General features: G+C 35.1%; 2 protein-coding genes and 1 long non-coding RNA gene across 5 annotated transcripts; 1 reads left to right on the forward strand and 2 right to left on the reverse strand.

Annotated features, from left to right (window-relative positions):
• Positions 1 to 17,362: 17,362 nt before the first annotated feature.
• On the reverse strand, positions 17,363 to 19,439 carry LOC111057505. The gene is made up of 3 exons (XR_005572350.1): positions 19,126 to 19,439; positions 18,402 to 18,515; positions 17,363 to 17,818 (listed from the first exon to the last, which is right to left on the reverse strand). It is a non-coding gene; the product is annotated as an uncharacterized LOC111057505 (long non-coding RNA).
• A 21,909-nt stretch (positions 19,440 to 41,348) lies between these two features.
• Positions 41,349 to 103,477, forward strand: LOC111057506 (synaptic vesicle glycoprotein 2B). Of its 3 annotated transcripts, XM_039436986.1 has the most exons (11): positions 41,349 to 41,546; positions 43,745 to 43,798; positions 44,236 to 44,397; positions 45,139 to 45,301; positions 51,809 to 51,930; positions 90,267 to 90,518; positions 90,833 to 90,870; positions 95,042 to 95,504; positions 96,614 to 96,773; positions 97,216 to 97,343; positions 102,491 to 103,477. In XM_039436986.1, the coding sequence occupies exons 1-11, from the start codon at positions 41,543 to 41,545 to the stop codon at positions 102,598 to 102,600; spliced, it is 1,656 nt and encodes a 551-aa protein (XP_039292920.1). In that variant the 5' UTR covers positions 41,349 to 41,542; the 3' UTR covers positions 102,601 to 103,477. The 3 variants fall into 3 exon arrangements, with proteins under 3 accessions (XP_039292920.1, XP_022200629.2, XP_039292921.1); XM_022344937.2 differs by lacking the exon at positions 90,833 to 90,870 and having other exon boundaries at positions 41,350 to 41,546; positions 90,267 to 90,514; positions 95,000 to 95,504; XM_039436987.1 differs by lacking the exons at positions 45,139 to 45,301; positions 51,809 to 51,930; positions 90,833 to 90,870 and having other exon boundaries at positions 41,352 to 41,546; positions 90,267 to 90,514; positions 95,000 to 95,504; positions 102,491 to 102,841.
• On the reverse strand, positions 88,354 to 89,141 carry LOC120353401. The gene is made up of 2 exons (XM_039436989.1): positions 88,900 to 89,141; positions 88,354 to 88,669 (listed from the first exon to the last, which is right to left on the reverse strand). The coding sequence occupies exons 1-2, from the start codon at positions 89,080 to 89,082 to the stop codon at positions 88,391 to 88,393; spliced, it is 462 nt and encodes a 153-aa protein (XP_039292923.1). The 5' UTR covers positions 89,083 to 89,141; the 3' UTR covers positions 88,354 to 88,390.
• Positions 103,478 to 144,179: the final 40,702 nt, after the last annotated feature.

Here is a 144,179-nt window from a genome sequence, read left to right on the forward strand (position 1 = left end):
TTCTCAGTATTAAATGCCTCACCTTGTGTCGGCATATGTCACATGTTGCTCCGTGGAGGGGCATGAATGTGCACTAAAAGAATAACAATAACTAGAGTAATTGAATTAGAAAAAACGAATAAACAGTTGGAAAATTTGAGGTTATGAACCTGTACTTCATAGTTGTAGGTTAGGTTGACTGACCTTCGTTTTATTGGGGTATGGCACTGAACTCTATACTAACTGGAATGGACTAGCAGCACAAAGAAGTGAGGCAGCTGGTAAAGATAGGCAACCCGCATTGCTGTAGGATTCGTCATTTTGTAACACATTGGCTCTTATGGATACATGCATTGCACAGTTTCAATTTCAATTTTATTTCTATATTGTATGTCTTATTCCATGGAAGCGTTATTTCTCCTTAATATTAAGCAGTTCATTGTTAACTTTTTGAGAGCAAAAATAATGAAATAGGTTCAATATGAATAAAGAAAAGATTTTTTTCATTTTTGACTGCAGTAGTTTTAGTATTGTCAACTTTTCACAAGCAAGGGAATAAGTTTGGGCCAGATTTCAGAGAAGCGTATCATTTATTAATTTTTATTTATTTAACAAGGACAAATATAAACTGTCATGAAATGATTGGGAATGAAAAAACAGGCTCATATTCCTTATTATTCCAATCCCGAATTTTGTTCGTACACAGTCCAAATGTGTGTCCAAATGAGGGCTGTGTTTAATTGAGACTATTAAACACAGTCTTATGTTTATTTTGATAGGATATACTATTCTTCTTGGATTAAATGATTTATTGTTATTGTTAGAGGGAAGATTTATGATTTATTGTTTAAGAGAATATCTCAATTTAATAATATAGGCCTACTTACAGCAGGCTATGAATGTAGAATTATGTAGGTGTGCATTGGTGTAATTTCAAATCATGTAAGAGTGGGAGTTTCAGAAATGGAGCAAATAACGAGGAAACATTTTATTATATTATATGACTATGATTAGCAAACAGTAAAATATGCTACATAATTACCAGAGTAAACTGAACAATTTGAAATTAATAGGTTTTAAAAATTAATTACAATTCAGCTGATAACAATCTCATATTTTTAAAAATAAAAGTAGGTGAATAAAATGATTATGTGGACTCATGATAATTCAATAACACAGGATTATTGAATATGTAATGATAGCAATATACTAGGTATTCTGATAACATTTCAAATCATGTATGTGTGGGAGTTTCAGAAATGATGCAAAGAAATCTATGAAGAAACATGTATATTGATAATTGTATTATAATATTATAACCATATGATAAGCAAACAGTAAAATATGCTAAATAATTATTATAATATTGTAAATTGAACGATTATTTATTTGAAACAGAAAGGTTTCAAAAATTAAACACAATTCAGCTGCAATATCAATATAATATTTTTTCAAAATAAAAGTAGGTACCTAAAGTAAATTATGTCATCTCATGATAATAACACAGAATTATTGATCATTTGTATTTATTCTTTTTTGAATGAGGATTAATTTGTTCCTCAACTATGTTTCTTTATTCTAGATGCTATAAAGTAGGCCTTAATTTTCAATTAGCATAGAAACTATCACCATATACTAGGAATATAACCAAATTTGTTGTTTTATTTTTGGTCAAATAAACTGATCAATATAGAAAAAGTATTGGAAATGAATGTAAAACAAAAAGGTTTCTTCAAATTAATTAATAGACTGAAAATGTTTGACTTACATGTGAAATGGTATTTCATTTCCTTTAACATGCCCATTCTTGCATCCTAATGCAACACAATACATCACCATTTCTCGGTCGTATTTTAATTCAATTCTATGCATTTTACGACAAATACATTACAATATTTAAGAGAGAAGGTTGTGATCCAATACAGATAGCCCTAATACTCATTCAAATCCGTTTTTCAACTTTAAAAATGAAAAATCGTACTCAAGAGCTGCAACAACCTGCTTAAATGTATGAGTACGAGAGAGAAGGGAATCTCACACGGCAGGCCTATTTCACTCACTCCGCCTTACACACTTTTGGCTGTAGCTTAGCATTGGACAGCCCGTTCCAGTTAGTATAGAGTTCACTGGGGTATGGACGTCACTGAATTCAGACGGTCCAGGCAGAGTGAACAGTGTATAGATAAAATAAAATTGGTTTGAAAAAGTAATTTGCTAAATTGATAGGTTGGCGGTCTTCAAAGGTAGCCGAAGTAGGGACTGTAAATTTCCAAATTAGCGCTGTAGGTGGGAATGTATTGGATTAAAATTAAATCCAATTTAGTAATAAAATGCAGTTCAGTTTGAATCTGCCTACTATAATCAATGCTGTCACTAGGATCAGACAGAGATATAAATTTCTGAGTGAGTTCCTTCTCCAAATAACAACCAATATACTTAGGTTCTAAAGTGCAAGATAAATTACTTTTAACACGCCTCTTTCTCGAAGACGGAGAGGTATGATGCTCTATCCTCCACTAATCACTCCCACTACCTAGCAGCATTCTCCTTCTTTTGTGTCTGAGTGAGAGAGCTTTGTAACACAACGCTGCACACACTCCCCTCCATCTATTGCTGGCAATGTTCCAAGTAGTGTACTGGTCAGCAGGTATATTGGTTTGTGTATGTTACAGAGATGTTTTCATCACAAGAACATGAAGCAAAATGACACGGTGCATCCAATTGTGCACAGGATGTCCATCTGTGTCTATGCTACAAACTGTGGAGGGAGAAATGGGTTTCTCCTCTTCATGTTAAAAGTAATTTATCTCGGACTTTAGTACCTGTGTTACAGTTGGAAGAGATATTAGACCGCACAAGACAACAGACAAAATAGCAAATCCACGCAAACCGGGCCTCTGATAAATACTATAGGTTATATGATGTAATGGGGTGAATTGCTAACCATTCATATGTGGTGCCGTATATTTGATATGTACTGGAGCAGTTGCTAAAATCCCTATTTTGCGAATAAATTTGCAAAAAGTTGAGGCCGTCCAGCTCGCAAATATGCTGGGTTCAAACCGCAGCTATAGCTCAGTAATAGATGCATGAATATTCCAAATATATTTAATCACCACAGGGTTCAATGACTGGTGATCAATAATTCTCACCGCTGCTTCCGTGAAGTTCTGGAAGAATATCAATAAGGAAATCAAAAAGATAGTTGGTGACTGATTATCAGTAACCATACTATATTCAATCAAGAATGATGAAGACCAACTATGACTTATCTAGTTGATTTTTAAAACGCTCATCATGGATACAGGTATACACCAATTTACCCTTTTGGAATTCCTGGAAACTTACAACACCAGTTCTTGAAGTTCTCTGGATCCTTATATGATATACTGCAGACTTATTAATATAATTATCAGTAAGATTTTTCTGGCTGAATAGTGTGACTATCATCAAAGGATGATGAGTAATAAATGCTCTGAATGAGATCAATATTAATTGATTCACTGATTTTATTTGCTGCAGAAGATTTTTGCTTGGTACCAAGACAGCTCAAACTGTATATCACGAGATGATTTAGGATATAATGAAAACTTCTAAGATTTTGTATGCTGACATAAAACATAAGGTATATTCCCATAAAATAATATATATATAATATCTCTTGATAAATATAAATTTCTTCGGATAAATAAATTTTCTAATATTTGAATAATTATCACAAGACTTATTAGCATTCACAATATTGTAAGCTGTAAAAATATATAAGTATATTTAATACTGATACGTGGACTTCAGGTCGACTCAGAATTAGACAAATTGGAACCTGTTCAGTATATAGATTCACCAGAACATACTTTGATCAATGAATAATAATAAATAGAAGTAACAATTTACAATACCAGGGTTTATGAGTTCGTGCCATGCATGGAAATAAACTTCCATGCCTCAAATCAAATAAATTCATAAAAAGTTCTTATAAACTATATGATAGTATTCAACACATTGCGAATTTCTTAAACTTGAATAAATTTATATAGCGCTTTAATTAATTTCCCAATTCACTGATAAAGGCCTGCTAATGAGCTCATTAGAACTAATACACTCACAGTAATGATGTTCTTGTAGTTCTTGTAGAACAATTAATTATCTCCAATAATTAATTAGGCAGGTCCTTTTCATCTCTGCTGGGCTCGTGTATGGTCCAGATTTTTAATAGATTTCTATCAGTATTGAAAATATATTTACAGGAATAAATTACAATTAAGAACTCTTTAACAACACTGAGTTCACAAATAATCAAACATTAATCACATATACTTGACATTTGAAAAGGAATTGGCTTGATGCTTTTAGAAATTAATAGGAAGAAGGAACCCTAATCTCAATGTGCTCCTCAAAGGTCGAGATCACAAGCCAGAGAGAATGATTTTCAGAAAAATTTCATCTCTTCCTTAAACGATTTATAAGCTTCCATCTGATTGGCTTTCTAATCTTAGTAAGACGTGATGTAATTGGTTCTTTACGATTCAGGGTTTTCCCAACTTAGTTATACAAAGATAAATAAAAATTTATAAATAAATAAGTTAAGTAATAGTCTGAGAGTATTCTAATAAATGAATCTCGATATATGATGCTATAATACAATATACATTTAATTTTTTATGTGAGCTTTGTGTACTCTTGGTTTTCATATTTTTTTTAAATTTCAATAAATACTCGAGTAACAATAATAGTTGTCCTTATCTAATTGCATGAACCTTCCCTAGTATATAATATATATTTTATGAGTAAAAAACTATAATTCAATTTGTAATAGTTGATTGAGCAATCAGCTGGTTTGTTAGGTATCGATTCAAAAAACTGTCGATTGATCCTAGATCGATTGATGTATTGAATCAAATAAAGCATTCTAACCTCAAACTTCTATTTTTTATAATTTGCCAATAATAAACAAGCCGCTTCATAATTTCTATTTTTGCCAAAGAATTCTCATTATTGTTGAATAACAATTTTGCTTGGTTCTCTCATTGCTTTAGATAATATGATTATTCTTTATCATAAATAACATTCGATTTTACTCGAGCCGTAACTGGACTAGGCTATCTATTCTTCCTATTTTATAATTCTATTAGACCTCAATTATTTTATTTCAAAAGTATTTCATTGTGCTGCAACACCACCTCACATAATGCGCCCTCTGGTTTCTGATACAAAACGATAATTTGGGAGTATAATATAGTTTTATGATCCTGTTGGTTTTGGATCAGAAATTATACAAGCTACAAAGCCTGTTAATAGATCTAGTGAGAAATGTGTCTCCTAAAAGTTCAACAATAAGTATAATAACAAATGAATTCAATTCGAATATATGCACCTTACATTGGCTAATCTCCTACTACATACAATACATAAATATAAATCATCTCCTCCTCTACACAAAAACATAAACATCTTTTTTGATTAATACCTCCGCCCTCAGCTGGAAGCAGTTCTTTGCGGCAACACGCCATCAAAGTAATTTGAACATTGGTGCAAGATCATTGCCAACCAACAACACTATAATTCTCAGGCTTGTAAAATCTAGCAATTCTGCTTGCTCCATATTGTATCATAGCTTGTACATTTAATTTTTCTTTCTTAATTAATTTGGGCTTCATGTTTACACAATGAATAATTTTAATAGTTAGTCTTTGGTAGTTTATCAACAAGAAATTCCTATTCATTAACATACATGAAAGTCCGGCTCAATATACCTTGGTTGAACAATGCGGTTTTATCATTTGCCAGATAATTTTACTTATTTTTTCTCTTTATATAACACATTAATAATAATAATAATAATTAAGTACTTTATACAATATTTTACGCATAATTCACATTCTTATGACACTTGAACGTTTCTGGGGTGAGATATTTTGGTAACTGGTGATTCATTAGGCATTGGCTGTTGATGATTTATAACAGTGGACAATCGATTTGTTGGGTTCTTAATAATGCATCTGTCATCATTTTGCAATCTTTGACTTACACAGTGAGTTGGCTTTTAATTGGAATAATTATTATTCTATTGGTTTGTGAGTGATGAAGATGGTGTAGATGGCTTCTAAATTTTCCATTTCTTTATTTTAGGTACTGGTTCATCTGGTCGAAGTGAGTAACTTGTTGGCTGGATAACTGCATTGTTTGGCATTCACCCTAGGCCTAGGTACGTATTCGGCGATTGGTAAGGTGGGTGACAATTCAATCATAATATTATTGTTTACTTTCTTATCTTTCAGGTGCTTGATAATACGGCTTGAGGCTAAAGACATTGAACTTTGATATCTGTAAATAGTCTGCTGGTTTAGATGACCGATTCCCCATTAATTCCAAGATTTGGGATAGCCTAGAATATTTACTTTGTGTATCCTGAACTTTTCTGGGTTTCAAATTATTTTCGTAAATTCTAGAATCAACTTTCTCAACATATGGCACGCCCTCATTCATCATTACATTAATAATATATTCTTTGACTGATATCACAATTATAATAATAATCATCACAAAGTAAATCAATGTATTTATCATATTTCTCACAACATAACCTCTTAATAAATAATGACCATGTACTCTCTCTTCCAATGAACAATTCACTATTCCTTTCCAATTTATTGCACGCTTTCCATCATCCATTATTATATTGACAACATATTCTTTAATTGACATCATAGTCATACCAAAAATTATAACAAAGTGAATCAGCATTTTCATTACATTCTCCATAACATAACCTGTCAATAAACAACAATCATATATTCCCGTTTCCAATAAGCAACTCATTCTTTCTCTCAATTTTATTGCACACTTTTTATCATCCTGTAATTTCATATAATAATTTCTTCCTTCATCATCACAACCTAGTCTTGAATCCATAATCAAATTTTCATTGTTTTTTAGCCTGTTCCTTTTGTTTATCCTGTAGTTGCAATCACGACGGTAAGCTGCTTGCTTGAACCGCGTGTGCTTTGGGTGCATGCTAGTCCTATTATTCACTATATCCCGATGTTGCCCATCTTCTCTGTACGCTGCCTTCCTCCAATGGTTGCCTGATTTCTGTGCATCTTTTTGGCGGTGCTTGAATTTAGAATGAGGGCGATAACCTCTTTTCCAGGGCTTTCCTTGCTGCTTTCTCCTGTGGGCCTTCCGGTGTTGGATCCTAGGTTCCAATTTGGAGTCATCCTGTCGGTCACACATCCTGCTTCCCTTGGTGGCGGTTTGCTCCTTGAATTTAGTGTGCCGCGGATGGATCCAATGATGCTTGGGCATAGGTGTGGCATGTAGCTGTTCAAACTTTGGGTGCTGTGGGGGGGTTGCATGCTGGTGCATAGGTTCAGTGTGTGGATGCGGTGTATCATTTTTAGATTTTATTTTCGGTAATTCTTTAATTACATCTGTGTTAATGCTGTAGACTGCTTTCGGTAGTGGGTTGGTGAGCTAGTGGTAGATCTTCGGGGGGGAATAGTAGGCTTAATATGGGTTGTTGTTTTTTATGGACTGGTTCTGATGCATGTGTGATTCCTTTATTTGGTGGCGGGTTGTTGTGGTGGTGGATTTGTTCTGGTTTTTGGTTATCTGCATGTTGTTGTTGGTTTGTTTTTATTGTGCACGCCACTGTATTTGATGTGTCTACTCTATTGTTATTTTGATTATGATTGTCCTGTTTTGTGAAATTCACATCCTGTCTATTATTTCTATTCCAATGATGTCTGCTGTCATAACGTGCTTCTTTGTGAAACTGTTTACTGTTTCACATCAATATGTGGGCCAGTGATGAGTCGGCTAGAGATTCGTCCAGTTGAGAATTTCTATTTATAAAATCTGTTACAAACTCAGTACAAGATTGTCCGCCTCTATTATCATATGTGCATGATATAATTTCTGATAGTGCATCCATCTGCTTATGCTTACTCCAATATTGCTGCAGGAACTGGGAGAGAACATCATCCAGGCTCTTAAGATCTCGCACCCGGCTCTGGAAAAACATCAGTGGCTCACCGAGTAGTAGACTGGAAAATTGAAAACGCCATACTAACCAAGAGGTGGGTATCAGTTCTTGAATAGCTCTTATTTGATCAACAAATGGTCCAGGTTGCATGTATCGGTTTGAGTTATCAATTTTCCAAGGTTTTGGAAAAGCTGAGTGCCATTTACCAGTTCAGTCGACGTATAATGTATTCTGCTGGCTGGAATATTTTCCATGGATGTCTCTATTCTGGAGACTCTTTCCTCGTTTGTGGTCCATCTTTTATCCATAGTTCTCCTATTCTTATTCACTCCATCATATAATTTGGCTAATTTAAATTGTTGTCCCCCTATGGTATTCTCCAACATGCTGTATCTCTCTCTTGCTTTTGTTCCTTCTTGTTTTAAGTTTGCTATACATGTTTGCATTTTACTCTGTTCCTTGACTATCTTTCCTATTTTACTATTATTTTCTTCCACTTTTGACTCTATCTCACCTTTATTTCCCAATAACTTCTCCATTGTAACTCCCGTGATAGTGGTACTTAGCTCCTTGCCTAATATGCCTACTTGTTTTTCAATTTCTTTGGGAACCTCATCCAGCCGCTCATCCACTTGACAGGTGACTTCATCTATATGGGTTCCTAATTCTTCCATAACGGTGGATTGCATATCTATTTCAATGTCTATCATATTCTTCATTTCCTCCTTGAATTCAGAGAATTTCCCATCAACCTTCTCTTCCATTTTTTCCACACTTCCTTGTACAGCTTTGATGTCCCTTTGGATGGTTTTGGTATTTTCTGTCCCTTTATCCTGGCTTGCTTTTATCTCCTTCATCAACTCTGCTATGGCTTGGTTGAGCATGAGTTTAAATTCACTCAAGGAATCGTTCATCAGGCGATTTGTAGCACAGCCGACTGAAGAGTCTAATGTGCTATTGTGCTTTTCCAGGTTGGTGGTGGTGAATGGCAGTTGGCTGGCTACACCGTATGGCGATTGAGTGGCGGCATTCTCCATTCCCTCAGCAATGCTTGGAGCGGTCTGCGGAGATGTCAGTACCAGGTTGGACGCCCTCACTTCTTGATCTCCAACAGCTGGACTCTCTTCAGTATTCATGGCGTCGACAGCATTATCAATCCCAGTGGAGGATAATTGAGCCAGGTTTTGTGGGTCGAAGTTGACGGAGCATACACTGCCTCCTTCTCTCTCCCGTGGGGTCTCCGCTGCATTATCCTGGGGTTGTCGATCGGTCGGTGTCATGTTTGTAGGGTTTTGGGGATGGTCACCAAAGTAGGAAATTTGTGAGTTAGCTGGAGACTGGTTCATGGTGACAATATGTATGGAATGCTTTGAAAAAGCTACCAAGTGTATTACCAAATTGCCGGAATATCAAAATGAACATATTGACAGTGCCTACTTCGGATAAAATTATGTGGTGTTAAGAGTTTCAAGTGTCATGTACATAAACTACACATAGACCGTCAGTGTGACTCAGGCATGGCAGGAAACATGGAGAAAATTACTACTAATATGGCTTTTAAGACTTTAAATAGAGCCTCATCTTCCTTAATATCACTAATATTCTTATATTCAAAATAGCCTATAACCCTGGTCAGCATACAATATTTAGATTTAAAAATAAAGATCAAAAATTTTGCAATAAATTTCATGGAAATTTCAATCCAATTTTTCTCTATTATTGTGAATCACGTTATCAAACTCGTGTGATACAGTTTGTCTGTATTTATTATGCAGCTTGGAAAATTTCAACTTTGAAGAGCAACTCACTTATTTTAGCTGGAAACTTACAATAGATCATTAGATATATCTTGTTTTATCAACTTCTGATCATGCTTCTTGTAGCTTTCAGTTTTGTTAACAATTTTATTCAGCATTGATAGTATAGTTGTAGGTAAGCTTTTCTTCATGTTTCATGTTGGGCGCCATTATGTAATGGGGTGAATTGCCAAACATTCATATGTGGTGCGGTATATTTGATATGTACTGGAGCAGTTGCTAAAATCCCTATTTTGCAAATAAATTTGCAAAAAGTTAAGGCCGTCCGGCTCGCAAATATGCTGGGTTCAAACCGCAGCTCTAGCTCAGTAGTAGATGCATGAATATTCCAAATATATTCAATCACCACAGGGTTCAATGACTGGTGATCAATAATTCTTACTGCTGCTTCCATGAAGTTCTGGAAGAATACCAATATGGAAATCAAAAAGATAGTTGGTGACTGATTATCAGTAACCATATTATATTCAATCAAGAATAATGAAGACCAACTATGACTTTTCTAGTTGATTTTTAAAACGCTCATCATGAATACAGGTATACACCAATTTACCCTATTGAAATTCCTGGAAACTTACAACGCCAGTTCTTGAAGTTCTCTGGATCCTTATATGATATACTGCAGACTTATCAATATAATTATCAGTAAGATTTTTCTGGCTGAATAGTGTGACTATCATCAAAGGATGATAAGAACTGAATGCTCTTAACAAGATTAATATTAATTGATTCAATAATTTCATATGCTGCTGAATATTTTTTGGTACCAAGACAGCTCAAACTGTATATCACGATCATGGAATTCATATAAGTATCATGGAATTCATTAATGAATTAGTCGAAAAATAATTCCATAGTACCCACCTTTATTTTGTTTTTTAAAACTTTTTTTTATTTTAAACACAATTACAACTAGCTAGCTTCGGTATATTCAATCCATTTGGAATATAACATTAAATCCATTACATTGACTTCATGAACCGAAATTAGTTGTCATTGTGTTTCATATAAGAAGTTTTAAAAACAAAAGGGTACTTTGGAATTATTTTTCAACCAACAAATCAAGTAACCCTAATAGAATCCTTTATCGTGAATAAATGTTTTTCATATTCACTTCATGACACAACTATTCACTATATCGTGATCTAGGATTAACTTCAGAATAGTCCAGCATCCACAAACTGTTTTCATTTAAAATTACATTTTCATTGTTTCCTCTTTCAAAGTAGGCCGGCCTAATGAGATGAAATCAACAAAAACTGATTGATGCTGATCTGAGGCTCTCTTACGCTAATAGAGAGGTTATCTGTAATTCCACAAAACTCCACTTCTATTTGGTAATTATTTCAGTACTGACACTGTAATTAGAAAGAAGTGTTTATTATTCAAGTACGTCAATTACACAAGAAGCTTTCTTCCATTAAAAATAGAAGAGAAGGTGAAAACTTTTCAAAGATGTTGAACGAGTCGCATCTAACACAAATGAAGCTTGTGACAAATTAAATTCATTATTGCGCTGTATTCTGTCTCTCTGTTTTCATATTCCAGTTTTCAGCTCAGCAGTAGCTTCGAGTGAGTCCTTCAATTAATAAACTTATCTTGGCTTGATGTTGACTAATCTTCTAACGAGTTTTCTTTGAGTTTAATTTCATAACTGTAGAAAATATTTTTACAATTTTTATTCCATTACTCACAACACTACTCAGCTTTATTTTATAAACTCATTACAGGAAACTGGAAACTAGGCCATATTGATCTTATCATTTTTAAATTGGAATATCATTCTTTTCCCACTGTGATGTTGCCCAAGTGTCCTGTGATCTTTTATTTTTTGTTTGATATAGTATTATTTCATATTATCATAATCAAAATTGCATTTATTTCCACATTGTTCAACAGTTATTTGGTTCATACAAGTAATTTTTCAAATATATTGAATAAGAATGAGAATAAGAATCTTCATTATCATAGACATTGTTGAAAATGCATTGATAAACGTCAAAAATAGGTACTAGATAAAAGATAATACAATTAATACATGCAAATGATATTAGCCTACATATATTTGGTCCAGTCAGTTACATAAAATTCTTGAATGTTATATAAACTTTCAGCTTTCAGTACAGTTTTCAATTTCCTTTTAAAGATTGTAAGAGGCAATGCCTTAATGTCTAGTGGTAATGAATTGTACAGTTTAACAGATGTGTACAGAAGATTTTTTTGTGACGTGGTGAACCTGAGCTAGCCTTGGATAGCCATCAATGTTGTTTGTTATTCATGAGCCAGCATTAATGAAATATTCCATCTTCTATTTGAACCAAAATATTATAATTGAATCATGGAAGCTGAAATGAAAGTTATAAAACTTGAACGCTTCGCATTACCTTTTTCATATTGACTACTACTTTTGAAAGCTCTCATTCACACTGACTTAAATAACTTAGATGAGAGCTTATTATTAAATTTTCAACTTTCTCCAAGTACCTTATTATTCTACAACATTGTTCCATTCAGGTGAAATTGAATGAATCTCATTCAAATATAATTTTAGCAAAAGGAGAGTCATATTTTATCGGTGAAAGTAAGGAGCTTGAATGATTACTCAAGCAAGTACAAGTTGTTCTTTGATCAGTTGATAGGGACTGAAACATGAATCGAAGCTTCAAACAACTTATACCGTACCAATTACGAGGATCAATTTGCCTCAGTTACTTCGAAACAATCAAACAAGAATATTGAAAGTTTGTCCACAGAATCATGACGAGCGTTGATAATTGTCTGGGAATAATAATTATGAACCAATGAGCTCTCCCAAATCAATTAACTGATGCAGAGATTTGAATAAATATGAAACAGATATTGATAAATACATCCTTTCAAAGTGAAAGATCAAACTTCAAAGTTCTCAAAGTCTTATATTCGAGCAATCGGTCAACAGGTATTAATTCTGCTTATAACTTATTTCACAAGCTACTTAGATTCATTATGGCTTCATTGGTCACAAAGTTCAATATTTAGAGAGAGAAGGGCTGAATGTGGACTGTAACAGGATCGTTGAGTTGTTGGAAGTTCACAACAAAAGTAAGGAGATGGTACCTATTCTCAATATCACACAATAAGAATCATTCATCCACAAAGACCAAACACCTGATATAATATTTAATTCCATTTAGTGGTCATTTCTATAATAGCCCAGTCAACGAAGTGTTATAAAGGGAAAAGTTTGGTAGACAATTTTTGACCTCGCAGTTCCGTTTAGGGTTAGTAAGGAGGTAAACATATCAAAAGTCCCCACCCCTACCCACTGTGCTAAGGGAGTGGGGATGGTTCAAAGGTACTTTTTTTTGGTTTCTCGCATATAACTCGGAAATTATGCATTTTACAGACATGACTATACCTTATAAAATTAAAGCTTACATAATTTCCTACAATATTGATATAACAACTTTTTCTATATCTCTTTCACTTTCCGAGATATCCGCTCTAAAAGATGTGACGTTTTTGAAAAACACATTTTCCTTCAATTTTTTTCTACTTTTGCTCTTATAACTTTTCGAATAACGATGGGAAAAACTCATGCTAATCATGAACTCATAGAGCATCAAATTCTCATCAATTTGATGTATTATTTCACTACTTAATGTTTTCCTACTATTTTTATAGCAGATTCAATGTGGGGGGGTGAAATTTTCAACTCTGCAACGAGTGTCAACTTAGCAGTTCCACACTGCAACCCTAGTGGGAGAGATCCATAGAAATTGATAGAAAAACTCTATTGATATCAATATGTGCTCATGGATATCAATACGTGCTCATGGATATCGATAGAAATCCATGGACACCAATAGAAATCACGGTAAATACAGTCAATGAACTTATATTGATATCACTACAAGTTTAGTGATATCGATAGGAGTTCATGGATACCAATAGAAATCACGGTAAATACAGTCAATGAACTTATATTGATATCACTGCAAGTTTAGTGATATCAATAGAAGCTCATGGATATCAATAGAAATTCATGGATATCAATAGAAATCATGGTAAATACAGTCAATGAACTTATATTGATATCACCACAAGTTTAGTGATATCAATAGGAATTCATGGATATCAATACACATCACGGTAAATACAGTCAATGAACTTCTATTGATATCACTGTACGTTCAGTGATATCAGAGGTACTCATGGATATCAATAGAAATAATGGTAAATACAGTCAACGAAAATCTATTGTTATCACTGAACTTTTAGTGATATCAATAAAAGTAAATGGGTATCATTAGAAGTTGTAAAAACGTGCTTCCTGGGGGGTTACCTCTTATGATAGAGTCCCATGTTGTGAAGCCATCGTGTAAAGTGGTAAATTGCAAATCCTTTACAGGTGATGCAGTATTTTTGATATTTATAAGAGTGGTTGCTGAAATCCCTATTTTGCAAATAAATTCACAAAAAGTCAAGGCCGTCCGGCTCACAAAATTGCTGGGTTCAAACCCCAGCTCTAGCTCAGTGGTAGATGCATGAATTTTCCAAATATGATTAATCACCACAGGGTTCAATGACTGGTGATCATTAATTCTTACCGCTGCTTCCGTGAAGTTCTTGAAGAATACCAATAAGGAAGTCAAAAAGATAGTTGGTGACTGATTACCAGTAACCATGTATCCAATCGAGAATAATGAAGACCAACTATGATTTTTTCTAGTTGATTTTTAAAACGCTCGTCATGAATACAGGTATTCACCAATTTATCCTTCTGAAATTCCTCAGAACTTACAATGCCAGTTCTTAAATTTCTCTGGATCCTTATATGATATAACTGGAACCTTATTAATATAATAATTAACAATATGATTTTTCTGGCGGACCAGTATGACTATCATCAAAGGATGATAAGTAATAAATGCTCTGAATAAGATCAATATTAATTGATTCACTGATTTTATTTGCTGCAGAAGATTTTTGCTTGGTACCAAGACAGCTCAAACTGTATACCACGAGATGAGTTAGGATATAATAAAAAACTTCTAAGATTTTGTATGCTGACATAAAACATAAAATATATTCCCATAAAATAATATATATATATACAATATCTCTTGATGAATATGAATTTCTTTGGATAAATAAATTTCCCAAAATTGTTATAATTATCACAGGCTTGCTTATCATTCACAATATTGTGAGCTTTAAAAGATATATATTATATTTAATACTGGAATATGGATTTCAAGTAGGTTCAAAATTCAACAGCTTGGAACCTGTTCATTTCATAGACTTAACAGAACATACATTGATCAATGAATAAATAATAATTAATAAAAATAACAATTTACTATCTCAGGGTTTATGAGTTCGTGCCGTGCATGGGAATAAGCTTCCTACACAAATCAATAAATCTATAAATAGCCCAGTCAATGAAGGTCCAAAAAAGCAGTTTCGATCCGAAAATTAAATAAAAGCTGAATTTCCCACCATCGATAGAACCCTCCCAGAGGGTCATTCTCCCAAAAGTCCCAAGAAATCCCCTTGGAGCTTTCCCCCCTAGCCACCCTCAAAGTTGAAAAATGCAGATAAACACGGGAAATAAATTATCTCTGTAACCATTGATCGGAAACAGTTTAATTATATGCCATTCGATTTGTTACATTATGGACTACAATATTGGTTTTATCCATTTTTTCTATTAAATTAACAGTTTTCTTGATAAACTAATATATATGTAAAAATTTGGGGGGTTTGTGATTTGATGTTTTTGTTTTCTTCGATTTACTTTGAAACAAGTAGTTTAAAAGGAAAATGAGAAAAATAATTAATGTAGCCACTCTCATTGCAAACCCATTGATGTATATTGTTATGTATTTGCGATTCGATTTGACTCTGTGGAAGGGGAAACAGTCGACGTGGAACGGCGCGGCTGACTCTCTTAGCCATAGTAAACAGCAAACTGGAAATCAATTATCTCTGTAACCATAAATCGGAAAAAAATCTATCATATGTCATTATTGATTCGTTACATTATGGACTGAAATATTAGTCATATTCATTCCCTCAATAAATCAAACAGTTTCCTCGATAAAATAATATATATGTAGAAATTTAGGGGTTTTTCGATTTGATTTTTGTTTTCTTGGATTAACTTCGAAGCAAATAATCTAAAGAAAAATAGACAAATAATTAACGTAGCCACATTTCATTGCGAATCCATTGATGTATATTGTTATTTATTTGACGCTGTGGAAGGGGAAACAGTCGACGTGGTATGGCGTGGCTGACTCTCTTCACCATAGTAAACAGTAAAATACAGTAGTAGGCCTACTGCTTTCTGAGTTGCATCTTATTCACACTATGGCACTCGAAATAATCTATTTTGTCTATTGTTTTGACATGGGATGGAACTAATATTTCACATTTCAATTCTCTAAAATCATTTTGTTTTTATATATGTGCTAAATCATGCATTCTATGACAGACAAAGATATTGTTTGCAACCGATAAAATATTCATACTATTACATGATATAATACATATTTAAAATATGTGTGTATATGATCATAATTCTATGCTAAAATTTATCATAAGTTATGAATGTCAAAAACTGAGATAAATCAAAGATTACAATAGTGTTAACAGTGGCAATTTCCTGAAAAATCATAGCGTGGAGTGTTTGCTGTTTTCTACAGTTAATATTCTCCTAGCCAGGTTGATAATATACCTTCAGTTTAGCCAAATATATATGAAGGCTGAGGCATAAAAAAATATATACATTGGGCTTGTTGAGTTGAAACTTTCTATGATTCTCTCTGTAAAGTAGCTTATATTCCGTTCTTACTAGTTGAATCTACATTATTTTTTAGACAGTCCAATATGAAAATTCAGTAGATTCTAAAGATGAAAGTCATGCAAACATACAAATTAAGGAAGAGTTAGCATGCATAAAAGGTAGGAAAATCATGAAAGTGTTTCACATTTAACTACAAAGTACCCTACCGTATAAGATTAATTGAAAGATAATTCATCATCTTCTATTATTTTTGTTAACATATCGATTTTTCACCTCCACTCGCATCTTGTCATTCATTACACAACTCTAGTGGAAGTGATCAATAGAAAAAAAATGTATTGATATCAATAGGTATTTGGGCCAATACACATCAATAGGTATCCATGAATATGTATTGATGTGTATTGGCCCAAATACCTATTGATATCAATACAAATCAATACATTTCCATGGATATGTATTGATGTGTATTGGCTCAAATACCTATTGATATCAATACAAATCAATACATATCCATGGATATCAATACATAACCAGCTGTATTGATATCAATACACATCAATACATTTCCATGGATATCAATACATAACCAGCTGTATTGATATCAATACACATCAATAGGTATCCATGAATATGTATTGATGTGTATTGGCCCAAATACCTATTGATATCAATACATATCCATGGATATCAATACATAACCAGCTGTATTGATATCAATACACATCAATACATTCCCATGGATATGTATTGGCCCAAATACCTAATGATATCAATACAGATCAATAGCCATCTATAAGCAGCCTGTCTCCTTTATAGAAAAAATCCTCTTTTAAATCTAGGAGAGCAGCTTAGGATGAAGATAACATTTGCAAGTATTATAATATTTTAACCCAGCTGCAACTGGCATTAGACAAGAGAGTATACCTGTTTAATTATCTATAATTAATATATCAAGTGAATTGGATTCAGTGAATAGATGTCTATTGACATATTGATGAAAAATTAAGGGATGTAAATAGTTAGGACTTGAATAATGTGAGAAGTTTGTTTATTAAAATAACTCATATGCATGTCATTTATCTATTAAGAAAGGTCCTCATTGTGGTGCTTCAGAATACTTTAATCTCTTCCTGTTTGAAGTAGCAATTTTTTGAGCTACATACTGGTTTATGTTACTGTACCTCAATTCAATCTCAATTTTTGTAATATTCAGATTTTCCTCCAGGATCCGGTGTTTGAACATTTCTAGAACAAATAACAGTTCAAAGTATACAATCTTTACAAATAAGAAAATGAGGATTTTATTTCCTGAATAATTCTGCTAGCAAATTTATTTAATAACCTAGAAATTTATTTAAATATACATGACTCTCCCTCTCCTGAAAGGAAAGTCCAAGATAACACAAGATCGTTTTTTCACGTGAAAATTATGTCCTCAAAGTTTTACATTATAACGTCATATACTGGTGGAAAAGTTGAGAAAATCACATTTTTGTTGTATATTGCCAAAATTCTTCTGAAGATTATAAGTTGGTTTGCTCTGAAAACTGGATTTCTCATTCATAAGCAATAGATCCATTCATAGTTTATCAAGAATCTACCATTTTGGAGCCGTTAACTTCCTTTAGGTTAATAGGTGTGAAATGCTATCCAACCTATTTAGGAGAAATTGGTAGCACACCAAAAGGTTCCCATACATATGACTCACCCGGTATGATTACTAACTTATAATGATTAGCACAAGCCTAGAGCTTATGTGGACATCACCCATAGAAAAAAATTGTTTGACTTTATATTCTGTTTTGAATTAATCAAAATTGAGACTTACTTAGATTTCTCTTTGTTGGTGAACCAAGTTTTTGGAGACTTCAGCCAGTATTTGATTACCGTACTGCTTCTATGTATTTCTCTTTTGTGTTGGAAAATTTCATCACCACAGCTCCTATCAGAGATGAAACAAAAATTTACTTATAATTAACACAAAAACACACATGTTGCAAACACAAAGTCTCACTCTTTCTTATTATATAAAATATATATTGCTAAAATGAGAGGACTACACCGATAGTTCTTCTAAATTGGAATAAGATATAAAGCTGTTAATATAAATAAATGAAAAACAATTGCTTGCTGGAAAGAGTTTAAATAGAGCCTGCCAGTCCAGAAAACAACTGAATAAATTTTAATCTATCAATCCACAGTCATATATTATTGATATTGAGTTCATTATAATAACATGAGTGTAGATGAGTTTGTGGTGACTTCAATTACACCTACTTAGGTTAGGCTAAATAAAAAGTTTTGCTACACATTTGAATTTATATGTACCAGCATATAACTCTGGAATGTGTCTGCCTAGAATAATAATCATCTTATTTCCAGCAATGATAGATTCAAGAGGCTTTTCTCTTGTTATTATTAGGTTATGTTATGCGTGGCCTATGATAGTCTTTCAAAAAGATTATCATTTAAATATATAAGTATTTAGACCCATAAAAAATTTATTCTTTCATTTTACGGTACATCAATAAAAACAAAATCACTCAACTTACCTATATTTCCTGGATAAAATCACAAAAATTACAAACTACAAACTACAAAACACAAACAACCTCAAAAAAACGTTGGTCCATTGCAAATGCAAAATGCATTGACTAAATGGCGTGCAGCACTCTGGTCTAAAGCCAAAATCGATAAACCCAAAATGTCGATATAATATTATCAATACATCGATAAATGATAATTATTGACTACTAATAATTACTATACAGTATTCTTGAACATCATTCACATCTTTGTTTGGAAATGCATTATTCAAATTACATATTTTAAATAAGTAAAAGTAGAATACAATCCTGATTTCTACATTTTTGAATGCAATAAAATCAGTTTTCCCCGGGAAAAAAGTTAGAATTAGTTTGATATATCGATTGTTAAGACTTTGATATTTCCATCTAACAGTATCAATATTATTGATAATATATCAATATTTTTATTCAATACCATAGTAATGGTGGCAATTTCAAAATTATTGACAATGTTACTGTTATTAAAACATTTGATATTAATTTCAGGTGGATATTATTGATTTTTTCATGGGGGACATTTGTGCTTGACACTGAAATAATGTTGGAAACGATTAAATAGTAGGTTGTTATTATTTGAATTGAAACCCCAAAAATCATTTCAAAGTCTGTGTGAGTAATTCCGGATACTGCATGATTTTCCTCATAAACTGTGATCTAATTTGAATAAGTGTTATAACTTTTCCAATTTTGGATGGAATCATTTAAAATTCTGGGACAAGGTTGATAATATGAACAGAAACGTTCATGAAATTTTATAGAATTTTTCAAGATGAACCAAATTTTTTTTTAATTCTAAACGTCAGTAGCACGTTAACGGCAGGTCTGACAGGATTTTCACATAGGACAAGAAGTGCTGGAAATTCACTTCTACACCCGAATCAGTCATCAAAAATACATTGTTCCAGGAAAATCTGCCAAAATTATCACTAAGTTTTTAACTGCTGCATTTAAAATTACCGCAAAAGATCTATAAATCGTTAACGGTGCATTGTAGACGATTTTTGCAAGAGACAAAAAGTGCTGGAAATTCACTTCTACACTCGTATCAGTCATCAAAAATACATTGTTCCAGGAAAATTAAAAATCTGCCAAAATTATTACAAAGTTTTTAACTGCATTTAAAATTACCGCAAAAGGTCTATATATTGTTAATGGTGCATTGTAGACGATTTTTGCAAGAAACAAAAAGTGCTGGAAATTCACTTCTACACCCGAATCAGTCATCAAAAATACATTGTTCCAGGAAAATTAAAAATCTGCCAAAATTATTACAAAGTTTTTAACTGCATTTAAAATTACCGCAAAAGGTCTATATATTGTTAATGGTGCATTGTAGACGATTTTTGCAAGAAACAAAAAGTGCTGGAAATTCACTTCTACACCCGAATCATTCATCAAAAATACATTTTTCAGGGAAAATTAAAAATCTGCCAAAATTATTACAAAGTTTTTAACTGCATTTAAAATTACCGCAAAAGGTCTATATATTGTTAATGGTGCATTGTAGACGATTTTTGCAAGAAACAAAAAGTGCTGGAAATTCACTTCTACACCCGAATCATTCATCAAAAATACATTTTTCAGGGAAAATTAAAAATCTGCCAAAATTATTACAAAGTTTTTAGCTTCATTTAAAATTACCTCAAAAGGTCTATATTGTTAACGGTGCCCTGTAGACGATTTTTGCAAGAGGCAAAAAGTGTTGGAAATTCATTTCTATACCCGAATTGATTAACAGGGAACTCAATGTGAGACTTTTTTGGGAAATTCAAAAAAATTTCCATCAAAAATTTAATTGGCATGAAATTTTTTTTATCTCAATAACAGTGTGTTGTAAACGATTTTGCAACAGATAGGAAGGGGTTGAAATTCGATTTTTCATCAGAACTGTTGGTCAGAAACCCTAAATTGAGAGTTGAAAAAATGTTAGATTGTCACTTTTAACATTTTCACTTTTTATTCACGTGAAGAAACGTGATTTTCACATCGTGTGTTAACATGGGTAATATCATCCTGAGAGCTCAGAAACCTGTCCTTATTGATATCAATGAAGATTTTATATGATCAATAGAAGCTCATCGACTGTATTCACCATGATTTCTATTTGTTTGTTTTTACTTCTAATGATATACCCATTTACTTTTATTGATATCACTAGAAGTTTAGTGATAACAATAGATTTTCGTTGACTGTATTTACCATTATTTCTATTGATATCCATGAGCACCTATGATATCACTGAACGTACAGTGATATCAATAGAAGTTCATAGACTGTATTTACCGTGATGTGTATTGATATCCATGAACTCCTATTGATATCACTAAACTTGTAGTGATATCAATATAAATTCATTGACTGTATTTACCGTGATTTCTATTGGTATCGATTGATTTCTATTGATATCCATGAGCTTCTATTGATATCACTAAACTTGCAGTGATATCAATATAAGTTCATTGACTGTATTTACCATGATTTCTATTGGTATTCATGAACTTCTATTGATATCACTAAACTTGTAGTAATATCAATATAAGTTCATTGACTGTATTTACCGTGATTTCTATTGGTATCCATGGATTTCAATCAATAACCATGAGCATGTATTGATATCCATGAGCATATATTGATATCAATAGAGTTTTTCTATCGATTTCTATGGATCTCTTCCACTAGGGAAGGTTGGCAGAAGCTTTTCTTTATGTGGATTAATGTTGATTGAAATTGATTTTGATTAGGGCACCAAAAGAATAGATCATTTTCTATTTGAAGCATTCAAATTAAATCTATTGAACATGATTTCTTATGACTTAGCATTCACAGATTTGGTTGGGTGAAGCTATTTGAAAAATGTACCTGATTATCAATTTCATGGTTTTTATACCATTCTAGTACATTGTGATCATTGAAGGGTAGAAATGATGAGTTAGTTCAAGTGAATTCTAGTTCACAAGTATATTGTGCTTATAATGGGCTCTTCTTTATTTTCTATCGATGTTTTGCTCCAGTAGGTAGAGAAAATTTAAAATGTTGGTTTTACATTCTATAATCTTTATAAATAATATAAATTTGATAAGTCCAATATTGAATTAATCGATGTTGATTTTCATTGTATCGTTTTGTATCAATGTTACTTGCACTGTTTGCAATTCATCACTATTCTCTCAAGAATAAGTTTTTTTTATGAATTTCATGATCTGGAAATTGAAATTCAAATGCTACTTCGATGACGTTCACATTCCACTGGTTTTCTTACAATAATTCTTACGTTGAAGAGTGAGGCAATTCAATCCATTTGGAAGTAAAAGGAAATCACAGTGCGATTTGAACAGTGGATAGTAACTTTGAAATTCAGTTGCTCAGTTCATTTCGGCTTGATACTATCATTGTAATTATAGTTGATCAGAAATATGCATTGTATATAATGTTCATATTTCAGTTTGACTAATCTTCTATCACAGTCTCGCTTTCATTCATAAACATGATAATCCTAAATACGTTGATTACCTGTAGCTTATCTTACCTCAAACAATGTACAATACAAACAATTTTCATTATATTACTATTATGATGATCATTGGAATTTCTGCCTGTGATTGAGAAAAAGTCATTTTATGAGCCTTGAAATTCGTACCTAGAAAAAGTTGCATTATTACTAGAAATTATGTCATTTTTACTATTTATTATAGGTACTGTACATTGATTTTTGAGATTATAGAGATCAACTACTTTATTCTGAATCGGGATAAGGATGAATAGGGGAATTGTGAGATGGGGATAACATCCACAGTTACATAGCATCAATAATAATGATTTGAACGGAACTGCGATTCTGGCTTGGTATTGCCTCTTCATGTTCAGTGAGAATAGAAAGCTGCAGAGTAATTCGTTCTCACTATATGTGATAATATTGGTAATATTTAGAAACATTTGTTAATATTTGAACCGAATGTGCAACAAATTAATCTACTTTCAGCTTGAATATTTTCAACTTATCAGGAGTACAGTGTTATCATATAGTATCTCAGGTAGGCCCACCCTTTTATTTTTTTTGTTCACGTGATCTGTTGATATTCATTCCATTATTTACTGGTTAAATTATAAAGAGTGATGAAACAAGATAAAACCCAAGAAAAGCTATGAAAAGAAATTTTGAATCTTCATTTTTCACAAAATAAGGATAAGATGAAGGAGTCGGACACAAGGAGTCGGAATATATGAAACCTCGTTGAAAAACATCAATATCTGAAACTAGAGTTATCAAATTGTGTTACCTCTGGCTGGTATGGAGAAGGCACACTTCAAATTAATATAATAAATTCTGTTAGCAAACAACGAAATCCTGATTTTTATCATGAGCATGGTTAAATCAAGAAAATTGTAATACTTTTTTAGAGTATTGAAAAGTGAAAATCTATATACAGAATATGTCAGAACAATAGACAAAATTAATTGTTTCGAGTGCCATAGTGTAAATGAGATGCAATGTAGACAGTAGTATTATTCTGTTTACTATGGTGAAGGGAGTCAGCCGCGTCGGCTGTTTCCCCTTCCACAGCGTCAACTTGAATCGCAAATACATAACAATATACATCAATGGATTCGCAATGAATATGGCTACAATAATTATTCGTCACATTGTTCTTTAAAATAACTTGCTTCGAAGTTAATCGGAGAAAACAAAAAAATCAAATCGAAAAACCCCTAAATTTTTACATTATATTATTTTATCAAGGAAACTGTTCGATTTATTGAAAAAATGAATCCCACCGATATTGTAGTCCTTGAGTTAACGAATCGAATGACATATGAAAGATTTCTTTCCGATTAATGGTTACAGAGATCTGCATCTCGCGTCTCTGCTGGGCTCGCGCATGGTCCAGATTTCTTATAAATTTCTTTCAATATTAAAAATTTATTCACGGGAATAAATTACAATTAAGAACTCTTTAGCAACACTGAGTTCACAAATAATCAAACATTAATTACATATACTTCACATTTAAAAAGGAATTGGCTTGATGCTTTTGAAAAGTTAATTGGAAGAAAGAACCCTAATCTCCATATGCTCCTCACAGATCGAGATCACAAGCCAGAGAGAGTGAATTCTAGAAAAGTTTCATCTCTTCCTTGAACGATTTATAAGCTTCCTTCTGATTGGCTTTCTAATCTTAGTAAGACTCAATGTAATTGGTTCTTTAAGATTCAGGGTTTTCCTAACTTTGTTATACAAAGATGAATAGAAGTTTTCATATAAATAAATTAAGTGATAGACTGAGAGTATTTCAATAATTAAATCTCGATATATGATGCTATAATACAGTATACATTTAATTTTTCATGTGAGCTTTGTGTACTCTTGGTTTTCATACTTTTTTTTTAGATTGCAATAAATAATCGTGTAACAATAATAGTTGTCCTTATCTATTTACATAAACCTCCCCTAGTGTTTGTGAGTAAAACTTATAATTCAATTCATACTGGTTGATCCAGCAATCAGCTGATTCGTTAGGTATCGATTCAAAGAACTGTCAATTGATCCTAGATTGATTGATTCATTAGAACAAAACAAAGAATTCTAACCTCAAAATGTACATGCAAACTTTTATTTTTTATAATCTGCCAATAATAAATAAGCCGCTTTATAATTTTTATTTCAGCCAAAGAATTCTCATTATTGTTGAATTACAATTTTGCATGGTTCTCTTATTGCTTAATAGATAACATGATTCCTCTTTATCATGAATAACATTCGATTTTACTTGAGCGGTAACTGGACTAGGCCATCTATTCTTTCTATTTTATAACTCTATTAAAGCTCAATGGTTCATTTCAAAAGTATTTTGTGGTGCTAAAATACCACGTGACAGTGTATGAGCCAGTATATATTGTAATCTACATAAATAAAGTACTCAATCAATCAATCCCTTTCTCTTGGGGCATCTTCTTTAGAAATGAATTGTCCAAGATATTTGAAGAATGTGACATTATTAACTTTCCCATACTTTGTTTCAAGTTTTTCCAGTTTGAGATTGGGACTTGTGGTGAAAAAAGTCTTTTCAAAGGAAATCAATGAGCCAATTTTCTCTGAGACATCTTTCGAAGTTTCAATTTGTTTTTGCCTTTCCCTCAGACTCTGCAAAGATGACTAAATCGTCTGCAAAAGCCAAGTATGGAATTTCAATTCCAGATTTCTGATTTCCCAGGATCTTTGGGTCCAAACCTCTTCCTTCTCTCATTCTCTCATTACTCTTTCTACATTGATGTTGAAGAGAAGAGAAGACAATCCATCCCCTTGCCTTACACCAGTTCTTATATCAAAAGCTTGCGTATCTTTCCCATGAACTAAACATTGGATTTAGTGTCTCTTGAAGTATTTTCTATGATTCTCCTTGTTTTGTCATCCAGACTCATTTTTTCCAGAGTTTTGAATAAAATTGGTCTATTGATTGAATCATATGCCTTTTCAAAATCAACAAAAATGTATATGGTGGGTCTGTTGCAGAGTTTCCTCATTGTGTGATCAATTTCAGGTTCAAGATTTGTTCTGAACAAGATCTGTTAGGTCTCAAGCTGGCACGTAGATCCAAGATCTGTGTCTCCAATTGCTATTATTATTATATTATTATTATTATTCTACAATTTGAAACCATCGCAAAATTCCAAATTGGTCAATATGTTGGAGCCCACGTCTGTTTCTTGTGGATCAGTCATCGTCATCCAGACAACATGTCTGCTTACCAATACCCTCTGACATGTTCATATAATTAAGATATTAAACACAATAATCATCATATTATTATAACTGTTGCGTTTTTACTGTCCTTGCCCTATTACCAAAGTTAGAAAATAATTATTGCTTTCCAAAAAAATGAATGTACCCTAATATTTCAAGTTTTCCATACGTTTCAAGTTCCCCTGAGTTCAAAAACATGATTTTTGGGTGTTGGTCTGTGTGTGTATGTGGGTGTGTGTGTGTGTGTGTGTGTGTGTGTGTGTGTGTCTGTGTGTCTGTGAACACGTGAACACGATAACTCTATTCCTAATTATAACCGATTGACTTGAAATTTTTAACTCAAGGTCCTTATACCATTAGGATCCGACAATAAGAAATTCAATAAAATTAATTTCAAGATGTCGGAAAAAATGACGGATAATGACTAAAAAACCATGTTTTCCACGGTTCCCATCCTTGAGAAATGGACTTTGTAACCTCCTTCTCGTACATGAGGTAGGTAGGTAGAGCAGTTCTTCAAAAGAACATATAGTCGATATATTTTATCTGTAGAACCGCTGTTTCGACGACTTTCAAAAAATCATCAAATTTCACAATTTACACAAGGATAATACACTGAAAACAGTATAATACAATGGCATGATCGCAGTTTTAAAGATGTAGCCGCCAATCGTCATCAAGTTATTGCTCTAAATTATTCTCGTTTAATAATGAGGCGTTCAATTATGAGCAAGAAAAGTTGTATGAGTGTACCACACCAGATTTTTAATATTGAGTATAATATTATCAATACTCGATCAAAACCCCACACATTTACAGTATTATCTATTTAAATAGAGAGCTTATCCTCTAATGTTTAACTTCCTAAAATCTTCATTTTTCCTCGGAATCTTCCAAACGTATTGGCAAGCCGAAGAACTGGTATTCACACACAGACCTCAGGTCCATGTAAAGATCATTCCTAATCTAAAGCACTGTCGGTTCACGATCAATGAATTCAATCCTGATGAGTTATGAATCCCAATCATGATTAGTTGTGGAATTAAGATTTTTTTGAGGATCACTTTCCATTTAATTTAATATCAACTGTTTTTTGCTTGAGTTTTTATCACACACAAATATTATTCTTATAAGAGTTCTTGTGAGGCTATTTAGAACTGACAGATTGTAAATCATATTGTTTTGTTTTTATGAGGAATAAAGAACTTTTCGAATTGAATTGAATTGAACTCGAACTTCGTGCCATTTGGATATTTTGTCCAAGTCTCAACTTCTATTATTCAGAATATCGTTTAGTAGTTTCTGCTATTGTAGATAATTATTTACATGATTGTACACTGTCCATAGACATAGAGAACATGAGGGTATCGACCATGAAAAGAAAAATATGTAAAAAGAATCCATAAACTGTAAAACCTTCTGAAATATAATTAAAATTGACAGAAACCAGCGGAAGAAAGATTGTGACATTTGAAGCTCAGAGAAAGAATATCGCTGAACCGCAAATAGTGTAAAGATTAAATCATTGGGTGATCCCCTGATGCCTTTCAAACCAAGAAATGTTCATACTCCAAAAAAAATGGAATAAAATGAAGTTCCCTATAACTCCATGGAAATAAAATAATAATGAAAATTAGTAGGCTATTGTTTATAGTTCATAACTCAAGTGTTCAGATCACATAAGGAATGTAGATTCTAGAATAAATTCGCAATGGAAACAGTGAGAACCATTTATCTGTATTGTGAATTTGAGAATATGTAGAACTCCTCATCACATCATATTACTAATGTAGCATTCACCATGACAGAAAGAGGTCAACTGATAACAGTTTTCGCCATCTCACTGTTTACTAGTGTGATTCTAAAACAGTCACTCATCTTAAGCTTTTTGTGCTATAATTGAAGATAATAATTATTACATTGGTTGTGAAACAAGCTGGGTGAATCTCATTTTTACAGTCTCTACTGTAGGTAGGATTGAGCGTTCACTTGTTGGGCATCATTTGTGTATAGTGAAAAGCTATAGCTCCAAGAACATTCTTATATTACTTATAAGACTATCAATATATTTCTTAATTCTTTGGTAATTTATCTTGATTTGCATAATCGTTGACAGTTGGAGAAACATGTGTGAGTGATCTTCCAATCAATTACAATAATTCATAAGTTATAGAAGATTTATTTTTTACAAGTTCACTGACTATACAGTTACAAGTTCTTTTTCGTAATTCATCATTAATTATTGTAGATTTGTTTAAATTAAGCCTAACCTTTATGAAGGTGATAAAATAAAAATAATTTTGAAGAGAATTTTTAGAATTTTAAAGTAGGCCGGCACATCTAGAAAATGAATCTGAGTCTATACTATTTCAATTCATGCAGGCGAACGGGTTAGAGTCAGAAAGAACTACAATAAGTTTTTGCCTGATTTAATCGCCGTTCACTATTTTAACACTACAATATTTTAAAATGAACAAAATATAAACAATACTGATACGAAAGAGAATAAGAATCATATTAAATTTAACACGTTACGGCAAGTGGGACTTAGGAAAGTCCAGAGTGCTGGCCGCCGCAGCGCACAAATCCAGTGCGGGATCGAGAAAGGACATCTGGAAGGTGTGGAAAAACCTTTCCCGCGACTCCGCGGACGATCCGGACCCCAGGAGGACAGCTGGTGCCCGGCAAATAGGACTTAGGGAAGTCCAGAGCGCGAGCCGCCGCAGTGCACTGATCCAGTGCGGAAGTGTAAGAGGACCTCTGGGAAGGCCAGGGAAGGCCTTTACCAGAGCTCCGCGTCCAACCCGGACCCTTGGAAGACATCCGGTGCCCAAGGACTAAGACTTAGTCCCGACACGAAGCCCTTTCACTCGAGTAACACCGCAAGGTTCCTGTTCCCTTCATTCCGCGACCAACCCTGTTTGGCAGTGCGAAAGCACGGCCCCTCTTTCCTAAAAGAGGGAAACATTTCTCCAAAACACTCAAAACCCTGTTTCAACCCCCAACTCGAACGAGGGTGGTTGACGGACGCCCCACCAAGACTCCCGTCCCCTGCTGCGGCCCACCCCAGTCGCCGACTGAGTTTAGCCGGCCCAGAGCGACACTGGGAACTCTGGTAGAGGAAGGTGTGGGCAAAAATCTACTCAGAACACAAATATTATTCTTATAAGAGTTCTTGTGAGGCTATTTAGAACTGACAGATTGTAAATCATATTGTTTTGTTTTTATGAGGAATAAAGAACTTTTCGAATTGGATTGAATTGAACTCGAACTTCGTGCCATTTGGATATTTTGTCCAAGTCTCAACTTCTATTATTCAGAATATCGTTTAGTAGTTTCTGCTATTGTAGATAATTATTTACATGATTGTACACTGTCCATAGACATTGTGGAGCGGTATTTGAAGGCTTCACACATGTAGAGTGAATCTTGTACTGAGTCAATGGTGTAGCGGCTATAAATTTTGCAATGGCGTGCGTGGACGCTGAATGTACACCAGACTGATTGATTCACTACAAGATTCAATACAATTGTCGGAATCGCGGGAGGCCTAAACGCTCGCTCACCCTTGATTCTTCTAATGACAAATTGTATAGTGATGAAATTTTTATAAGCAGTGTAGCGATCGCTAAACACTGAAGACGGGTACCTTAAAATTATTACCTGTGAAGAATGAGCATACAAAATCATACAGGTCGAGCAAAAATCCCGATGTAGATAATTTACGGGACTGCGTCTCTAATAAGTTCTGAAGGGTTAAGATACGGTATTTGGACCAAATATCGTTCAGAATATATTTCGAGAACAGAGTCTTGTCGGGTTTTAAGCTCTATTGTAGGAATTTATATGATCTATGGCTGCCACTGCTGTACAATTGATGTGTTCGCTCCAAAGTCGAGGTAGGTAACAGATAAAAGCTGATATATGAGCAGGTAAGGACAAAGAATAAATATCTCGATCTGACCCCACTCGCTACATCCACTTAGACCTGTTCCAGTATCCAGCTTAATTCAATTATTCCAACGATCGTATTTGATCGGTTCTTGATGATATAGAACGTATCAGACACAATAATGACAGGCTTAAGAAATAATCGAACTCAGAAAGCGAATTAACAAAACTGAAATATATTACAATAAAATATGCAATCATACAGTGCAGGTCAGAATTTGATTTACAGGTTGATAATAATTTAGCATTAACAGAATAGTTAATAATTTTCTTGTGCTTGCATGATACCATGCGTGATTCAACAGAATTTTACGATTGATAAAATTGAACAATTTTGAAAAAATAGTGAAAAAATGAATTATAAAATATTTTTAAAAATGTTCGGGGTCGTGGTTCAGGCAGCGGAGGATAGCTAATCAACTACAAGTTCGTATGAATTAAATATTGAATAAATTTTAGGCTCTTAATAACTAAAAGCGCTTGTCGGCGTGGCCAATAGTTTAACGAAGAAAAAATTTATGTTTCTGCACTGAAATATTTTTTGAAGCGTAGATTGGGGCCCCTTTTAAAACTTATAACTCACGTGAATTTCCTTGGCGGTCGTGGTTTTCTTCTTTAGATCAAAAATCGTTTGATCGGCGGCAATCCAGGCTTCGGTTTCAGCACGTGGGGAATTTTGATTTGATATCTCCTTCACCGAATTAATAAGGGATAATTTACTTTAAACTTCTAATTTATCGATTGATGAAAACAGAAATTTACAAATAACAAGTAAATTGGCCTAAAATATCGGCTCACAAATAGAACATTTAAAATCGAACAAGAAATTTTCACAAATAGGTCTTGGTAACTATAAAAAGAGATCTGCACGGTGAGGATTTCAAAAGGGAAGTGCTGTCTTTTCTCTAAGCTTCTTGGCTAGACCTTGCTTCTCAGAATCTCGATGTAATAATTTGCATAAAAATTTGCCATTGGTAGAACGCTTGTGACGTAGACATGACGTCAGTGGCAAGTAGTAGAATATAATTCTTTTAATTACAATAATGATTCAATTTAGGTAATCCTTAAAACTGCTTAATCTTCTAGACATAGTTTCTCTCATACAATGTACATGTGCTAGCATAAATGATAAGACAGGGTTGTTGTCTGATAATAGATTAACATGTGTTGCTTTCAAACGATCACCTTCTTGGTGCTATTTCCATGCACTATGATTGGCTTAGGCTTGCCAAAGAGATTTAATTACCATGTGGTTCAGTTAAATTAAATCATTAATAAATTAATATTCTTGTACAATTTTTATTAGGTTTGAGACTGTTATAATTAATTTCTGCCGTTTTATCAATAATATAATTTCATGCTATGACCTATTTAGTTTCAATTCAATTTCAATTTCAATTTATTAAAAACACACAAAACAAGACAAAACAAAATTACAAAGATTTACGAAACAAATAAAACACAATAAAATGTTACAAATATAAAAAACCATGGGCTTAGTGTTTGGGTGTGTTGGAGAAGAGAAAAAAGAGAGGAAGATACCTAGCCAACTATGGTTTCCCATGTAATAGGCAGGCAAAGAAGAGAAGAGAAGTAATGAGGGAAAAAGGAAGGGAGAAATGGGGGGAAGGAAGAAAACAGAGGAATAGGTACTCAAAATAAAGGTAAGCGAGTCCACTGAAAAATGAAAAAACTAATGAAAAAAAAAAAAAAATAAAAAATGCTGGAGCAGAAATCTCGAGTCATATATCTAAATGGAAGAAGAAATTACTGTATGTCCAGTTTTTTATATCCAGTTTAATTTTTCCGCTGACCTTATTGTCCATGAGAAAGTGATTCGGAATGAGGTTTATTATTTTAGTACCTATGTAAATTAATTGCCTCCTTATACATTCAATATTAGTGTTATAGGTTACATATTTGTTAGCAGTGGCCCTTAGATTATAATAATTAAGAGTAGAGTTTATTGTGAGAGGAAAATCGGATCTATATTTTATTAAGTACTCAATTACGGTTTTTATGTATAATTGACGTATAGTCATGACCTCAAAATCACTAAAAACCATATCCGTTGAATAGAGCCTGGGTTTGTTTAATATAGTTTTAATTATCAGTTTTTGTGCTACAAATAATTCAGCAATATGACAGTTGAAACAGCCTCCCCAAACAACTATGCCATACTGCAGAATTGACTTGACAAGAGCATGATACATCATTTTCAGGTGGTTCTTATTAAGAATTCTGTTAACTTGGTAAAATTTAAAGGATAAATATCTAATTTTTCTACATATGTATTTAATATGAACATCCCATTTAAGGTTTTCATCAATTATAATTCCCAAATACTTAGTATTATTGACTTTTTTATGGTGGGACAATCACAATTACCCAAGTGTAAATTGCACTGAGAATGGAGTCTCAAATCTTGATTCTCGTTAGGCTGCCCTACTCTATTTGCAGAGAAAGTATGTAATTAGTTTTTTCAATATTTAAACTTAAGGTATTCTTATCTAACCACTTCTTAATTAAAAGCATATTATTTTCAGCTATAGTATGAACTTCATTCCATGAATTTCCGTGAAAAATAGCTGCAGTATCATCTGCAAAGGATATCACAGTTGAGTTTAGAAGTCTTAAATTAAAAAGTCATTTACATAGAGTATGAAAAGGATGGGAGAAAGTACAGTACCTTGAGGAAGACCATAAGAAGTTAAGTTAGTTACACTAGATTGATCATTTATGGTTAGGGACTGGGTTCTATTACTCAGATAGCTTTTGAACAATTTAAGCGAGACTCCTCTGAAACCATAGGACTCTAGTTTATTGAACAAAGTATTATGAGGTATTGTATCAAAAGCTTTGCGTATATCTAGGAAGACCGCAATAGTTTTCTTATTGGAGTTTATTTTATCAGATAAAGTATTGATGAATTTTATTAGAGCGTCAGATGTACTTTTACTATTTTGGAAACCGAATTGGTTCTTGTTGATTATTTTGTTAAGATTCAAGAAAGAAACAACTCTTGACTTTATTAGTTTCTCCATTATTTTAGCAAGGTTGCTGATAAGACTAATCGGTCTATAATTACAGGGATTAGTCGGGTCACCTTGTTTGAATAGAGGTTTTATTTTGGCTGATTTGAGGTGCTCGGGAAAATATCCCTCCTCAAAGCATCTATTAAAAATGAAAGCGAGAGGTTGAGATATAAAATTGGCTATTTTCTTCAGCGTAATATTACCTAGACCATCAATACCAGGACTGCAGTTGTTCTTTAGATTTTTAATAGTTGCCTCAACTTCAACTGGGCACGTTGGTCTCATAAAAAACGTATTATCGATCTGTATTGCAGGAAATCGATCACCAGTATTATCAGGGATATTGATAGTTTGAGCTTGTAATTTACCCACATTTGTGAAATAATTGTTGAGGGAGTGAGCATCAAGTTCAGTACTCTTTTCCTTGATACTGGCCTCACCTATAACCTCGTTTATGCACTTCCACAACTTCATGCTGTTGTTATTACAATTTTCAATTTTCCCTTTATAGTAGACTTCCTTTGCATGATTTATGATCTTATTCAAACCATTACGATAAGCCTTATATTCATTCTTTAAGATATTGTTATTAGGATCTCTTCTGAGTCTAGAATGCATTTTGTCCCGCGTGATTATTGATCTTATGATGCCTTCAGATATCCAGGGCTTCAGGGGACGAAGTCTGTTAGGTATCACTTTTACCTTCTTGCATTGATTGATGAGACTGGTCAAACGATCGACAATTTATCCATAATAGTGTCAATGCTTCCATTCACGGTATAGATTTCTCCCAATCTTCATTCCTTATGCGTTCCAATAGTGCATGATAGTTGGTTCTAGTTAATGTGTTTATCAATACGTTTCTATTATCCTTATTGATAGGGACCTTCACCAAGTTCAGTACAACCGCGTAGTGGTCAGTTATGGTTGTCCTAAATATAACTCCTTTAGTGAACATAGAATGGTTGCCTGAATTTTTATAAAAAATGTGGTCAATGCAAGAATTTGTTGTGGTTGTTACTCGGGTATCACCATTTATGTAAGATTTATAGCCATTACTATTGAAAATATGCAGATAATCTTGAACAGGAACACTAGTTACAATAAGACCTGACATATAATATAATTTCTTAAATAATAAATAATTTCAACTATAATACATACATTTTATTTTTTTATTTGAAATTCTTGGTCCTTTATTGATAGTTTTAATTTTTAGAGATGGTATTATATCTTACGTGAAGCCAGCATGACATTTGACAATACTTTGAATTAGTCAGCTGCGTTCGAACTGTTTTAAAAACATCTGATCGATAGTAAACAAAGTGTAACCTCAAAATCAGTGAGCGATTCATAAACAATTTGTGTTTTATTTGCAAATATTATAATTTTATTGAATAATTTTCCTAGAAAATATTCGGTACAGAACGGTACTCTTATCTAATACACAGTTACTGATAAGTAAGTGTTATCGCTCGGTCGCTAACTATTCCTTTAGCAAATTCTTTCATTTTAAAAGGTAATCACAATTTTCTCTCTTCTCCTGAAATCTATTTGAAAGATTCATCACACAAAAGCCCCCAGGATATTTTAAATAGGTAATTTGGGAGACGAGTCGAAACAATGACTATTTGAAAAATCCGATATTGTGATGAATACACTATTTCATCTCCTTACTTCTACGAAAACTCAACACTTAACACTAAAAACAATATATCGTGCACTTTTGGCTACGAGAAAATAAATAATTGATTGTTCCTTCCATTGGATACAATCGAAATACAATAATTAATGAGGTCTCTTTGGATCCTTCATTAAAACAACTCCACAACTTCCATTCACGGGTGGCTTATGAGCAGACCCATAACTATAACAAATATACAAAATTTCACATATTATCCTCTTAGAATTCAAACAGTATTTGCGACAGATATAGATTTTCATCATTTTTCATAGTTGTTACAGGTTTCGACTCTTTATTCTGGCTTTTACATAAATTGGGTGAGAGTGTGATTTTACTTCGGTGACTTGACAATCGTCCACCATTTGACTCGAGCAATTCCTTATTTGCGCTTAGTACGTTGTGTACAAACAGGGTTACACTTGAAATGGCTTTCTTGATTTTTATCGATGTTGGTTACAAATATTAAGTCTTTAAGATTATATTTATCAATTTGAATTTCAATTCATGATCTTTTGATGCAACAGTAATAAATTTCACATTTAAAGGTAAGAATTTCATTCTCTTTTTAGCTTTTTAGCAATACATTTATATGACACAGAACATGCGCATTTCGTGCAATTTAACATGAATATATATTTTTTGTTGGGTTTTTTACTTATAATTCCACATTAAATAATATGTTACATTAATTAATAGCGATATTGCTTTGATTCCTATACATTGACTCTATGATTTCGCACACATTGGTTGGTGTGACGAAGAAAATTATCGAACAGGCTTTGACTCTGAATAGATTTTTCTATTGATTCTGTATTTCGAGGTTAGATTTACACATTTTTTTCAAATAAACTTTGTTTATTTTCTTTCCTCCTATTCACTACTAACTTCATGTTATTTCTAATTTATAATTATTTTCTGTTGATAATATAATCCTTGTTTCTGTTTTTCAGTTGTGTAGATGATACCAGGCGATTGTTTCGGTGATGACTCTGACATGAGGCAGATGTTAGATGCTTGATCAGGTTGGTAAATTTTTAAAGTTGTTTTCAGTTTTAATTTCTTGACTTAAAGTTGATTTCAATTTCTTCTTTTGAAGTAGATTGATAGTATTTCTTTATTAGCTGAGATGCGGCGATGTTTAGGTTATGTTGATTAGGCTGCAGTAGAAAAATGCTAGTCTGCAAAGATAATGACTCGGTGGGTAGGCTGTGACCATGAAAAGTTTGATGATTCATGTAATTCACAACGTAGCTTCAGTAGATTAAAATATTATTCCTTTCTCAAGCCCCCATCTAAATTTGATTCCGGTGTTATTCAAAGGTCCAATTCCGATTTGCAACTATCCGTTTTATCAAACTTGGCTTAAAACGAATGTGCCTGCGAAGTAGGTAGATCTCTTCAGCCAATGTTGTTCTTCCTTGTTGACCGGTGACATGCAGTTTGATATCCTTAAACCTTACATGCCGGTGGTGTCTGTGTGTCTTTCCAAATGATATTTTCCTTTTTTTGCATGCCGGTGTACAGTCTACTTGATTTTAACCGGACATGACTGCGGTGGTAGTAGGTTTTTCTCAATACTGTCTTCCTTTTTTTCTTGCCTGCTGGTGAAAAATTTGATGTCAGATTTTAGCCTAACATGACGGCGGTGTGAATGAACTCTAGTAGATGGTTTTCTTCTTTGACGTAATGCAATCCTCCTTGTTTGCTGTTTTGATTCATAGGTTTTTACTTTCACTTGTGATTTTGATTTGTTGTGGGTTTTTGTTTTATTTCTATTGTTTTGTGAACGATCTCCATGAATGCTGGGTTCATATGTTGCAGGTGCTGTTCGCGGTGGATGGACGATGAGGTGGGCGGTCGGCGGTCCAGGCTGCTCTTCAACGTGGTCGGCAACGTCCTTGGACTCCTGGTGTCCGGCGCGCGGTGGTACGGGCTGTCCCTCTACCTGATGGATGTCGTCCTCGGCCTGGCGGGTGATGTCGGCTGGTCCCTCTCGGCGTTCTGCGGGGTGCGGCGCGACTTCAGTCTTGACATTCTCGGTAGGTTGGTCTCCCATACATGTGTCATGTTCGCTTACTTGTTTGACTTTCACCTCCTTCATTGTATCCTTCTCCACATGTATATGTTTCTTAATGCTGACTTCGACGCTGATTTTTCCATATGCATATCTTCAGATATCCTATCCAATCGGTTATTTGTTTCTAAAATTGATTTATCCAGACACTCAGCTAATTTTTTGATGGTTTTATCTGTGTCACGGAATGCTCCATCCATCCGCTGACTCAATTTCTCCAAACCCTGTTCATTTACCTTCTTTGCTTCTTGAACTTCCTTTTTAATTCTTCCTTTGTTTGGTCGCTTTTTTCATTTAGATTGTTTATAGCTTCATTGTTTTCTTCGATGCTTCTTTTATTTGTTTGTTGTCTTCCTTTAATTCTTCCTTTGTTCGTTGTTGTCTTCTTTTAAGTTGTTTATTGCTTCATTTGTTTTCTCATTCATCTTGGTTATTGCTTTCAGGAGGGTGTCCATATCCATGGCGGGATCGGGTGTACATCTAACGGTCATCCGCTGGTTCTTCATCCGAGCAACGGTACGAGAAATGGGAGTTCCTGTCTCTGGGGCGTCGTCATCCGTATGCTCTCCCGATGTTTCGTCCTCCGGCTCTTGGGCTGCCGACGGATCTTCCACTAGGATGCAGCTCTCCTCCACCTGTGTCGAAGATAAATCATCCAGTACATTGGGATGGAAATCGGCGGCTGCGGTGATGGATGCGGATGGCGGCGAACACTCGGGTGAAATGTCCTCGTTGTCCGACAGACTTGGATTGACCTGGTCGTTTCCTGCCATGGTTTGTGAGAGAATAACGCGACGAACGTGTGCGGTGAATAAAAAACGTGAAAGTGTTGTGATATACAAAATAATTAATAAGAAATCCAATAGAAATTGCTATAGCTTCGTAGTGAGTGAAATACAGAAAAAAGTGGTTTAACAATGTGCTCAGTGATAAAATGAGTCAAGTTAGCAATATCGTTAACATAAAAATGACAAGAACATACAGGATACACAGTGAACACTTATGCGGTAATACAGGTACGCCTCTTATAATTTATTATTACTATTATTATAATATTTTACTTTTATAATTTCTTGCCGCAATTCTATATATAGGGCTAGTATTCTTTGCAAAATTTTATATAAAAGCAGCAGTGTTCTGTTTGAATTATTCCGCAATATATCCGTGATTTAATTTTGCTTCCCTCTTTATGTTTTAAAAATTTAAAAATATAAATAACTTCAATCCTCTTTTCTGTAAATTTTTATAAATTGTTTCAATATAGACCTAATATTCTTCAAATAATATGACCTTTCTTATGATATCTCTTATACCTATGACTTATAGTATGACCAATTTTCGAATAACACGATAATAAAATTCTGAGTTCGATTTTTTCTCTAAAAATTCATCAATCGATAAATTTCTTTTCCGTTCAAAAATTGGGTATGGTACTTCTTGTTATTTTATATAACAGTGAACAGTCAATATTAAATTCGAAAAAATTCACAACCATGAATTTTTCAAAAATTTTCTCGTTGTCAGCACTATAGTATACTGAGCAACTAAATAATCCTCGTAGTCGATTATCCACCTCTTCAATGCCTATCACTGTTGGGCGCCAAATCATGTAAAGCTGTATTTTACACACCTCACATACGTAGAGAGATTTGCCAAATCATGTAGTGCTATATTTAAATGCCTCACGTTGGGCTGGCAAATCATGTGGAGCGGTATTTGAAGGCTTCACACATGTAGAGTGAATCTTGTACTGAGTCAATGGTGTAGCGGCTATAAATTTTGCAATGGCGTGCGTGGACGCTGAATGTACACCAGACTGATTGATTCACTACAAGATTCAATACAATTGTCGGAATCGCGGGAGGCCTAAACGCTCGCTCACCCTTGATTCTTCTAATGACAAATTGTATAGTGATGAAATTTTTATAAGCAGTGTAGCGATCGCTAAACACTGAAGACGGATACCTTAAAATTATTACCTGTGAAGAATGAGCATACAAAATCATACAGGTCGAGCAAAAATCCCGATGTAGATAATTTACGGGACTGCGTCTCTAATAAGTTCTGAAGGGTTAAGATACGGTATTTGGACCAAATATCGTTCAGAATATATTTCGAGAACAGAGTCTTGTCGGGTTTTAAGCTCTATTGTAGGAATTTATATGATCTATGGCTGCCACTGCTGTACAATTGATGTGTTCGCTCCAAAGTCGAGGTAGGTAACAGATAAAAGCTGATATATGAGCAGGTAAGGACAAAGAATAAATATCTCGATCTGACCCCACTCGCTACATCCACTTAGACCTGTTCCAGTATCCAGCTTAATTCAATTATTCCAACGATCGTATTCGATCGGTTCTTGATGATATAGAACATATCAGACACAATAATTGACAGGCTTAAGAAATAATCGAACTCAGAAAGCGAATTAACAAAACTGAAATATATTACAATAAAATATGCAATCATACAGTGCAGGTTCAGAATTTGATTTACAGGTTGATAATAATTTAGCATTAACAGAATAGTTAAAAATTTTCTTGTGCTTGCATGATACCATGCGTGATTCAACAGAATTTTACGATTGATAAAATTGAACAATTTTGAAAAAATAGTGAAAAAATGAATTATAAAATATTTTTAAAAATGTTCGGGGTCGTGGTTCAGGCAGCGGAGGATAGCTAATCAACTACAAGTTCGTATGAATTAAATATTGAATAAATTTTAGGCTCTTAATAACTAAAAGCGCTTGTCGGCGTGGCCAATAGTTTAACGAAGAAAAAATTTATGTTTCTGCACTGAAATATTTTTCGAAGCGTAGATTGGGGCCCCTTTTAAAACTTATAACTCACGTGAATTTCCTTGGCGGTCGTGGTTTTCTTCTTTAGATCAAAAATCGTTTGATCGGCGGCAATCCAGGCTTCGGTTTCAGCACGTGGGGAATTTTGATTTGATATCTCCTTCACCGAATTAATTAAGGGATAATTTACTTTAAACTTCTAATTTATCGATTGATGAAAACAGAAATTTACAAATAACAAGTAAATTGGCCTAAAATATCGGCTCACAAATAGAACATTTAAAATCGAACAAGAAATTTTCACAAATAGGTCTTGGTAACTATAAAAAGAGATCTGCACGGTGAGGATTTCAAAAGGGAAGTGCTGTCTTTTCTCTAAGCTTCTTGGCTAGACCTTGCTTCTCAGAATCTCGATGTAATAATTTGCATAAAAATTTGCCATTGGTAGAACGCTTGTGACGTAGACATGACGTCAGTGGCAAGTAGTAGAATATAATTCTTTTAATTACAATAATGATTCAATTTAGGTAATCCTTAAAACTGCTTAATCTTCTAGACATAGTTTCTCTCATACAATGTACATGTGCTAGCATAAATGATAAGACAGGGTTGTTGTCTGATAATAGATTAACATGTGTTGCTTTCAAACGATCACCTTCTTGGTGCTATTTCCATGCACTATGATTGGCTTAGGCTTGCCAAAGAGATTTAATTACCATGTGGTTCAGTTGAATTAAATCATTAATAAATTAATATTCTTGTACAATTTTTATTAGGTTTGAGACTGTTATAATTAATTTCTGCCGTTTTATCAATAATATAATTTCATGCTATGACCTATTTAGTTACAATAAGACCTGACATATAATATAATTTCTTAAATAATAAATAATTTCAACTATAATACATACATTTTATTTTTTATTTGAAATTCTTGGTCCTTTATTGATAGTTTTAATTTTTAGAGATGGTATTATATCTTACGTGAAGCCAGCATGACATTTGACAATACTTTGAATTAGTCAGCTGCGTTCGAACTGTTTTAAAAACATCTGATCGATAGTAAACAAAGTGTAACCTCAAAATCAGTGAGCGATTCATAAACAATTTGTGTTTTATTTGCAAAATAATTATAATTTTATTGAATAATTTTCCTAGAAAATATTCGGTACAGAACGGTACTCTTATCTAATACACAGTTACTGATAAGTAAGTGTTATCGCTCGGTCGCTAACTATTCCTTTAGCAAATTCTTTCATTTTAAAAGGTAATCACAATTTTCTCTCTTCTCCTGAGATCTATTTGAAAGATTCATCACAACATAGAGAACATGAGGGTATCGACCATGAAAAGAAAAATATGTAAAAAGAATCCATAAACTGTAAAACCTTCTGAAATATAATTAAAATTGACAGAAACCAGCGGAAGAAAGATTGTGACATTTGAAGCTCAGAGAAAGAATATCGCTGAACCGCAAATAGTGTAAAGATTAAATCATTGGGTGATCCCCTGATGCCTTTCAAACCAAGAAATGTTCATACTCCAAAAAAAATGGAATAAAATGAAGTTCCCTATAACTCCATGGAAATAAAATAATAATGAAAATTAGTAGGCTATTGTTTATAGTTCATAACTCAAGTGTTCAGATCACATAAGGAATGTAGATTCTAGAATAAATTCGCAATGGAACCAGTGAGAACCATTTATCTGTATTGTGAATTTGAGAATATGTAGAACTCCTCATCACATCATATTACTAATGTAGCATTCACCATGACAGAAAGAGGTCAACTGATAACAGTTTTCGCCATCTCACTGTTTACTAGTGTGATTCTAAAACAGTCACTCATCTTAAGCTTTTTGTGCTTTAATTGAAGATAATAATTATTACATTGGTTGTGAAACAAGCTGGGTGAATCTCATTTTTACAGTCTCTACTGTAGGTAGGATTGAGCGTTCACTTGTTGGGCATCATTTGTGTATAGTGAAAAGCTATAGCTCCAAGAACATTCTTATATTACTTATAAGACTATCAATATATTTCTTAATTCTTTGGTAATTTATCTTGATTTGCATAATCGTTGACAGTTGGAGAAACATGTGTGAGTGATCTTCCAATCAATTACAATAATTCATAAGTTATAGAAGATTTATTTTTTACAAGTTCACTGACTATACAGTTACAAGTTCTTTTTCGTAATTCATCATTAATTATTGTAGATTTGTTTAAATTAAGCCTAACCTTTATGAAGGTGATAAAATAAAAATAATTTTGAAGAGAATTTTTAGAATTTTAAAGTAGGCCGGCACATCTAGAAAATGAATCTGAGTCTATACTATTTCAATTCATGCAGGCGAACGGGTTAGAGTCAGAAAGAACTACAATAAGTTTTTGCCTGATTTAATCGCCGTTCACTATTTTAACACTACAATATTTTAAAATGAACAAAATATAAACAATACTGATACGAAAGAGAATAAGAATCATATTAAATTTAACACGTTACATTACCTTTATTCTCTGATCTGGGGTTGCATTACTATCCTTACGTTAGATATTAATACGTCACCAAACCAAATAACATCAGTTGCAAATATTAATTTCAAAACAAAGCTCAAAACAGAAAAACCCAAAGATCCCATATTTCGTCGATAACCCCATACACCAATAATTTCAAACTCGCACTTTGATTGACATTTTTGTATGACCCTTTGTTTCACTGCACTGCACTTTGTTGATGGGTTCCGTCGTGTTTCCTTTCGATGTTATTTTGTTATTTCGGCGTTTTCTTCTAAGAGTTGAGTTGATGATGTCGGGAAGTCATCTTGCGATGTGGAACCTCCGTCTCCCGAAACGGCCTTACGTCAATTCTGGCCAGGTATCATCCTCGGGACCTCTTACGACATGCCTTGCTCGTGGAGTTCATGATGGTATGGAGTTATGTCTTAAAGCTGGATTTTGAAGGAGTGAAACATGAAGTTGGTTTGGGGTCACACATGAACCGCTGTAAATAAATGTATCACAGCATTAACTTCTAACTTTTTCTAAAGCTAAAACATGAGTTATCTAATGACTACAGTTAATTAAATTCTCTCATTATATTTGAATCCTCATTTTTTATAGATTTTAATCTTCAAACTACTGATTCCTTGTTTGAGAATTAATGGATCTTCCTCCAAAAATAAATTCAAAATTTCTGTTATAATTTAATAAATTAGCGTTCAGTTCAAAGCCTCAACGCCATGAGAAAACACAGTCATTTTAGCATGTCTTAAACTCAATATGAACATAATCTTGAAAATTTCATTCCAATTTAAACACTATCTTCCTGACTTTCAGCCATACTCTACAATAATATATCTTCAGACTCAAATGTAACATAACTGAAAACTTTCTTCTCTACTCTCTGTACTTCTTTAGGAAGAAAAATAATCATATCCCATCACTAATAAAATCAAAAGGATTATTCTCAATCAATATTATTAACTTGAAAAATAACAGGCTTTGTTGGTAAATACTCAAATGGAAGTTTCAATTAATTGAATTTCCTAAATTATATTTTAACCTTATTTTACGCACCTTAGCGGTTATTTGAAGAAACAATTATTCCTACATGATGAAGCAACACAATTAAACTTTTCAGGACATGGCACTACTAGAAAATTTAAACTTGAATAAAATAAAACTAACTCCTACATTAACTAATAATATGTACTTGCCCAAAAAGGGCGAAACATAATGACTACATCTTTACTCTCGTAGTGCTCCTAGCAAAGTGTCTTCCGAAACGTAATCTGGTCTCTCGGCTGGGGAATCGCCCCACTACTGTATTTAGAAACAGGTCTCCTATTGGGCGTAGGGAATCAATTTGACCAATCGTCGCGTGGCTTCTAGAGCCTCAGGACCAAAAGGTAACTGCAAAATTGGTAGTTTGTTATAATTTCAATATCTTGCTGTTTTCCAACTTATCGCACTCTATGTCGCGACAGGAAGGCTAAGTTTTGGAGATAATCCCATAATCTACATTCCTCGACGATTCGGAGCCACAATTTTTGAATATCAATCCTGGGCCGTTCATAAGAGAGAGAGAAAATAATTTATTTCGCTAACTCACAATAATGGCTCCAGTCTATTGCGTATTAAATTTACTATTATAACTTGGGAAAAGGTTTGAATTAAAAATAGTGCTTGGCACAAAATAATGTATGTATCTGTTCAATGAGATTTATCATTATGAGAAAGTTACTTTTGTATCAATCACTAATGTAGAATCTATAATACGTGTATGTATTTTTTCAGACTCTTATAAAATTGATTCAGCTTACACAATCGAAGAAGCTCTTCAAATGGCAGGTAAGCTCCACATTCACAATATTTTTTTATTATCCTATCTATCACCATTATCCGTGTTTCGGATGAAGATGCTAAGAAGTCGGTCCCGGCTACCCATTAACAGTTGTCAGAGGCTCTGGAATTGATCAGGTGTGATCTGAAAACTCTGATACCAGACCTGGGCCAGCCAGGTCACTTAATATTATCATTTTTGTACCATTAGCGTAACTTATAACTTACTGTTCGCAGCAAATTTCCAGGTGTCCACCCATGAACAAAATCGAAGAAAGCAGCCTGTGAGAATAATTTCTAATCTATCTCTTTAATTTTCTTCCCCCTCTCTTATAGAAAGTAATGGATCATATCTTCAAGAACTTACAAGTGAGTTAACATGAATTTTATTCTTATGACTCTTTTTATATGTTGATTATGGAACCTCAATTTTTTTTCAATTTCAGGTCATGGGAAATTCCAGAGAAAAGTGATGTTTGTCGGAGGCTTGATTGCTATGGCATCATTCATCAGTGTGGGGACAGTTAGCTTCATAATGACTGCTGCTCAATGTGACCTGCAAATGGATTCCATACAGAAGGGCACTCTCATTTCAGGCGGATTTATAGGTAAGTTCCAACCAAAACATTTCGCAAAACCAAAGAACACCTCATGATGGAAGATCTTTAGAAAGTTTCTTTTCATTATTCAGTGCTTAGTCTTTGAATGAACTAGCAATACTCAAATTTCGGAATGAACTGAATAATAATTTGGATATGAATTGGTAATTATTAACCTTCATCAACTTAATAGTTCACTCATGATATGCTATTCTTTCACAGCCTATCCTGTCAAGGCTACATCAAAACTCCGTGTAGTAGTCAAATTAATAACATGTTTAATATTAAGAAATGAAGCTAGCTCCAAACGTGAAAGTTCAGCTTAGTTCAACACAAGGACAGGATATTACATCCATGTGGACCAAACCTTCAGGTCAACAAAGAATATTGCTTCTGATACCAAATAATGTTGTGTCCTCAGATTTGAGGTTGAAAATTTAGATATATACAACCGAAGATACAGAATTTGAGATTATGGACAATCTCTGTGTTAGCCTACACGTGAATTAACCTACAATTAACCTACCCAACTATTAATTGAATGGAATATCATATTGAACGTGACATAACTTGTTCATTGAATCATTCACGTTGTCTTATATGTCTTAAACATTATTTATAGTAAAAATACTCATTTATACTATAAATAAGGTATAAGACAACGTGAATGATTCAATGAACAAGTTATGTGACGTTCAATATGATAATTATTTATACCTTATTCTGGCACTTAGTGTTTTCAAATTTCAGGAATGATATTAAGTAGTCACATGTGGGGATTTCTCTCAGACACTAGAGGACGCAGATTCATACTTTTGAGGTGTTTAATAATGGATGGAGCTATGTACGTCCTGTCGAGTTTCATGCCAACTTACAATTCACTTCTCATCATGCGCTTTTTACATGGTTTTGTGTGAGTTCATACTTAAATTACGTTATTCTCTTAACTAATTATGATATATTATCATACTACTGGTATGTTTTCTGAAATCTTATCATGACTTCAGGATTGATCAGCGACATTACTTATCGGAAAAACTCAATTATTGAAATTACAGATAATCTTATAACAGAACGAGGATTTTGTCAGTTCTCTATTGATGAGTTTCCTCATGTTCCTAGAATTTTAGAATGCATTCAACACCTGAAGCCCTGAAGATAAGTTTTATCAACTTACCAACATGGATTAATCTCTTAATCCACGATTCCACTCAATCTCCCCACTATCTGAATTCATTGACTCCATTATAATAATTATTGATACTAGTTGACACGTTATGAATAGTGTATGTTCTAGTATTCTAGTCATGACTAAGAAATAAAATACTGTGATACAAAATTTATTGATAAATCGTGACACATGAAATATTTGAAAGATGATGATGAAATAATCTACTGCACATCTGAAGGTGCAATTCCTTAGGGGCGTCAGCTATGAACAGTCGTATCGAGACGCGTGGTCAGCCGTATCGAGATGCGTGATTAGAGCTGTCACGGCTAAAGCACATAACCCATGAACTCATTAAATTCGATGATTCATTGAACGAGCGTTATCCGAACTCGAACTCATTCTCACTTTTGACTTAATGAAGGCCAAGGTCATTTTCTGTCTGTTTGTATGTTCGACAAGAACTTTAGAAAGAATTGATCAATTAATTAGCTTCACATTTTGAACACGAATTCTTCGAACGTTTTTGCAGGTCAAGTTCTTTGGACAACAAAATTGACTTAAGGCTGTTCAGTACACTTTTCTTCATTATTTAAATTGGATAATCTTTTCCAATATAATTGTTAAGATCATTATAAGAGTGAGAAAAAGTGGCAACTGAAATTTTTAAGTGGTCCAATAAGCGAGTTATGGGTTGTTGAAGTGCTAAATTTCCATATTCCGTTTTCTTTCCAGATCATAAACGGTTCCGACTATATTATTAGAACTCCTCTCAAAAATTGAAAAGATGTATCTTTCCAAACTTGAACATTTTATTCCCCATATCGTTCATAAATAAAATAGTAATATTTTTTGTATATTCGATAACTTGTTTATTTCGGCATTAATTCGCGAAAAAACGCATATTAAAACAAAGCCGGCCTCTTTGTTTTGACATCTTCAAATACATCCTTCACTCAACATGTAATAACTTCTAAGACTTGAAGATGTGCGCCCCCACGATGGTGCGGCTGGATAGCTTAATCTGATGAAGGCTTGGATTGAGTGAACTGAAACAAAACAAAATGGGTGGACAAGACTCTTAGCTGCGGTGAGAGCAACTTGTCTAGGGGAGTAAACCTTACAAAAATCCTGCGAGTCTAGAAGCAGTAAGGTGGCGGCCCCACCACTGGACTTAACTTGCGTAGCGTTCGTAGCGCTGCCAGGGGATTCATAAATTACTGGCAAGCTTCAAAATTTAGCCTCGGATCGGGACCGGAATTTAAAAAAAACAAATGATGAAACATCAAATACAACGAATGAATGGATAACGGAGACAATTAGAATAGCAACTTGGAATGTGCGAGGACTTCTTTCAAAAGAAATCGAACTAGCAAAGGTTCTGGAGAACTCCGGTATAAAGATAGCTGTTATAACAGGAACAAAAATGAAGCTATCAGGAACTAAATATGCTGAAAACTATGTCGTTATATACAGTGGAGTACAAAAGAACAGAGAGCTAGCAAAGGAGTTGCCATTTCCATAGCCAAAGATCTGCAACCAAAAATAAAAGATTACCAGTTCATAAGTGACAGAATAATTACAGTGAGAATCAAACATGACAGGGGACACTTTTCTATTATGGGTGTGTATGCTCCTGAGGACAGCACAGACCCAAGGAGATATCGTCCTTCAAAACGCCCTTCGTCGGGCGCATGGTGTACAAAGCTCCACAGCAAAAACTATTTAGTGTGTAGCTTATGTATTACTGTAGTCACGCCTCTCTCCTTCTACCTAGTCTATCCCCCACTTATCCTCAACTGTTCACAGTGTGCCCACGGTGCTCAGAATGCATTCATGTGGTGACCCATTCTCCAATGACTGTAACTGTCCTGAGATAGAACAAGTCTTAACTCACAAATATCTTGGCATAATATTCGACCACAAGTCGAGTTGGGTGGCCCATGTGCAGTACCTCAGCAAGAGGTTGCGTGAGATGAATTATGCCTTTGCACAGCTGGGAAGGGTCCTGAGTGCTGGACACTGTCGTTCTGTCTACTATGCATATGTGCGGACATTGCTTGAGTATGGCATCTTGGCGTGGAGCGGTGCCTCCTTGGGTGTCCTGCGTCCTGTTGCGGTCTCACAGAGAGCACTTGTTAGAACACTATTGACCAAAAATCATAGATATCCAACACATTTACTTTTCCAAGAATTCCCTGTTTCAAACATAAAACAATTATTTATAGAGAATTTACTTGTCTTTATAAAAAAGTAACTTTGTCTTCAATAAAATTAAACATTATTATCCCACTAGAAACAGATTGCATATAAATATTCAACTTCTCCGTTTGAGAAATTCAATTCAACTTGGAAACTGTTTTCATTTAGCCCATTGGCTTTACCGTAATGTACCAGCTGAGACTTCAAATACTGAGGGGGTTAGCGTTGCCGTCTACAAGCGGAGAGTGAGCAGGTGAATGCTCTGCATCGGTTCAGATGCTGCGGAGGCTCTTTTACATTCTCCATATAGATGAACATTTCTAGTTCTGAACACAAAAATATACCATTCTAATAATACACACAGTACCACGCTAATAAAGCTATATTACTCCCAACTCAGCCCTATAACCGCCGTCGAGCTGACACTTTTATTTTATTTATTTAATGTTATTTTCCTATCTTTACTTTTGAAATTTATTATTGAAATGAACTCTCTTATTGATCTCTCAAATTTATTTATTATTCATAGTTCGTAATTTATTTTATCATTGCTAGTGTTTGCCCTCTGTCTGATAATTTGCGACTCCTCCCTGCAAACGGACAAATCATCCAGGCAGAGAGAATTTATTCAAGTAATTTATTTGAGAGTGTAATATTTTATGAATAAACCAATTTGAATTTGAATTTGAATTTGAAAACGTGAAAACCTGCACAAGAGTAGAGGTCTTTGAGAAACTACTGTCAGCAGAGAATGACGTTTTGAGTCATCACAGTTCTCAAGAAATTCTCACTCGTATTATGCTCCATGTACTATATGGTGAATCAAAAAATTAATTATAACTCCTGAACATGAGGTGCTCAAAACGTGGGGACCTGCACAATAGTAAGGGTCCATGAGAAGCTACTCTCAGCAAAATTTGACGTTTTGAGCCATCACAGTTCTGAAGTAATTCCCACACATAGTATGCTCCATGTATTGTGATTTTTTGAATTATGATATAGTACATGGAGCATACTTTGAGTGGGAATTACTTGAGAACTGTGATGGCTCAAAACCTCAATATCGGCTGAAAGTAGCTTCTCAAAGACCTCCACTTTTGTGCAGGTTTCCACGTTTTGAGCACCTCCAGTTCAGGAATTATGATTAATTTCTGATTTATCATATAGTACATGGAGCATACTATGAGTGGGAATTACTTGGGAACTGTGAAGGCTCAAAACGTCAATTTCTGCTGAGAGTAGCTTCTCAAAGACCTCTACTTTTGTGCAGGTTTCCACGTATTGAGTACCTCCAGTTCAGGAGTATAATTGATTCTTTAATTTACCATATAGTACAAGGAGCAGAATATGAGTGGGAATTACTTGAGAACTGTGATGGCTCAAAACGTCAATCTCTGCTGAGAATAGCTTCTCATAGACCACTATTCTTGTACAAGATTCCACGTTTTCAGCACCTCTAGTTCAGGAGTTATATATGATTTTCTGATTTACCGTATGTTACATGGAGCATACTATGAGTGGGAATTACTTGAGAACTGTGATGGCTTGAAACGTCATTTTCTGCTGGGTGTAGCTTCCCTTAAACCTCCACTCTTGTGCAGGTTCTTACGTTTTGAGCACTTCTAGTTCAGGATTATTATTGATTTTTTGATTTATCATATAGTACATGGAGCATACTATGAGTGGGAATTACCTGAGAACTGTGATGGCTCGAAACTTTATTCTATGCTGAAAGTAGCTTCTCATGGACCTCTACTCTTGTGCAAGATTCCACGTTTCGAGCACCTCTAGTTCAGGAGTTATGATTGATTCTTAGATTTACCATAAAGGACATTCAGCAGACTATGAGTGGGAATTACTTGAGAACTGTGATGACTGAAAACGTCAATTTCTGCTGAGAGTAGCTTCTCATGCACCCCTACTCTTGTGCTGGTTTCCACGTTTTGAGCATCTCCAGTTCAGGAGTTATAATTGATTTTTTGTTTTACCATATAGTACATGGAGCATACTTTGAGTGGGAATTACTTGAGAACTGTGATGGCTCAAAACATCATTTTCTGCTAAGAGTAGCTTCTTATAGACCTCCACTCTTGTGCAGGTTCCCACGTCTCGAACACCTCCTGTTCAGGAGTTATTATCGATTATTTGATTTTTCATATAGCACACGGAGCATACTTTGAGTGGGAATTACTTGAGAACTGTGATAGCTCAAAACGTCAAAAAAAAAAAACGTTTTTTGCTGAGAGTAGCTCATTATAGACCTCCACTCTCGTGCAGGTTCCCACGTTTCGAACACCTCCTATTAAGGAGTTATATTTGATTTTTTGATCTGAGATATAGTACATGGAGCATACTTTGAGTGGGAATTACTTGAGAAATGTGATGGATCAAAACGTCATCCTCTGCTGAGAGTAGCTTCTCATAGACCTCTACTCTTCTGCGGGTTTCCACGTTTTGAGCACCCCTAGTTTAGTACTAAGAATTAATATTTCTAGTACATGGAGCATTCTATGAATGTGAATTTTCGAAAACGGTGGTTGCTCAAAACGGAATGAAAGTTGCTCAAATCAGCTCAAAACGATAGCATGTCTAGTTTTCCGATTCCGAAAAGTGGAGAGCTGGAATTCAGTTAGCTCACCGATTTTTGAGACGTCATTTTTCAAAAACGGTGGGTGCTCAAAACGAAATAAAAGTTGCACAAATCACTTCAAAACGAACTCAAAACGATGGCGTGCTTAATTTTTCCATATCAAGAAGTGGAGAGCTGGCATTAAGTTAGCTCTTCGAGTTTTGAGACGTCATATCTCGAAAACGGTGGGTGCTCGAAACAAAATAAAAGTTGCTCAAATCAGCTCAAAACGATGGTACGTATAGATTTTCGATTTTGAAAAGTTGAGAGCTGGCATTAAGTTTGCTCTCCAATTTTTAAGACGTCATATCTCGAAAACGGTGGGTGCTCAAAACGAAATAAAAATTGCTCAAATCAGCTCAAAACGATGGCGTGTTTAGTTTTTCGATTTCGAAAAATGGAGAGCTGCTCTCCAATTTTTGAAACGTCATATCTCGAAAAAGGTGGGTGCTCAAAACGAAATAAAAGTTGCTCAAAACGATGGCGTTGAGAGATTTCAAAAATATTTAAGTGGAGAGCTAACTTAATGTTGGTTTCCGTTAAAGTCTGTCTGCCTGTCTGTAACATACACATACTTGAATATTAGTAGCATGCTTGTGATAGCAGTTGCTATGACATTTTTTCTGTTCAAAGTGTTAAATTTGTGAGTAGAAGCTACTATATTATGTGTTCTCTTGAATATTCACTGTATAGGTACTCATTCGTTTCATTTTTGTATCATTTATTAGTATCTTCAAATTTAAACGGTTTGAGATATCGATGTGCGGGTTTCGCCATTAATCTTCCGTTGAAATTCTGTATCAAAATCATATATTACATGATCACCTTCCCATTTGAGAAAAATAAGTTGGATTCAAAATCAAGCTAGATTCGAAATGGAGTTGAATCCATGTTTATGCTGGATCCAAGATGGTGGACAAGTTTTGAAGCGACAGAGTGTATTTTTTTCAATTGCAATAGGATCCCCATGAAACCTACTACTGTAATATCATACTTGTAAAAGCTTTCAGAGATCAATACAACAGTTCATGAGCAAGTTATCTAACCCAGGGAGTCTCTAGTTAGATATGAATCATAAAAGCAATTTAGTAGCCAACACTTCTAATTCATCTGTCGTCATAACTTTAATACAACATAAAAATACAATGAGTCATCGAATCTATAGGAATGAATCTATTCTACTAATGAATTCATAGGTTATGGACTCTAGCCGTGACGACTGTAACGACGCATCTCGAGCTACCTGCTTATAGCCGCGCGCATCTCGACACACCTGCTTACAGCTGCGCGTCTCGAGCGGCGCATTTCGACAAGCCTCTGTGGAACTGCACCTCGAGGATCAGTCTTATTCAGATGGAACTACAGTATCATTATACAAATCAATCTCATTCGGTGAGTTAATATTTAAAAAATGCTTACAGGATCTGCGGTAGCATTGTGCCATGTTATCCATACATTGGAGAGTTCCACACAAATAAGAACAGGAGTAGAGCATTACTGATTGTCTCACTAATCGGTTGTTTGGCCAATTTCTACCAACCAGGTACCTCCACCTCTTCAACAAACTATCGCCGGTATAGGTATGGGGATCATTCATCAAAAATATGTACTTCCATCTTCTGTAACAGTCATTCAACTACAGCAACTTTTTCTTTCCTTTCTTGGAAAATGAAACACGTAGTTCACAGAATGATGGGAATCAATTCAAAGCATTCATTCTGGAGTCTTGTTCAATAATGATGAAACACCTACTCGGAATAATACCTCCGATATACTCAGATCAAACCTCTTATTCGGAGTTAAAATTGAAACTCATATGTGAAATAAATTGAAACTCATGTAAGATAATTTTTACAAGAGTGTGATTCAACCTTTTCTTCTTTCGTTATATTTTCATTAGTTATTGAATGAAATAACATTAATCTGTATAGTAAAGAGACATCCAGAACTCGCAAAATAAATCATGAATAATATTATTTGATGAACTAGTGGGACAAGAAGTATGACATAATCTGATAAACATTATTCAAATTCAAATTCATTCTATTGAGCCAAAAGAGAACATACAGGCCAAGTCAAAACATAAAAATAGACAGAATAACAATGTATAATTAAAAATGTGAGCATATAACAATGGTGAGAATACATTTATATAATACAACAGCAGAATTCAAGTGTCATCAATCAGGAATTCATCTACACTATAGTAAGCCCTATTCACTGAGAATGCATATAGTTCTCTTTTAAAATTTATTGATGGGGTATATAAACATTTTGGTAACTTTTTAAACAGTCTCAAACCAACTACACTAGGACGTTTGTCAGAGAATTTTAATCTGTGGTGATTAATAAATGGGTCCCCATTGCCACGATTAGAATAACCATGAACATCACAATTCTTCTTTACTGATTCGATCTTATTAGCAATGAATAATACTACTCTGTAAATATCTATTCATTTATTTATTAGTAGACAATAGATACAATGCAGGTAAAACAACAGACATTCGCCCAAAACTGCTTTAAACCTTAATTTGGAATACAGTGTAGAGGCTATGTGAATGATAACTCAATTCACACACTATTTTGAGTCCAAAAAATGTATGTACAGACACCTAGCAATATCTCTATTTACAAATCTTACCATATACCGTAATACAAAGAGACCCTTGCTAATCTTACCAGCTACTTTATCAGCATGCCCATTCCATGACAATCTTTCGTCTACAGTCAAACCAAGTAAATTTACTGCATAAGCATTTTTGATAACATTATCCCCTATCATGACTACAGGCTCGAAAGGAAACATTCTCCTTAGATTAAATTGTATAGCAAGGCTCTTGTCAGGATTAAGGGAGAGAGCACATTCATTATAAAACTGCACGACCTCATTTGAAGACAAATTGGCTTTCAGCTCCAGCTGGTCAATACTATTGCCAAGGAGTAACAGAGTTGTGTCGTCAGCATACAATGTAATATTACAATTATTTGAAACAGACGACAGTAGATCATTTATATACAAAACAAACAGTAGAGGACTGAGTATAGAGCCTTGAGGAACACCTTTTGTTGCATACAATTTCTCAGAATCTTCAACTCTACCTCCATTCTCAATACTAATATACTGCATTCTCTTTGACATATAGGACTCTATCAAATTATTTATAATACCCCTCATACCAAGAGAGTGCAGTTTGTTCAGTAGAATTCCTTTATCAACACTATCAAAAGCTCGTGATAAGTCGAGCAGAACCTCCATAGCAGCTTTCCATTGTCCATAGCCTCAATTACACTCTCAATAAATCTAGTTGCTGCTGTGATAGTGGATTTACCTTCAATGAAACCATTCTGACAATCAATCAATAAATCATATTTTCGTAGGTAGTCAATAATCATGTCATAAATCACCCTTTCAAAAATCTTGGATAAGACTGGCAGCACAAAAATGGGTCTATAATTTTTCATGTTTGCTCTGTTACCCTTGTTGACGCTGTTTGAATTTAATGGAGTTTGGCACTGAATAGTTAGGTTCAATCTTCCCCGTCTACTGGCGCACTCTAGTGCATAATTGTTTAATTGTTCGTTTTGTAGTTTTCGAGTTCAGTCGGTTCGCATAGCTGCCTTTGTTGACAGGACAGTTCGACTCGTTCGTTGATTTGTTTGTATTTCTATTGGAAATTATTAATAATTGTAATTCCATGTCTCCGATCGTAGGGAGTAATAATTCAATCAATCAATCAATCAATCAATTCATTTATTTCACAAACAAACATAATACAGAATAAAAAAGAAAGATATAAAAAAATGTGAAATAAAAGTGGACACCCCTAGGCATAAGCCCGATTGGGGTGTACTACTCCTAATAAAACAACTAAAAATTACTAATTGGTTTCAAAGTACATGTGAGAATTTGAGTATTTTTTATATCGAAAGTAGTAGTGAATTGATACCTAGTAAAATTGAGAAGCAGAATTCCATACATGATTCAACAACTCTCTGCAGTGCCTGACTAAGTGACTACATCAGAAATCATCAGAGGTCAAGTGATTTATTTACATTTCTCTATTCCTTAATTCTCTCCTTTACCTTTTTACCACCCAAACCTATAGATAAAAATTACTCTGACTTACAGCATAGATCATCAGCCGGGGTAAGTTTTTATAATAGAGTTTTTCATTGCATCATGAATGGATTCATTAGTATTTTTCTGCCAGAATATATTGAATATTGAATCGATTAAAATTACAGTCCACTTAATCAGAAATTTGTATAACAGGGTTAGTTATGTCTTTAAGTTATGTCTTTTAGTTCTTTTATAGTGGAATTATTTTTGCAATTTTCAATGCATCAGGAAACACACCACTCTGAAAGACTCCATTCAAAATGAAAACAAGAGGATCAGCAATCTCATCACCGCATGCCTTTAAAACCGTGATGGGAATATCATCGTAACCAACACTCTTCTTATTTTTCAAGTTATTAATTATTTTTAAAATTTCTGTTTTGTTTGTGGGACTCAATAAAAACTTCTTGGAATATTTCTATGTGGAATTATTCGTGTACTGGCATTAGCAGACTGTGTTTCAGGAGCCATGTAAATAAAAAACTCTTCAATATCTTTAGGATTTCCAACTCTCCTGTCATTCACATCGGGACATATATCCCTTACACTTGCACCACTCTCATCTCTAAACTGATTGATTATGTTCCAGCTCGTTTTAGACATGTTAGTGGAATTTGAGATGAGACCTCCATAAAACTCTCCTCGCCTCAATAACTCTATTTACATACTGCTGTTTAACCCTCCCCAATATATCTTCATCAATTATTAGTCCATGCTCAATTTTAAATTTTGAGATATCTCAAAGAGCTCGTAGCCGCTGAATATCAGGAGTGAGCCTCTCGAACCTCTCCCTTATTTTTCTTTTCACGTTCATAGCACCTTTTCTTCCCTTAATTTTTATTGGTGGACACTGAATACGGAGATGATACAGAAGAGAGCTGTGAAAGCATTCAAATTGTTTATCAACATCAGTTGCATTATGAACAGAGTACCAGGATTCTTTAGGAAGAGCAGCTTTTAAGTTTGCTGAATTTGGAATGGATGAATTGAAAACAGGAACACCTAACTGATCCTCCTTCCCATTAACTGCTCGTCTATTGAAAACAAAAGAGGTGGAGAGATTTGTGCAGAATGATCGGATAAAAATGTATGTGAAACCGATGACTTACAACTATCATTCTCTATATTAGTCAATATGTTATATATCGCAGTCTTGGACTCAGGTCTGTTTCTTGTTGGCTCAGATATTGTTGTCACGTTATTTCTTTCGATAACGAGTTTCCCTGCTTGGCTGCAGTCGGTAGAGCATGAATTATAAGATATATAACCCTTTTGTGGTTCCTAGAATAATAATAATACCAATTTCTTACTGACTCGCCCAGGAGCTCCCGCAGTTCTCTGCTCTTGCTGGTTACTGACGTCGGCCACTCCAACAGTCCACAATTTCTGTGACAGATTTGTTGAATTCTGCAAATGCAGATGCGATAATTCATGTTGCTACAACTTAATACTATGACTTTGAGATTCTTCAAATCAGATTTGCTGTTACTGGATAATTTATATAAATCTCTGGAACGTATTATTTCCAAAGGTTTGATAATCAATGCTGTATATCACTGCTTTCCCCAACTTATCCGGTGAAGAATATAGTTGGCTGGTATCTTAATAATTTTTCAATACTGGTAACTAAATAGATTATAACGAGACTTGTCATGCATGGAGAAAATCTTTTCATTTAGCGATTTTGCCAGTTATTCAGAATAATCTGTTATATTGTATAGTGTAAAACAAATTGCTCCAGAATCAGAACTAGATTCCTGCATTCAGTTGTATTATTCAAAACATTAATATTGAAATCACCAGCTAAAATAATTCTACTTTCCAGTCTTACAGTTATCCGCTCAGTCAACAGAGAGAATTCATCAAAAAACAAGTTAATATCTCCACTAGGAGATATTCCACAAATTATGAAATCCAAATTTTTCTCAAATTCCAACTTTCCACCGCACATTCCAATGTCACCCATAGAGCAAAAATTACTTATATCCAGCACCATCAATCCATCTCCCAATAAGTTCAGCAAAGCGTCCTTGATAAAAATAGCAACTCCCCTTTTCTTATACCAGACCTACGATAGCTACTGGACAGAGACATATACTTTAATTTTATACAATTTATTTCAACATCCTTCCAACCATGTTCAGTAAACATCAGAACATCAGGACTTTCATCTTCAATCAAAATTTCCAAAAGATCAATCTTATGAAATAGACCATCTATGTTCTGATGAATTTACTTCAAATCATGAACATATGTCCTCTTGTTTTTTACGGGTCTCCTACACTCAATGTGGCTCCTGAAAAACTGTCATCATAGAGAGGGATTGCTTGATCTGTATTACAGTTACTTGGCTTACTTATAGTATCTCTCTCATTAATAATTTCGAGAATTCTATCAGCTATATAGTATTTTGCAAACATATTCAAGTGAAAACCATGGCGAGTGTGGAAACGCCTTCCAAGTTTACTAATTTCAATCACAGTAACATTTTTGAAATATTTACAAATCTTACAAATCTCAGTATTCACCTTTATTACAGCTTCATCAACACATGACCACCTTGGTAAATCGTACCGGAAAGGAACATCAGTTATAAAAACTCTCGTGTGTCTCATGTGATACAGTAACTTATGATTACATTTGATACATTGAATTGACTTATATAGACTCATCATTTTGCAAATGTTCTCTCAATTAAGGTTTTATTTTTTTCCCTCTCTCTTCTCAGATGGAGAGACGTGAGTATATATGTATTTAATAATATGCTGGACTTGCTTTATTAGCATGACCTATTCCACCCTCTAGGTTTCCTAATAATTGCGAAGTATTGCTACAACGCGGACTAGCTACAGTCGGATATGGGTCGGGGTCAGTAGCCGTACTGACAGGTGGAGATACTGGACCTACACTTCTCCCTCTATCCTGATTCTTTACCCTCTGCTTCTTTCGTGAGATTTTTACTTTCAGGGGAAGAGTGTTTGCCCGTGGCGTTATTGGCCGATTCGGCCCTCGGCCTTTGGAGTACAGGGTGGGTTTTAAGGGATATTAAGATAACCCTACACAAGGAGACGGATCTGACTATCAGATCCCTACCAATAATTCTATTTATAAAGGTAGTACGCAATCTGAACCAACTGCGAATTGACGGCGAGCAAGCTGTACCTGCAAGCCCGGGATGTGGTTTTTCTTTGGGGTTTAAGGTGAGAACTATGGGGTAAAGGTATTGATTGATTGATTGATGATTGATTGATTGATTGATTGAGTACTTTATTTATGTAGATTACAATATATACTGGCTTATACACTTATATACAATAGCTTACAATACAGCAAAATTATAGATGAATTTACATAATATAGACTAAGAAAATAATTATTGAAGTATATGATATGAAAAAGTAATTTGTAATATAATAACTATAGATAATAATCATATTGTTATGCATCTACATAAATTGGCGGAGCTTTGGACATATCAATGTCCATTCTTTGGGAAGAATATTAAAAATATCCTCCCCACTAACTCTCTACCAAAACGTTAATTTCGTTATTTAAACTAAGGATTTATTTATTAATGGAAATATTGTAAAAGTTTTAATCAATATGAATATTAAAGAGAAAAAAAACAGAAAATTGATAGAGTAAAATAATTATATAGGTAGATAAGATCAAATAATTGATTAATAAAATGAAGTAGGCTGAAAGTAGATCAGGGTTATCAACTTTCAGTAATATACAGCATTATGCAGTGGATAATTGAAATAACATGAGTTTATATAATATATATATATACAATTCGTTCTATAACATGGTTTAAAGGTTTGTATTTGTGGGATGGGTGGGGGATGGATGTCATGTGATCGTTCTAGGGCCGGACAGTTTCAGTCATTTGTTCCAAAAGATGTTTTTTTAAAGTTAGGATGAAGCTCGCTCGGCTCTCGATGGACCTGATAGAAACAGGAAGTGCATTCCATGCACGACAGGCACTGACTAAGAAGGATTTTGTGAAAATAGTAGTTCGATGATTGGGTATCCTTAAAGTACTTTCTCCGGTTCTAGTATGTGAAGCATCTATCCTCCTACCTTCAGAGACAAATTTGAAATCATCTTTAAAATAGTTCGGATTACCGTATATCAAGATATCTCTAACAAGCTTGACTATTCGAAAAAGCCTCTGATCGGGAAGCTTTAATGTTGAACTAGCAATGTGGGCTGGGGTGATATGATCATGGCGTTGGAGAGAGTAGACGAAACGTAGACAATAATTTTGGCAACGCTGTAGTTTATCATTCAGAGTGACTTGCATATCGTTAAGAACAGAATTACAATACATTAAATGTGGGAAGATGAGAGATTGAACCAATAATAATTTAATGTTTCTAGGGAGGATATCGTGCATTTTCTTCAATGCATGCATGGCTGAGAATACCTTTTTACAAGTTTTGTTCACTTGTTCTGACCAGTCAAGAGTATTATTCATAATAATGCCTAAATTTTTAACTGAGCTACAGTAAGGAATGTCATTACCGTCTACACTAATTTTGTGAATCGATTCAAGGTCAATATTGTTTATAAGACGAGAATATCCAATTATAATGGGTTGTGTTTTGATGGGATTAAGCTTAAGGCCATTTTTCTTTGTCCATTCCACTATCGAATTGATATCCTGATTCATTATTCCAACTGTTTCATTAATTTTTGTTATGGGACAGCTTAAATAGATTTGAAGGTCGTCTGCATAAGTATGGAAACTGGAGAATTTGATAATGGAAGAAAGGTCATTAGCATACAAAGTGAAGAGGAGAGGGCCTAAAATTGAACCTTGTGGTACTCCATGCATAACGTTTTTCCAAGTTGACTTTTTGTCACCGACAGATACACATTGTTTCCTACCTAATAGATAGGATTTAAACCAAACTAACGAGTTGTGACTGAAACCAAGAATAGCCAACTTATTCAGAAGGACTGTATGATCAACAGTATCGAATGCTTTAGAAAAATCAAATAGGGTGAGGATGGTGCATTTTCTTTGGTCCATAGCTAACCTTATATCATCAGTGACACGAAGCAGAGCTGTCTCAGTTGAATGGAATTTTCTAAAGCCTGATTGAAAGTTATGAAGCTTACTATTGTTGTCTAGAATTTTACAACTTGAGCATGAATGAGTCTTTCTAGCACTTTGGACAATGCAGGTAAAATACTGATTGGTCTAAAATCCTCAACTTTATTGGGTGATGGAACTTTATTTAGAGGGCGAACCAGAGCAAACTTCCAGTTTTCAGGGAAAATGCCTTCTTCAAGTGACTTGTTGAAAATGTATGTAATGGTTGGTAAAACAGCAAATAACATCTTCTTGATAATTTAATAGGAATTTTGTCTACACCCATAGCATTACTATGAATACGTTGAATTGCTCTGAAAGTGTCTTCTTCTGAGATTGGATGGAAATGAAATTGATCAGTGATTGGTAAATCTAAGTTTGTAACCTGCTCTTCAAGATCATCAATGTGATTAGCAATGACAACTTCGTCGCGTTGGTTAGAGTGAAACGAAATGGTCATTTATATTATTCAATGGTAAGTCAATTTGTGGATTCGATTTCTCTTGCCAAGCCCGAATTCTTTTATTCCCTGCCAAAGTGATTTAGAGTCTTGTCTATTGTTTGTCATAAATGAATTCAAGTACCTAATCTTTGAGTTCCGTAATTCCTGTTTAACCCTATTTCTAAGGCTCCTATACTCTATCAAACTGTCCAAGTCAAATGTCTTTTTAAATTTTCTATGTGCTTTGTCTCTACGTCCCATCATCTTAAGTATGTCTTCAGTCATCCACGGTACTCGTCGTTTTCTATTAATCCTCCTTGTCACATAAGGTGCATGTTTGTCATACAAAGTCAAAGTCCAATTCTCGAAAGTCTTGACCATGTCATCAACTGAGGGTAATGCTTCAATTTGATGCCATGGAGTCTGAGCCACATCAGTCAGGAAGGCGGCTTCATCAAAGTTTTTGAAGTCTCTATAAGTGATAATTTTCTGTTCTGGCTTGGGTATCTTATGGGAAAGTACACAGTAGATCAAATCATGTCTAGAAATAGCTGGGACTGAGATTTGGCCTGCTTGAACAACCTCATTGGGATCACTAACAATGAGAAGGTCAATGAGTGTGTCTGATTCATTAGTATGATGAGTTGGATCGAGAGGTAAAATAGTCATGTTTAGGCATTGGAAAATTGTAGTCAGTTGAAAGTAGTCAAAGTTACGATTTGTCATGTTCAAGTCGGTGTTCATATCCCCCATAACTAGTATACGGTTATAACAAGGCATAAGAGAAAGCAAGGCACTTTCGAAATCTGTGAAATGACCTATTTTTGGTGGGCGATAACAGATACCAACGAGTAATTTATCAGTACTAGATAAGGATAATTCAAGTAGCATAAACTCTGGTCTGGAACAATACTCTTGTTTAGATGTGATTAAAACTTTTGTTTTGATACCTTCTTTCACATAAATTGCTACACCCCCACAAGCTTTATTTAATCTATCATTCCGGAAAAGATTATATCCAGGCAATGCAACAAAATTTGATGAAATACTAGGCTTCAAAAATGATTCGGAAATTCCGATTATATTGAAGTCCTGAAAACGGAAGATTGCTCTGAGTTCATCAATGTGGCAACTGAGGGATTGTACGTTAAGGTGAGCAGCCTTGAAAAGTTTTTTGAAAGAGTGGAGCTTATTTGCTAGAAACATACCTGCGTCATTATTACTATTATTGAAATAATCATACCTACTTGAGGGCGAGCGAGCTGACGTGTCAGTGAGAGGCATCATGGAAGCAGCAGACCAATCGTGAACCGACCTCAGAACAACACATGACGGGGAAAATGGGGATGAAACTGATAAAACTTAACCTAAATGAAAAAGTCTCTTGATTCGAGTGCATTCAGCATGCCTTGACAGTTCGGCTCCCTTCACTATTTAAAGCACTAGTTCAAAACAAAATTCACTAAACACAATAAGATGTAGATGTGTGGAGTTCCGGTGATGAATAATCCTAATGGTGAATAAGACGAAGATTGAGGAAGAACTGGTAGTGGGAGATCTGGTCCAAGTGGAGATAGAGCGAGTAGGTATCCAGTAGTGGAAGAATCGGGTCCAAGTGGAGGTAAGCGAGAAGGAATCCAGTAGTGGAAGATCGAGTCCAAGTGGAGACAGAGAGAGATGGAATCCAGTGGTGGAAAATCGAGTCCAAGTGGAGATAGAGAGAGATGGAATCCAGTAGTGGAAGATCGTGTTCATGGTGGAGATAGAGCGAAATGGGATCCAGTAAAAACTGAAAAAGAGAAGAAAAAGCCAGCAGAAAAACGAAAAATCTTTGAAGAAAGTTATCATTGAGAAAAGATACATAATACAACTCGCACCTTGGGAGGAAGACTGCTCCAACTCGAAAATTGTCAATTTTGATCTTGTGTATTTTAGTTGGTTTCTATGCACTTTATTCGGTGGAAGACTGTTCCAAGTCAAAACTCGTTCCAATTATTCTATAATATATCACAGAATGTTCAGTATTCCTATTTTGAACACCAATGCAATCATTTACAGGAAGACTAAGTCATATTATGAATGAAAACATAAATACAGGCCACTTTTAAGAAGTAATAAGTGAACTAAAACAGTTGGAATCAGAGAAATTGAGCAGAAAATTCTAAGAGCAGAAAATCAAGTTTGAATACCTATGAAAATTTTAAAACTGCTCTCCTGAATAAACGACTTTTTTGAGCTGGAACAGTCTTCCTCCCGAGGCACGAACTGATAATGAATAATATCCCCATAAAATTGAAGAGGAATAGTATGATTCAATGTGGGAAAGAATCGAATATTATATGGATAAATATATGGATATTATAATATAATATATGGATACTAGTAGAAGGTAATCAGATAGAAAGAGAAAAGGTAGGAAGATAAATAGATATAGAAAGAGAAATAAACATTTGAACATGCTGGATAGCTAGTGAAAAATCACAGGGAAAATAATGATAACAATGGGGAAGAAAAGAAGAGAAGAAGGAATGTGCACAAATTGAGAAGAACTTATGAAACTGAACTATAGAATAAGAAATAGAACATCGTATTGTGATCTTGAATTAATCAAGGAGAGAAGAAGAAGAAGAAAAGAAGAAGAAGAAAAGAAAAAGAAAGAGAAGAAGAAGAAGAAGAAGAGAAGAAGAAGAAGAAGAAGAAGAAGAAGAAGAAGACGAAGAAGAAGAAGAAGACGAAGAAGAAGAAGAAGAAGAATAGAAAAGAATAATAATCATCATCGCAAACAACAATATTCAAGTAATCATTATAAATATAAGATCAAGAAGAGAAATTAGAAAGAAAAATAAGAAGTAGAGGAGACGATGGAGAAAGTGCTAGATTATTTTAGATGAGTTTTAAATAGGATTGAACGGTGAAGTGTGAAAAATATTATATAGTATTAGAAGTATAATTAACTATTGGGAGTTGCAATAACAATAAAAGTAGTAAATTGAGAACTGTAATATTTTAGTGATGAATGTCTAAGATAACATTAAATGAAACACAGCCCCTATATAAGCATATGAACAGACTACCCACCCCTCCGTTCTATCAATAATTCTTCACACATTTGCTTCTATTGCTCGAGCTGTGGCAACAGTAGGAGATATCATTATGTACACCTAATATAGAAGAGATTACTATCTTTACCTATAGATTACATCCATATCTATAACGTATGTTAATCATCCAATTTATTTGAAATTCAGCATTTCGAAAATTATTAATTATGGAAATAATTTTGGTAAGAGATGTAATAATTATTAGTAAGAATAGAGATAATGATTCTCTAAGTACCCTCTGGAGTATAGTAGTTGATGCATTGAACGTAGTTTTGGGAATTAATATCAAGATAAATTATTAATCAGTATTAACAAATGTGGATCTCCTTAGTTTGAAATAATTGCCTCATACATAATCATAAATAGCAGTGGAAAGATTCATTTATAGAACAGAAAGCCAGCTCATGAAAAATGCCAAGGTATATCTATTGTGAAATGTTTTAATACGAATTTCCTATTTTGTAGTGAAGGGCACCTTAGTAATCGAATCCTGAAATGATTTAATTTACCTTTATTTTTTGAAGGTCGGTCATCCTCTCGACTGTGTGGACCCTCTTGGATCCTCCCTCGCCGATAGAGATCTTGATCCTCCCGTCCGATGACCAGACATTCCTATGCCCATGACGGTCGGCCGCAGCGTTGAGGATCTTGAGGCGCTCCGCAGTCAGATCCTCGCGAATGGTGACGCCGGAACCCTTCAGCTTCCTCTTAGCGTCGAAGATCATCTTCCTGGTCCGGTAGCTGCAGAGTCGAACTATGATGGGTCGGTCCTTGGGTTTAGCTTGCCCTTGTTGAGGTGGTTGACGCCTTCCAACGCGATGCGAGCGGTTGACATCCGCCAAAGTCACGGGCACGTTCAGCTTCTTGTTAAAGACATCGAGCGCCAGCAGGTCCGTGTCTTCTTTGTCACTCTCCGGGATCCCAAAAATACGTATAGAATGTCGGCGCCCATATTGCTCGAGGTCGTCGACCTTCAGGTGACAAGACACCTCCAGCTCACGAATTCTATCGTGCAGCTGTTTGTTCTCCTCCTTCAATGCCTGAAGTTCCTCGAAAATAGATTTCACAGCCATTGATACAGCACTGTGGACAGACTCTTCGATTTGCTGTCGAATAATGAGGAGGGTCTCTTCGGACAATGCTCCAGAAATAGCTGGCTTCGGAGCATTGACCTCATTCTTCGGTGTGCCTCTATTCGGTCGAACCATCGTGTACCGTTAGGTGGATTTACACTTTTATAGGCGAGAAGGTGAACTGAAGATTTAGGAATGTTTTTTCAAGATAAATAAAAAGAGTGTGAGTTAATCAAAAATATAATTTCACTATTGAATTAAGCTCGAGAAACTGAATAACTAGATTATATCAATTTCAATTTTATGATAATTGAAATTTGGAGGATGAGGTTTCGGGTGTTGGATTTCTGAATCGCGAGCCTGCAGCTGCGAAAGGATTTTCAGCAATTCTGAAACTGCTAAACAGGATTTCCGCGCTAATCTGGTGACTGCGCGCCGGTTATTAAGGGCCAATCTGTGACTGCCCTTAAGGGTATGGGAATCGCTCTCAATCGTCCGAAACGCTTTTAAATTAATAGTCAGTATGTCGACTATTATGAGAGGATAGAAAAGATTTTTCACAGACAAAGTCTGTAGAATAATATCGGGAAGACAACAGTCTGTCGTTGTCAGGGTAGGAAAGGATTTTTCCAGGATTTTCCACAAGGAACATATCGAGTCAGAGACTCCTAATTCAGGAAAAGATTTCAATAGACTTTTCCAAGTAATTGCCAGTCTAAGGACTACCACAAGATCGATCTCTAATTTGCAACTGAGATCACGGGAAAATTCGTGAATTTTCCACAGGTAAAGCCAGCAAATAATATTTGCTATTAAAGAAGACAGCTTCTAAGAATTTTAGAAAGGATTCGCGGGTCTGAAAACCCGCGACTAGGACGATCTCGAATCTGGAACTGAGATCAGGAAGGATTTTAACACAGGAAGAATTAAGAGGAAGAAAGAGAAAGTATGCCGCAGTCTAGAAACTTCGGCGAGGAAGTCCTCAAGCTGTACCTGAGAGCTAGAAGGATTTTAGAATAGGGAAAGTGAAGAGAAAGAAAGAGAAAGGACGTCGCAGTCTACCAACTTCGACAAGGACGAACTCAAGCTGTACCTGAGTTCTCAAGGAAATGATTGGAATTTTCCTACTTGGAATTACAGCAAGGCAGAAACTGCTAAGCGAATTTAAAATACAGGGCCACTCTATAGTATGAAAACTAAGCAAGGAAAATTTACCATAAATGATAATAATCTCTCTACAAGGATAAAAATTGATCGAGAAAACTATTCTCAAAAGGAACAGGGATTTTCCCACAAGAATAAAAATTAATTGAGAAAAACTATTCTTAAAAAGGACAGGGATTTCCCTACAAGAATAAAAACTCAATGGAGAAAAATTACTCTTTAAACTAAAGGCCACCTTACTACAGAGAAGGAAAAATATACGGACTACCAGTCCTGACATACAATTACCTGAAATGACGTGGATACTGATACGGAGAATAGCGAACCGATTCCCACTTCCCGTATTATAATTAAAAACGTCGTGAAGCGACAGAGTCGAGACTTATGAATTAAGTACTCAAAAATAATCCGCTATAAGAGCCTAGCTGAATTTTCCCACTCAACTATTTGTAGCGCAAACTTGAGATCCCTTCCAGATTTCCAAACCAAGGATAATTCGTTCACCCCCAGTGATATGAATTTAGGAAAAATAACCAACAAGAAAGAAAATCCCCCAGGAAGTTCTATCTTCAAATACAGTCGGCAATTCGACATACAATATTCCATTCACTAAAATACCGAATAGAATATTAACCCACTAATACACCACTATTAGGAGCGCCGCTCGGAACGCAGCCGTACACGAACCCGTTCACCGAACAACTGCTTTCTCTCTGGTCTTCTTGGAGCTGCACCGGGTCGCTGAAAATTAGGAGGCCGGGGGAAAAGAGCTTCCTGACCAATGAGAGTCTGAAAAGACGATCACGCCACTGGTCATGTGACGGGGTTTTGACTCAGCTGCTCCTGATGCTAAGGGTGCAGCAAATGATGACAATGATACTAATTCATATAGTAGAGTAGGCCGGTAAACAATATTTCTATTCCAGAAATTTCATGAAGAGCGATACCGACTCAACTCGGTAGCCGAGTGGTAAACAAGATCTGGAAATATCTGGTTAGATGAATCCGCTGCTGATGATTTAAAGGGGTTGACGGCGATGGTGATAATGTGCATGTACACAACTGCAAATCTAACAAAATATATCTGGAAGTCGATCCTATTCCTATTCTAAAACAGAATAAATTCGCTAAATTATGCATTAGTCGACGGCTCTCCATCCGTCACAAAAATTCACTTTGTGACACCCCACTCCTACTAAGGAGGGGGGGGGGGTTGGCGATGAGAAGAAAATACAGCATCCGAGGTACCGGTTGACTCCTCGAAGCTGAAAAGAAGAATAATTAGTGCAGTAGGTCAGGCTTCCCAAGCCACAAGATAAGCATGACCTAACGCTGAAAAAGAAACAACCTGTTGCTCCAACTATTGTAACAGCAGTTAGCAATAGACCTCATCGCTTGTTATCTCCCGATAACACCGATAACGACAGCCCCTGGCTGAAAGCAGCTGTATAATAATCTGAAAGGAAAGGAAAAGTAAAACGGCGCAGCACCTGTGAAGAATGAAAAGAGAAAGGAGAAGAAGATAAAAGAAGAAAAGAGAACCATTCACCCCTCATACGTGACACATTAGAAATCTACCTATTTCTTTCGCTCTTCTCCATCGGCTCCTATACTGTTGACAGCTGGAATACAATGAATTGTGATCAAAATCATTCACCCCTGATCTCCTTATCTCGGATCGGGTTTTCAATTCTCCTTTCCCACTAAATTCGCTACCACTATGGCGATTTTCAATTGAATGAGTTGCACTACAACTTGAGTTAGCTCTATTCAACACGCCCCCCTCTCTATGAGAAAATCGTGACAGTACATCCCGTACCACAACTTTATCCTGCCTATTCTTAATATTTAAAGCATTCCCCTGCTTCTCTATATTTTTAGGACAGGGATATAGTCTAATAGGTTCAACCCTCTTATGGAGCTTTACTTTTTTCCCGCTTACAGGAGCTTGTTCAGAGATAGGTGAAAACTTTTCAAGTTTTCTTACAGGGGATTTATCTACCTTCTCCATCCCGGAGACAACTGATAATTTTCCCTCATCATCCCTACTCCTTAAGCGAATACCATGAGGCTGTAACTCTATTACAGCTCTCATATCACGGAGATTTTCCAATCCTAAAACCATTCGCGAGTTTATATTAGATGTGATAGATACTTTCCAATTATAATTTTTCCCACAAACGATAACCGGTAATATGGGCTCCCCCTCTACTCCAAGACGGTTAGCTACTTCAGAAGAGATAAATGTTTTATCTGTCGTCGTATCAATTAAAGCATTGAGATCCATTCCACCTACTCCCACATGGACATAAATCCCATCTCCATCACTCTCACTCTCCCGTCTCTCGCTAGCTACTGTAGCAACTTTTGAGATACAAGACTTAGACATCTCTTCACCTTTTGAGCTACCTGTTACTCCGTTATCAACTATACTAGGTTCCCACTCTACAATTCTATCACGCATTTGAATACTCATGTTATGCTGTTTCATAAACGACATACCCAATGACACATCGTGGGAAAGCCCCTCTACAACTACCGGTTGAAATGAAACTAAAATATTTTCTACTTTTAAATTAGTTATAATTTTTGTGGAAAAATTATTATACTTCCCATTAGTTAATACTTCATGGTGACTACACTTTTCTTTTCTAACACACCCTACTTGCTCTAACACTTTAAGAGCTTTTCCACTAATACAGGATACCTCTACTCCCATATCTAACAGTGCAATAAATTTTTTCCCTGCAATTTCTACATCAATAAAAATGCGCTCATCCCCCAACATTGATCTCGTATCTAAAACACGTGATAACTTCACTACAGCGATTCCTGATACCTTATTGGTTTGTGAGACACATTTACAATAATCAAAATTTTCTTTACACTTTTGACAACTAGAAATTTCGGGACAATTCGACTTCCAATGCCCTATCCTATTACAATTCCAACACTTAGGCTCTTGTATTTCTCCTACCCTATTTTCTCGTGTTTTCGGTGCGGCTTTAGACTGAAAATCACTCCGTTTTTGTTCTTCACTTTTCGTGCTTTTCAGAGATAACCTCCCGTTTCTCTCTTCAGCACGAATCGCCTCATACTCTCTGGTTACATCTAACAACTCATCTACTTTTTTAACCCCTACACTACGAACATATAATTTATACCGTGGTAATAAATTTAAATACAATCTTTGAAGCATCCTATCCCCCTCATAACTACCTAACCGTCTCATTAAGGTAAGCAAGGCTTCGGCATACTCATCAGCCGGTTCGCCCTCCCTCTGCTTCCTTGCAATGATCTGACTCTCAAGGTCGTTACTATAAGAATGAGGATAATAACGGAGTTTAAATGCCTCTACAAAATCAGCCCACGTCCTCCACTGGGAGCGACGATTCCGCATCCAAAGTAGGGCCCCTCCCTCCATCAGCTCCGGCAAGGCTATAAGAGATTGCTCCCCAGAGATCCCATATGCGCCCTGGAGTTCCGCGAGCCTCTCGATGAAACTGGGAGCATCCGATACACCATCAAAATGTAAATTCCAACTTCTTACCTTGTCGCAGACTTCTCCCTGACTATACGTGCCTGAAGAGCGGGACAGTGCCGGCTCTGTACCTGGTTGAGAGGCAGCAGCGGTCCGGGATCGAAGGTGCTCGACCATCCTCCTCCTCAGCTCCTTCACAGTCCCCGCTGCCGACAGGCCGAGACTCTCTAGGTAGCCGACTGCTTCCTCCTTATTCAGCCGATACACCCACGACACTCTGGGGTCGGCTTCGCGTTCCGCGAGGTCCTCCCGGCGGACCGCCTGTACGACTTCATCATCCTGATGAGTAGTCTCTTCTCCGTGTACACTCATCGCGGATTGGGATTCACCTAAACCCTCTTCGCGATTTTCTTGGGCGCCAGACGTCTTAGCCCCACGATGGGAGACGTCAGTTTTATTAGCATGACCTATTCCACCCTCTAGGTTTCCTAATAATTGCGAAGTATTGCTACAATGCGGACTAGCTACAGTCGGATATGGGTCGGGGTCAGTAGCCGTACTGACAGGTGGAGATACTGGACCTACACTTCTCCCTCTATCCTGATTCTTTACCCTCTGCTTCTTTCGTGAGATTTTTACTTTCAGGGGAAGAGTGTTTGCCCGTGGCGTTATTGGCCGATTCGGCCCTCGGCCTTTGGAGTACAGGGTGGGTTTTAAGGGATATTAAGATAACCCTACACAAGGAGACGGATCTGACTATCAGATCCCTACCAATAATTCTATTTATAAAGGTAGTACGCAATCTGAACCAACTGCGAATTGACGGCGAGCAAGCTGTACCTGCAAGCCCGGGATGTGGTTTTTCTTTGGGGTTTAAGGTGAGAACTATGGGGTAAAGGTATGACGGAACTATGGAGTTATTAGTAGTATTTAAGATGTAGTTGAATAGGGCACGGTATAGGGTGTAAGCTATAGAGAATAGGGTGTAGGGTATGAGGTATACGGTATAGGGTACAGGGAACAGAGAATCAATAATAAGATTATTATTCTCTACAGCAAATAAATGTCTGCTCAATAATCCGCAATCTGAGAATTGCGCTCTAGCTCTCAGCAAGCTAGACCTGCTAGCTAAATACAGTATATCAATTTCAATTTTATGATAATTAAAATTTGGAGGATGAGGTTTCGGGTGTTGGATTTCTGAATCGCGAGCCTGCAGCTGCGAAAGGATTTTCAGCAATTCTGAAACTGCTAAACAGGATTTCCGCGCTAATCTGGTGACTGCGCGCCGGTTATTAAGGGCCAATCTGTGACTGCCCTTAAGGGTATGGGAATCGCTCTCAATCGTCCGAAACGCTTTTAAATTAATAGTCAGTATGTCGACTATTATGAGAGGATAGAAAAGATTTTTCACAGACAAAGTCTGTAGAATAATATCGGGAAGACAACAGTCTGTCGTTGTCAGGGTAGGAAAGGATTTTTCCAGGATTTTCCACAAGGAAAATATCGAGTCAGAGACTCCTAATTCAGGAAAAGATTTCAATAGACTTTTCCAAGTAATTGCCAGTCTAAGGACTACCACAAGATCGATCTCTAATTTGCAACTGAGATCACGGGAAAATTCGTGAATTTTCCACAGGTAAAGCCAGCAAATAATATTTGCTATTAAAGAAGACAGCTTCTAAGAATTTTAGAAAGGATTCGCGGGTCTGAAAACCTGCGACTAGGACGATCTCGAATCTGGAACTGAGATCAGGAAGGATTTTAACACAGGAAGAATTAAGAGGAAGAAAGAGAAAGTATGCCGCAGTCTAGAAACTTCGGCGAGGAAGTCCTCAAGCTGTACCTGAGAGCTAGAAGGATTTTAGAATAGGGAAAGTGAAGAGAAAGAAAGAGAAAGGACGTCGCAGTCTACCAACTTCGACAAGGACGAACTCAAGCTGTACCTGAGTTCTCAAGGAAATGATTGGAATTTTCCTACTTGGAATTACAGCAAGGCAGAAACTGCTAAGCGAATTTAAAATACAGGGCCACTCTATAGTATGAAAACTAACCAAGGAAAATTTACCATAAATGATAATAATCTCTCTACAAGGATAAAAATTGATCGAGAAAACTATTCTCAAAAGGAACAGGGATTTTCCCACAAGAATAAAAATTAATTGAGAAAAACTATTCTTAAAAAGGACAGGGATTTCCCTACAAGAATAAAAACTCAATGGAGAAAAATTACTCTTTAAACTAAAGGCCACCTTACTACAGAGAAGGAAAAATATACGGACTACCAGTCCTGACATACAATTACCTGAAATGACGTGGATACTGATACGGAGAATAGCGAACCGATTCCCACTTCCCGTATTATAATTAAAAACGTCGTGAAGCGACAGAGTCGAGACTTATGAATTAAGTACTCAAAAATAATCCGCTATAAGAGCCTAGCTGAATTTTCCCACTCAACTATTTGTAGCGCAAACTTGAGATCCCTTCCAGATTTCCAAACCAAAGATAATTCGTTCACCCCCAGTGATACGAATTTAGGAAAAATAACCAACAAGAAAGAAAATCCCCCAGGAAGTTCTATCTTCAAATACAGTCGGCAATTCGACATACAATATTCCATTCACTAAAATACCGAATAGAATATTAACCCACTAATACACCACTATTAGGAGCGCCGCTCGGAACGCAGCCGTACACGAACCCGTTCACCGAACAACTGCTTTCTCTCTGGTCTTCTTGGAGCTGCACCGGGTCGCTGAAAATTAGGAGGCCGGGGGAAAAGAGCTTCCTGACCAATGAGAGTCTGAAAAGACGATCACGCCACTGGTCATGTGACGGGGTTTTGACTCAGCTGCTCCTGATGCTAAGGGTGCAGCAAATGATGACAATGATACTAATTCATATAGTAGAGTAGGCCGGTAAACAATATTTCTATTCCAGAAATTTCATGAAGAGCGATACCGACTCAACTCGGTAGCCGAGTGGTAAACAAGATCTGGAAATATCTGGTTAGATGAATCCGCTGCTGATGATTTAAAGGGGTTGACGGCGATGGTGATAATGTGCATGTACACAACTGCAAATCTAACAAAATATATCTGGAAGTCGATCCTATTCCTATTCTAAAACAGAATAAATTCGCTAAATTATGCATTAGTCGACGGCTCTCCATCCGTCACAAAAATTCACTTTGTGACAGCTTCTTATTTACTTATTGTTATTTTACTTATCATACTTACTCATTATTTCGCAAATATTCTCTCAATTATTATGGTTCTATTTTTTTTCTCTCTTCTCAAATGGAGAGACGTGAGGATATTATGCACTTGATGATATGCTGGTCTTGCTTCAGATTTTCTAATGGACCAACTTCCTGAATTAATTATGATAAATAGCACTGATGACGATTAGACCTGACAACTTGCGGTTGATGTTGTATAGCCTATCTTAGTTTGACATCATTGAGATAATTTTTTTCCACATTAGGTAACTATATTCTCTTCTGCACTTTGCTTCATTCAAATTGGTTTTTTTACGTTTTGTGCTGATAGACTCATTGTACAATTTATTAAAACCGATCTCCTGGTGACAAATGATTTTGTGGGAGAAGGCTTAGTTGTTGAAATTGTGCTAGACCCTGAGATCTGCGGATTTTTATCTGATCAATTATGTGATCCTAATTCTAGTGGTTTGAGGGTCTTGGAATTAAAAAACATAGATATGCGGTTGACTGACTGCTCTTATAATAATGAGAATAAAATAGAGAATATTACAAAATACATCTTCACATGGATAATAGAATAATCAATCTGTCTTTAAGAGACCAAACATAATACGTCTTTAAGAGACCAAACATAATATGTCTTTAAGATACCAAATATAATACGTCTTTAAGAGACCAAATTTACGGGGCACATCTGATATTGTAGTGGGGGGTATCAAGTACTTATTCAAGATCTGTCGTCCTCCAGTCCGGTGTCCAAAGGGTGATAGGTGAGGATGAAGGGTGATGGCCTCCAGGCATCGGGCTAGTGGCGTCAGATCGAAGATCGTCTTTCAGCCCCGCACGGCAAGGTCAGATGTCCGATATCACCGGCCATCTCGGTCGGCGAATTCGTAAGCCCTCGTTTGACAGCAAGGCATATTTACAGCACGATCCTCGAATGAGTATTCAAGAATACACACACACACACACAAAAAAAAACCTGCAACACAATTCACAACTACTTAGTAATGCTAGAATAAATAACATACTAAATATTGCATTCAATGAATGATTTCTCAAGAAATCATCTAATGAATACAATACATACAATTTACATTAAATATAAAATTAGAGGAATATTAAGTTATAGGTTTTAATTATTGTAGAATTTGAAATCTATAATGAATGATATTATGAAAAGAAATTACTATAGTTAAAAGAATGATGAACAGTTAATGTAAAACCAGTGAGTATTCCAAACTTTACTCACAATTACAAAATTCCAGAGATATAAACGACTGTATCAATAAAAAATAGGAATATACTCCATTTAGCATCACTTCCTTTTACATTAGTATATTGTCATACATCTCAGATGTAAGACTACAAAATTGAGTGAAAAATAAATTAAATTAATTGAATAATTGTTAAATCAGGGGTTGTTCCCTGTAGTATATGAATTATTAAAATAAAGACAATACAACATTACTATAAAATATTCATTACTCACCCTTGAATGGGTTTTCGACTGTCACTAATCCATAGCCTACAATAATAATAAAGTGCAGCAGTCAACCGCTCTGAATGGAAATAACTATGCCATTAATAATTTAATAAAAGGATTAGCGATTTCAAACTGATGGGATAAATGATTCCCAATAATATAATTTTAGTCTCCAGGAGAGAATAAAAAACTGTCTGGAAAAAACATTATTCAATCAGGCCAATAATTAAGCTCAGAAAATATGTCTGTACTCTACAGATGATGAAAGCGGTCTCTTGTTCAGGTCTCCAAGTCGACCGAACCAGGCTCAAAAATAGGTATCATGGCTGGTACTATTATGCATTAGAAAATACCAAAATACAAAGGACGTGGTGGGGACGACAATAATTTCCCTCAATAGAATGAGAAAGGAATACAACTAACAAAGACAGAATACAGGAAAATTCCCTCGATCAGAGTAGAAGACTCAGCAACAGAATGGACGTTCAACTGATTTTTTTGATGATATTGCGTTTACAACAATTCTAAGTACTCTAGGAAAACGTTTGAAAACAATAGAGGAAATATCAGAATTTAATTACGTAATGCACGGAATGACATAATGAAACTACTCCGATACCGTGAGAAAATCACAACGTTAATCCAGCACTCTAATAAAATTTTATCTTAGAAAAGTTTTAATTTCGAAAAAATAAATAAATTTTGGCACATTATTAATAAAATCAATCAGGATTTTTCATTGAATTCACGTATCATAGTTCTATTACATAACATTCCAGCAAGACTATTTTGAATATCAGTGACCTACCATATTTTATTTAGTAGAGTTATCTCATCAATCTTTCTTCACGTTTTTTTTTCTGGCCGTTATCAGTTCTCCGATCTTATGTCATTGCAAAGTTGTTTTTTGTTACTGAATATTTATTGAATGCCCACCAACTACTTATCAATTTATTGTTGTCTGTAAGGATTTTATTATCAGTATTATTTTCTGAAATTCCTTTCAAAGTGGAATAAATATAGATTATAGTATTTCAATTTCTCTTTCAGGTATATATGGATTTATGGCTTACTACAATGAATTATGCTGATAATATTAATCTATTTATCAATATCTATTATTTAATCGAGGACCCATTTATAGTTAGGCTATGTCTGAGTATTTCATAGTAATGTTGTCGATCTTTCATATATTTTCATTCATCCATGTATGTACAGTATATATTTTTTAATTGATTATCTGTAAACTTATCATTAGGATGTTGGAAATACTGTATAATATGGGTTTATCCTATTCTACTCTCATAGTTTTCTTGATACCCACTAATTATCATGAATTATTCTCAGTCTACTTAGGAGTCAAATATGACTTACCCCCTGGAGTATTCACTTTTTTTTGTACTCCACGATGATTTTCATTAGTTATGTATGCTTGAGTGTGTGTTGTGTGTGTATGTTTAGCTCGCTATGCCTGTTGTGTTTGCCTTTTGCTCGCTGCTGGCACGGTCCCGTCGCGACGTGTCGCAGTGGTCCCTGACAGTGCCTCCCCGGGCCGGCGCGCTCCATCATCTCTGGCGGCTTGTGATCTCTCTCAAGCTCTCTCACATTGCTCTGGCTTGCTGAAGGTAACTCACGTAAATGCACAGTCGCTTTTATGTCACATTGATGAATTCAGATCAATTTTTGATTCCCAGTTGATTGATGTGATTCTTGTATCTGAAACTTGGCTGAAGCCACACGTAAGTGATAAGAGTGTGGAATTGAATGGCTACGCGCTGTTCAGGAATGACCGTTTGCATAAGAGAGGTGGTGGAGTAGCGGTTTATGTGGGAACTCATCCACCTGTTTATGTTTCACTTGTGTCTGATAACTCAGTAGCGAATGTATCTGAATTCATGTTTTTGGATGTCTCTGTGAGTGGTGTGCATGTGCTTGTATGTGTTTGTTATAAAGCTCCTGATATTAGATCACTTGCTGAATTTGAGGTATCTATGTTGAATTTGATGACTCACTATAGACATGCCATTGTCATGGGTGACTTCAATACAAATCTACTCGATTTAGCTTCGGTAAATAGTACAAATTTTATTTCAATGTTTAATAGCTGTAATATGACAATATTACCAATGCAGGCGACACACCATACAGCAACGGCAGAAACTTGGTTAGATGTGGTTGCTGTCACTGATGTGAATCTAGTTGCGAAACACGGTCAACTCCCGGCTCCTGGGCTCTCCAAGCATGACCTTGTGTTCTGTGCCTACAGACTGCACCCGCCGAAACCAAAGCAGGAGTTCATTACATATAGAAACTATAGGTGCCTGGATATGAGTGCTTTTATGTTTAATGCTGCCTCTATTCCTTGGCATGAAGTCATTCCCACAGATAATGTCGAGGAGATGGTCGACAGGTTGAACAGTTTTCTACTTCTCTTGTATGACAGGAGCATGCTCCTATGGTTACGAAAAGAGTAAATAAGAAGCCTGCACTCATGTTCAGCCAGGAAATTCGTAATTACAGAAGATGAGAGACGCTGTTCTCCGTAGAGCCAAACGCTCAAAATCTGTGGTTGATTGGGCGGAGTATAAGCGGCTTTGAAACAAAACCCAGCAGGAGATTAGAAATGCCAAGGTCAGGTTCTATTACCACTCTCTTTCTGGCAAGCAGCCTACTAGAACGGTATGGTCGAAATTGAAAAACTTGGGTATTGGAAAATCACATGTTCATCATAATATACCTTTCAATTTAGATGATATCAATGATAACTTTACTGATAATCCTGTTGACCTGTCCGGTGCTCATGCCCACTTGAACAGGCTAAGAGCGGCGCCTCGTGCAGCTCCTGCTCAGCAGCTCTCCTTTTCTTCTGTGACTGAAGCTGATGTAATGAGGATAATCATGGAAATGACAAGCAATGCAGTTGGAGTTGATTGCATACCTATCAAATTCATCAAAGATACTCTTCCCTTCACCTTGCCTATTCTGACAATAATTTTCAATAAATCTTTGGAATCGTCCTTTTTCCCCTCAATTTGGAAATCAGCCTTAGTCTCACCTCTGCCCAAATGCTCTTCAGTTAAATCATTATCAGATTTGAGGCTTATCAGTATTCTCCCAGCTCTGTCTAAATGTCTCGAGAAACTTGTTCATCAGCAGTTTTCTGTTTTTCTAGAACGTTTCCATCTTCTGTCTACCTTTCAGTCTGGGTTCCGCACACGTCACAGAATAACCACTGCTCTGCTCAAAGTTACTGAGGATATCAGCTCAGCTATGGATAGTAGTCAGGGTACTATTCTGACACTATTCGATTTTTTAAAGGTGTTCGACTGTGTTCATCATCCACTCCTCCTTCTGAAATTAAGAAATCTTGGTTTTGGAGAGGGTTGTGTAAGATGGATCCAGTCTTACTTGTCGAATCGCCAACAGTGTGTCAGGGCCAATAATGAGGTCTCTTCATGGAGAAATGTAACCCGAGGAGTCCCCCAAGGCTCTGTTCTTGGGCCTCTTCTGTTCTCTCTCTACATCGATGACATCGCAAAATGCATAAAACACTGCAAATTTTATCTGTATGCTGATGATCTTCAGATCTATAAACATTTTTCTGCAGGTGAGTCTGATGCATGTGTCGAGCAGATGAATTCTGATATTGATGCTATTAGTGGCTGGGCATATAATCATGCATTGAGATTGAATGAAGGTAAGACACAGAGTATCATTGTGACTCATAACCGATTCAGAGCTCAGAATGTTCCAAGGTTGAGGTTGAATGGCATTGAGTTGGAGTATTCCGAGAGTGTTAAAAACCTTGGTCTTGTTATCTCTAAAACACTCTCATGGCTCAATCAGATTGAGTTTGTTTGTAAGAGGGTGTTTGCTTGCATCCATAGCTTGAAACGATATGCCCTGTTTCTTCCACTCAACATCAAAATCATGCTGGTCAAGACTCTTGTGCTGCCTCACTTCAGCTACTGCGACACTGTCATGAACGACATAACTGTTGAGCTCTCTAACCGACTGCAGTGTACACAGAACTATTGTATTCGATTTATTTTCAATGCTAGACGATTTGATCATGTTACACCTTTTTATGTACAGCTATCTCTCCTAAAATTGAATGATCTTTGTACTTTGCACATATTGACTCTGCTTCACTCAATAATCAAAACCAAATCTCCATCTTATCTGTCTGAGAGCTTCAGATTCCTGTCTTAGATCGGTGAGCGTGCAACAAGGCATTACAACTTGTTGCTAGCTTTTCCCATTCATAGAACGACGACTTTTGAGAGATCATTTACTGTCACTGGTTGTAGGCTGTGGAATAATCTTCCTGCTTCTGTCCGGGCCATTGATGGGCGTACTCGCTTTGGGGTGGAGGTCAAGCGTATTTTGTTGGCAGGTCTGCGGGGGTAGTATGTGGTTGGCGCTTGGAACTGGTCTGGTGGGCTGTGTGAATGTTGTGTGAATGATTATATAAATAATTCCTTTTTTTACTATTGTTTATTGAATTATATCATTGATTTTTTAGTCTAAATGCAGATTGACTGTTTTGTTCCAACTATGTTTCTATTTTGTACCTATATTATTTAATGTATTTCTATTTATATATTAAGTTACACTGTATTTTTTTATTCAATTGTATTTGTTATGTTGAGGTTGAGTGGTAGAGAGGATTCAAAAGTCCCAACTCTGCCTAATAAAGAATTTTTTCATTCCATAGAGTCTCTGACGAAGTGCTGACAAATATTTATTCATCTCATTACATGCTATATCATTATACTCAGATATAATTACTGCCGCATCCTGTATTACCAAATCTGAACATTCCTTAATACAATCTTCAGTTACATCCTGAAATTTAGCTCCTGGCTTGAGTATTGTTCTGATTTCATGATTACTCCTATCGGCCAGTAAGTCACCTACCATTCTCCCTTGGCTACTTATGAAAAGTCTTATCTTATTCCTATTCCTATTGTCACAAAGTGTATTTTTTGTGACAGATGGAGAACCGTCGTCCAGTATAAAATTTAGTGAATTTATTCTATTTTAGAATAAGAATAGGGTCAACTGCCAGATATATTTTGTTGGACTTGTAGTTGTGTATGTACATCATCACCATCGCCGTCAACCCCTATAAATCATCAGCAACAGATTCATCATAACCTGAAATTACCAGATCTTGTTTACTAGTCTGAGCGTTCTTGTATCTAGCATTGCAGCAGCAGCACCCATATCATCAAAATGATAAGCAGCTACCGAGTCGGGTTGGTATCGTTCTTCATGAAATTTCTGGAATAGAAAGATTGTTTACCGGACTAATTTAGTATAGTAATTAGTAGCATTGTCATCATTAGTTGCACCCTTAACATCAGGAGTAGCTGAGTCAAACCCTGTCACATGACCAGTGGCGTGATTGATACTCCTTGATACTCCTATTGGTCGGCAATCTCTTTTCCCCCGGCCTCCTAATTTCCAGCGACCCGGTACTGCTTCAAGGAGACCTGGGAGAGAGTCAGTTGTTCGGTGGTTGAGCGTGTGAACGGGTCGCGAATCTCCTCTCCTTAAGACATTCCCGGTACTAGTTATTTCTAGGGAATTATTCAATTTTTGTGTGTGAATATAGAATATTGTAGGACAAGTTCTGGACAACTCGAAGATTGAGCTTCCTTGGGGATTTTCTTTTTTGTCGGTTATTCTTCCTAAATTCGTTTCACTGGGGGTGGACGAGTTATCCTTGGTTTTGAAACATGTAAGAGATCTCAAGTTTGTACTACAGATGGTTGAGTGGAAAATTTATCTAGGCCCTATTCGGGTCGATCACGGTGAGTTCCGCATCGTTCGCAAATTGTTGCTGATTATTTTTGAGTACTTAATTTATAAGTCTCCACTTCACGACATTTTCAAGTTTAGTGTGGGAATCGGCTCGTTATTCTCCGTAACAGTATCCATGTCGATTCAGGTAATTGTATGTCAGGACTGGTAATCCGTATATTTCTCCTTCTCTGTAGAAAGGTGGCCTTCAATTTAAAGAATAGTTTTTCTCAATTGATTTTTATTCTTGTGGGGAAATCCCTGTCCTTTTTGAGAATAGTTTTCTCATTTAATTTTTGTGCTTGCAGATAAATTATTATCATTTATAGTAAATTCTCCTTGTTTAGTTTTCTTACTATAGAGTGGCCCTGTATTTTAACCTTGCTCAGCAGTTTCTGACTAGCTATAATTCCTAGTAGGAAAAATCCAGCTCTCTTCATAGAGAACTCAGGTGCAGCTTGAGTTCGACCTGGTTGAAGTCATTCAGACTGCGACGTCCTATCTCTTCCTCTCTCTTAATTTTTCCTGTTCTAAAATCTTTCCAGCTCTCAGGTACAGCTTGAAAACTTCCTTGTCGAAGTCCTTAGACTGCGACGTCCTTTCTCTTCCTCTCTTTTCATTCTTCCTGTTCTAAAATCCTTCCAGGATCTCAGTTTCAGATTCGAGATCGTCCTAGTAGCGGGTTTTCAGACCCGCGATTCTTTTCTAAAATTCATAGAAACCTGTCTCCTTCAATAGTTAATATTATTTGCTTGTTTTCCCTGTGGAAAATTCACGAGTTTTCCCGTGATCTCAGTTGCAAATTGGAGATCGATTTTGTTGTAGTCCTCAGACTGGCAATTACTTGGAAAAGCCCATTGAAATCTTTCCCTGAATTAAAAGTCTCTGACTCAATATTTTCCTGGTGGAAAAATCCTTTCCTATCCTGACGACAGACTGTTGTCTTCACGATATTATTCTACAGACTGTGGCTGTGAAAATCTTCCCTATCCTCTCATAATAGTCGACATACTGACTATTAATTTAAAAGCGTTTCGGACGATTGAGAGTGATTTCCATTCCCTTAAGGGTGTTACAGATTAGCCCTTAATAACCGTCGCGCAGTCGCTAGACTGGCGCGGAAATCATGTTTAGCAGTTTCAGAATTGCTGAAAATCCTTTTGCAGCTACAGACTCACGATTCAGAAATCCCACACCTAAAACCCTGTATTCTAAACCTAAAATATTCCGTATTGAAAATTTATACCCTGTATTTAGCAAGCAGGTCCAGCTTGCTGAGAGCTAGAGCACAATTGTCAGATTGCGGATTATTGAACAGATATTTATTTGCTGTAGAGAATAATAATCTTATTATTGATTCTCTGTACCGTATACCCTATACCCTATACCTCAGACCCTGTACCCTATTCTCTATAGCTCACACCCTACACCGTGATCTATTTAACGATATCTTAAATACCACTAACAACTCCATAGTTCCGCCATACCGTTACTCCATGGCCCTCACCTTAAACCCCATAGTAAAACTTCTTTCCGGGCTTGCAGGTATAGCTTGTTCGCCGTCAATTCGCAGTTGGTTCAGATTGTGTACTACCTTTATAAATAGAATTATTTGTAGGGATCTGATAGTCAGATCCGTCTCCTTGTATATGGGTATCTTAATCTCCCTTAACACCCACCCTGTATTTCAAAGCCCAAGGGCCGAATCGGCCAGCAACGGCACGGACAAATACTCTTTCCCTGAAATTAAAAATCTCGCGAAAGAAGCAGATGGTGAAGAATCATGATAGGGGGAGAAGTGTAGGTCCGGTATCTCCACCTGTCAGTACGGCTACTGACCCCGACCCATATCCGGCTGAAGCTAGTCCACGTTGTAGCAATACTTCGCAATTATTAGATAACCTAGGGGGTGGAATAGGGTATCCTAATACTACATTTGGGTTTGGAGGTATTCATATCTATTTCATTTAAATGACTCTTTTCATAAATTTTATGATTATTTTAGTCGGTATTTTTAATTTATCAGTTTCTTTACGCTTTGGTCGACCATCAGACAGAATATTCTTTGCAATGTGAGAATCCAATTCATTTCCTATCATAAATGGAACTTCTAATTGACTAATACATTCTACACTCTTGAATGTTTTTTGCATCAAATACTGAGCAATCGTGTCAAGCACTCTCCATCTAACAATTGCTCGACCTCGAGCAATATGGGCGCCGACATTCTATACGTATTTTTGGGATCCCGGAGAGTGACAAAGAAGACACGGACCTGCTGGCGCTCGATGTCTTTAACAAGAAGCTGAACGTGCCCGTGACTTTGGCGGATGTCAACCGCTCGCATCGCGTTGGAAGGCGTCAACCACCTCAACAAGGGCAAGCTAAACCCAAGGACCGACCCATCATAGTTCGACTCTGCAGCTACCGGACCAGGAAGATGATCTTCGACGCTAAGAGGAAGCTGAAGGGTTCCGGCGTCACCATTCGCGAGGATCTGACCGCGGAGCGCCTCAAGATCCTCAACGCTGCGGCCGACCGTCATGGGCATAGGAATGTCTGGTCATCGGACGGGAGGATCAAGATCTCTATCGGCGAGGGAGGATCCAAGAGGGTCCACACAGTCGAGAGGATGACCGACCTTCAAAAAATAAAGGTAAATTAAATCATTTCAGGATTCGATTACTAAGGTGCCCTTCACTACAAAAATAGGAAATTTGTATTAAAACATTTCACAATAGATATACCTTGGCATTTTTCATGAGCTGGCTTTCTGTTCTATAAATGAATCTTTCCACTGCTATTTATGATTATGTATGAGGCAATTATTTCAAACTAAGGAGATCCACATTTGTTAATACTGATTAATAATTTATCTTGATATTAATTCCCAAAACTACGTTCAATGCATCAACTACTATACTCCAGAGGGTACTTAGAGAATCATTATCTCTATTCTTACTAATAATTATTACATCTCTTACCAAAATTATTTCCATAATTAATAATTTTCGAAATGCTGAATTTCAAATAAATTGGATGATTAACATACGTTATAGATATGGATGTAATCTATAGGTAAAGATAGTAATCTCTTCTATATTAGGTGTACATAATGATATCTCCTACTGTTGCCACAGCTCGAGCAATAGAAGCAAATGTGTGAAGAATTATTGATAGAACGGAGGGGTGGGTAGTCTGTTCATATGCTTATATAGGGGCTGTGTTTCATTTAATGTTATCTTAGACATTCATCACTAAAATATTACAGTTCTCAATTTACTACTTTTATTGTTATTGCAACTCCCAATAGTTAATTATACTTCTAATACTATATAATATTTTTCACACTTCACCGTTCAATCCTATTTAAAACTCATCTAAAATAATCTAGCACTTTCTCCATCGTCTCCTCTACTTCTTATTTTTCTTTCTAATTTCTCTTCTTGATCTTATATTTATAATGATTACTTGAATATTGTTGTTTGCGATGATGATTATTATTCTTTTCTATTCTTCTTCTTCTTCTTCTTCGTCTTCTTCTTCTTCTTCGTCTTCTTCTTCTTCTCTTCTTCTTCTTCTCTTCTTCTCTTCTTCTTCTTCTCTTCTTCTTCTTCTTCTTCTTCTTCTTCTTCTTCTTCTTCTTCTTCTCTTTCTTTTTCTTTTCTTCTTCTTTTCTTCTTCTTTTCTTCTTCTTCTTCTTCTCTCCTTGATTAATTCAAGATCACAATACGATGTTCTATTTCTTATTCTATAGTTCAGTTTCATAAGTTCTTCTCAATTTGTGCACATTCCTTCTTCTCTTCTTTTCTTCCCCATTGTTATCATTATTTTCCCTGTGATTTTTTCACTAGCTATCCAGCATGTTCAAATGTTTATTTCTCTTTCTATATCTATTTATCTTCCTACCTTTTCTCTTTCTATCTGATTACCTTCTACTAGTATCCATATATTATATTATAATATCCATATATTTATCCATATAATATTCGATTCTTTCCCACATTGAATCATACTATTCCTCTTCAATTTTATGGGGATATTATTCATTATCAGTTCGCGCCTCGGGAGGAAGACTGTTCCAACTTAAAAAAGTCGTTTATTCAGGAGAGCAGTTTTAAAATTTTCATAGGTATTCAAACTTGATTTTTTGCTCTTAGAATTTTCTGCTCAATTTCTCTGATTCCAACTGTTTTAGTTCACTTATTACTTCTTAAAAGTGGCCTGTATTTATGTTTTCATTCATAATATGGCTTAGTCTTCCTGTAAATGATTGCATTGGTGTTCAAAATAGGAATACTGAACATTCTGTGATATATTATAGAATAATTGGAACGAGTTTTGACTTGGAACAGTCTTCCACCGAATAAAGTGCATAGAAACCAACTAAAATACACAAGATCAAAATTGACAATTTTCGAGTTGGAGCAGTCTTCCTCCCAAGGTGCGAGTTGTATTATGTATCTTTTCTCAATTGATAACTTTCTTCAAAGATTTTTCGTTTTTCTGCTGGCTTTTTCTTCTCTTTTTCAGTTTTTACTGGATCCCATTTCGCTCTATCTCCACCATGAACACGATCTTCCACTACTGGATTCCATCTCTCTCTATCTCCACTTGGACTCGATTTTCCACCACTGGATTCCATCTCTCTCTGTCTCCACTTGGACTCGATCTTCCACTACTGGATTCCTTCCCGCTTACCTCCACTTGGACCCGATTCTTCCACTACTGGATACCTACTCGCTCTATCTCCACTTGGACCAGATCTCCCACTACCAGCTCTTCCTCAATCTTCGTCTTATTCACCATTAGGATTATTCATCACCGGAACTCCACACATCTACATCTTATTGTGTTTAGTGAATTTTGTTTTGAACTAGTGCTTTAAATAGTGAAGGGAGCCGAACTGTCAAGGCATGCTGAATGCACTCGAATCAAGAGACTTTTTCATTTAGGTTAAGTTTTATCAGTTTCATCCCAATTTTCCCCATCATGTGTTGTTCTGAGGTCGGTTCACGATTGGTCTGCTGCTTCCATGATGCCTCTCACTGACACGTCAGCTCGCTCGCCCTCAAGTAGGTATGATTATTTCAATAATAGTAATAATGACGCAGGTATGTTTCTAGCAAATAAGCTCCACTCTTTCAAAAAACTTTTCAAGGCTGCTCACCTTAACGTACAATCCCTCAGTTGCCACATTGATGAACTCAGAGCAATCTTCCGTTTTCAGGACTTCAATATAATCGGAATTTCCGAATCATTTTTGAAGCCTAGTATTTCATCAAATTTTGTTGCATTGCCTGGATATAATCTTTTCCGGAATGATAGATTAAATAAAGCTTGTGGGGGTGTAGCAATTTATGTGAAAGAAGGTATCAAAACAAAAGTTTTAATCACATCTAAACAAGAGTATTGTTCCAGACCAGAGTTTATGCTACTTGAATTATCCTTATCTAGTACTGATAAATTACTCGTTGGTATCTGTTATCGCCCACCAAAAATAGGTCATTTCACAGATTTCGAAAGTGCCTTGCTTTCTCTTATGCCTTGTTATAACCGTATACTAGTTATGGGGGATATGAACACCGACTTGAACATGACAAATCGTAACTTTGACTACTTTCAACTGACTACAATTTTCCAATGCCTAAACATGACTATTTTACCTCTCGATCCAACTCATCATACTAATGAATCAGACACACTCATTGACCTTCTCATTGTTAGTGATCCCAATGAGGTTGTTCAAGCAGGCCAAATCTCAGTCCCAGCTATTTCTAGACATGATTTGATCTACTGTGTACTTTCCCATAAGATACCCAAGCCAGAACAGAAAATTATCACTTATAGAGACTTCAAAAACTTTGATGAAGCCGCCTTCCTGACTGATGTGGCTCAGACTCCATGGCATCAAATTGAAGCATTACCCTCAGTTGATGACATGGTCAAGACTTTCGAGAATTGGACTTTGACTTTGTATGACAAACATGCACCTTATGTGACAAGGAGGATTAATAGAAAACGACGAGTACCGTGGATGACTGAAGACATACTTAAGATGATGGGACGTAGAGACAAAGCACATAGAAAATTTAAAAAGACATTTGACTTGGACAGTTTGATAGAGTATAGGAGCCTTAGAAATAGGGTTAAACAGGAATTACGGAACTCAAAGATTAGGTACTTGAATTCATTTATGACAAACAATAGACAAGACTCTAAATCACTTTGGCAGGGAATAAAAGAATTCGGGCTTGGCAAAGAGAAATCGAATCCACAAATTGACTTACCATTGAATAATATAAATGACCATTTCGTTTCACACTCTAACCAACGCGACGAAGTTGTCATTGCTAATCACATTGATGATCTTGAAGAGCAGGTTACAAACTTAGATTTACCGATCACTGATCAATTTCATTTCCATCCAATCTCAGAAGAAGACACTTTCAGAGCAATTCAACGTATTCATAGTAATGCTATGGGTGTAGACAAAATTCCTATTAATTTATCAAGAAGATGTTATTTGCTGTTTTACCAACCATTACATACATTTTCAACAAGTCACTTGAAGAAGGCATTTTCCCTGAAAACTGGAAGTTTGCTCTGGTTCGCCTCTAAATAAAGTTCCATCACCCAATAAAGTTGAGGATTTTAGACCAATCAGTATTTTACCTGCATTGTCCAAAGTGCTAGAAAGACTCATTCATGCTCAAGTTGTAAAATTTCTAGACAACAATAGTAAGCTTCATAACTTTCAATCAGGCTTTAGAAAATTCCATTCAACTGAGACAGCTCTGCTTCGTGTCACTGATGATATAAGGTTAGCTATGGACCAAAGAAAATGCACCATCCTCACCCTATTGATTTTTCTAAAGCATTCGATACTGTTGATCATACAGTCCTTCTGAATAAGTTGGCTATTCTTGGTTTCAGTCACAACTCGTTAGTTTGGTTTAAATCCTATCTATTAGGTAGGAAACAATGTGTATCTGTCGGTGACAAAAAGTCAACTTGGAAAAACGTTATGCATGGAGTACCACAAGGTTCAATTTTAGGCCCTCTCCTCTTCACTTTGTATGCTAATGACCTTTCTTCCATTATCAAATTCTCCAGTTTCCATACTTATGCAGACGACCTTCAAATCTATTTAAGCTGTCCCATAACAAAAATTAATGAAACAGTTGGAATAATGAATCAGGATATCAATTCGATAGTGGAATGGACAAAGAAAAATGGCCTTAAGCTTAATCCCATCAAAACACAACCCATTATAATTGGATATTCTCGTCTTATAAACAATATTGACCTTGAATCGATTCACAAAATTAGTGTAGACGGTAATGACATTCCTTACTGTAGCTCAGTTAAAAATTTAGGCATTATTATGAATAATACTCTTGACTGGTCAGAACAAGTGAACAAAACTTGTAAAAAGGTATTCTCAGCCATGCATGCATTGAAGAAAATGCACGATATCCTCCCTAGAAACATTAAATTATTATTGGTTCAATCTCTCATCTTCCCACATTTAATGTATTGTAATTCTGTTCTTAACGATATGCAAGTCACTCTGAATGATAAACTACAGCGTTGCCAAAATTATTGTCTACGTTTCGTCTACTCTCTCCAACGCCATGATCATATCACCCCAGCCCACATTGCTAGTTCAACATTAAAGCTTCCCGATCAGAGGCTTTTTCGAATAGTCAAGCTTGTTAGAGATATCTTGATATACGGTAATCCGAACTATTTTAAAGATGATTTCAAATTTGTCTCTGAAGGTAGGAGGATAGATGCTTCACATACTAGAACCGGAGAAAGTACTTTAAGGATACCCAATCATCGAACTACTATTTTCACAAAATCCTTCTTAGTCAGTGCCTGTCGTGCATGGAATGCACTTCCTGTTTCTATCAGGTCCATCGAGAGCCGAGCGAGCTTCATCCTAACTTTAAAAAAACATCTTTTGGAACAAATGACTGAAACTGTCCGGCCCTAGAACGATCACATGACATCCATCCCCCACCCATCCCACAAATACAAACCTTTAAACCATGTTATAGAACGAATTGTATATATACATATTATATAAACTCATGTTATTTCAATTATCCACTGCATAATGCTGTATATTACTGAAAGTTGATAACCCTGATCTACTTTCAGCCTACTTCATTTTATTAATCAATTATTTGATCTTATCTACCTATATAATTATTTTACTCTATCAATTTTCTGTTTTTTTTTTCTTTAATATTCATATTGATTAAAACTTCTACAATATTTCCATTAATAAATAAATCCTTAGTTTAAATAACGAAATTAACGTTTTGGTAGAGAGTTAGTGGGGAGGATATTTTTAATATTCTTCCAAAGAATGGACATTGATATGTCCAAAGCTCCGCCAATTTATGTAGATGCATAACAATATAATTATCTATAGTTATTATATTACAAATTACTTTTTCATATCATATACTTTCAATAATTATTTTCTTAGTCTATATTATGTAAATTCATCTATAATTTTGCTGTATTGTAAGCTATTGTATATAAGTGTATAAGCCAGTATATATTGTAATCTACATAAATAAAGTACTCAATCAATCAATCAATCAATCTAAACAATTTTATGTCAAACTTTGTGAACTAGATTCAGAACAGCACCTTTATCTTTATTCTCCATCCTCATTCTTACATACTGCTCTGGATGGTAAAGAACAAAAATCCCACAATCATATGAATTTTCCTGCCTCTAACAGTCAACAGCTATTGCTTTATCTACTTTTAAAGGATGTTTCAACTTATCCAACAAAATTGACATAGGTTTTTCATTGAAGTTATTCAAAGAATCAAAATGATAAACGGAAGAATCGGTAAAATCATAGATAACAAGACTCCAGTGAGAGCCATTCCAACCAGAGTGCAAATTACTGTTAGAATTTAGATTATTATTGAGAATGAGACGTACATTTTTTTTCAGTCATACTCATCATCAGCAAATCATTTGGATGGAGCGGTCGACTGCTGCCTGCCACTCGACTCTTGAGCATGTCAGTTGCTCTCTCAAAGAATCATTTTCACGCCAAAGCTCAGAAATCTCCTCACCATCTTCCATATTAAGTAACTCAATGGAATCTGCAGAACCGTGAGAGTAATTTGAGCGATTATCAATATTGGATATGTTATGCATATTTTGATCTCTATTGGGGGTAGAAAAATCATCAGATCTGGGAATAATTGACGATGGATGACTGTGATGATGTGATCCTACCCACGGTATATAGAAGAAGACGGTAGGTGTCATGCGCATGTTTGTGCTAAATTTCCGGTGTAGCTGACATCATTTTATATCCAATCATCTGTTTTTAATAAATAATTTCATAAATATTGTCAATAGGTGTTAAAAACCTCGGTTGGTGGCGATGACGCAATCTAGCTGGCTGGCCACTGCGCACACATTTCATGACCCCTACCGTATTCATCTAAATACCGTGATCCTACCTTCAAAATTCTTGTTATTTGCTTATCTGTTTCCATGGTAGCTTTACAGTATTTGTTTATACATCTCCAAGACAGGTCGCCTGAGACTAGAAGACGATCTTTCCTGTATGAAAACCCGTCATATTCAATTTTTTTATTACCTTTTGTAGTGTTCTTTATGTCAAATTCGATCATACTGACCATATATCAATCAACTCAAACGGAAAAAACTACCGGTAATTAAACACTTATAGTGTCCAGTAGTATTGGAAATCAAGCATAGAGAGTCAATCACAGGATAAAGCCGAATAACAAAAATTATTTATTATAGTGAATGTGGAGCTGATTACTGTACATTTCAAAACTTGCGCCGTGGCCAAACAGAACCACACACAATTCTACCAGTTGCTAAGATACGAGCTTTCATGCCAAAATGTTCGAAAGAACGCACAGCTGATTATACTCATCAACAGTAGAAATACAATCCAATTCAGAAACAAACAGTCTTATCTTATCACTTGATAATAATGCCGAAAAGTCAATAGAATTGTCTCACCAGTGTTAATGGACCCACCAAGATAAGCACTCTGCTTATATATACTTTAATATAGGCCTATACTCTAAAGAAGAACGTGCCCCGACTGCCTACTCAGTTGAGCCGGCTAAAAACTTAGGTTAGGAAGATAGACAGAAATAATAAAATTGCCCACCACCATCAATCACACACTGAGCACAGGGAATTCACTTCACAGTACAGCAAACCAGCACTTGATGATTTGTAATTTTGTAAGTAAAACTTATACATTCACCAATAAAACTCAAGTTTAACTTTTAAATACAGAGATACATGAAAGCCTGTTCACTCATCCTACACGTCAAGTCAAAATACATTTCCAGTAATTTCATGTATTCGAATCCAGCGTTACCGCACTACCAATATTTTATATTCATCTCAAGTATAGATGAGATCCATATCATTATATTATATTGTAATTCTTCATTAGTTTGGACGCTAAAAAATATAAAAATATTCATATTTTTCACTTTTCGTGGAATGTTCACTTATCAAAATGGTATTAGGTCTATAGCCTAATTATTATTCATTCATCAATTGTGAATTTCAATTCACCAGACAATCATTAGTAAGTTATATGAAATCCATATTAACATTTTTTCTCTTGAACTCCATTTTCGAGATTATAGAACTGTAACCGTGATAGAAAGAGGAGACAGTCTGTAAAATGAATATTCCTATTGAGGGGATGTGTGTCGTGTTAAAAATTATTATACAGAACAGTGAAAACAGTGACTCAATACAAAGAATTCTATTTCACTTTCATCCTCAATCTCGCATCCAAATGGTAATGGTTTACTGTGGAATTTTTCAGGTCTTTCAATTCTGGTGAATGTAACATCATGGCGAATCGATTTGCTACCATCATTTGTTTACAAGCCATGGCGACTTTATTATGCACTGTCAGGAGTTCCAAGCCTTACAGCAGCAGCTTTGTTAATCACACTACCAGAGAGCCCTATGTTTTTATTGGCTAATAATGACGAGAAAGGTTCCATTATGATTTTGAAAGACATCTATAGGATAAACTCAGGTGGAACAGAAGATACACTACCATTTTTGGTGAGTTGAATTACGTTTATTATAGATTAAGACAATTAATGAGAGAGAGACCCGAGAACTGAACTTTTAGTCTTTTTTTTGTAAATATTTTAAAATTATGCAACTCAGTCTAAAAATGTTCAGTTTCATTACCCAATTCAATCACCACTCAAAATATTGTTGTTTTTATTGAATTCAAGTAAATTCTACTACATTCACTACAATTTCATTGGCCCTGACAGTTAATCAAGTCACTATAAAAAATTTATGATATTATCGTTTAGAAATATGATGGTATAGGAATAAATTAAACTAAACCTTATTATACTCTTCGGGTAGAACATCTTATAATAGAGGAGGACACAGTTGTAACAAAGATCAGCGAGTCCAACATGAACAAGACATCCAAAAATCCAAGTTATTTCATTCAATATGGAAACAAACTGTACTTTTAATACAAACCGTGGCTTACATAACATGTGAGCACGGTTGTCAAGGTGACTGTTTTAGCCACGAACGTTTACAAAACTCCAACTTGTCAAACCAGCAAAGTTAGGTCTACGATTCAAGTCGACGGTTTGGAATTTCTCTTAAATGTTTAAATGTTCAAGTGTTCAAATGTTTAAATGTTTAAATGTTTAAATGTTTAAATGTTTAAATGTTTAAATGTTTAAATGTTTAAATGTTCAAATGTTCAAATGTTTAAATGTTAATGTTTAAATGTTAAATGTTTAAATGTTAATGTTTAAATGTTTAAATTTTAAATGTTTAAATGTTTAAATGTTTAAATGTTTAAATGTTTAAATGTTTAATGTTAAATGTTTAAATGTTAATGTTTAAATGTTAAATGTTTAAATGTTTAATGTTTAAATGTTTAAATGTTTAAATGTTTAAATGTTTAAATGTTTAAATGTTAAATGTTTAAATGTTTAAATGTTTAAATGTTTAAATGTTTAATGTTTAAATTTTTAAATGTTTAAATGTTTAAATGTTTAATGTTAAATGTTTAATGTTTAAATGTTAATGTTTAAATGTTTAATGTTTAAATGTTAAATGTTTAAATGTTTAAATGTTTAATGTTTAAATGTTTAAATGTTTAAATGTTTAATGTTTAAATGTTTAAATGTTTAAATGTTTAATGTTTAAATGTTAAATGTTTAAATGTTTAAATGTTAATGTTTAAATGTTTAAATGTTTAAATGTTTAAATGTTTAAATGTTAAATGTTTAAATGTTTAATGTTTAAATGTTTAATGTTTAAATGTTCATATGTTTTTATGTTGTGCATTATAACGGCAATAGCATTTATGGCAAAACTCAGTAATAGATTTTCATGAGATTTGACAGGTATTCCTTTTCAAATTGCGCATTGTCGTATATACTAGGTTTTTGGAAATTTCGAATTTCAAGAATAATATAAATGAAAAATCTGGTGTGGTACACTCACACAATTTTCCTTGCTCATATTTGAAACTACGATACTGTGATCATATTTGATCACGATATATATATATATATATATATATATTATTGTTTTCAGAGTACTTTTCCTTTGTGTGAATTGTGAAATTCAATGATTTTTTTAGTCATCATTTTTTTAAAGTCGTCAAAACAGCTGATCATGAAATATCTCAACTATGTTTTCTTTTTATGAACTGCGCTACCTACCTACCTCATGCCTACTCCCCATTGGTTACCCAGAAAGGAGACTCATGCCAGTTGATAGAACTGATAAATAACTCATACAGGGTATGAATTTGAAAGAAATCTGTCAAGTTATTTTTGAGAAAATCGTGAAAAGCAAGGTTTTTTAGTAATTATCTGCCACTTTTCTCAAGAATATTACGGAGCTCCTGCAATTTTCCCAGGAAAACAACTCATGACATTTGATAGGGCTTATGAATAGCTATCCATGGTATGAATTTGAAGGAAATCGTTAGAGCCGTTTTCGAGAAAACCGTGAAAAACATGGATTTTTTTCATCATCCGCCATTTTTCTCAAGAATATTACGGAGCTCCTGAGATTTTTCCAGAAATGAGACTCATGCCAGTTGATAGGGCTAATAAATAGCTATCCATGGTATGAATTTGAAGGAAATCGTTAGAGCCGTTTTTGAGAAAACTGTGAAAAACATGGATTTTTTTCATTATCCGCCATTATTCTCAAGAATATTACGGAGCTCCTGAAATTTTCCCAGAAATGAGACTCATGCCAGTTGATAGGGCTCATAAATAGCTATCCATGGTATGAATTTGAAGAAAATCGTTAGAGCCGTTTTTGAGAAAAACGTGAAAAACATGGTTTTTTAGTAATTATCCGCCATTTTTTCCGCCATGTTGAATTGAATTTTATTGAATTTCTTATTGTCGGATCCTCATGGTATGAGGACCTTAAGTTTGAAATTTCAAGTCAATCGGTTAATTAGGAATGGAGTAATCGTGTTCACAGACATACACACATACACACACACACACACACACACACAGACCAACACCCAAAAATCATGTTTTTGGACTCAGGGGACCTTGAAACGTATAGAAAACATGAAATTAGGGTACCTTAAATTTTTTTGGAAAGCAATACTTTCCTTACCTATGGTAATAGGTAAAAAAGGAGCCTCCTTCATATGCCAATATTACTTTTAAAATCAGACTATAGAATTATTCATCATAAATCAGCTGTCTAGTGGACTTTAATACTACCCATTCAAAAACATCGAACATCTTTGAAATTGTATCTTTCCATCAATGTTGTAGACAGTTGCAGCAAGACCTGATAACAGCGCTCACACTCACATTCAAAATGACAGGTCATGGTACGATATAGGACAGAAAGCTCTATGTTTATTTAGGAATTTTTCTAGACATTTTTAATTGATGAATTATTTATTAATTTTTGAGAAAACATAACAACAGGTCAATGTAACTCACTGAGCGTGAGGTCTACTGTTCACAGAACTACCAGTTATTTACTTATAAACGTTTGTTGCTGAAACAGTCACCTTGACAACCGTGCTCACATGATATGTATCCATGTAGGGCTAGCATAAATCACTATCCCCCCCCCTTAGGGATGTTGGTCTCCAGTATATGGATTTTCTTGATAAGGTGGTAGCGATTAATGTGTACCTTTGGTTTGGTTCTTCATTCAGTTTTCTTAATCCTGTGCACAATTATTATCCTCCTCACAATGTAGTATGATCCTTCCTTCGCTCTTTTTAATTTTGAGCAAACATTTTTTTAAATTTCCAAATTCAATTCTTGCAAATAACAAACTTAAACAATTAGATATAGCAGCATTTGATCCTAAACCTTGTGGGCTTCATTGCATCCCTGCCAATGATGTCTCAAACCTCCAACTTGGACAATCCTCTGCTCAGCCAAACCTCAGGGCAGATACACTTCCTCCCTGCCAGATAGCCATGCTTCTGCAGTTCCGGACAGCTGTGCTTCTTCCCTGCCAGACCTCCATGTCTGCAGTTCCAAACAAGCCACGCTTCCTCCCTGCCAAACAGCCATGCTTCTGCAGTTCCAGACAGCCGTGCTTCTTCCCTGCCAGGCCTCCATGTCTGCAGTACCAAACAACCCATGCTTCCTCCCCGCCAGACAGCCATGCTTCTGCAGTTCTGGACAGCTGTGCTTCCTCTCAGCTACATGCTGAGGACTGAGGTGTCCCATTCGAGCTAGTGACATTCTCACTTGCTCCTTATTTTCTCACTAATGCATGTGAGATAATATCTCCTTATATACTCTAATGCATGTTGTAACCTGCAATTAATAAAATTTTCAAATCATTCAGACCAGGTTACAAGAACATTGACTCCAAACGCCTGAATCTCTTGTGAGCCTCTTCACGTGATCAGATTCCCCTGTGAGTGGATCACTATAGCTTTTGGCCCACTAAAAATGTTATTCATGAATCTCAGAGCCAACCTAAAGGGCTCATCAGAGTCTGAAGCAGACCAATGGCCATGATTCTTTTAAAAGTCATTCAGCATCTTTCTTTTTCCCCATCAACACTAACAATCTCAAATGTTTTGGAAATTTTCCTCGATTTCCTGTTGCAAGTTTTGTCCCATATTAGATACACATTCTAGCATACCTTTTTTAAGTGAATTCACCAACTCGTTGAGTGCTTACATCACCATTTCCTCTCTTGCTCGCGTTTTCATGCAAAACGTTTTTTTGTGTAACAATCTTTTAAGCCCAATTTTTTTAGGATTCAATCCCACTTCTGACACCAATGTTGTTAATGTGCTTTTTTGATAACCACTTTATCCATTTAAAGTTCACATTTATGAACTAGATAAAAATAAAATACTACATCAATTTTCAACGCTCTCATCACAAAACTCTTACTAGTTATCTACTTGTAAACATTCGTTGCTAAAACAGTCACCTTGACAACCGTGCTCACATGATATGTATACATGTAGGGCTAGCCTACATCGTTTTGATTAATGATGGTATGGGAATGAATTTAACTAAACCTCATCATATTCTCTAGGTAAAACATCTTATAATAGAGGAGGACACAGTTGTAACAAAGATCAGCGATTCCAACATGAACAAGACATCCATGTTTTTCCATTCAATTTGGGAACAGACCGTACCTTTATTGAGAAAGCCCTACAGATTGAAGATTGCTCTCATCACCGCTCTTCAATTCCTTTTATTTCTCTCCAACAACTGCATATTTCTGTGGGTGCCTGAAACTGTCAACCGCATTGGTATCTATCATCGTGACAGGGATGCTGAATCTATGACATTTTGTGAAGTTGTTCAAGATTTCAATAAGAGAAACACGTCAAGGATTGACAATGATATTGAAATTCTCCAAAATGATTCAACTACTTCTACATCTCCAGCTTATAGTGTCTCTCAACAAATGTGCTCAGAAAAAATAAATCCTGCAGTTTATTGGACAGTCTCTATATCAGGAGGTATGATAATGATTTGTTTGGTGATGATACATTTCGCAGCAAGAGTGGTTGGCAAGAAGCTGATAATAGGTGAGTTCTCTCTTCAAACCATTATGTTTATTCAGTGACTATATTATTTCTTTCATATGAATATTTTTATTCAAATAATATTGGTTATCCCTAGTTGTTTAGAATCCAAAGTAATGTTCTGTGTAGAATATATTACACTCATTACCCATTTGGCAGGCTATCTGAGTATTCAGAGCATAGAAAAGAGTAATTAGAGTAATGCTCAAAAAGCCGACTGAAACTTCATAGAGAATAGTGTTCAATAGAGAACACTCTTCCGAGCAATAGGGACGCTCAGCTCACACTACCTTGCCTGTTTATTGTGGAGTCTTTAGCATTTGTCTCATGAATGCATCGACGTGGACAAGAGGTGCTGGCCTACACAATAATTTATAACACGTGCTCAAGAAAAAACTACAGAATACAACTACAATAGAACATCATTCTTCGAAGAAAATCCATTCCATATGAGCCAAAAAATTATAACTTGAGTATATTGACAATGGAGTGCAGCTTAGAACAAAATGAAGGACTGGCTGGATGATAGGTTTTTTATGACATAAAGGACTTTTTTGTGATTTTCTGTTTTATAATGTAACGATTGCCAATCAATTCCATTGTTGTACATGCAATGAGAAATAAATTCAAATTCAAAACCCGTGCTCTGCAAGTGTATAGTTATGAACTTGACAAAGTGAAAACATGACGAAATAGCATATTGCAGAATTGAAAATACGCCTATAACCATTTTCGGAAATTAAGAATCTATATGCAAAATTTCAAGTTAATCAGTCCAGTAGTTCAGACGTTATGATGCGTCATTCATGAACTTACTATCTATTTGCAATATTCTTCACTTCATTATATCATGGATAAATATATTTTGGCAATAGTATAATGATTATTTTAGTTAGTAGTCTAACTAAAAATAGTGGAAGAAAATCCAGAGTGGAATTAATGTGGGCGGAGTAGTCAAGGGCTCATAACAGACTTTTACATTTCAAGAGAAATATTCTTTATTTGTAATTTCTGTGATTTTAATTTGAGTTATTGTCATAATAATTTGAAAAATGTAAAAAATAACACTCTCATTCGAATTTAACTGTCAATTCTATTGTTCAATTTTCCAGGAATAGCGATCTCATGTGCATTGGCTTCCATAACACTATTGATTTTCGCTGAAAATCCTTATTTGATAATAGCCGAAATGTGTTTCTTCATGATGGTATCTGCTGCTGCAACTCAAGTGGTTCTTTATACAGTTGTTGATCTATTTCCAACAAAAATAAGGTACAGTAAATAAGAGAAGGTCTTCTTGAAGATTATTGGATTTTTAACGATAAATCTTCTGAGATGTCAAATTTCGCACTTTCTTGAAACATAGAATACAATTTCATAAACTGGAATGCATTGTGTTAGTTGAGAAAACAATTTTTTTTATGAAAACGAATGCTACTAATAAAAATATTAGTATGTTTTGTCTCTTAACTATTGAAAGCTTCACATTATAAAATAATTGAGTCACTTGGTAAAGATGCAAATTTTAAAAGCAAGCTGCGCTGTACGGGTAGTTAATAATAAATTTCAATTTTAAAATCCAATTCATTATGGAGATTATATTATACCCTATTTTATCATTGACTTAATCGTTTTCGAACAATTTTATTGTTGATTGTTATGAGTAGGATGAAAAATTTGTTTCAAAGCTCATAGAATACGATTTTTCTTGCAGGAGTATGGCAGTCTGTCTGGCAATCATGTGCTGTAGATTTGGATCAATAAGTTCAAATTTGATTTCGGGAGCTTTGATCGATAACTATTGTTCTTTAATCCTGGTGATGATGCTTGTATGCTTATCAGGTAAACTAATCCGGAAATTTGAACTATATCCTTTTACAGCTACAAAAATAGAATGCTATTTTGATCCATATTTAGTTATGAAAGAAGCTCTTCATTCATAAAACTCTTTCGTTCTAGTTCATGAATCTCAGTAACAATTTATCAAAGTTACTAAGAATTTTTTCAATGACAATTTGAATCATGCAGACAATCTTAGATTGATATAAATAAAGTCCAAATTTGAATTTAAAATAATTCAAAGACTGAGTGAGGAGCGGAGGACTCTTCGAGCATCTTTAACTGTATTAAAAGTATCTTCAAGCATCTCTGATTGTACAGTGTTGGGCAGGGGGGTATGGATGATTTGAAATAACAGTTACACACACATTTTTAAACGAAACTCATAATTTATTTTTCTACTGTGTACCTTTGATTTTGCCATAATAAAAATTGAAGAGGAAAACATTTTTAAAATTGGTTCGGTACGAAAAATAACATCTGTTAAATGCTGTCCGTTTTTGTCCATACACTCCTGTAGACGTTGTGAGAAGTTGTCCATACTCCTCTGAAGAATTGCACGTGGTACCGTTCGAATTTCCAGTGTTATTGTTCTACTAAGGGCTTCAAGGGTTTTTGGATTGTTTATTCATACATGTGCTATTTAGGTAGCCCCATAAAAAATAATCACAAGATGAGAGATGCGGTGACCGAGGAGGTCACTCCACATCTCCACGCAACGAAATGAGGCGTCCAGGGAAGTTCTGCCTTAGAAATTCCATATCTGCTCTCGATGTATGGAATGTCTCCTCATCTTGTTGAAACCATACAGTTGATACGTTGTTTTCTCAATTGTGGCAGAAAAATCCACGCAGCATAGTTAGGTAACGATCCGTATTGACAGCGACGGTTCGAACGTTTTCTCGAAAAAGTAAGAGCCAATAATTAGTTAAACCCTTGAAGTCCTGAGTGGAACAATATGGTAACACTAGAAATTAGAGCGGTACCCCGTGAAATGCTTCAGAGGAGTATGGACAAGTTCCTACAACGTCTACAGGAGGTTATGGACAAAACCGAACAGCATTTAACATATATTATTTTTCGTACATAATCAATGTTTTAATTTTTTCTTCTTCAATTTTTATAATGAAATCTTTATTAAAGATACATACTAAAAAAATAAATTTTGAGTTTCGTTTAAAAATGAGTTTGTAATCCTTATTTCAAATCATCCATACCTCCCTGCTCAATGTTACAACCAGTTTAATAATAAACTACTTGTAAACAAGAGAAAGAATGCAATGAACCCCAGAGTTGGCGGATCATGTCAGCAGCTCAATATCATGAAAGAAATCAGGTTAGGGGAATTCGAAATTTGAGAGAGTTAAGAAAATAACAATATATTCCTCAGGACAAATATGAAAATCGAGAAGAACCATGATTGTCACAAAGTACAGAATTACAAAAGATTGATATAGAATTAAATTTAGAGTTCATGAATTTAGGAAGTAGCGCTACCCCTTTAACATTCCACTCGGCGTTTTGAAAGATTTCCAAGTTATTAATTTGCGAAGAGAAGAGAATATGTAAGTAAAGAGAATGTAGAAATTTGATGATGCAGCTTACCGGAATTTAGAAGAAATATATATATTATATCATAGGTACTTCACTGTGTGGTGTCTTCATGATGTTAAGTCTAGTTTACTTAAATTCCATGGTCCAGTAGTTAGATTTGTTGTACAAGCAGGTTGTGTTCTAAGATATCTTCAATTCAACCATATTCAACATCAATCAAAAACCTGTATGGACAAATAACAATCTGATAATCTTTTCTACATACAAAATAATCACTTGTTAAAACAAGATAGCTTTGTCGGCTGCACTTTAGTATATGGGCCGCGGAATCTAGCATTGAGACTTACATAGATCGATAGAGGAGATCAACCATGTATAACATTGTTGTCGATTTCCAAGGATTAGCTGAAAAAACATGGCGGAAAGTTCAAAATGATTATATCAATTTTTATTTTTAATAATTTCTTTATGGCTACAATATGTTTAAAACTAGTGCAATCTTATGTAAAATTTGACGAGGTTTCCAATGAAACTAATTTCATAACTTTCATAATTTCGTAACTTCAGTAGTTTTTGAGATATTGCAAAAAATGTGCAAAAAAGTGCAAATTTTGGGTTTAAAAGAGGTGAACCTGTTTGCATGGTGATTGATAGGTATTTTCAACTATTGGATTTAGTAGAATGATACATTCTAAAGAAAAAATGTCCAGTCATTGATTGTCTAAACTCAAAATTGTTTGAGATATTTGTGCAAATAAAAATATTGCAACTCCATTTTTTGCTACCTAGGGAGAACTTGGGTTAGAAAAAGCTTAGATTGGGGAAAGCTTAGGTTAGGAGGAGTTTGGATCAGGAAAATATTAGGTTAGGGGAAGGTTAGGTTAGGAGAAGCTAGGGTCAGGAAAAGCTTAGGTTAGGGAAATCTTAGTTTAGGAAAACCTTATCTAAGGAAAAGAAGCTTGGGTTGGGAAAAGCTTAGATTAGGAAAAGCTGAGGTTAGGAAAAGCTCAGGTTGGGAAAAAGCTAAGGTTGGGTAAAGCTTAGGTTCGGGGAGCTGGGTCTGAGAAAAGTTTAGGTCAGGGAAAGATGGGTTAGGAAAACTTGCATTAGAAAGAGCTCAACTTAGGAAAAGCTTAAGTTAGGAAAAAAGCTTAGGTTGGGAGAAGCTTAGGTTAGGAAAAGCTTAGATTAGGAAAAGTTAAGGTTAGGTAAAGCATAGGTTAGGAAAGAGTTAAGGTTAGGAAAAGCTTAGGTTGGGAGAAGCTCGGTCTGGGGAAAGTTTGGATTAGAAAAAGCTTAAGTTAGGAGAAGCTTAGGTTAGGGAAAGCTGGGTTTGAGAAAAGCTCAGGTTGGGGAAAGCTTGGGTTAGAAAAATGTGAATAAGGAAAAGCTTAGGTTAGTAAAAAGTTGAGGTTGGGAAAAGCTTGGGTTAGGAGAAGCTTGGGTTAGGTAAAGCTTAGGTTAGGGGAAGCTGGGTTTGAGAAAAGCTTAGGTTGAAGAAAGCTTGAGTTAGGAAAAGCTCAGATTAGAAAACTTTAGGTTAGGAAAAGCTTAGGTTAGAGAAGGCTGGGTCTGGGATAAACTTAGGTTAGGAAAAGCTTAGATTAGGTAAAGCTTAGATTAGTAAAAACTTAGGTTAGGAAAATCTCAGGTTAGAAAAAAGTTTTGGTTAGGAAAAGCCTAGATTAAAAAAAATCCAAGGTTAGGAAAAAGCTAAGATTGGGAAAAGCTTAGGTTAGGAGAAACTTAGGTTAGGGCAAGCTACCTTTGAGAAAAGCTTAAGTTAGGGGAAGCTTAGGTTGGGAAAAGCTTAGATTAGGAAAAATCTAAGGTTAGGAAAAGCTTGTGTTAGGAAAAAAGGTAAGATTGGGAAAAGATTAGATTAGGGAAAGCTTGGGTTAAGAAAAGCTTACATTGGGGAAAGCTTAGGTTAGGAAAAGCTTGATTTGATTCAATTATTTTTACAATCTTTTAAAGCTTCTGAATTGCATTGGAAGCTGAATAAAATGTGATCCCAAATATCGGTCTGCACTATGCCTATGCAAACATATTGAACTCTTCTGAAGCTAAAATACTACATTTTCTTGTATTTTTTCCAAATACCTCAATAATCTATAGAATTTTCTAACCTCAAATCTATTCTAAAAAATTCCCTGCAAAAATCCCAATGAGATTTAGCCAATTTAGTAGTCACTAAAAGTAGTAAAAAAAATTAAATATGAGAATTGAAGTGTATTGAGTGTGCAATTTTTTTATTTTCCCAAATATCTCGAACAATTTTGAGTTTAGGTTATCAAGTGACTGAACATTTTTTCTTTAAAATTCATGACTCTACTAAATCCAATAGTTTAAAATACCTATTAATCATCATGAAAACAAGTTAACCTTTTTAAACAAAAAAATTTGCATTTTTCTGCACATTTTTTGCAATATCTCAAAAACTACTGAGGTTACAAACCTGAAATTAATTCCATTGGATTTCTCGTCAAATTTTACATAAGATTGCACTAGTTTTAAACATATTGTAGCTATAAAAAAATTATTAAAAATAAAAATTTACATAAAAATTTTGAACTTTCCGCTTTTTTTTCAGCTAATCTTTGGAAATCGACAACAATGTTATACATGGTTAATCTCGTCTTGACCTCCTCTATCGATCTATGTAGGTCTCAATGCCAGATTCCGCGGCCCATAAACTAAAGTGCCCCCACTTTGTCTAGATTTATAATATCAGTAGGTAACAAATACAGAAAAGATACATATCTAATTGAGAATGAGATTTCCAGGAAATAAAATAAATTCAGAGACATGATAAAAATGAGAAAGAACAGATGTGAAATAATAAAAGAATTGGATAATTGAGAATTAGGTCATTGGATGGTAGAACAGGTTAGGTCCAGTCATAAAGTAGAAGAATTATAAATTTGACTTCAGTTAATGAGAATAAATTATATTAAACGAATTCGGTATAGATATCAGAATATAAAGAAATATAACGAGATTTTGAGAATAATATAGATGAATTTTCAAGAACATGAGAGAGTGATAAAAGTCTACAAGCTAATTCAAGATCTACAAATTTTAGAAGAAGGTTTTAAACTTACCCATCTGGGTCTTAAAAAAAGACTCAATCAAAACATTAAAAGTAAAGAAGACCTAAGCCGTATTTGGCAATATTATGTCATGTTGGAAGATAATTAAATACTGAACAAGAGAAAGAAACCATTTCTTAAATTTTAAGTCAGATAATGCCAAAATCCAAAGAAGTAGTGAGTGACCAAGCATTCAGTAGTGAATACAGCATAACAGTTCAGCTGTCTAACAGCAGTTTTGCCAACTTGTAAAACAAAATACGAAAGTATAAATCTTTTATGAACTATAAACTGACAAAATTCGATTATAATTATTCAAATTAAGGAATTAAAATTATAGTTAACTATTGAGAATTTAATTTTGGTACACCAACCCTGTATAATGGATCTTCAATTGAATCGAGATGTATGATCATTTAGGTACTGTGAAGGACTCTCAAATGAAGCCTTCTATAACATTCTAGAATAGCAATAGCATCTCAAAACAATATTTCTATTTTCCAGTATGTTTGATGATAACCTTTTTCCTACCTTTATCGGAAGATACCAGTCGACCAATTCAAGGAAGGAAATCGGAAACTATCTTCAATCTTGATCAGAAACTACATATGTGACTCGTCGCGTCGATTCCAGTTACAAAAATATCATGAAGAATTTTGAAGAAACAAAAAAATGTAATGTAATCAATCTGAATGAGAGTAGTCTAGTTACACACATACATCGAATTTTTGCCGTACTTATAAATTCTATCAGATTAGACAGATAATGTCAAACATATTATGTTCATTTCGTCAAGTTCGGTTCAATCTAATAGAATTTATAATAACAACAATAAATCGTACGTCCAAAAATCAATGTACGGTATCATCCATCGATGTCAAGAAGACAACTGCTTCTCAACTCCTGGATATCCTAAAACAGCTTCCTTGTGATCGTGTAATATGCCTACTACCCTATCAAAATACATCGTGATATCGTCTTTGTATCAATGATATTATAAAACTTAAGTATAAATTTACTGATATGAACTTAATTTGATTGTAGCCGCCCCCAGATGAGACTAGAATTAAGAGATCTCTTAATTATAAAGGGCGAGTCATGGGACTTTATCAATAACAAACTTTTGCTTTTTATTTAACCTCTGAATTTTATTGAAACTAATCAATCTCATTTGAATTTGGAAACAAATAATCGGTATCGTTTCATTGCATATTCAATTAAACGTCCTGTGAGATTCTGCTAACTGTAAGTCTAGAATATTCTAACTTCTTACAAAGGTAGCGTGATCTTCATACAATTTACTACTACAAAAAAGAATTGGGGGCTCGGTCAATTTGGGTTTCTAAAACATGAGCTAGGCAAATATATGATGGCACTCGCTATCTTCAGAACTATCTCATCACGACTGAAACTTTGCACTATACACTAAGTTGTTGATATTCATTCATTTCACTGACATTCATAATAAACAATAAAATAAATTCACAATTCCAACTACTTTCAATAACTTCACAAAATCGTACGAATCAAACATTTTGCTACCTGTATATTTTAATCTGAATCCGGCCGCGGCTTTATTATTATTATTAGTCGTAGAGCTCCCGAAGTGGAAGACGCTGAGTAAAATCATGATCATCGATTTTTATTAGACTTGGCGGTTTTCTTGTTCGCCCACCAGCTTTTCATTCTCTGAGAAAATGCAGCTTTTCTTTCTTCACTCCATCTTGTGCCAACTCTTGGTGCTTTTATCTGTGGAATAATTTCCCATTTGTTCACTTTCGTTTTGAAATTATTTCTATTTTTAATTTCATCATCAGTAATTCCTGCCAAAACTAGATCTTTCTTAACATTCCTAATCCATTCTCCTCCATAGGCAAGCGAAGCTACATATTTTACAATTTTTTTGTGATTCTATGGTCAGGGAGCCTCATGATATGACCATAGAATTTTAGACGTCTTTTTCTCATGTCTGTTACAATATTTGAATGTTGCTCAACTGTTCAAAAATGTTGCTCAAGCCGCGGCTTTATTAGAACTGATCTTTTCCACACAAATTATGTTCCCCTTCCACCAACAAGACGACGGTTCACATGGAGACGAGCATAATTCTGTGGGAAAGGGCAATAATGCAAGTTTGAAATATTCCCAAATACTCGTGTATTTTCCATCGCTAACGGAAATACAGTTCCGTGAGAATACCTCAACCCTGCATAAAATTTATAGTCTTCCCAGACGCAAGTTAGCAAAATCTTATGTGAGAAAATTATTTTTCAACAGAAAAGTGAATTTCTCATGACAAAAATCTGGTGATCACAAAACTTTCCTTGACGTTATTAGAATTGATCACCTGACGCTAGTGTTCACGCGCATCACAAGTCTACTTATGAACAAAGATCTAAGCCAGCTGGTGACAGGACAATAACGCTGGAGACATTATACGAGGTCTGATATCTCTTCATAGTGAATGATTTAATAGAATCAACAGTTGCCAACAGTTTGCAATTGGATAATCACATTTTCTCGAATTTCGAGCTTAATTCCAATTTTAGGTGAAAATGTTACTCAACATTAATTATTGTAGAGATTTTTATGCTCAATCTTCTCCACTCGAATTCTTTTGTTTAAATTGTATCTGAAGCCTGATAATATTGGGAATCTGAAATCCAACTTTGCATAGATGGGGCGGAGCTCCTGAAATTTTTACAGATATGGGACTTGTGGTAATTGATAGAGCTTATCAATGACTATTCCAGGTATTAATTTAATCAAAATCGTTGGAGCCGTTTTCGAGAAAATCGCGAAAACCCTGTTTTTGACAACATTTTTGCCATTTTAGCCGCCATCTTAAATTGCATTTGATCGAAATTGTTCGTGTCGGATCCTTATATTGTAAGGACCTCAAGTTCCAAATTTCAAGTCATTCCGTTGATTGGGAGATGAGATATCGTGTACACAGACGCACATACACCCATACACACACACACACACACACACACACACACACACACACACACACACACACACACACACACACACACACACACACACACACACACATACAGACCAATACCCGAAAACCACTTTTTCGGACTCAGGGGACCTTGAAACGTATAGAAATGTAGGAATTGGGGTGCCTTAATTTTTTTCGGAAAGCAATACTTTCCTTACCTATGGGAATAGGGCAAGGAAAGTAAAAAAAATCACACTGAAAATTCAACTAAACATCATCATTCATCAACATTCAATTTAATTATCTCTCTGGGCCTTGAAGGTGGATTTGTGGACTGTACTATCGCTTGATATCAGTTAATCAGTAAGCAAACTGTTAAAATTTAATATGAGGCTCTAAAATCACAAAAATGATGAAGGAAGCAGCTCACTTTATCCAAATTTATCAAACTGGATATTCACATGACATTGTAGCCTACATCAAATTATAATACTGATCCATTCAATTTTCCATTCACACTCCACCGTTTCATTTCGACCAGTGATAATTGGACCCTGTGTAACACCGTAACACCATGCTTAATAACTCAAAAGCTGGTCCTTTGAAACAGAATCACGGAAGCGCTATCTAACTTTCATGAATACATTGTGAACGTTGCAAGCATCCCTTTGACAAGTTGGCACCGGCAATCTAGTGATGTGCACCTTGCCACTCCTCGAATAATAATGTTTGTGCCCATGTAATTCGACTACTGCGAAATTAACAATTGAATCCGACTAAAGTTCAATTGTTACATTGATGTTAAGCCGTGGGAGGTACAGGCAGGTGGGTTGGTATCTAATCTATTAATTACAAACAAACTGTGATTGATGATACGGGGAAGCTGCTCATCAATTACGTTCTGTTATTAAAGTAGATTACAAGGGTTCAAGAGCTAATCACAGCTACATTTTCTCTGTTATTGTTTATTGACACAGTTCAGCGAAGATCAGTAATTATTTGTAATTGTTCAACTCACAAAAACACCATACTTTGTATCACTTCATTTTGATTCATTGGTTTTTGCGTACCGTAGCTCACATCTATTATAAAAAACATTGACATTCAAAATACAAGAATTATTTCAAAACACAATAGAATATATAAAGTACCCTTCTATTGTATCACAATACACCTGAAAATGACTCCAGAAGAGTTGAAACTAACTAGTTGTGTTGTGATGAGATGAAAGGATGTTTGATGTATTCTATTGTGTTTTAACACTTTCTGTAGCCTTAAAAATTAAATAAGCATTATTTCCTCATAATATGATCATGTTATCTTGTAGATTTTGACTTCTGAACTTGACAATTCTGAATAATGTTGCATTATAATCAACGAATCATCAATGTTAAAGTTATACTATCTGAGCTATTTAAAAATAAAAATTTAGTTGATACTAAAATGCTCATGGGGGGCTTTGAACAATGCCCAGGCGGTGACGTCACACTTGAAGATGACTAGAAAAGTCCTCGGTGTTGGAGTTTTAGATTTAAAAAGGCGGGAATGAACACTATATAAACACCAGACAGAGAGAATCAATACAAGGTTTGAGTTGCTTGTCGGAATCGCAGGTGCATAAACACCCGCACACCCTTGATTCGCTTTATGACAGATTTATTTTTTTTTAAACTCGAGTTGCAGTGTAGCGGCTGCAAGACACTGAATACGGTATTCTTAGTGCTATTACCTGTGATTTGATTGAATATAGAACCGTAGGGATTATAGGACTGCGCCTCTAACCCATTACCAGACGCAGTGAAGCAGACTGAGGTTGTAAAGTTCCAGACCACTCGACCACACTGGCTCGCCTTTTACGATACTGCAGGCTTGTCAAGCACGCTGAAGCGTGCTTCCACACACGTTCTCAGCGAAAGGCTTCAATCAAAAAGCAGTTGTTTGAATTTTTATGTTTTTAAAGTTTGATCTTCATTCCTTATCCAATTAGGAGATCGTGGAAGGCAATTGTGCGAGGGCAATCACTTATATAGCACAAGAAGTGCAACAAATAGTCTTCTAAGGCCTCCTAAAGCTTACAACACCTTTTTTCAAAACTCGTTTGTCTTTCTTAGTCCTAAGTTGTTCAATAATGTGCCTGATTACATGAAAAGTGTTAATAATATTCTTTCATTTAAATAACAAATTTTCAAGTGGTTTCTTTCTTCTCCTCTTGAAAATATTGAGAGTTTGTTCACTGTCATTGGTTAACTTTGATTTTAGTAACACATGGAATATTATTATAATGCGTGAGAGGTGTGTGAATCTCTACGTGAATGCAGCAATTGAAAAACTTTTTTTCATGTAAGATACTCCTACTTGCAAACAATTTCAATGATTAAACAAGTAGTATTACTTTTTTGACATCTTGTTAGATTAGTATGCAATTTTGAATTAGTTTATTATTCTTATTACAATGTAAAAAATTATGTGATGCTGTAATAGTTGTTTACTGTTCATGATTGAAAAATTGATTGGTTCCGAATTATTGTAGCCTATTGATGTCAAAATAAAGAACCATTTGATTTGATTTGATTTGGTTTGAAGTTAGGTTCATGTCTATTTTGAGGTTAAATTATTATCGAATAATCATGATATATGTTTTTGTGGTTTATCTAATACTAGCTGGCCCGGCGAACTTCGTATCGCCAAATAGTTAATGCATCTCATGACAAACTTTAGCTGATGCACACCTGAGGAGGCGCGATGCGGCATTTTGCATCCAGGTGTTTCTTGCTTATTGGTTTGAATGGAAGAACCCACACACACTGAATCCGGGCATGGCGTGGAACGGTGTGATAAGGCAATCTCAATAAGATCAACACTTTGTATCACCAAGCCGCGCCTCCTCAGGTGTGCTTGGACTTAGCTTGATCTGATGCACTATATTTTTATGAAAATTATCCAACAATCAGTATTCACATTTCAATTTTTTTTTAATATCAATTTATATCTCAATATGAACTTCTTATGTGCTTAGTTGTGCAGCAGTTTGTATTTTTAGATAAAGTTGAATGCAGCTTGCTAGGAAATTGAATGTCATATTATCTCCTTGCTGCTGATTTTCCCGTGCATATCCTGAATTTACAGCATTTCGAGCTCTACGACCCAAGTTTGAACGTCTTTCGTACCGCGGCATTATTATTAGATAGTCCGGGCGCAAATGTCATGAATAAGGCACTCCGTGGTCATTTTTGAGTAACAGCCGTGGAAGATGTCTCGATTTCTTCGTGAGGTCTAGCATAATGAGGATCGTGATTATGATAATCACAGGCAAACACCTCGGAAACAAGATGGCCGCCAACATTTTTAGGGGTTTGCTATATCGCTTGTATTTCAATAACCGTTCAAGATATTCAACCTTTTTTTCAGACGAAGATATTTTAAAAATCTTCCTCTACAATTTTTGTTTCATGAAATGTTCCTCTAAAACGCATATTTTTTTAGTTATAACCTTCAAAAGCCCAAAAAAACGTTTTTTCTAAATTTGTTCAAATTTCATTCAATTATAACAAGAGATACAGAAAATTTTTGAATCTACGAAATTTAGAGCGTTTTTTCAACTTTGGAACGATATATCTTTATGCGCTGTACGTCAGAAAATTAATGAGTTCTCCAGCGCCCTCCAAAAAAAACACTGCATGATTCTGGTACGTTTTCCATACGAATGAGGTAACAAGCTAGAACTATAAATCGATTTTTTCATGACTACTTTAAGATAGAGACTTGCAAATGGTCTCAATCTCTTCGTTACAACAAGACGAATAAGAATATTGATGATGGAAACAACAATAAAATACAATATAATAAATGTCGAAAATATTCGACATAATTGAAAAATACAAGATGGCGGTCATTATGGACAGAAATTTTTATATCACTTGTTATTCAGTTATTGTCAGAGATATCGGATTGGTTTTACCACCAAAGTGTTCAGAATTAACCAGACAATGATGTTCGAGACAACCATCTCATTTGACCACTCTTTCCATTATTTATTCAACTTCAAAAACTTAAAACATATTGTAGAATATTTTCAAAGCTTCAAAATGACATCTGGTTGGAGGCTGTAGATCCATATTTCACGGCTGGAGCGTCAGGCGGAAAAAGAGTAAAAAGTTCTGTTTGTATCGGAAAACACGCTTTTGAATTCCTTGAAAGTACAGACTTGAGAATGGTATTAATCTCTTTATAATGATGTACAGAAAGAGATTATCCATGATGTCAATCTCAAAAATGTTTGTCATCATGAAAGAAACAGGATGACGGCAAAAATATGTCGATTTTCAAGAAATCTCCTGTAATTCCAATAATGTCGAGGATATCGGATCAATTCTTAACCATAATATTATGCCAAACCCAACAATTAGAAAACCATGTAACTCATGACCCCTTGTAGGTACAAACTTGAAAATGGTATCAATCTCTTCGTAAAGATCTGTGGAACTAGATTATCCATGATGGCAATCTCTTTCATCATAGAAAATCCAAGATGACGGCCAAAAATCTTATTTCAAGAGTTTGAAGTTATATTCACCAAGGTAAAAGTTGGTGGAATTGGATAAATCTTTCGGATATTGTAGTATGATTATTTTGGAGCTTCCAGATGGCTGAATTGCTCCGATATCCTCGTCATTATTAGAATTACAGACGATTTCTTCCCACACAGCACGGTTATGTATCTGATAGGTATCAGATACGTATCCTTGAAACCTACAATACATATCAGAAACATACGGATGCATATCTTATATATATCAGCTATGTATCACATAGGTAGAAATGTCCGCTATTGTGATATGTACCAAACAAGTATCAATGATACGTAACTGATACATTTCATTGATACATGTCTGTTATGTAACATTGATATGTAACTGATATGTTTCATAGATAAGTATCGGTTACATATCAGTGATACATAACTGATATGTATTACTGATATTTGCTTGGTACATATCACAAAAGCAGACTACCTATCTGATACATAACTGATCAGGTATGTACCAGATATGTAAACAATGTACATATTATATACCTATCAGATATGTATCACGTTGTACATATTTTTTTTATTACATTTTTGTAGTTTTATACTTTACAGGTATCAGAATACAATTTGAAAATGTTAATATTACAATATATAGGGGCTAGAACAGTGGTCGCCAAACAGTCGATCGCGAGCTACCGGTAGCTCGTGGGGTAGTTTTTGGTAGCTCACAGAAACGCTCGTACAAAAGAATGTCGTCCAGTTTGAATATATACACTTTCCCAGTCTGAAGAAAATCAATGACGAGAAAATTTGCAGCTTGTGTTGTAGAACATTTTGGTGGAGATCATGCTTCAGTTGAAATGGAATTTATGGATTTTCAAAATGATGTCTCTCAGATCACTTTCTACAACTGGAAATATTTGGCCTCAAGTCCCCAAAGAAAAATATCCAAATATTGTTCAAGTTGACTTGAGGTTGAAAGCTATGTTCAGCTCTACCTACTTTTGTGAAGCATCTTTTTCAAGTATGAAATTCATAAAAAATCCATAGAGGAACAGACTGACTGATGAACAATTGGACAACTGCATTAGAATGGCCGGCTGCAACGTACAATCCAAACATCAAGGAAATACTTGATGACCAAAAAGAGTCCTACTGCTCTCATTGAAATGTACATTTCAACTTTTGTTATACTTTTATGCTATGAGATGAGTAGATTTCAACACTAGAAATGTATTTTCCTACAGTTACGTTGAAAAGTGGCCATTGCTGCACTGATTACAGAACGCAAAGAATCACTTTTCCGCTCTAGTGCGGGAAAAATTTTTCTGCACTCCAGATTTGCAACATGGCAACGCAAAATACTTAGTAGGTTATATGGAGCAACAGTGCAGCAAAATCAAAATGAAGTTGGTAAGAGTGACTGCTGTGGCTGCTATAGTGAGCAGAGGTGCAACGAAGCACAACGCGCTAATTATTATTCATTATATATTATAACCAAGGACAACGACAGCACAGTGCCACCACAGCACACACCACACAGCCGCCTCGCCATTCAAACACTACTACATTATTCAGGCAATTTTACCCATAATTACCCACTTTTCATATTCAATGGTAACTGTAGGAAAAACTTAATGTGAAATACGTGCGCAAAGTTCCTCTGCTGCACTCAAGAAACCATTCCGCCCTCGCCTACGGCTCGGGCGTAAACGTTTCTTTCGGTGCAGCAAACTGTCACTTTGCGCACTAGTTGCACAAATAACTATTTTATAGGCAATAAAAGTGTGAAAATTTCATTTTGCGTACCGTACTTTCTTCAGTCTAATATTCCTTGGAAGCTCACTAGAAGATTTATAAATACTATTCTAGCTCATAGGCTCAGAAGTTTGGCGACCATTGGGCTAGAGGATGAAAGGATAAAAATTAATCAATATAATATGAGCATGGATGGATTAAAATTAATTTAATTATATAATTTGAAAAGAGTAACAAACATAAAAATTTAATGTATAAAAGATTCAAAATTTTTATATATAAAAAGTTTCACAAAGTAAATTCTTCAATTATATAGACATACATGAAATAATATTCTGTTGCACCAAGTTGAATGAAAAGTATAATAAAATGACAAACTAATATCTTTGATACAGTAGTACTTACAATTTCATACTTTTAATTATAATAAAATTATATTTTTGGTGCAATATGTACAATTTCATACTTCATGTTAAGCTTCTTCTCCTATACATCTCCTTCTTCTCTCTCCTCACTTTCATCAGTATATATGATGATGTGCAGAGCCTAGAAAAAAAAGAAAATCATTACAGCAAATTGAAAATTTAATGAAAGTTGATTTTCAAGCAAGTTTCTTGTTTGAATATGCAAACGTTTTGAATAATAGTAATATTAGGGAGAAGAAACCTCCATCGAGATGGGGAGATTATAGATAGGGTTAGTGAAAATTATGAAATATTTCTCACAAGGAATTTTTCTTTCACAAGGATAGTTTGACAGTAAGTTTCATTGGGGGATCTTTATAGAATTAAAAAAGTTACTTTGAATTTTTAAATCGAGTATTTTTATTCAAATATGATCCCCAATGAGATCTACTGTCAAATTATCCTTGCTTATAGTATATCAAGCTATTACCATAATTTTCACCACCCCTTGCTATGTATGATTCTATTGTTGGTGATTGATTTTTTCATGTTCATTTAGTTCTTTCATGTTGCGTTATGTTATTATCAAATGAACCGAGCAATGACTGAAAGGAGTAGCATGTATATAAGAGGGTCCAAAAAAGTCATGAGTGCCCATTCAAGAAATGTCAAGCTAGGCCATTCAACAAATCTTCACTCAGCTTATTCATCAGATATGCTGATCATTGCTTATTCCCTGCCACTCCAATAAACCAGCCATCAGAAATGTAAATAATTTGATTAAGCTAGTCAGAACAATGTCCAAGGGTATTTTGAACAAAAGTGGATCACTGAGAGTCTTCAATTACACATGAAAATTATCATTATATCAATAAAACATCAAGCTTTTACGGCTGTGCAACAGGCTGAGAAAAAAAAACAATTTAATGGTGACAAATTTTTAAGTTTTTCGATCAGCATAATAGAAAGCTATCAAATTGAAATAGATAGTTTTCTCAGTATAAGACTTGTTTCCTAATTATCACTTTTTGAGATATGAGCGCCTACAGTTGTAATTTTTGGGACAGATTATTTCAAATTGGGTAGGAGATACATTTTTTGAGAGAGTTCTTTCATTTTCAAAAGTAACTTTCAGTTGAGCTATTTTCGGGCATTTTTTGTGAATGCAATAACGTTCTCGAATACTGTATGTATATTGTCAGGGAATTTTCACTTTATTCAATCAACCATTTCTCCAATACCATGAAAAATGTATCCTCATCATTCCATGAATTCATTTTTTACCGAATTTGAAATGATCTGTCCCAAAAATTTGAACTTTAGAAGTTCATAACTGAAAAATTACTAATCGTTGAAAACTTTTCTATTCAATAATTTGATTGTATGGTAAGTCTCTCTCCATAATTGAGAGAAGAAGACGTTGATGTTGTCAATACCACAATATTTGTTAATTCACATTACAGAACCAGGTTTCATGGTAACAGGAAATATGTGGAGGTGAAGTGGTTTAAGGAATGTGCGGTGAAGATGTAGTGGGTGTTACCATGAAACCTGGTTCTGTAATGTAGAATAATTTTTAACAAATATAGTGTGTCACGTTATTTCTTTCAATAACGAGTTGCCCTGCTTGTCTGCAGTCGGTAGAGAATGAATAACAAAATATATAACCGTTATTGTGGTTCTTAGAATAATAATACCAATTTCTTACTGGCTCGCCCAGGAGCTCTCGCAGTTCTCTGCTCTTGCCGGTTACTGACGTCGGCTGCTCCAACAGTCCACAATTTCTGTCACTGATTTGTCGAATTCCGCGAATACAGATGCGAGAATTTGCGCTGCTGCAGCTTAATGCTATAATTTTGAGATTCTTCAAATCGTATTTGACGATACTGGGTAATTTATATAAATCTCTGGAACGTATTATTTCCAAAGATTTGATAATCAATGCTGTATATCGCTGTCTCAACCAACTTATTCGGTGAAGAATATAGTCGGATGGTAATCTTAATAATATTTCAATACTGGTAACTAAATAGATTATAACGAGATTGGTCATGCATGGAGATAGGGAAATAAATGAAGGATACACCATCAGAATTGGTACAAATATATTACACAAATATCAACGAATGAACAAATACATATAGAGCAACGAGTACAAAAATAAAAAAAGAACAAATATATATATCAAAAAATATCACAGATTAGCTCACTTATTAGGTTTTTTGCTTTTAGCACGAAAAAATTACCATGTGCTTCTTAAATCATCAATCATATGCATTTAGATTATGCAGCTCAGTTATCGACTTACTGTTGCTTGTCGAATAAAATCTCATATACCTTCTTTCCAAATCAATATAAATAATTAATTAATAAATTATGAATCTCAAATATATTAATATATATATTTCTCAGGGCTAAAGGTTCAGCCTCTGATGGAAATTAGATGAATCAATTTATCCAGTGAACATGAGCTTCATTTATATCTTTATAATTTACAAATAAAATTAATGATTGAGTAAGCATATATATTATAACTTCAAATTTAAATATTTATTTCATCTGTGCATACTTAGACATGTAAATCTGATATAGTTCTTAATTAGCAGAATCGATTTTTGTACATCTCAAGACTTGCACAAGTTTGATATTAATTTCAATATTTGAATAACCTTTCGATGAGTTAGCTTTTTAAAATCTTGTTTCACTCGAAGCACTGAGGGCGCCCTAGATTCATATATTTCTTGTTAACTATAACTCACGTGCCGAAATTCACAAGATGATGGCGATTCAAGTTCTTCCGTCCTCTTGGGTTTTCTGGTAGCTGAAGTCGTTCTCTCCAAGGGAATAAATAAATATCTGAATGACTTATGCCTCAATACAGCATCACTAAGTCTTATGAGAATTAATCATTGAATTCAAACTTAAATCTTTCAAACGTACAATTATTAACAAAAAAGGGACTTGTGCTCTATAAAATTAGTGGCATTCCATGGTGACATCTGGCAAGCAAGTGGGCTCTGATCTACCCCTATTCTCTACGATCATACTTCTGTATTCCAAATTTGCATATTATTTAAATATTCAACTACTATGCCATTGTATAATCAAATAGTCCATGTCAATCTGCTAGGCTATTACCTATATCTTATGTGTTATATTTCATAATTACTCAGATTACATCTGGTACATGAACTGAGTAGTGATAACTTACAAATTCTCATCATTTATATAAATTCAGAGGGTTGTTTTTGAATCGACTCGTTATTACCGCCAATCAGCCACTGCAATTTGATTGGCTCATCTAAAAATTACAAATGTATCCATGTGCCTGATAGAATATACATACTTCCTTAATATTTTTATTTATTTTATGTATTTTGTACATGCTCATTTTACACAATAAATTTTTTTAAGTTTATTGAGTTGTTTTTCCATTTACAATAACATGCCATGTGGTTACCAAATCCTCTGGTTGAATGCTATTTGTTTATAACAAAAATTTGTCAAAGGTATCTGGCTAAATTTCAAATAATACAACTTGATCGATTATTAGGTTGCCGACCAGTAAGTATTATAGCCTAACCTCAAAATTTCATTATTTTATATAATCCAACTAATAGCAAATAAAATTCTTTTCTATTTGGCTGTTCAAATTGTAGCCAGGATACCAGTTATTATCTAATCTCTCACTTGTTGATATCACACCCGGAGATAACAGAGCAGCTGTTTGCTAGAGACCTAGAAAATCTTTTCATTAAGCGATTTTGCTTGCTATCCAAGATAATTTGTTATAAGTGGTATTGACATCAACGTCTTTTTCTTCCAGCTTTTTTATTTTGATAGCTTGTAAATTAGAAAATTTTCCAGCTTGTTGCACTGCCTGCCCACTGAGAAACACACCATTGCATCATTGAGACTGAAGAATGCATCATTAGGACTAAAAAATGCACCATTAGGACTAAACAAAAATGGTAACTAGGAAATAAAAAGTGACTAATAGGCTATTGCTGGTTGAAATTAATTTGTCAACTTACTTGCTACTCCTGCTGATCCTCAATTTTGCTTCCACAAACCAAGGTGCAATGATAGGGTTCATTTCTTTCTTGATAGCTCTGCTATTGTGCACCCTTTTAGTGGCTGGAACATAAAATATCACAAAGGATTGGTTCAATCATGTTAAAAATTTAAAAAAATGTATGAGAACATTTTTCATTAGATACAGTAGCTCTATCCTTCTTCAACTTCACACCACTAATTGTTTGTGAACTGAATAGAAATATAATGAACTACAGAAAAATGTTATCTATTATGAAAATTTCAATTGAATCACGACAGAATATACTTCCTTGATGGATAAAAAATATTTGAAATGAAATTAATGAATTTTAAGAAGAATCACCAATGATATTAGATCTACTTGAATAACTTACAAAGTTTGAAACTGATCGAAGTATGAAATACATAACATAATAGTTAAATAGTAGGTATAATAAGTTATTATATAAGGAGGGTCTCTGCAAGATTAAGAAAACCTGAGCGCAGAGGCCGAGTGTTGAAATTTTTAATAAATTAATAGGAAATATTAAATTTTCTTATATAGAAGATAACTGAAAGATTTTCACAGTAAAACAATGTAAAGCTGGGGTTACATCAAAGTTATTAACAAAATGTTAATAACTTAATCCTTATGGTATATGGATTCTATTACTTTGAATGGAACTTGACAAACACATATTATGTTCACCATATGTATGATAAGTTATGTTCAATCTAATAGAATTTCTAAAGATTGGGTCATTAACATTTTGTTAATAACATTGGTTTAAACGCGGCTTCAAACATTATTCATTATAATAATTCATTACAATATTATTATTCATTATAATAATATGGTAGTAAGTAACTTGGATCACATTCATCTACCAAATCATTGGCTTAGATGCTAACCTACTTTTTAACAAAACAAGATACCGTATTTTCTCAATAATAGGAATCTTGAAAATAGTTGAATAGTTTTCAAATGGTGGATAGAGTGCTTGCTTAGCAACCTAGAGATCCCGGATTCAAACCCCACTCAGAGCCAAAAGTTTTTGAACAGGTCACTCCCGTGTTATTGGATGGGCACGTTAATTTGTCGGTCCCGGCTGAAGTATGACAGTCGTAAGGCCCATTGACGGCTCAAATGATATACACAGGCAAGGTGGAACTTCCAACAGTAACTCTCCACCAAGAAAAGCCTTACGAAAATTATTATTATTGAAGGATGGTTGAATCTTGAAAATGAAGATTTTGAAATAACACATATCAATTTACAATAAACAAATTAAAAATTTCACAAATAAATAATAAATAAAAAATATGAAGAATCTTGAGAAAGAAACAGATTATCATAGTTATTCAAGATGGATTTTAGACAACTAAGCTCGTAGAGGTTGAATTTATCTACAATATTTGGAATCAACCAAGAATAGAATAGAATAGAATATTTTTATTTCACTTGCTCATAACAACAAAAAAGTTTTACATATCAACTTAAAAAAATGTAGTAGTTCAAATAAATTTACAACTGCATAATATCAGAAAAATACATAGAATTATAACCACGTACAGTAAAATAAAATTTTGATCTTTTTGTAATTAGCCTAACTAAGTAAAATATTAGAAACAAATGATGATTAGGGCAAGTGAAACAAATTACTACTTGCAAAGTGGTAAAAAATAACACTTGAGTGCAAGTAGGAGTCAATAATAGATTTTAGTTGCAAATAACAAACGCACACACACTCACTCTCTCTCACACACACACATACACACAATAATTAATTATCAGGGCAAGACTCAGATATCGGTCAATTGAACAATAGATCAAGATGAAACAAATTCAATTCGATAATCGAAATTAATAAATAGGAAACAAAAAATCTGAAATTGATCATTTCAAAGTGCTGGTCTATGTGGGCTCATCTCAAGACAGTAAACTATTGCTGAACATCATCTGGAAGATATTCAAAAAGCCAAGGCCTCAATTTCGATTTGAACTTTCTATATGTATTTATACTTTTCATGTCAGGTGGCAGAATATTATAAAACTTGGGGCCCAGAAACAGAAAGCTTTTTTGGAAAAGAGTACATTTTGCCCTAGGTCCTCTCAACAAACCCAGAGTTGCCTGACGTGTCTGCTGGGTATGATTATTCTCAATTATTATAGGTTGATCATAGCTTCCACTCATCCTGTAAAACAGAGCCAGCACCTTGAAAACATACAAATATCGAAGAGGAAATGCATTCATTTGTTTAAAGTAAGGAAAAGAATGTGTTCGTCTATGAACCCCAACTATGACCCTAATTGCTGCCTTTTGTAATGTTATTATTGATTTAAAGTGAGAAATGTATGTTGAAGCCCAACATGCAATCCCATAATCTAATTTGGAATTTACAAATGCAAAGTAGAGCTGACGCAAAACACCTAGAGGAAGAAATTGCTTTAGATTATAAAAGACTCTTAACAGATTGAGTAAGTGTTTTCTTAGACCAAGAACATGAATACTCCATGTCAATCTGTCATCCACAACCAGACCGAGGTATTTCATGGACTGAGCTCTCTCCACAACAGTACATTTGCACCGCACTCTTCCACAATCAATCTCATGATATAGTAGAGGGACATCTAAAACAAATGACGATGACAAGGAGAAAGTTAAGTAATTTGTTTTAGTGGCATTCAACGTCAGTTTATTATAATCAAACCATAGGCGCAGTACATCAAGATCTTGCTGCATCAATACCTGTAATTCAAGAGAATTTCTAGATGAGTAGGAGAAGGCAGTGTCATCAGCAAACGATGTTGCATAGCCATTGAACTTATAAGAGAATAAATCATTTATATATACAAGAAACAGAAGTGGCCCAAGAACAGAACCTTGGGGCACACCGTTATTAATCCTGAGGGTTTTACTATTTACACCGCCAATACACACATACTGGTGTCTGTTCTCCAGGTAGGATGTCATCCATTTCAAAGCCTTACCACGGATACCAGCAGCATTCAGCTTTTCAAGAAGAATTGAATGGTCAACTGTGTCGAACGCCTTCTTTATATCGAGAAAAGGTCCAGTAACCTTGGAATTCCTAACATTTGATCCTGAATATATTTGAGACATGAAGTTATATAAAGCCATCTCAGTACTTAAACCCTCTTGGAATCCAAATTGACCCTTGTAGAAAAAGTTATTGCTCTTCAAAAAATTGAAAATTCTCCTTCTAACAATCTTCTCAAATATTTTAGAGAAGACAGACAGGAGAGATATAGGTCTGTAATTGGAAGGATCTAAATTATTTCCACTTTTGAAAATGGGAATGACCTTAGCTGTCTTCAAGACATCCGGAAAGATACCCGCAATTATACTTGCATTGAATATATCATACAATACTGGAACCAATGGTATAGCAATTCTTTTTAGAAGATAGGAAGATATACAATCGTGACCAGGAGACTTACCATTCCTCAAAGACTGTATATCAGATAAGAATACCATTCTGTACTGCATATTTTCTAGAGAATTATTCAATAAAATTATAATTATTCTGCAAATTGAGCACGAACCATTTATGAATTACTCATTGAATTTTGAGGTTACACTTTGTTTACTATTGATCAGATGTTTTTGAAGCAGCTCAAACACAGCTGACTGATTCAACATATTGTAAAATGTCATGCCAGATTTCATGCAAGCTGTAATATTATTTCTAAAATTAAAAACTATCGATAAAGGACCAAGAATTTCGAATAAAAAATAAAATGTATGTATTATTGTTGAAATTATTTATTATTTAAGAAATTGTATTATAATATCAAGTATTATTGTAACTAACTAGGTCATAGCATGAACATTGTATTATTGATGGGAGCAGCAGAAATTAATTATAACAGTCTTAAACATAATAAGAATTGTATAAGAATATTAAATTATAAATTATTATTTCAACTGAACCACATGGTGAATGAATCTCTTTGGTAAGTCTAAGCCAATCATATTGCATAGAAATAGCACCAAAAGGATGATCGTTTGAAAGCATCATATGTTAATCTGTTATCACACAACAAACCTGCCTTATCATATATGCTAGTGCATGTACACTGTATAGAGGAACTCTATCTAGAGAATTAAGTAGTTTAAAGAATTATACAAATTGGATTATTATTGTGATTAAAGGAATTATATTTTACTGCTTGCCACTGAAGTCATGCCTACGTCATAATCGTTCTACCAATGGCAAATTCTCATGCAAATTTATTACACCGAGATTCTCAGAGAAAAGGCTCTAGCCAAGAAGCTTAGAAAAAGACTTCACTTCCCTTTTGAAATCCTCACCGTTAAGACCTCATTAAAGTTACCAAGATCTATTTGTGAATTTTTTGTTCGATTTTATACGTTTTATTTGTGAGCCAATATTTTCGGCTATTCTAATTGTTATTTGTAAATTCATTTTCATCAATCGATAATTCCAGAGTTTAAAGTTCAATTATCCCTAAATTAATTTGGTGAAGGAGACATTAAATTAAAATTCCCCACGTGCTGAGACCCGCTGCCGATCAAACGATTTTGATCTAAAGAAGAAAACCACGACCGCCAAGGAGTTTCACGTGAGTTGTAAAATTAAAAGGGGCCCCAATCTACGCTTCAAAAATATTTCAGTGCAGAAAATATAAAATTTTTCTTCGTTAAATTATTAGCCACGCCGACAAGCGCTTATTAGTTATTAAGAGCCTAGAATTTATTCAATATAGAATTTATAAGAACTTGTAGTTGATTGACTATCCTCCGCTGCCAGAACCACGACCCCGAGCAAATTTAAAAACCTTTTGTAATTTATTTTCACCATTTTTTCACAAACTGTTAAACTTTATCAATTGTAAAATTCTGTTGAATCATGCATGGTGTCATGCAAGTACAAGAAAATTGCTAATCATTTTTGTTAATGTTAAACCACTTTCAATCTGTAAATCAAATTCTGAATCTGCTCTGTGAGATCATATATTTTATTATAATATATTTCAATTTTGTTAATTCGTCTTCTGAGTTCGATTATTTCTTAAGCCTGTCAATTATTGTGTCTGACACGTTCTACATCATCAAGAACCGATCGAATAAGATCATTGAAATAATTGAATTAAGCTGGATATTGGAACAGGTCTAAGTGGATGTAGTGAGTGGGGTCAGATCGAGATATTTATTCTCTGTCCTTACCTGCTCATATATCAGCTTTTATCTGTTACCAACCTCGACTTAGGAGCGAATACATCAACTGTACAGGAAATGCAGCCGGAGATCATATAATTTCCTACAATAGAGCTTAAAGCCCGACAAGACTCTGTTCTCGAAATATATTCCGAACGATATCTGGTCCTTGTACCCTATCTTAATCTTCGGAATTTATTAGAGATGCAGTCCCGTAAATTATCTACATCGGGATTTCTGCTCGACCTGTATGATTTTGTATGCTCTTTCATCACAGGTAATAATTTTAAGGTATCTGTATTCAGTGTTTGGCGATCGCTACACTACTTATAAGCATACAATCTGTCATAAGAAGAATCAAGGGTGTGCGAGTGTTTAGGCCTCCCGCGATTCCGACAATTGTATTGAATCTTGTGGTGAACCAATCAGTCGGGTGTACACTTAGCGTCCACGCACGCAGTTACAAACTTTATATCCTCAACACCGTTGATTCAGTGCAAGATTCACCCTACGTGTATCGACCTATCCTTGGAGGTGAGAGTGACTCCCCCAGGAAAAGCTTTACATGATTTGGCTTGCAACGTGAGGCGTGTAAAAAACCACTTTACATGATTTGGCTTGCAACGTGAGGCGTGTAAAAAACCGCTTTACACGATTTGCCGACACAACGTGAGGCATTTAAATACAGCATTACATGATTATACATGTGTGAGGCGTGTAAAAAACAGCTTTACAATACAAAACACATTCATACAACGAATCTCATATTGAGAAAAATAAATTACGAGTTTGCCAGAAATAAGCATAGAAATAAACAAGCAGTGAGAGCATGACTGTCAACTGTATAGTATAGAGCACGAATTTATTATTGAAATGCGATAATGGAAATAAATATCAAATAGATAAACTAGTTAAAAATTTTAATTCTAGGTTAATTTAAAAACGATGTGAATGAGTGACTAAATTGAATCATTCAGAAAAAAATATATAAAATGATCAAATATTTGAACTAGATGAGAATTTCATTTCTAGATTAATTTATAACTATATTAATGTGTAACTTGAGTGAATCATTCAGAAAAGAATAATTCAAAAATAAAAAATAAATGAAAAATTATTGAGTATCAAAAAAAGAATAAATAGGTAGTCAATGTCTGATCTAATATGAATAGAGACACAATTAAAATTCTGTGCTTTGATAATTAGTTGGAAAAGTTGAAGTCCTTAACTAGTTGGAGAGTCCGAGATGTCCTTAATAGCAATAGCCCTAGATGAATCATCCCTTCGAATGAAGACATTGCCATTCTTGAACCAAACATATTATTTTTGATGACTCTCTGGTTTTGAAGTTCCTTTCCTTTTAAAAACAGCTGACGATTATGTGGAGACATGGTATCATTTATGTAGAGAGTTTGTGAGTTATCCTTCCAACCAATCTCACTCAGAATGATTTTGCCTTTTTCACTTTTTTTCTTCATGAAGTTTTGTTTGTCCGGATAGCTATGAAATTTGACGATAATTGAAGGTGGGGATTTGCGAGTTGCATCATTAGATAGTCTATGACAGTTATTTATCATACTCGGTTTGAAATCGAAATTAATAAGATTGGAAATCACTGTTATCATCTCGATTATATTTTCACCATCCCTGAAAGGTACACCTACAATGTTAATACAGTTCTTTCGCGTATATTGTTGCAAAGAACGAACATCCAATTTCGCTACTGAGAGTTCAGCTTTCAATTTATTCACTTCCTCCGTAGTAGAGCTAATGTTATCAGAACATGTTTTCACCAAATCCTTTTGTTTCGCTATAGATTTTTTATTATCATCAATCAATGAATGACAGAGTTCGAGTGAGCTGGTCATTTCCTCGTGATTAGATCGCATCTTTTGAATATCAGACTTAATAGTTTTTAAATCATTAATAATAGTGTTCAGTTTGTCGTCTGTTGTTGAGTTACTTACAGTCTGCTTATCTACTTGGTCGCTATCACAATCTGCCGTTGCTTCTGTCTTATCAGCTCCGCCTGTTTTATCGCTACTGCCACTGGTATTCCTTTTTGGAGGCATGGTTAACTTTGTAGAAATCGTTCTTCACTAACGAAATTAGAATAAATAAAAACACTAGGCTATATCTCCACTTACAGCACGCGTACAAGAAAAACCAGTGTACTGTGTGACGCACAAGGTGTAACTTTACTACTTCACGTAAAAACCAAACCCGAAAACTCCAACTAAACCAACAAATTTCAATTTAATGACAGAGCTTCTCACTGACGTCCTTCCTACTCAAACATTCCGACTCGACTGAAAGAGTTTCTATGATGTATCAGACTCATTTCAGAAACTCTTCTTGATCAACATTAAAATCCCGGAAAAAATGTAAAATCTGAAATCGCTATTTTTGAAATCTTCTGCATTCAAAGCTGCATGTCTTTTGAAATACTTCTGATAAAATTTCCAAATCTAGTGGGGATGTGAAAATTATCCCCCTCTACCCACTCCAATAAATAATATTTACAATTCCAATACCATTCGAAAGTTACAGAAGATTTCAAAAATGGCGATTTCAGATTTCACATTTTCTCCGGGATTTTAATGTTGATCAAGAGTTTCTAAAACGAGTCTGATACATCATAGAAACTCTTGATTGATTCCAAATTGTGGATAAATTCATCCTCTACGAGCTTAGTTGTCTAAAATACATCTTGAATAACTTTTCCCCATCATAGTACTGCCAAAACCGTTAATATGATAAAAATAACTACAATTTCCGGATTTTTTCCAACAATCAAATCTCACTCTACGAAATTATTTCTCCGTGAATCGTTGACAATATATGAAAGAGGAAATTATATTGTACATTTCAAGATTAAGTAATGATTTTTATAGTAAGGGGTTACCGAGATACATAGCTTTGGATATAGAAATTGGCAATTTTTTGTGTATTGGAATATGGGCTTTAGTACACTCAACAATAGATTTTCCACCATTTGACCGAATTTGACTTATGATGCATGATTTTCGACAGCCTTGACGAGCCGAGCACAATGTAGTACGATGAAATCTGAGCATTGTGTCAGAAGTTATGTGTTTGAAATTTTGATCCTTGAGGTGTGCTTTAGCGCGCCTCTCCACTAGGAAATACTGAAATGAAGTGCATCTAGCGGGTGGTTTTCATAGAACATAATCTTATGAACTCATGTCATTGTGCGAAATATCAATGTGAAGACTATGCAGTTGGACCAACATTAAGTTTGCTCTCCACTAAAATATTTTTGAAATCTCTCAACGCCATCGTTTTGAGCTCGTTTTGAGCTGATTTGAGCAACTTTTATTTCGTTTTGAGCACCCACCGTTTTCGAGATATGACGTCTCAAAAATTGGAGAGCCAACTTAATGACAGCTTTCCACTTTTTGAAATCGAAAAAATAACACGCCATCGTTTTGAGCTGAATTAAGCCACATTTTTTTCGTTTTGAGCACCCACCGTTTTCGAGATATGACGTTTCAAAAATTGGAGAGCAGCTCTCCACTTTTCGAAATCGAAAAAACAAACACGCCATCGTTTTGAGCTCGTTTTGAGCTGATTTGAAAAACTTTTATTTCGTTTTGAGCATCCACCGTTTTCGAGATATGACGACTCAAAAATTGGAGAGCCAACTTAATGTCAGCTCTCCACTTTTCGAAATCAAAAAACTAAACACGCCATTGTTTTGAGCTCGTTTTGAGCTGATTTGGGCAACTTTTATTCTGTTTCGAGCAACCACCGTTTTCGAGAGAATCACACTCATAGAATGCTCCATGTACTATATGAGAAAACAGAAATTAATTATTAGTCCTAAACAAGAGGTGCTCAAAACGTGGAAACCTGCACAAGAGTAGAGGTCTATGAGAAGCTACTCTGAGCAGAGACTGACGTTTTGAGCCATCACAGTTCTCAAGTAAATCCCACTCATGGTATGTCCCATGTTCTATATGATAAATCAAGAATCAATTATAACTCCTGAACTAGAGGTGCTCAAAACGTGGAAACATGCACAAGGGTAGAGGTCCATTAGAAGCTACTCTCAGCAGAAATTGACGTTTTGAGCAATCACAGTTCTCAAGTAATTCCCACTCATAGTATGTCTCATGTACTATAAGATAGATAAAAAAAACAATCATAACTCCTGAACTAGAGGTGCTCAAAACGTGGGAACCTGCACAAGAGAAGAGGTTCATGAGAAGCTACTTTCAGCAAAAATTGATGCTCTGTGCCATCACAGTTCTCAAGTAATTCCCACTCATAGTATGTCCCATGTACTATATGGTAAAACAAAAAATCAATCATAACTCCTGAACTGAAGGTGCTCAGAGCATGGGAACCTGCACAAGAGTAGAGGTCAATGAGGAGCTATTCTCAGCAGAAATTGACGTCTTGATCCATCACAGTTCTCAAGTAATTCACATTCATAGTATGTCCCATGTAATATATGGTGGAACAAAGAATCAATCATAACTCCTGAACTAGGGGTCCTCAAAACATGGAAACCTGCACAAGAGTTGAGGTCCATGGGAAGCTACTCTCAGCAGAAATTGACGTTTTGAGCCATCACAGTTCTCAAGTAATTTTCCACTCATAGTATGTCACATGTACTATAAGATAGATCAAAAATCAATTACCTATAACTCCTGAACTAGAGGTGCTCAAAACGTGGAAACCTGCACAAGTGTAGAGGTCCATGAGAAGCTACTCTCAGCAGAAATTGACGCTCTGAGTCATCACAGTTCTCAAGTAATTCCCACTCATAGTATGTCTCATGTACTATATGGTTAAACAAGAAATCAATTATAACTCCTGAACTAGAGGTGCTCAAAACAAGGTAACCCACACAAGAGTAGAGGTTCATGATAAACTTTTCTCAGCAGGAATTGACGTTTTGAGCCATCACAGTTCTCAAGTAATTCCCACTCATAGTATGTCCCATGTACTATATGGTAAAACAAAAAATCAATCATAACTCCTGAACTGAAGGTGCTCAGAGCATGGGAACCTGCACAAGAGTAGAGGTCAATGAGGAGCTATTCTCAGCAGAAATTGACGTCTTGATCCATCACAGTTCTCAAGTAATTCACATTCATAGTATGTCCCATGTAATATATGGTGGAACAAAGAATCAATCATAACTCCTGAACTAGGGGTCCTCAAAACATGGAAACCTGCACAAGAGTTGAGGTCCATGGGAAGCTACTCTCAGCAGAAATTGACGTTTTGAGCCATCACAGTTCTCAAGTAATTTTCCACTCATAGTATGTCACATGTACTATAAGATAGATCAAAAATCAATTACCTATAACTCCTGAACTAGAGGTGCTCAAAACGTGGAAACCTGCACAAGTGTAGAGGTCCATGAGAAGCTACTCTCAGCAGAAATTGACGGTCTGAGTCATCACAGTTCTCAAGTAATTCCCACTCATAGTATGTCTCATGTACTATATGGTTAAACAAGAAATCAATTATAACTCCTGAACTAGAGGTGCTCAAAACAAGGTAACCCACACAAGAGTAGAGGTTCATGATAAACTTTTCTCAGCAGGAATTGACGTTTTGAGCCATCACAGTTCTCAAGTAATTCCCACTCATAGTATGTCCCATGTACTATATGGTGAAACAGAAAATCAATCATAACTCCTGAACTAGAGGTGCTCAAAACGTGGAGACCTGCACAAGAGTAGATGTCTATGAGAAGCCACTCTCAGCAGAAATTGACGTTATGAGCCATCACAGTTCCTAAGTAAATCCCACTCATGGTATGTCCCATGTATTATATGGTTAAACAAAAAAATCAATTATAACTCCTAAACTAGAGGTGCTCAAAACGTGGAATCCTGCATAAGAGTAGAGGTCTAAGAGAAGCTACTCTGAGCAAAGATTGACGTTTTGATTCATCACAGTTCTCAAGTAATTCCTACTCATAGTATGTCCCATGTACTATATGATAAATCAAAAATTAATTATTACTCCTGAACTAGAGGCGCTCAAAACGTGGAATCCTGCACAAGAGGAGAGGTCTATGAGAAACTATCCTCAGCAGGAATTGACGTTTTGAGCCATCACAGTTCTCAAGTAATTCCCACTCATAATATGTCCCATGTACTATATAATGAAACAAGAAATCAATCATAGGTCTATGAGAAGCTATTCTCAGCAGAAACTGACGTTTAGATCCATCACAGTTCTCAAGTAATTCCCATTCATAGTAAGTCACATGTAATATTGTCACGATGTATATCGTAACTAGAGAAAGGAATTGAGTTTAGGGCTCATTTATTTGACGCTCGGTTATCTTTGATAGAATCAAAGGGGTCAACGTGCAAGTCAACCGCTGGCCTACCGCTCAGCGGTGCTGCGTATCCTCTCTCCCCTCCCTATCGGTCACTGAGGGAGGCTCGAGAAAGGCTAGCAGGAGGCAGTCGAGTTCGGAAACCCAGTGCAGGCAGTCGACTTCGGAAAGCAGTGCAAGCGGTCGAGTGAGGTGAGAAGGAAGCAGCGTGCAGCTAGCAACATCACAGTACATCTTGTACTAAAGTTGTGATAGTGTGAATTGTAAATCCTTCACAGTTGATACGGTGTTTCTGATACTTATAAGAGCAGTCTCTAAATTCCCTATTTTGCGAATAAATTCACAAAAAATTAATGAAACAAGAAATCAATCATAGGTCTATGAGAAGCTACTCTCAGCAGAAATTGACGTTTTGAGCAATCACAGTTCTCAAGTAATTCCCACTCATAGTATGTCTCATGTACTATAAGATAGATAAAAAAAAACAATCATAACTCCTGAACTAGAGGTGCTCAAAACGTGGGAACCTGCACAAGAGGAGAGGTCCATGAGAAGCTACTTTCAGCAAAAATTGATGCTCTGTGCCATCACAGTTCTCAAGTAATTCCCACTCATAGTATGTCCCATGTACTATATGGTAAAACAAAAAATCAATCATAACTCCTGAACTGAATGTGACCAGAGCATGGGAACCTGCACAAGAGTAGAGGTCAATGAGGAGCTATTCTCAGCAGAAATTGACGTCTTGATCCATCACAGTTCTCAAGTAATTCCCACTCATAGTATGTCTCATGTACTATATGGTTAAACAAGAAATCAATTATAACTCCTGAACTAGAGGTGCTCAAAACAAGGTAACCCACACAAGAGTAGAGGTTCATGAGAAACTTTTCTCAGCAGGGATTGACGTTTTGAGCCATCACAGTTCTCAAGTAATTCCCACTCATAGTATGTCCCATGTACTATATGGTGAAACAGAAAATCAATCATAACTCCTGAACTAGAGGTGCTCAAAACGTGGAGACCTGCACAAGAGTAGATGTCTATGAGAAGCCACTCTCAGCAGAAATTGACGTTATGAGCCATCACAGTTCCTAAGTAAATCCCACTCATGGTATGTCCCATGTATTATATGGTTAAACAAAAAAATCAATTATAACTCCTAAACTAGAGGTGCTCAAAACGTGGAATCCTGCACAAGAGTAGAGGTCTAAGAGAAGCTACTCTGAGCAAAGATTGACGTTTTGATTCATCACAGTTCTCAAGTAAAAAAGGAATTGAGTTTAGGGCTCATTTATTTGACGCTCGGTTATCTTTGATAGAATCAAAGGGGTCAACGTGCAAGTCAACCGCTGGCCTACCGCTCAGCGGTGCTGCGCATCCTCTCTCCCCTCCCTCTCGGTCACTGAGGGAGGCTCGAGAAAGGCTAGCAGGAGGCAGTCGAGTTCGGAAACCCAGTGCAGGCAGTCGACTTCGGAAAGCAGTGCAAGCGGTCGAGTGAGGTGAGAAGGAAGCAGCGTGCAGCTAGCAACATCACAGTACGTCTTGTACTAAAGTTGTGATAGTGTGAATTGTAAATCCTTCACAGTTGATACGGTGTTTCTGATACTTATAAGAGCAGTCTCTAAATTCCCTCTTTTGCGAATAAATTCACAAAAAATTAAGGCCTTCCGGCTCGCGAAATTACTGGGTTCAAACCTCAGCTCTAGCTCAGTGATAGAAACATGAATTTTATAAATACAAATAATCACCATGAGGTTCAAGGACCGGTGATTGATAATTCTTACCGCTGCTTCTATGAAGTTCTTGAAGAATACCAGTAAGGAAATTAAAAGAATATTTGATGGCTGATTATCAGTAACCATGTACCACTAGAGGATAATAAGGACCAACTATAGTTGTTTCTAGTTGATTCTTAAAACGCTCGTCATGAATACAAGTATTCACCAATATACCCTTCCAAAATTCCTTAGAACTTACAACGCCAGTTCTTGAAGCTCTCTGGATCCTTATATGATATAACTGGAACCTTATTAATATAATTTTTTAATATACTTGTTCTGGTATATGATATGAATATCATCAAAGGATGATAAATATTGAGTGCTCTGAATAAGATTGATATTACTTGATTCAATAATTTTAAGTGCTGCCAAATATTTGTTGGTACCAAAACAGCTCAAACTATATAACACAAGATGAGTTAGGATATAATAAAAAATTCTATAAGTTTGTATGCTGACATAAAACACAAAATATATTCCCATAAAAAAGATGTGCATAAAATATTCAATATATCTATAATTCACTTAAATAATCTATTTCTAAAATCTGAATAATTATCACAGGCTTTGCTAATATTCACAATAATGAGTTTCAAATTCATAAAATATATTATATTTGATACTGATATTTATACTTCCAATCAATACAAAATTCTGCAAACGAAAACCTGTTCGGTCTATAAGTTTGATATGATATGGAATTGAATTTGTTCAATTAACAGAATTATAATTAATAAATTAATATTCAAACATGAGATCTCAGGGATTTAATGAATTCGGGCTGTGCATGGAAGTAAGCTTCCTACGTATATTGAATAAATTTATAAATGTTCTTATGAACTATGTGATATTATTCAACACGTGGTGACTTTTTATTTTAATTCAAATTAATTGGAATAGCGCTTTTTTATTAATTACCCCACTGAACGTAGAAAAACGAGCTCGTTTGACTTATCACTCACTGAATTGAAGTTCTAGATGGTCTCGTGGATTGAATTAATTATTTCCAATAATTAATTAGGTAGGCTCCTTTTCGTCACTGCTGGGCTAACGCGTGATCCAGATTTTCATAAGTTTCTTTCTAATTAAAGTTATTTTCATGGGAATCTTTACAAATTACGAACTCTTTGACAGCACTGAGTTCACAGATAATTGTCATTTAATACAAATACTTTACATTAAAAAAGGGTTTGGCTTAATAGTTTTAAAATTCTAAAAGGAGGAAGAAAGAACCCTAAACTTCATGTGCATCCTCTCGGGTCGAGATCTTAAGCCAGAAGAAGGAGGTTTTTAGAAAAATTTGTCTCTTCCACGAATAATTCTGTAAGCTACTCTCTGATTGGCCTTCAATTTAATAGGCTCAATACAATTGGTTGCCTTGGGAATCAGGGCTTCCTCGACTTTATAATAGAAAAAATTAAATAAAAAAGAGTTTTTATACAAATGTATGGAGTGTCTATCTTAAATTGTTCTCATAAATAAACCATAACATGCGGTTTTAGTACATTTAGTTTTTCTTTTATATGAGTTTTGTATACTCTTGATTTATCATGCTTTGTTAGATTATAATAAATATTTATACAGAAATAATGGGTGTTCATATTTCTACACATCGACTTCCTTTAGTATACATAATATATCCTTTATGAGTAAATTTTATATAATTCAACCTGTCATATGGGTTGATCGAATAATCAGCTGATTCGTTCAGTGTTGATTCTAATAATTATCGATTTATCCAAGATCGACTAACTCTTTTCAAAATGTAAACAAATAATTCTAACCTCAATGTTCATGCATTTTATTTTTTATAATCCGCCAATAATAAGTAAGCCGCTTTATAATTTTTTGATCTTACCAATGAGTTCTCATAATTATTAAATCACAATTATACATGTTTTCTTATCATTGTTGATAATGCTATTACTCCTAATCGCTAATAATACTTGATTTAAGTCGATTTATCCTTTGACTAGGTCTAACCTTCTTTCCAATTTTATAGTTCTATTACATTTCATTGGTTCATTTTAAAATATTTGGTGGTATTAATTTACCACGTGACACAATACGCCCTCTGATTTCTGATTTAAAACAACAATTCGAGAATATAATATAAATTTTATGATCCAGTTGGTTTTGGATCAGAAATCATACATGTTACAAAGTCTGTTAATAAATCTACTGAGAATTCTACCTCCTAACAATTCAACAACATATACAACAATAAATAAATTCAATTCAAATACATACGCCTTACATCGGCCAATCTCCTTCTACACACAATACACGAATAAAAACTGTTTGGATTTATTATCATGATAATATTTTCGTGAGATCGCTGACTTTTCTAATCTCTGTTGCACGATGTGACAGATGTCTAGGTTAGGATGAGTTAAAGCATTCGATGGTGGGAAATCTATTAACTTTTCAATAAAATTTTATTTCTCTCTCCGAATATAACCTCTACTGGTGTATATCCTGTATTTTCATTGATACAATTGTTGAAACATTCTTCCAGGAATGATAAATATCTAACCCAACTTTGATGTTTTTCAGAGCAGTACGCCCTCATGAATCGTGAGATTTCTGCCATACGTTGCTCCACGGGTTCGAGCTAGGAGAGTATGTGGAAGTTCAAGATACTTTTATATCAGCCAGGTCAAGTATTCTTTTCCATGGTTTGCTACAAAAATATGATGCATTATCTGATAGAATGCGCTTAGGTTTTCCTACTTTCGGAGTCCACTTGTTCACTATGCAATTTGCTAGGACTTCTCCTGTTAGCTTACCGATGGGAAAGAACATGGTGTATTTGGAGAATGTGCATGTTAACACGAATATATATTTTTTTCCATGTTGTGCTAGGGGTAGAGGACCATAAATGTCGGCTGATACTAACTCCAATGGGGCGGTCGGCAATATAGGTATCATTTCTCCCCTGATTTGATATTTTAGATGTTTTGTTTTCTGACATAGGTCGCATGCTCTTAACACTTTGACTACCTTTTTGTGCATACCTTTCAGATAACAGGCTTCTTTTAGTGTACATATCGTTTTTCTTACTCCAAAGTGGCCAATTCTCTCGTGTGTTTCCTTAATCACTTCTTCCGCTATTTCCTTAGTATTATGATTCTCCAGTTATAACCTTGTGGTGTGGTGCGGTGAAATAGGAATCCACGGTATCGTGTGTACTGTCGCAGGTGGTTGGACGATTCAGACGGTCCTTCTTCCAATATTTCTAAAATTTGTGATAGCTTGGGGTCTTCTCTTTGCACGTTCTGAATCCTTCTGGGTGTTAGTGTATTCTTGTAGACTTGAGGTTTGATATTTTCGGGATATGGTATGCTTTCGTCCATTTCCATTGCATAGCATTTCAGGTTTGTGTCGTTACAATATGTGGCATCTAATTCTCGGGATAGAAAATCGGCTGTTTGATTTTGCTTTCCTGGTAGGTGTGTGAGATCGAGATCAAACTCTTGAAGAGCGAGAAACCATCTTGACAGTCTGTTGTGGTTTAATTTAGCTGTTTTGAAAAACGTGAGAGCTTTGTGGTCGGTATTGATATAAATTTTATTTCCCAACAGTAGCGTGCAGTATTTTTTACAGACTTCTACTATACTTAATAACTCCTTTTCTGTGATCGAATAGCGTCTTTGTGCTGGATTTAGTGTTTCACTGAAAAAAGCTAGTACTCCCTTATCTCCTTCGGCACTTTTCTGAAATATTTCTGCTCCTATGGCGTAATCTGAGGCGTCTACGTTTATGTAAAATGGCTGGCTCATATCGGGATGACTTAGTACAACTATTTCAAGGAAAGCTTCTTTTAATTCTCGAAATATCTTCTCTTCTGCTTCTGTCCACTTCCACGCTTTGTTGGTAGATAGTATGTGACTTAATTGGGCAGTGTAGTGTGACATACGGCTGTTGAAACGTCTATAGAATTGAAGAAATCCAATGAACTTCTGTAGTTGCTTTCGGTTAGTTGGTGAAGGGAATTTTCTGATGGCTTCTAATTTACTGCTATCTTGGGAGATGCCGTCCGGGGTGATGATATGTCCCAAATATTTGACTTGTTGTGCAAAAAATTCGCATTTTGATAATTTCAATTTGAGTCCACATCTGATGAGGCAACGAAATACTATATCCAGGTGTTGACAATGGTCCTGAATATTTGTTGAAGAAATAATTCCATCATCCACGTAGAGTGTACAGAAATCCGTGACATCTTCTCCTACGGCTTGACGAAGGCAACGAATAAATATGGCCATGGCGTTCCTCAGTCCAAAAGCTAGGCGAGTGAAGCGGTAATTTCTTACATTGAATGAGAATGACATATAATCTCTTGATTCTGCTGCTATCGAGGTTGGTAGCACTGGCTGCCTCAAATAGTTGCTCTAGTATTGTGTCTGTTATTTTTCATATTTAATTAGGTTTTCGGTAGTTTTTCATCAATAATCGATAGATTCTTTATAAAAGCTAGTGATGGACTTTCAGTTAAGTGTAAAGAAAGTGAGTACGGTGCATTAATTATTAAATCCTGGATTTCATTTGTGTTTCTAACCTACCTGACAGAGCTAGAAAAGATAGTTTGATTACACTTTTTCGAGCTGAACGAACTTTGAACCCTCTGCAAAGAACCTTACAAATATAAATTTACCCTCACGAAAACTGTTACAAAATAATCATACTATTGAACCCTCAAGTGTTACGATTGACTGTTTGAGAGACAATCTTCGGAGTTATCCTTTCTGCTACTTGAATCATTTTCACTCTCAATAATATTCTCTCAACTTCACCTGCTCAATAACTCCTTGTTTCAAGCGGCTTCATTCCTGTGTAGCCTACAACTGATAGTGTTTCTTCTTATCTTGTTTTCATACCGGTACATGAGGCACCGGCTGACGTAAATACTAGCAAAATAAGTAGCGTCTTTGGTTGCTATAACAACGCTGACTGTCGACTGCTGTTTTTAGCCCAGTTTTTCTTATCAGTGAACTTTCGCTTTCAATAGAACCCTTGCTGTTACTTTTCATAGAGACTATGAAGCCAATGACTACTCGTCGTAGGCGCGAAAATTTGATTCGAGCACAATCGGATCTCGATAATTTAAACGGGGATCTAATTAATACTGATGTTGTAGAATTGGCAGTTAACGTCAGAAAAACTCTCTCAACAATCGCCGAAAAATATTCGACCAACGCAATTACTGACTTGATTCCAGATATAATCGGAGTCTTAAATAAACTGGACGGTTCTATTTCGGACAACTATGAATTAAGAAACAATCTGGAAGAGCTAGTAGAAGAGAATAAGCATTTGTCAAAACTCTTGAGTGATGAGAAAAACAGAAGAGAAGAATGCTTTGAAGAATCATTGATCAATGAAGGAAAAGCAGATGAGGAAATAGGCTTATTAAAATCTCGTATTGTTAGTCTAGAAAAAACGAAACGTAATTTGAGTGAAGAGTTAAAAAGTAAAAATGCTATCATAAACATTATTCAGACTGAGCAAAATAGTATTCCTAATAGAGAAGATATCTCTTTAATTCAAAATTCGACAGATTTCATAACGCCTAGAAATGTTGTAAAGCGGAGAAATGAACAAAGAGTGACTAATAAATCCATCGAGACTGAGAACAGATTTTCGGTGCTCTCTTCGAATATGTCGTCACCCCTGATACTGCCACGCAGACTACAAATAACGGCTGACGTTCACCAACCCTTCTCTACTCAGATTGAACCGGAAATATTGGGTTTTAGTCGTCGTAAAAATTCTTCCAAAAAGAAACAAAAAGTTACAATTCTGACGGATAGTCAGGGAAAGCAGCTTTGCGATCATACGGGAGAATTTGGAGAGGATTTTGATGTATTGGTCTGCACAAAATCAAGTGCCAAGTTGAAGCATGTTGTCCAAGATGGTCTTTGTTTGATAAAGAATTTCACAGAAAAAGATTTTGTTATAGTAGCGGCTGGTTCAAACGACCTACATCGGGATGAACCGTTCCAGTTGACATTGAACCAAGCAATGCGGTCGCTCACAGAGATCGATATTAAGTCAAATCTCCTCTTGTGCAGTGTGCCCTACAGATATGATGATCCTTCTCTTAATGAATATATCTCCTATGCTAATTCGTATTTATCAAGAGCAGTTGGAAGCTATATAGGCTGTTTAAATATTCACTACTTGGATATTAACACATTCCTCGGAAAATCTCATTTCACAAGGCACGGGCTCCACCTCAACCGACGCGGGAAAAGGATTCTGGTCAACAGGCTAACGAAATTTGTGAAAGACTTTTCTGTTGCCAAACCTGTGTCCGCAAATACTAAAGTCGAGAATACCAGTTCACGTGCAATCAAATCTCACATTGGAAGAACTGTTGATACCGTGACCATTTCATCACCTTTGTGCCAAACTCTTGATAAAACATTTCATACTCCTCAATCATCCTCAAAAGCCGATCATCAAGATTTATCAAACAATTTCAAGACAATTCACACTCCTGTTTCACAAGCTTATCATAATATTTCAGACAGAACTACCTATCAATCTCAACATTTTTTAGACAGGTCTTCCCATGTAATAAACAAATCAATTTAGACGTACACTGTAAGAAAAATAATTTTTCATTATTCTTTTGTAATGTACAATGTCTGGGCAATAAAATTAACGAGATTGAAATGATTAATAATAATAATAAGAATTTTGATGTGCTTTGTATATCTGAGCATTGGTTGAGAGCAAATGTCATAGATCTGATCAATATAAATGGATTTTCACTGGTATCTGCTTTCTGTAGAGCGAGTGCAAGAAATGGTGGTGTCGCTATCTTTGTAGCAAATAAACTTACTGATCATATCAGGGCCATTGATATGACTGCTTTTAACTGTGAAATTCATCATGAATTTGCTGGTATCATTGTAAAGAAACTAAATATTATAGTAATAGTAGTTTATAGGTCGCCAAGTGGTAATTTGAATCTTTTTCTTGAGTCATTGGAAAAACTTATATTATTTTTAAGTACAAAACATAAACATAAATATCATTTCATAGTTGGTGGTGATTTTAACGTAAATGTTTTATCTAGAAACCCAGACAGATCTGAATTAGTTAATATTTTGAAGTCTGTAAATTTGTATCTTACTAATTTCGAGGCTACTAGACTTGACTCAGCACTTGACAACATCGCTACAGACTTGAGTCCTGACTTATTCTCTGTGAAAGTAGAACCTGTTGCTTTGGGTGATCATGACGCTTTATGTCTCTATCTAAAATCTGATATCTTTCCCAGTCAGGCTAGAGGTGAAAACCCTATGAATAATAGTCTTCAAAAATTTAAATCAAGACCAATAACTGATGCTGGACTTGATAGTTTCTGTTGTAGACTCAGTTCAGTTGATTGGAGAGAGTTTCTTATATATGGAAATGCTGAATGTAATTTTAATTCATTTTTTAATAAGTTTCAAGAATTGTTTATTGAGTCTTTTCCACTATTTAATTGTAATTCAAGATCTAGTACTAGTAAGAAGAACCTCACCTCACTTCTCCTGCCTTGGAGAGTTTGAGATGTTTTGTCCTCATTGCGTATGACAGGTTCAAGAATAATAGAACAGACTCAGCCAGATTAACTTATAATAACTTGAAGAAAATGTATAAAGCTGAGCTGAAAATGACACAGCTGAAATCCAACGCAGACTTTATTGAATCAGCCAATAATAAATGTGCAGCTGCTTGGAAAGTTATTAGAAAAAGTTCCAAACCAACACAATCTAGTATAACATCTGTTTCAGCCGAAGATTTCAATAACTATTTTGTGAAATCAGTCTCAAAAATGCGAGATTCTATTGATCCATCCAATGTGTTGGCTGAGGAGCTTCTGGCCTCTGCCCCTAGATCCTTGCATGAATTTGTTCTAAGAGAATTGTCATGTCAGGAAATTGCTAATATAGTCTCTAGAATGAAATCATCTTCAACTAAAGATATTTATCACCACTCCAGCTCTATGATGAAAACTGTCATAAATTTCATACTGGCACCATTAACAACTTGTTTCAACGCATGTATAAGAGATTCCATTTTTCCACTGAAACTCAAGCATTCCAGAACAGTGCCTATTCATAAAAAAGGTTCTAAAGATCTGCCTGAAAATTTTAGACCCATCTCAATTCCACCTATTTTTAGCAAAATTCTAGAATATGCTATTGCCGGTCAATTGTACGAGTTTTTCGAGAGTAATGGTTTGTTCTCAACTTCTCAATTTGGCTTTAGAAAAGGAAAGTCTACAGTTGATGCAGTCACCTCTGTAGTGAGCGATGTTGAAAATAGTTTTGACAATAAAACTTCACAGGAGTTGTACTATTCGATCTGAGTCGAGCTTTCGATGTTGTCGATCATAATATTTTATCGAAGAAACTCCATCATCTGGGCGTACGCAACAAGGCACTTAAACTTTTGAAATCATATTTAAACAATAGAAGTCAGTCTGTATGTATAAACTCCAATCTCTCAAATCCATTATCTGTTCCTCACGGGGTCCCTCAAGGTTCCATTCTTGGGCCTCTACTTTTCATAGTTATGATGAATGATATTGAGTACAACATTGGATCAAAAGTTGTATGCTATGCTGATGATTCATCCATAATTACAATAGATAAAGACCTGAATACTCTCCAACAAAAAATGAACAAGTGTCAGGATGAGGCTGCAGTTTGGTTCAAGGCAAATGGTTTGCTGCTTAATAAAGATAAAACCCAGATATTATTGCTTGCACTGAGACAGGTTAGTGAAGGTGCAAAAAATGCTAAGCTTCTTGGTATTACACTGGACCAAAAGCTTCCTGGAGTTCTCACATAGATAATTTATGTTCAAAACTCTCCAGGGTAATTTACTTGTTACGCAGTCTCAGCGACTCTGTTCCCAAAAAATACATGAGAACTTGCTATTTTGCTTTCTTCCAGAGTGTGTTTCTGTATGGCCTGGAACTATGGGGGTGTGCTCCAGATGCACAGAAAGTATTCTTACTACAAAAGAAAGCTCTTAGGATAATTTCTGGTGCAGCATATTTGGATCATTGTAGGCCTCTATTTGTTGGAGAGAAAATCATGACTTTGCATGGCATGGTAGTTTTCAGGCTCTTGATGAGTGTAAAGAGAAAGATAGGCTTGTTCCACTGTAGGGATGAAATACATAGCTACAATACTAGGAACAAATCCAAAATTGATGTACCCTACTCAAGATTAAGCAAGGTATTAAATAGTCCAAGTCTCATATCATTAAAGCTTTTCAATGCACTACCATATTCGGTTAGGGTTTTACACGAATCAAAATTTAAATGTTGTTTAGAGTCTCTCCTTTTGAAAACCCCCTTATATTCTATTTCTGATTTTTATCAAGTAACAGTGGAAGATTTTGCCTAATTATGAAAACCTTATTAATCTTTGAAGAACCTCAATTAGAAGATATTCTGTGATTTTAGAAGATAAGAATATTATGTGATCTTACCGTACTCGATTATATTGATATGTTTGTGTTGAAAATCAATTAGCCTATTCTCAACTTATGTCTAGTTTTAGTAATATTTTACATGTTTTGACTGTGTATTTATTTGACGTTTCCAATTGCAATGTAAACAATGCTTGAAGGAATAAAAACATTCTTATTCTTATTCTTATTCTTATCTGGATCTGCCAATAACCTGCACTTAGGTCAAACGTAGAATATACTTTCTTCCCACTAAAGGTTTGAAGTACTTGTTCTATCTGGTCTGGGCTCTCACGGTCATCTTCCAGAATGTTGTTAAGTGCTCGCGCGTCTAGACATAATCTCACGGTGCCGTCTTTCTTAGCAACACAAACAATTGGTAAGCTATATTGAGAGCTTGATGGTTCAATAATCCCCAATTCTAACATTCTGTCTATCTCTGCTATAGCTGCCGGGCGGTATGTAAACGGTATTGGATAAGATTTTCGGTAATAGGCTTCATGAGGTTTGACTTTGAGTCTGCATTCAAAATCTTTAGCTAGTCCTGGCTGTTCTGAGAAGACATCTCTATTTTCAATGAAAACCTTCGCGACACTGTTTTTTGTATCTAAATCCCATTCGGCATAACAGTTTATCTTATCCAATAATTTCTCAAACATTTCTTCAGAGGAAACCTCTTTATCGATCACGCTGTCACTTGTTGTCGTTAAACTCAACACTTCAAAATGCTCCATGGTTTCTTCCATTTCATGAATACCCCAAGTCCTAGGAATGCCTTCCATGTGATATGCAAATTGTACTATCCGATTTTCTCCAGGATGTCTTTTTAAACTGAGAGGTGTAATAATTTCGGTGGTGGTGGTTTCGGGGTTTGCATGGAATTTCAGTGTACGGAAATTCAAACAGGTTCGAAAATATTGTAGGAAGTCAGCGCCTATTATCATTGCTGGACCTTTGACTGGTAACACCAGGAAAGTATATTCAAATATAACTCCTTCTATTTCCACTTCTAAGAGACATTGAGTGGTTACTCTTATTCTTCTGCCAGGATTAATACCGGAAATGTATACATTGGTGAGGGGTAGCGTAGCTATTGCATGTTTATCTTTGATGTTCGAAAACATATCCTCTTGTAATAAACAGCATTGTGAACCACTGTCAATCAGTGCTTGTAGTCTTGTCCCATATAACTTGAATTCGATATAAGTTTGTAGCTGGCCGTCTGATGTCACATCAGTACCGTCAGGGTTTTCTAAGAGTGTTTCACGCTGATCGTCCCGGAAAGTGGTGTCTATGTGGAGAGGTTTGGCATGTTCCTCTAATTTGGCAGATGAATAATATCCTTTGCTTTGTGGGTATCATATAGTCATGTAGTTTTAGAAGTGCTTATTTCTTGATTTGGTGGTGGGTTATTTGCATGTTGATTTTGGGTTGCTTTTGTTGTATGTGCTACTCTGTAAGATGTATTTGTCCGGTTATTATTTTGATGTGTTTCACCTTGATTCTTGCGATCTCCATCTCGTTTGTAATTATTCCCATTTAAGCGATCTCTGCCATCATAATATGCTCCTCTATCTTGTTGTTTACTATTGTAATATTGAGATCTATTTCTAAAATTATTTTCAAACGATTTACCTCTGCTAATATTTTCGGGGTATTTTTGATATCAGGTGTTTGCTCCGGCATTTGACATTTGATTCTCACCATTATAATTTTTTCTGAAGCTATTGTTGTTATGCTGAAGAGAATGATTGGAGTCTCCTGTGCGATCGTTTACCTGACTGGATTCAGAAGTAACGGATTGGATACAGTGTAAATGTTCCATTAATTCTTTGCAACTGGTAATTGAGGATACTGCTAGTGTCATACGAACATTGAAAGGAAGCTTTTTTGATAATATATTTGCTAGTGATGCATCCGCCAAAGATTCGTCTAGTTGCGAATTTTTGCACATCATCTTAGCCACAAATTCAGTATATGACTGTCTGCCTCTATTATCATATGTGCATGATATAATCTCTGATAGCGCGTCCATCTGCTTACGTTTACTCCAATACTGCTGCAGGAATTGGGAGATGAAGTCCTCCAGGCTATTGATATCTCGCATCCGGCTCTGGAAAAACATCAGCGGCTCGCCGAGTAATAGACTGGACAGTTGGAAGCGCCATACTAACCAAGAAGTGGGTATCAATTCCTGAATAGCTTTTATTTGATCTATGAATGGTCTGGGTTGCATATAACGATGGGAATTATCAAATTTTCCAAGACTTTGAAAAAGTTGAGTGCCGTTCACTACTTCATTTGGTGTATGCTGCAAACACGACTGGGATATTTTCCATACGTGTCTCTAGTCTGGAGACTTGTTCTTCGTTTGCGATCCAATTATCGTTCATAGTTTTCTTATTCGCATTCATTTCATTATACAATCCAGTTAAGGGAAGCAGACCAAAAAAGAACTCCATGAGCCGTAATGTTAACATATGTACCCTTTTCTCAGGAACCCTTTGAGGTAGACGTCTAAAATTATGTACAGTACCATTTAGCACTATAATAAACACTTTAATAGTGAGAGTTAATTTAAAAATAATTTTTAAATTCCATTTTATATTCCTTTTAGTAAATTCAATACTGTGTTTTCGAGCAGTCATTCAGAAAAATCATACTTAGTGAAAAAATGTTTGAAAACTGGAAAGTTTGTTCTAAAGTATGTAAAAAGGTCATGTTATTCAGTGTTCAAAATATCAGGTTGATCGGTTGGATGGATCTCTATTAAAAGGTACATATGTTAACATTACGGCTTATGGAGTTATTTTTTGGTCTGCTCCCCTTAACTTCAATTGTTGTCCGCCTATAGCATTCTCTAGCATGCTGTACTTTTCTCGTGATCTTGCCCCCTCTTCTGTTAAATTCGCTATACTTGTTTGCACGTTACTCTGCTCTTTAACTATCTTTACTATTTTCTTATTCTTTTCCTCCACTTTCGACTCTATCTCGCCCTTATTTTCTAACACCTTTCCCATGACAGTTCTCATGATAGCGGTGCCCAGCTCCTTACCCAATACGTTCACCTGTTTTCCTATTTCCCTGGGTACCTTGCCCAACCGCTCATTTATCTGACAGGTGATATCATCTATACGGGTTTCTAACGTTTTTATGACTGCAGATTGCGTATCTATCTTGATATCTATCATATTTCTCACTTCTTCCTTGAATTCAGAGAATTTTTTCTCAACTTTCTCTTCCATTTTTTCCACACTCCCTTGTACAGCTTTGGTATTTTCCTCTGCTTTATCCTGGATGGCTTTAGTGTTTTTTTCCATTTTTTCTGTGTTTTTATTTTGGCTTGCTAAGATTTGACTGAGTATGAGTTTGAGTTCGTTTGTAGAATCATTTGCTATAAGATTGGTGATATAACCGACTGAAGAGTCTAATGTGGTGTTGTGTTTTTCTAGGTTGGTGATTGCGGATGGCGGTTGACTGGCGATATCGGATGGCGATTGGGTAGCAGCATTCTCCGTTCCTTCGGCGACACTTGGAGCGATCTGCGGAGACGCCGGTATCGGGTTGGACGCCCTCACTCCCTCATCTCTGCCAGTTGGACTCTCATCGGAATTAATCGCATCGACGACGTTATCGATCTTCGTAGAAGACAATTGGGCCAAGTTTTGCGGGTCGAAATTGATGGAGCATATGCTGCCTCCTTCTCTCTCCCGTGGGGTCTCTGCTGCATTGTCCTGGGGTTGTTGATTGGCCGGTGTCGTAGCTACATAGTTTTGGGAGTGGTCGCTGAAGTAGGAGATTTGCGAGTTAGCTGGCGACTGGTTCATGGTGACGATATTATGGAATACTTCGAATAAATTGTCAAGTGTGCTGCCAAATCTCAGGAATATCAAAATGAATTCAGTGATAGTGCCTATTCTGGATAAAATTGTGTGGTGTTAAAAATTTCAAGTGTCATGTACATATATTACGAAAAGACCTTCGAGTGACAGGTATGACTTCTGACATAGATAGATTGTGAACACTAATATAGTTCTTAAAATTTTAGTTAGGGTCTTATCTTCCTCAATAACAACAGTATTGTGATGCCTCAAATAACCTATAACCCTGGTCAGCATACAATGTCTAGATTCAAAAATCAAAATCAAAATTTTACTATAAATTTTATGGAAATTTTCATCCAATTTTTCTTCTATTATGAGAATTATGTTATCAGACTCGTGTGATATAGTTTGTCTGTATTTATGCAGCTTGAAAAATTTCAATTTGAAGAGCAACTCAATTATTTTAGCCAGAAACTTACAATAGATCATCAGATATATCTTGTCGAATCGACTTCAGATTATACTTCTTGCATCTTTCAGTTTTATCAATAATTTCATTAATCATTGATAGTAAGATTGAGTAGGTAAGCTTTTCATCACGCTCCACTGGTTGGGTGCCATTGTGTGATAGTGTGAATTGTAAATCCTTCACAGTTGATACAGTGTTTCTGATACTTATAAGAGCAGTCTCTAAATTCCCTCTTTTGCGAATAAATTCACAAAAAATTAAGGCCTTCCAGCTCGCAAAATTACTGGGTTCAAACCTCAGCTCTAGCTCAGTGGTAGAAACATGAATTTTATAAATACAAATAATCACCATGAGGTTCAAGGACCGGTGATTGATAATTCTTACCGCTGCTTCTATGAAGTTCTTGAAGAATACCAGTAAGGAAATTAAAAGAATATTTGATGGCTGATTATCAGTAACCATGTACCACTAGAGGATAATAAGGACCAACTATAGTTGTTTCTAGTTGATTCTTAAAACGCTCGTCGTGAATACAAGTATTCACCAATATACCCTTCCAAAATTCCTTAGAACTTACAACGCCAGTTCTTGAAGCTCTCTGGATCCTTATATGATATAACTGGAACCTTATTAATATAATTTCTTAATATACTTGTTCTGGTATATGATATGAATATCATCAAAGGATGATAAATATTGAGTGCTCTGAATAAGATTGATATTACTTGATTCAATAATTTTAAGTGCTGCCAAATATTTGTTGGTACCAAAAAAGCTCAAACTATATAACACAAGATGAGTTAGGATATAATAAAAAATTCTATAAGTTTGTATGCTGACATAAAACACAAAATATATTCCCATAAAAAAGATGTGCATAAAATATTCAATAAATCTATAATTCACTTAAATAATCTATTTCTAAAATCTGAATATTATCACAGGCTTTGCTAATATTCACAATAATGAGTTTCAAATTCATAAAATATATTATATTTAATACTGATATTTATACTTCCAATCGATACAAAATTCTGCAAACGAAAACCTGTTCGGTCTATAAGTTTGATATGATATAATTTGTTCAATTAACAAAATTATAATTAATAAATTAATATTCAAACATGAGATCTCAGGGATTTAATGAATTCGGGCTGTGCATGGAAGTAAGCTTCCTACATATATTAAATAAATTTATAAATGTTCTTATGAACTATGTGATATTATTCAACACGTGGTGACTTTTTATTTTAATTCAAATTAATTGGAATAGCGCTTTTTTATTAATTACCCCACTGAATGTAGAAAAACGAGCTCATTTGACTTATCACTCACTGAATTGAAGTTCTAGATGGTCTCGAGGATTGAATTAATTATTTCCAATTATTAATTAGGTAGGCTCCTTTTCGTCACTGCTGGGCTAACGCGT

This window comes from Nilaparvata lugens, chromosome 10, assembly GCF_014356525.2.
Source record: "Nilaparvata lugens isolate BPH chromosome 10, ASM1435652v1, whole genome shotgun sequence".
In the NCBI taxonomy this organism is placed as follows: domain Eukaryota; kingdom Metazoa; phylum Arthropoda; class Insecta; order Hemiptera; family Delphacidae; genus Nilaparvata; species Nilaparvata lugens.

Excerpts from the sequence above, each read along its gene's own strand:
- LOC111057506 (XM_039436986.1), top strand. Across the intron at positions 51,931-90,266 it reads GGCCAATTTCTACCAACCAG|GTCTTTCAATTCTGGTGAAT; the intron begins GTACCTCCACCT and ends GGAATTTTTCAG. Across the intron at positions 90,871-95,041 it reads AGGACACAGTTGTAACAAAG|ATCAGCGATTCCAACATGAA; the intron begins ATCAGCGAGTCC and ends GTTGTAACAAAG.
- LOC120353401 (XM_039436989.1), bottom strand. The coding sequence starts at position 89,082 with ATGGTCAGTATGATCGAATTTGACATAAAGAACACTACAAAAGGTAAT. Across the intron at positions 88,670-88,899 it reads AAATAACAAGAATTTTGAAG|GTAGGATCACATCATCACAG; the intron begins GTAGGATCACGG and ends TATATACCGTGG.